At 46.5% G+C, this 144,179-nt stretch overlaps 1 protein-coding gene across 2 annotated transcripts; it reads right to left on the minus strand.

Moving 5' to 3' along the window:
• Nucleotides 1-12,741: 12,741 nt before the first annotated feature.
• Nucleotides 12,742-86,517, minus strand: LOC119457080 (tyrosine-protein phosphatase non-receptor type 23-like). 2 transcript variants are annotated; one of them, XM_037718911.2, is made up of 26 exons: nt 86,361-86,517; nt 83,048-83,122; nt 82,851-82,978; nt 81,847-81,973; nt 81,639-81,770; nt 80,031-80,213; nt 79,429-79,587; nt 79,296-79,357; nt 70,734-70,928; nt 69,502-69,567; nt 58,115-58,254; nt 55,916-56,212; nt 54,716-54,879; nt 54,486-54,637; nt 49,050-49,243; nt 47,506-48,917; nt 43,655-43,678; nt 38,157-38,360; nt 37,950-38,046; nt 37,714-37,778; nt 34,689-34,817; nt 34,493-34,624; nt 34,364-34,419; nt 26,550-26,654; nt 21,711-21,910; nt 12,742-13,661 (listed from the first exon to the last, which is right to left on the minus strand). In XM_037718911.2, the coding sequence occupies exons 1-26, from the start codon at nt 86,445-86,447 to the stop codon at nt 13,078-13,080; spliced, it is 5,169 nt and encodes a 1,722-aa protein (XP_037574839.1). In that variant the 5' UTR covers nt 86,448-86,517; the 3' UTR covers nt 12,742-13,077. The 2 variants fall into 2 exon arrangements, with proteins under 2 accessions (XP_037574839.1, XP_037574842.1); XM_037718914.2 differs by lacking the exon at nt 43,655-43,678.
• Nucleotides 86,518-144,179: the final 57,662 nt, after the last annotated feature.

Below are 144,179 nucleotides of genomic sequence, written 5' to 3' on the forward strand. Positions count from 1 at the left end.
GCTTATGACAACGTAGACAGGGAATTGTTGTGGGATATTCTTCAATACGAAGGCATAGATGACGATTTCGTGGAGCTGCTGAGGGAGATATATAGAGACAACCAAGTACAAGTGGTATGGGAAGGTAGAAAAGGAAATGAAATGGTGGGAATTCACCAAGGATTGAAGCAAGGATGCCCTCTGTCACCATTGTTGTTCACGCTTTACGTCAAGGGTATAGAAAGACGACTGGAAAACAGCGAATTAGGTTTTGATTTATCCTACATGCGTAATGGACAAATGGTGCAACAGAAGGTCCCCGGACTGATGTACGCAGACGACATTGTGCTACTAGCGGACAATAAAAAAGATTTACAGATACTTGCGAATATCTGTGGGAATGCAGTGACAAATCTAGGCCTTAAGTTTAGCACAGAGAAATCAGGAATTATGATCTTTAATGAACACACGAGTAACTTCGTGGTGTCAATTCAACAGCAAGTAATACCCATAGTGAAGCAATATAAGTACCTCGGCGTACACATAAACGAAGGAAAGAATTACTCAAACAACCACCAAGATAATCTGAAAATAAAGGGGAAGCGGAATGCAGCAATAATGAAACACAGAGCACTGTGGGGCCACAATAAGTATGAGGTGGTGCGTGGAATCTGGAAAGGAGTAATGGTGCCAGTGCTAACATTCGCAAATGCCATTAATATGCTTAAAATCGGATATATTGGCGGGTTTGGAAGTTAACCAAAGATCAGTAGGCCGGTTGGCTTTGGGAGCCCACGGTAATACCACAAATGAGGCAGTGCAGGGTGACATGGGTTGGGCCTCTTTTGAAGTCAGAGAAGCACAGAGCAAAATTAGTTTTGAAGAAAGGCTCAGGAACATGGATGAAAATAAATGGGCGGCTAAAGTGCACAAGTATCTCTACATAAAAAGCGTAGACACAGAATGGAGGAAGAGGTCAAGGAAGTTGGCAACCAAGTACAGGATAATCGAAACTGCAAATAGACAACGAGGAGTCATCAGAAAGAAAGTGAGAGAAATAGAGACCGTGAATTGGATGCAAAGAATGGAAACAAAAAGGACAATGGAGATTTACAAGAATGAGAAGAAAGAAATTAGAAGGGAAAATCTGTACGATAACACAAAGGGCAGTGCCTTGCTATTTGAGGCTCGAGCCGGTTGCCTAAGGACGAAAACATGTCGGAACAAATATTCGGAACTAGATGAGACATGTGCATGCGGCAGTAAAGATCCAGAAACCACTCAGCACATCCTGATGGAATGCGACGGGATCCACCCAGCGAGAACCGTAGGTAACGTGCAACTCCCAGAAGCACTTGGTTTCAAAGTGGAAGGAAACATAAAGAGATCAGCCGTAGAGATCAGCAAGAGACGATTGGAGTACTGGTGGAAAAAAAGCAGGGAAATGATGGATACGACCTGATCTCTTAAAATCATAGGCAGCGGCACAAGGTAAATTTAAAAAAAAGAAAAATAATAATGAGAGGTATACAAAAATGCTAGATAAAGAACATGTATAGTATACCTGATTAAATCAAGCAGGCTAGGTAACTATTTGTCGCCGCCCCGTTTCAAAGGGGATGCCAATAAATCATCATCATCATCGACTATGACTGCTTGCGTCACGCGTGCGTCTGAGCCACTGAGCGTGCGCCGCTGCCGTTCCGCAGGAGATGCGGTTCCTTTGACTTCCGTCGTGAGGCGCCATCCACAGGGTCTCCCTAGAGGTCTCCCCCACGACTGTAAAGCAGGCGCGAGCGCTAGCCGACGGAAGAGAGTAGGAAAGGGTAATCGGAGAGGGTGGTGAACCGTTGCGATCGGCCGCATCTGGCTGGCATTAAAAAAATAGAGGCGCTGGTCTGGCTAATATCTATGGACAGGAATGTGAAAATTTAGCGCTAAAAAATACGGTTTTGCGGTATTCAATGAAGACAGTAAACAGACAGTGTCAATACAGAGTCAGGAAATAACTCTGGTGAAATAATACAAATACCTTGGTGTATGGATAAACGAAGGCAATAAATATATGGAAACAGGAAGTGAAATGCGGCCATAATGAAACAAAGAGCGCTATAGGGGATACAATAGGTACGAAGTGCTCCAGGGTATGTGGACAGGATGGCGGTTTGCTTGAAGTCAGGGGTACAGTCAGGACTCGATGGCAATCAAAGGTCAGAGGGACGCCTCTCATTGGGCGCTAAAAGGAAGACTACAAATGAAGCTGTGCATGGTGATATGAGCTGGACAAGTTTTAAGTGAGGGATGCTCAAGAGTAAAATGGATTTTGAAGAACGACTGAGGAATATGAAAAAGTAAATGGGTTGCGAGAATGTTCTGGTATTTGTAGAGGAAAAACACTGACTCACAGTGGAGGAAAATAATTGGGAAGCTTACCAGCAAGTATGTGACCGGTATGGTAAGTAACATGACAAAGAACAAAAGCAAAGTTGGAGAGGCTGAGACAATCTCATGCGTGGCGGCAATGGAAAAGAAACCTGCTATGAGTAACTACCTAAGAGGAAAAAACGAAATCAGGAAAGAAACAATTTATGATAGCTCAAAGGGAAGCTCCTTACTGTTCAAAGCGAGATCAGGATGCCTTAGAACGTGTAGTTATAAAGCGAGGTACACCAAGGAAGAAGAAGCATGTGCTTGCTGCAGTAAAGCTAAGGAAATGATGGAACATGTTTAATTAGAATGTGAAGATATCTATCCAGCTGTTGGTTTAGGCTCATCTGGCTTCCTTGAAAGCCCTTGGGTTCAGGGATAGCAGGGGGAAAGTAAACATGTCCACAATAGAGATTAGTAAGAGGCGAGTCGAGGTTTGGTGGCAGAAAAGTAGGGAGACCACAAACAATGGAGGTGTACAAAAACAAAGTTCCCAGTAGTGGTTCAAGAAGTTTGATGCTGGGAATTCTGTGTGTGCGTGTGTGTTTTATCAATAGATACGTAGGACATTAAGCAAAATAAGAACAAGAGCTTGGTGGTGCTACCCACCACCCAGTTTCAAAGGGAACGCTCGTAGTATCCATCTATCCATTTCTCTCGTTAGGCCTCGACTCATTCGAAACGACAAACGATCTAAAAAAAATCCGCAAGGTTATTCATAATACTCTGTCATTGAAGTGGCCTGAGGCTAAGCGAAAGCCGATTAATGCGGTGAGCGCATTTCGATCGCGCTATTATCCTAAACACGCTACACTAAAACTGTCAACGTAGTGCCTCTTGAAGTACTTGTTAGCGTTCCACTTTGCGACACTGAACTCTATCTGGCCCAGTTGTTGCTGCTGTTCCGTACCCTTCTTGGCAGCATGAAGGCTGTCGAGACTTTTCGGCACGTAGACGAGGTCGCTCTGCCAACTCTTCTTTGTCGAGGATCCGTTTTGAAAGCATTTTTAGCACCCCATCACATGCCGGCGTGATTGTCTAGGAGCCGCCGCAACGTGAGCTATGGGAAGCCGACCAATACAACCCTCCTCCCCCGGTGAATTAGGGCGGTAATCTCGAGTGATCACTTCCGGATATACTTTTGCGAGATTGCACGAGACTAGCGCCAGACCCTGTGCCAACCAAGTCTAAGGCTGTGTTCCAATTCTGGCCAGCATCGGAGACAGTCTACGTAGACAGCTAAGGATGCAGCCGAGACAGCTTCGAGGCCATGTAATGAAATGCGTTTCGAACCGTCTGGAAGACGCTTCTGTGATGCGACGCTACCTCGCAGCGACAAGAAAAAGTTGACAGAAGCACGCATTATTTCTGTATTTTAAGTCTTTGCGCCTGCGAACCTATAAAAAACACGATGTGACTTACATTAAGGGCGTAGGAAAGCGTGTCTACGTTTTCTTGTGCGCAGACGACCTTCCTGTCGGCTTTCGAAGCGTCCTGCTCAGCTGCAATTTTGTTTGGACAGGAAAGTAGCCTGCATCGTTTTTGACTTCCATTCGCGAATCTGTCTACTTTTGACGTCCTGGTGAGAATTGGAATAAGACTTAAGATGGCCACTGTCCACTTAACAGTCTACTTTGCCATCTACGGCGAGCATTGGAACACAGCCTAAGTATAAAGGGTGCGCAAGGTATTTGACAACACAATGTTGACTTCAGGCAGAGAAGAACATCTCCAGCAAATATAGACATATTGTTACGGGGAGATTCCATATACAATAGATGTATTTAAAAGGCAAGGTGCACAACGCTACAGCTATGGTAAGGTGAGCGCGTGCACACCAGATAGCCACACCGTTGTCGTCGTCATCGTCCAAGCACCGACCACAGGATCGCCGCTCGTGACATTACCCGCTGGCGGCAGAAGCACCGTCTCGGTGCAATCAGGGCCTGGGCCGAGAGTGATACGGTTTAAGGCGCAAGACATGGACTATGTCACTCGCGATTGTTGCAGAGGCTGGCTTAGAATTTAGTGGAGCGACTCAAAGGTCACATTAGTGACTTTGCGTATGACGCAGTAAGGGCCCGCATAACGGGAGAAGAGTTTTTCGCATAGGCCAACGCCACATCACGGGAACCACAGCAAGACGAGCGATCCTGGAGGGAAGGTTTACTTCCCGGTGTCGGCAGTCATAGAGACATTTTTGATTGACCTGTGAAGCCGATAAGCCATTGCGGGCAACCTGAAGGGCGATGTCAGCATGGGCAAGAGCATCACGAGCATAGGCAGAGGATGTGTCTGCGTGAGGATGGAGTGTGGTGTCCATGGGCAATGGTGGGCGTAGCCAAACAGTAGATAAAAAAATGAGTAGCCAGCTGTGTCGTGATGGGAAGAGTTGTAGGCGAAGGTCACAAAAGGCAAGTTGATGTCCCAGTCTCGGTGGTCCTCACACACGTACATAGCAAGCATATCTGTGAGAGTACGGTTGAGGCGTTCAGTAAGGCCGTTTGTGGATGATACGCAGTGGTGAACTTGCGATTGGTCGAGCAGGAACAAAGAATGTCGTCGACTACTTTAGACAGGAAGCAGTGGCCGCAGTCCGTGATTAGCTGACAAGGAGCACCGTGGCGCAGGATGACGTCGTGAAGAATGAAATCGGCTACATCAGTAGCACAGCTGGTGGGAAGTGCTCGTGTAAAAGCGTACCGCGTTGCGTAGTCAGTAGCGACTACAACCCATCTATTGCCAGTGGTTGACATGGGGAAAGGCCCTAGAAGATTGAGTCCCACCCGGAAAAATGGTTCATCAGGGATATCAAGGGGCTGAAGGCTGCCAGCAGGCAGTAGGGAAGGAATCTTGCGTCTCTGGCAGAGGTCACAAGCCGCAACGTACTGTCGCACAGAATGGTAGAGACCAGGCCAAAAGAAGTGCCTACGGATGCGATCATACGTGCGTGACACACCTGGGTGTTCGGCAGATGGTGCATCGTGAAGCTGGCGCAAAACAGCAGAGCGAAGATGCGCAGGAACGACAAGCAAGAGCTCAGCTCCATCAGGCTGGGCGTTGTAGTGGTGTAAGGTGTCGTTGTGTAGCACAAACATCCGTAGGGCAGGGTCGGGGTGTGGTGAAGACCGTCTAAAATAGGCCGCAAAGATGAGTCGCGGCACTGTTCGTCAGCTATGTGGACGAAGTCTGTAATGGCCAGAACGAAGGTGTCAGGTTCATCTTACAGTGTATCAAGGGGATCAACTACGTATTGCGACAAGCAGTCCGCGTCTTGGTGAAGCCGTCCAGATTTGTAGAACACTGAAAATGAGTACTCTTGCAAGCGGAGTGCCCAACGGCCAAGGCGACCAGTGGGGTCCTTGAGCGAGGAAAGCCAGCACTGAGCATAACTGAGAAGTGCCTGCCATACAGGTACGGTCGGAATTTTGCAATGGCCCAGACGAGAGCTAAGCGTTCTGTGATGGAGTAATTTTGCTCCGACGGCGACAGAAGGCATAGGCGACTACGCGGGGTAGGCCGTGCTGCTGTTGTGCAAGGACAGCGCCTATACCGTGGCCACTGGCGTCGGTACGAACGTCCATGCTGGCTGACAGGTTGAAATGTGCTAGAACAGGTGGGTTCGTTAGGATGGCGACGAGCGATGAAAAGGCGTCCGCTTGTTTACGACCCCAAGTGAAAACGACGTCCTTCGTGAGTAGGCCAGTGAGAGGGCGGGCTACTTCCGCGAAGTTCTGGACAAAACGACGCAAGTACGAGCACAGGCCAAGAAAACTGCAGATGTCCTTGGCCGACCATGGAGTAGGGAACTGACTAACTGCGCAGACTTTGTCAGGGTCTGGCTGCACGCCTGCAGTGTTAGCAAGGTGGCCGAGTACGCAGATTTGGTGGTGCCCAAAGCGACATTTCAACGAGTTAAGGTGTAGACGAGCACGACGAAAAACATCAAGGACGGTGGACAGGCGAGTCGGATGGTTTTCAAACGTAGTCGAAATGTAGTCCAGGTTGTCCAGGTAGCAAAGGCATATGGACCACTTGACGCCTCGAAGAAGTGAGTCCATCATGCGCTCGAAAGTAGCAGGAGCGTTACATAGGTCAAAAGGCATCACTTTAAATTGTTAGAGGCCATCAGGAGTCACGAAGGTGGTCTGCTCGCGGTCTTGGTCGTCCACAGCGATTTGCCAGTATCCTGAGCGCAGGTCAATGGAAGAGAAATATCTGGCGCCATGCAAGCAGTCCAGTGCGTCATCAATATGCCGGAGAGGATTCTTGTTGGTAATCTGGTTGAGGTGGCGGTAGTCTACAGAGAATCTCCAGCTATTGTCCTTCTTTTTCACAAGTACAATGGGCGAGGCCCAAGGACTGCAGGAGGGCTCAATTATGCCTTTGCCCAGCATTTTCTCCACTTCCTGTTGGATGACAGCACACTCCGGAGCTGACACACGGTAAGGCCGTCGATGAATAGGACTCGCATCGCCGGTATGAATGCGATGGGTGACGATGGAAGTCTCGCCCAGAGGACGGTCGCCAAAGTCAAAGGTATCCTGATAGGAAACCAGCACGCGGCAAAGGGCAGCGGACTGTGCCGGAGCGAGGTCTCCTGATATCATGCGGCTGAAGTGGTCGCAGGACGAACCTGACTGTGATGACGGCGGTGAAAAATCCGGTGGAGGTTCTGTGGTCAGGGCAGAAACCGTGTGGCCGGCCAATGGGGTCAGATGAGTTAATGATATGCTGCAAGGAAGAACTTGCGTCCAGAAGCCAAAATTGAGGATGGGAAAAGAGGTGCGGTTGTTTGTAACTGTCACCACTGTATAGGGGAGCGCGACGTTGCGTGTCATGGCGACCTCAGGAATAAGGCAGGCAACGTAGTCGCCGTCGGGTAGGGGCGGAAAGGCTGAAAGCTGGCCGTAAATTGCGGCTTGCGAAGGCAGTCGAAGAAACTCGACGGAGCGTAGGTGGGGTGGGCTGGCATCGACATTGTCGGAGCACAAAGGAAGCTAGCCGGAGAAGTCCCGCGGAGCAGTCGATAAAGGCAGTGTGGGTGGACAGAAAGTCGATTCCAAGGAGAAGGTCATGGGGGCACCGTTCTAGAACAGCAAAAAGAAGAGATATGTGGTGATCAGAAATGGCGATGCGTGCAGTGCACATTCCAAGCACGGCAGGTGTACTCCTGTTGGCTACTCTGACGGTAGGTGAAGCCGTGGGCGTCAGGACTTTCTGGAGGCGGTGGCAGAGGCTTGAGCTCATTACAGAAATTTGTGCGCCGGTATCAACAAGAGCTGTAACTGCCACACCATCAACCAGAACTTCAAGAAGGAAGGTTGCATCGGGTATGAGGGACAATCAGAGGATTTTCAGACCGGGTTGTAAATGCAGCATCACTCCGGGGGCTGCACTGGCTAGTTTTCCGAGAGGGGGTCAAAGGGAGACCGAGAGTGGCGAGGTTAGGGTCAGCGAGACTGATGGCGCTGAAGCGATGGTGAGCGGCTGATCCGGTTTTCCCCAGGAGGACAGTCGGCACTTGAGGCCTCAGGACGGAACGATGGAGCATATGGTGCATGGTCCGGGCGATTGTAAGGGTTTGGTCGGTAGGATGTGGGCCAGCGGCTGCAGCAATGGCGGGCGATGTGTCCAATCCTAGAGCATGTGAAGCAGATGGGTCGGTTATCAGGTGTGCGCCAATCGGCTGGATTTCGATAACGTGGCCTGAAGGACGTGTTCGGTGTTGCAGCAGCAACGACAGGGGACACCAGGTTGGTAGCAGCATTACCGTTATCAAAGGATGGTAAAATGCCCATATTCGCGACCTCTTGCAAACTACGGCCTGAATTAGCGAAATTGTAGCCAAGTTGTTACTTTGCATACCGTCATGAGAGGTAACGGGTGCCATGGCCTCGAGTTCTTGATGGACGATCCTGGTGACATTTTCAGGAGCTTGCGCTTGATAGAGCGTGGCTAAACCTTCGCATGAGGACATCGCAGCCGTATTGGGAAGTCGGTCGAAGCGGTGAGTGATACGCCGACTTTTGGCCTGCTCAAAACGACGACATTCAGCGATGACCGACTCCACTGTAGAGCAGTTCTTACACAGTAGCAGATTGAACGCGTCATCGGCTATGCCTTTCAGTACGTGTCCCACTCTGTCCGCTTCAGGCATGTCCTTGTCGACCTTGTGGCACAGAGACAACACATCCCGAGTATAGGAGATGTACAGCTCTGGTCGTCTGAGCATGACTAGCGAGTTCCTGCTTGGCCGCTAGTTGTCGTCCGAAGTACTAGTTGTCTCCCAAATAGATTGCATAATTTCTGCTTACAGACGTCCCAACTTGTCGGATCTACCTCATGCGTCTCGAACTAGAGACGCGCAGTGTCCCGCAAATAGAAGATGACATTCGCAAGCATTATCGTCGGGTCCCACTTGTTAGTGTGGCTGACGCGCTCATACATTGCCAGCCATTCATCGACGTCCACGCCGCTTGTGCCGCTTGGAATCACGAGGGTGCAATAGAATGACCGGTGACGGGCCTTGCTCACACTTGGTCGGTCATTGTGGTGGCAGCAACGCGCCGTCCGCTGCGAAGATCCAGTTACCAGTGTTGTAGCGAGCTTACCCCGCACCTCCACCAAAGATGTTACGGGGAGATTCTATATACAATAGATGTATTTACAAGGCAAGGCGCACAACGCTGCAATGGTAAGGCAAGTGCAGTGCACACCAGATAGCCACACCGTCGTCGTCGTCATCGTCAAAGCACAGACTACAGGATCGCCCCTCGTGACAATATTTTCACCAAACTTTGGGAAATACTTCTCTTACCGTTTATTTCCACAATTACTCAATGAATCCGCCATCCGCAGCAATAACCGATTCATTTCGGCTTTGGAAACAGCTGCATGCACGGATCAGGCGGTCCTTAGAGATGTTGGCCATTGAGTCAGCAATGGCGGCCTTCAGAGAGTCTTTTGTATTATGTGGCTGTTTGTTGGCCTCTCTTCTAACGACGCCCCAGACATAGTAATCGAGCGGATTTAAATATGGAGAACTAGGAGGCCACAAGTTGGGAGTGATGTGGTTGTAGAAGTTGTCAGCCAGCCACTCCTGGGTGACGCAGGCCCTGTGGGCAGGAGCCGAATCTTGCTGAAGGACAGTCGTAGAAGTTGTCAGCCAGTCACTCCTGGGTGACGCAGGCACTGTGGGCAGGAGCCGAATCTTGCTGAAAGACATAAGGTCTTCTTTTCGAAACAGTCTCTATTCAGGGCTTTACAACGATGGCAAGCACCTCCACGTATGTGGCAGCATTAACACAGAATCCTTCTGCAAAAAAAGTGTGGTGGCATGACGTCACCCTCATTGCTGACGACGGCTAACACCATCGCAGATGACGGAAATTTTGTGTGCATCACTGTAGGTACCTCATCAGCGCTTGCGCAAAGCCACCTGCTGTTACAGTGGTTAACTTTTTGGTCTGGGTCAAAGTTCTTTTAATCTGAAAAAAAAAAAAAACCCAGACCATTCCAGACCATTCCAGGCTCCTCGGGTCTCTTCAGCTTGCTTAGCGAAGCGCTTGGACTGGAGCAGACCATTCTCCCTGAGTTTTATTGGACATCAATTGGCCCCTCCTCATGACATAGGAATGAAATTTAAATTAAATTATGGAGTTTTATGTGCCGAAACCACGATCTGATTGTGAGGTACGCCGTAGTGGGGGACTCCGGAAATTTAGACCACCTGGGGTTCTTTAACGTGCATCTAAATCTAAGTACACGGGTGTTTTCGCATTTCGGCCCCATCGAAATGTGGCTGCCATGGCCGGGATTCGATCCCACGACCTCGTGCTCAGTAGCCCAACACTATAGCCACTGAGCAACCACGGCGGGTACGACATAGGAATGGTACCTCAAGTCCTCGTGCACAGTGAGCCTGACAGTTGACTCTGCAACTTGGAGCTTCTTTGCAATGGCCCGCATTGACTTCCCTTGGTCGTCACTCATGGTGACTTGCAGCCGCCAGAGAAAATCAGGTGTTCTGACGACGTCTGATCGCTGACTGTGCTTTTTCCTTTCCACCACAGATGCCACGTCACCGCCAGAACACATCAGTTCTGTCCGCACCTTGTAAACGAAAGACTTCGCTACGTTCAGAAAGGTGGCAATTTCCAAGTCGCTATGGTGCGCGACCATGGCAACGAGGACTGCATGGCGTTTTATTTCCTGTGTCAACATGTACGCTTCCATCTTTCAACAAACTGCGCAGTATGAATGATAAGGGGTCAACCTACAAGAAGCCGCATGCCTAGATAGGTATGATGAGCCTGCTGGTGTCTATGGTGACAAGGAATAGTGTTCTCAAATACCTCGCGCTCTCGGTATAACCTCCTCGGCGCCAACTGTGCCAGCGTGCCTAGCTTTGCACCAGGAGCGCTGTCGCTCGTACACTCCGAACACGTCCAGCGCTACTCACGCGAAAAAAGGAAAAGAACTAATGATCCTTGAAAGTGATCGCCCGAAGAATACTGCCCATATTTTCGTTTCGCAGGATCCACCCTTACCAAGACCCTCTCCACTTATGCGCACCTGTGACTTCAAGCGGCAAGACGATTTCTTGCAATGCAGTAAATCACGGATCGCAGTGTAACTTTTTATCCAAGGGACTTACATTAGATAAAACTGCACTTTATTTCAACAACTTTATAGTCCCCCTGCATAAAAAAATTATTCGAAAAAAGCGGTAACATTCTTTTGCAACACAGTTAAACTGGATGTCCTTAGACTCAAATATGACATTCTACAACGCATATTTGCTACAACCTACGCAAAACAACCACACACAGTTAAACTGGATGTCCTTAGACTCATACGATTCTACAACGCACATTTGCTATACCGTAAGCGAAACAACCACACACAATTAAAACAAACTGAACGATCTCAATGAGTATTACCAATTGCTACATGAAAATCATTTAAAAGAACCAAGGTATCTCCCGACGCCGGGTGACAAAGCCAGCATAGCTCGTTTGGTCTACTGGTGCCTCTGGCAGGAATGATTATGTGCCTACTCTTCTGACTGTGTGCTAATGCACGTGTCTGCGGGATAAAATTTATGGGTCTTCGACAAAGCACGCAAACGGGTTGATGGGCACGCTAATATGGTCGAGCATTATGAATGCAGAGGAAGGCAGGCTGAAAGGCTCGAGACTCGTCTGTGGTGACCCCCAATATCCCGAGGATGCAATTAACAAAAGCCAAGCTGTTTACCTAGCTGCCACTTTCCTCTAAACCTGTCCTGAACACGAAACCTTGGCGATCGTGCTCAGTGTTCTCCAGTGCAATTCGAGGCATTCTTACAAGTCGGTGCAGCTTGGTGAGCAAGTCGCAAATGTAGTGCTTTGGCACTGCTGTCCCACTCCTGCACCTGTTCTAACCGGATTGTATCTGTGCTATCTACCATTCTTCTTGCCCACTTTGTGTGGCTGCTTAAGTGTCCCGTTGCTGCGGACGCCATTTCGATATGGTTTCCACTAAGTGCAGCGATTCCATTTTACAAAGGCACAGCTTACTCCAGGATTGGCTGGCAAATGCACGTCTGCATGGCGAATGCATGCTCCAAGAGAATGGAAGTTCAGTCAATGTTCGCGATACCGGTGACATCATGCAAGCTATGCAGTCGTCAATTCCCATTGCCTCTATGAATTGGTCTCATGAAGGATGCTACAGAACATGCAACAGCTAAAGTATACAAATCTCAAGACTGAGGAAGTGCTTGCTGGAAAGCAAATGTTTCAATTGTTCCAGTTGGGCAGAAATCTTAAATACAACAAATCGCTAAGTCCTAGAAAATTAATTATGCTTTAAGGCCACATACTAGTCATATCAAACGACGTATACATTAAGGCAATAACCAGGGACCTTTGTGAAATGCAGAGCACCCAAAACTACCGCCCGAAATGCATCATGCAGAAAAAATGGAGAGAAGAAAGGTAGTGGCGCTTGTGACGACTCTTGGTTTCGATATGAGAGAAGGCAGAAGAGGAATGCCGCTTTTGAAAACTGGTTGAGGCAATGGCCTTCGCTGCGAGGAGCATAGCTTGGCTCCTTGCACCATTATCTCGCAACATTTTACTCACTTCTATTGCTGCCATTAAATTCTTGTGGTAGAACACTACCTGGACGGTGCTTCACAACTAAGAGAATTTACAACAAAAATATGGGCCTGGTGAAAGGCCCCTAAAACATTTATTTGTGCAGATGAGTTGTCAGCACATTTCATTTTGTGCCATCTTAGAATTCACACTGATGACCACAGCATGATGCAGTAAAGCAAATTCAACGCTCGCAAATTTTTTTTATTAAATATACAAGCTTATAATTAAAAGGACACAAAATTGGTTACTGTTTGGTCCAAAAGACATCACACCTTCCTGTGCCCATAAAATGGACAGACACACTAACTCCTTTAAGAACATATGTATAACCTCACTCAATACACCTCAAGTGCTCATTCACGCAAGTGCTAATAAAGATGATAGGCTGAAACACAAGGTTCATACCAAATAGCCACACACTTTGTGGCCTGCACAAAATGAAATTAAGTGAATTACCCAACAAAAAGTATGGACCTCTACAAGCAACACAAGACCTGCACAGCAGACCTTGTCTGGGGAAAGTTCACTCTTTCCCCTTCTTGAGTGACCACAGAGGGTCTAGCTGGCTCAGAGGGTCCTTTGGGTCAGGTTTACTTTGAGCCAGGGTACCCTGGGGGTTCATGAAGCTCTCTCGCGTGATCTTCTGTTTGGCTGGTGTGCCATGACCAGGGTCTAAGGTAAAAGTTGCAGGGTCCAAGAGATCAACCACTGTGGTCAACCCACTGTCCTTGCTCTCAACAGCTGGAATGACCAGTGCTGAAGCTGCAGCAGTAGAACCCTGCTCATCGATGATCTCGGGCATAAATGAGAGGTCACTGCTGATTTCCCTTCCGCCTTCTGGAGCTCTAGATGTTGAAAGTTCTGTTTCGGTTTCAACTGTCACTGGCTGCACTGCAGTCTCTGGTTGAGTGGAGGTGGCTTGTTCGGAGGTGTCATCAGCTGAAGTGGAAGTAGTCGCTGTGGCAGCTGGCGTATCAGGCACAATGCTGGCTCTCTGGCTGGTTGCACCCGAGCGCAGCATGAAGTCTTCCGATGGGTGGCGTACATGTGAAGGTGTGCCTGTGTGTGCCTTTGCCCCAAAGCTTGGTGTACTAGTTAAGATACCTCCTGCACAAATAAATAAATTTCTGTCTGAGCACCAGTACTGAAAATGCAGGGACACCAAAGCAAGTAACAAAGGCAATACTAAAAGAAAACTGAAATCTACAGTAGAACCTCCCTAATTCAAACTCTAAGGGGGTTGATAATTTGTTCAACTAAAGTGGAGGTAGAACTGACAGGAGACCCTTAAATAGAAACATACAATAATACATGTGCCAGCCGTACTGTATCCACATTACCCCATGATAAGCCCAGCCACAAAGCTTTTGGTTGTGCAATGTGATGCAACTTCAATGTGGCAAAACAATAGCATGACAATGAGATGTTTTGTGTGAAAAAAAAAAATTAGACATGCCAAAGCACACAGGTACACAGTTCAGTAAAGCTCACTGTATATGAACGAATGAAAAAGAAAATTCTGCGGTTTTATGTGTAAGGCACACCATAGTGAGGGTCTTTGGAATAATTTTGACCATGTCACCTGGGGTTAAAAATCAAATTAAATTCTGGGGTTTTACATGCCAAAACCATGATCTAATTATGAGGCATGCTGTAGTGGAGGGTTCCGAATTAATTTTCGCCACCTGAGTTTCTTTAACATGCACCCAATACATGGTACACGCATTCTTGCATTCTGTTCCCATCGGAATGTGGCCGCCACGACTGGGATCAAACCCACGACCTCGAGCATAGCAATGCAACAACATAGCTGCTAAGCTACCGCGGCAGGTGTATTATGTGAAAGAGGAAGCATGTTCAAAGCCCGATTGTTTTAATAGCATACAACACATTCATAATCACGCCGGACGCAGTTAGTAATGCATTCAACAGGGATGATGACCAGAGAGGTGCTTCTGTGACTAGCAATCCCAGTCAGACCGCTCCACGTCAGCCACACCATTAAAGACAGCACACTCGCATTTGTAGAAAATGCTTGCTCATGGGCAGAAATACATTTATTCACAAGATAAGTTTCAAATCAGTCACGATTTGAACAGTTAAAACAACTCTTAAAAGTGTACAAATTGGTGCAAAGCAATGGCAAAACCAAGTGAAAGATCCAGTCTGCTGCTGTACAAGCTGTGCTGGATAGGTTGCCAGGTCCTCACAGAAGAAAGGAGCCATAATATTGCCAAAGGTATCGAAATTAAAATAAAAGTTCTTTGAGGCGTTAGAAATGTGGCCACTCTATAACTGGGCAAGAGAGAGAGGCATTTATTATGACAGAAAAGCTGAGAGGTTGGCCTGAATCAAAGTTCTGAATAGCTACTCAGCATTGGGGAAAGGATTTTCAATTTCAAAATGGCCAATGATGTTTATCTGTGGTATTCATAAAAGAAGCCATGCATTTTAGAAGAGCAGGTTGGTGCCTCTGTATGAAGAAAGCAACTGAAGGATGGATGCTGAAAAATTGGGAAGCTCAATGGCACTCAATGGACAGAATGGACTCGCACTTGCCTATAGATTTTTTAATGTGTTTCTGTGAAATGACAGTCATCTTCTGTCAATGACGTTCCTATTGGTACTATATATCTGCTCCTCCAATCTGTGCTCTGTACAAGCAAACGCACCATGCACATGTATAGTGTAGTTTTACTCTCTTTGAGAAAAATTGAAATTTGGGGCATGCATGGTTGCTTTATTCAGCGTGAATTACATAAATCAGAGGGACAATGAAGGCTACTTATCAGGTAGATGCAAGATAACCGACTGTTGTCACAAGAACAAGGAAAGGGAGAGGGGGAGGGGAAAGCCCAGTACAGCAATAAACATTGCATTGGGCCAAGTGGAGCTCAATAGCCAAACCAAATTTCTCCTAGTCCACAGGCTTCTGAATGTAGCCAATTTTGCAGCAAGTATAAAACATCGATAATTCGAACTCGGTTAATTCAAAATTTCGGTTAATTCGAAGAATTTGAGCGGTCCCGCCATTTTCAATGCAAATTCTACCCGATAATTTGAATGGGCTGCGCGGCTCTATTCGGGTAATTCGAAGTTTCCGGCTGGCAGCAACGTGCGGCTGTTAAGTTAGGGCGTACAGACGCCAACCGATTTTCCAAGCTCGTGGGGACTGAAAAATAGTCCGAAAACTTGTTCGGCTGAAAAAACCAGCAACAACGAATTATTAGGCCCCTTAGTGCGGCTTAAAAAAATTTCTAATAATGCCCTGCCTCATACTACGCTTGGAGGGGATCGCCTTGCTTGGATTTGCGCAGCAGTGCCGTCGTCTCCGTGTACAGTCGACACGAACGTCACTGCATTGGCGATCTCCGCCAACGGAGTTCACCATGGAGATCGAAGAAACGAGCTTCGCACCGCTTTTTAGCTCTCGCGAAGGCACAGGTGGTAGCGCCGATCACCGAGACATGGGTCTCCGAGGCACCTGCTCAGTGTACACGCCACGTTCAAAAATAGCAACCGAAACTTTACAGAAAAAACAAAAACGAACTTACTACCTGAATTAACAAGCGTGGTGTCAGCGCGCACAAGCAAACATGAATAGATCGCACACGATGACCGCAGACAACCACTGTCAAAATGCTGGCGCGAATGAGCGCGGCCGCCGCAGCGAGCGAAGGTTCGTGCGGTCTATCGCTTCAACGGAATGAGCGGCAAAAGCACAGCGCATACAAAGGTCAGAGCCGTCTGGAGATCACTTTCAAAATACGGTGCGCGCGACAACACGCGCCAGCGCTAAGTACGCAGTTAGCAGAGTAGAAGGCGCCACCACCCCCTCCCCCGCCCTCCCTCCCTCCCGTGCTGCCTTCCCGCTTCCCTCCTTTCGCGTGGGAGATTGCGTCGCCATTCCCCTTGCACCCGGTTGCAAGATATGCATTTGGTACCGCAGCATAGCGTGCCCCCCCCTCGGACCTCCCCCCCATGCCCCCAAGGCCTTTGGCGCGACGGAGGAAGTCGCGTTTGCGCTCCGCCGTGCGTTCGCTCTCCGTGAAAGTGCGCGTCCCCCACGCCCTTTCACTCGCACATACGGCGCGCGGCGACGATTTTATCGCCCTTAGACTTTATACGGAACCTCGCAACGGCAGAAATCCGCTTGAGGTGTCCATATTCCAGAATAAATGGTTATGACGATAGTGCTGACCGCATATACTAGAAAGAAAAAAGAAAAAGTGCAGTACTCTGGAACGTTTTGTTAGCCAAGGAAGAGCGGGCATGGCCTCCGAGACGGGAGGATGGCACAAGCTCTTTATTGATAGTGCGCGCCATCCAATCTTGGAGGCTATAGAGCGAGCCACTGCAATCCAAGCCAGTGCAAAATCCAACATGGCATTCTCCCAAGATTGGGTAGCGTGGCTCGGAATGAGCGATTTAGTCCGGAAAATCGAACTTTGGGGCCTCAATTCGTCCGAAAAATTGAGTGCGAAAATGCATGAACTCAATGGGAACCCTGACGGTGCATTTCTGGAGTCAAGCACCTGCACACCCGCTTTAGCGGCAGTTATCGATTCCGTGAACATCGTCCGCAACTTTGTTGGGTGCAGTGTGGGTGATATTATAATTTATATGCTACGTGTTGTGAGGCAGCTGGAGGGCATGGCACTTGGGGCGGCGAACTACCGCGCCAAGTAATCCCGCATCAGTGATTACTTTTTGCGGCAAGTTCTTGTTTGTTTTCTCTTTTTAAATTCATTTTGGTTAATTCGAAAATCCGCTTAATTCGAAGAATTTTCATCGTCCGGCAATTTTCGAATTATCGAGGTTTTACTGTAGCCGAATCTAGCAACCCTCAGTCATATTGAGTTATCATGCTATGAAAAATTCCTGCAATGGTGCATGCCAGAACATAGGCAACCTTAGGAGAGTGAAGAAAACATGCTACTGCTTGTGGCAAAGCATTCCAATAGTGTGGTGGGGAATTTCTAACTTGTGTTTCGGTGCCAAATTATAATGACAAGCGGTATGCACAAGCAGTGTTTTTTGCTCATATTAAGCATACAAGTCTTACTTCTTCCCCACTAAAATGCATGTGGCTGTGACAAGACCAGCAGGTCTGTTCGATTTTGATCTCAGTCGAATTGCCAGGATTTCACTGACCATTCTGGAATGTAGGTTACATTTTTGAAACAGCAAACTGGTAACTTATACAAACAGCACAGTTTCAGCACGCTACAAAACAGGTAAGTCAAATACAGGTAGCTCTTTTCCAGTGCAGCTTCTGATGAGCAGCTCTTCACAAGAATTAGGACATTGTCAGTTACTATCAATAGATTAAAACAAGACAGAAGTTCACAGGAAAATGAAGGCTTGAAGTGATGAGCAGTGGTCGAATAAGGAATGTTGCTGGAGCCAACGTTTCAACAAGGGGACTTGTCTTTGTCAGGGCAACAAGTGCTTTCCTTAGCAGCGTCTTTATGTACGTGCAGCTTTATCTCCCTCAACCTCAATGAGGGAGGAGGAGGACAATAAGCGGGTGCTGCTGCCCTCATGAAGGCAAGTCTCCTTGTCCAAACGTTGGCTCCAGCGACATTCCTTGTTCTTCAACCACTGCTCATCAATAGAGTGGTTATAATAAAGAGTGAGCTGTTTCTTTAAAAAGTACAGCTTAATTCATTCCAAAATGAATGAATGAACATGTGCTTAATTACAGGTATAACAGGCTGTCTAAAAAATGCTTTTTTCATGACAGGAGTGCTGTGTTAACAATAATTTTGGTTCTGGTGATGCTCATTTTAATAAAGTAACAGACGGAGAGTAGTAGTTGGTGTTCAAAAGGGTGCAGAACTCTGGTAGTCTGCAGTGACAATCATAACAATAAACAGGGAAGTCTCAGGCATAAACCTATGTCCATAATTATGTTACAAAACATACCTCAAAAAGTGGTGCTTTACTATAAAGCGGTATTATTAGGAGCATGTAAATCACGACAGTAACATCTTGAGGCTAGTATTACTGTTGAAGTACTGTCAAGTAACTTCCACACTTTTTACTCTACGTGACAGGGACAATCAGCAAGCAATAAGTTACACATAACCACTGCATTACTCAAAAGGAATACCTGCATGAATATATCATTTAAGCTATGCCTACTGCTCATAAATGCCTGATAATTTCAAAGAAAATGTTAAAAATCTACTGACTGCTAGAAGCAAGCTTTTCATTAGGTGGAATTGGGCCAAAGGACAAAATTTCAAGAGTATGAAAAACCAAGTTCGCAACTCCGAAATAAAAAACAAAATCAAAATCTGTATACTTCATCTGCTGGGACATATAAAGCAAAAAAATTGATATATACTACATTACTTTGAAATGTAGCACAAATTTTTGGTGTTAAAAAGCGGCGGTTATCGATTCCGTGAACATCGTCTGCAGCTTTTGATTTTTATATGCTACGTGTTGTAAGCCAGCTGGGGAACATGGCACTTGGGGCGGCAAACTACTGCGCCAAGCAATGCCGCATCAGTCATTACTTCGAGTAATATTGCTCGGACATGGAAAATAAAGGCGATTTCTCATTGCGGCAAGTTCTTGCTTGTTTCCTGTTTTTTTTTTCTTCATTTCGGTTAATTCAAAAACTCGCTTAATGTGAATAATTTTCGTGGTCTGGCAGCCTTCGAATTCCTTGAATGCGTAAGAAAACACTAACACGTCCTCTTTTAATGGGACCTGAATGCAGCACGGCTTCTTGGTACAGGCTTTGTTTAGAAGGGCTCCTCATCACGAAAATTGCAGGCAGTGGTCACATGGTATCAAAAACTGCTAACACACGAATCAGTCAGTCTAGTGTAGTGGTTGCAAGACACATGGTGATGATGTGGGCGAAAGCTAGACAGACTCTGAATAGGTCATTCTTTTTTCTTTCACTCTGCGCTAACAGGAGATAGGCTTGGCACTCTGCAGTCTCTTTTTTAAGAACGTGCAGCGCCCTTATCACGTTCTTTCCCTTATCCTTTCGTCTAGAGCTTATGGCAAGATGACCATAATGTGGCTACAACCATTGCACACATCCGCGCATCACTGATACACTGTAACCACCAGACTCCAATTTTCACTATGTCTATAGAGGAGCCCTTGCAAACAAACTCTATGCCAAGAAGCTGTGCTATATTTGTCATGTGTTTTGAATTCCTCACTTTAAATAGTGGTTGGTGCAATTTATGACTGGTTGTGCATTCGAGGAATTAGCTTCTCATACCATGATTACGGAGCCAACAGCTATTGAGAGAGGGAGAAAAAAAAGGCTGGGTGACAATTTTGTGCCAGTACTCTATTAAATCAATGATGGAGAAAATATAGGGAAAGATGGGGGGTAGGGAAGAGGGGGGATAACGCATTGTATTGCCTCACAGGGCGCCATGAAGCCACCTGAATGCAGAAATTCTGACATGCCCACTATAGCATCACCTACGCATATATGTAACATACTCTTCTGTTGCTTTCATGCACATGCAGTTTCATGTTTTGTATGTATGCTAACGTATGCTGTGTCATGTTTGATTTATTACCTATGGTAAGCAACTTCTGTACCCACCCCTGCAATGCCTCAAAATTAGACTGCAGTATATGTAAATAAAATAAAAATGAATAACAGTGTATGGCATCTAATTAAAAATAATAAGGTAATGCTTGTAGAAACGAACATGTTCGCTGTACTTCTACACAATACTCAAGCGAGCTTGGCCAGTATTTTGTAGTGATGCCTTTCCGATGCTAATGCCTTTTCGTGCTTGGTCAGTGGTCAGAGCGACGGTCCGCTCACGTTATCAACGGGATCAGCCAGCCGTGAGCGGTGGATGATAAGACTAGTATAGAATAAAGCATAACGCATCGCTACAAAATACCGGCCCTTGACTGCTTCTCCTAAATGCACCGCACATTTTCCCAGAAACTGGAGGCACGTGAATGTTTTTTTTTTTCATCTTTTTCGAACTTGTTTGAACCTGAATGAACCAGTTCAAGATTTACGAACTGGTTCAAGTTTCATAATTCTTGCTCTAGAGCTAAACCTGAACCAAACCTGAAAACATTTAAGTTCGACACCCTGCTTGTTGCAGTCAGTAGAATTCAGCTTTGTCTCTTAAATTCCTATCAGTTCAGTGGTTGTCTAATGCGAGCATTTCCGCATTTCACATGTATTTGAATGGGAAAATGGAGTTAGCCTGAAGCTAAAGATTCCACTTAAATATTTGGAGAGACGACAAGCAGCACACAGACACCATGTAAAACCGACATTGCACATGTATTAGGTTTAAAGGGACACTAAGAGAAACAATAAATAAGTTTAGAACTTTAGACCTATAATTTATTCTTTCAAAACTCTGTATTCATTAATATTGCAGTAATAGCTTGATTATTAGAAGATGAAGGTAAAATTTCCATTTTTAGAATTTCACGCCACAGCCTCAATGCCAGGTAAATGAAATTTCAAAGTATTTATTCGTATATGGTTCGTTGTTACACAGCAAAAATTCTTAAATTAGCTTTTCAGTCGTGACATTTTTGTATGCCAGTCCATTAACTAGGCCCAAGCAGACGCCATCAATATCCATGATGTCACGACAAGCTGGTGCAGGTTTTTCAAGGCAGCGTTGCCACCAATACTTAGTCTTTTGCATGTTTTCTGGATAACCATGCCTCTTTTCATGGTAAGGGTGTTTTTTTTTTTTTGTATTGTATAATGGTAATTTACTAATACAAGTCAAATTATTTTTCTGTTTAGAGTCCCTTTAAGTTGTTTCGTAGAAAAACAATTAGCTTCCATTTGTCAGCACCTAAAGGCCTTTAACAGCTCCCACTGCTTTGATTTTTCTCTTATGACCATCGCTTTTACAACCTTAAAGCAACGACACAGAAAAACACATTAAGTTCTTAAACATACGATAGACACCGACAGAGACAAAAAAAGCACAAATTTTTCCCCTTCAAATAAAAAAAAACGAACAGTGGAGGAGAGAAATGAAGTTGATACAGATAGATTATAATGATGACAAGTTGTATTCAGTAAACAATGCATACATGCATGAACACAGACACGCATGCATGCACAAAACAAATCCAGCAATAGTTAATAAGTTTTTCTTTTTCTTGGGTTAAACTCACTTTTTATCAGCAAGTCTTGGGCATGATACAAGACAACGTCATGGCAGAACTTGAACTGCTCCTTCTCCTGAATGCAAAGCTTGCGGCTCTGGGCCAACTTGATGGCAGTGCTGAGAATGTCCAGGAGGCCATTGCCAGCAGCTATTTCCTTCATGGCTGCTGACACAAGGCAGAACACTCCGCTCCGCCCAACACCACCCCTGCAAAACCCCATCAGAAAATATTCAACCAGTGCTCAAAGTTGTGCTACAGTGCTATTTATGCGTAGTAAGGTTAGTTTAGAAGCATTTTTAATAGGTGGCGCCCATAACACAAGCAACATTCATCACCCATTACCCCTAGTGCTCGATGTCTTGTACTAATGCCCTGGTAAGCTGATACCAACAGGTGTTTTGGAGTTGGCTCTAGAATATCCACATCTTCCCTGTCTAAAATTTAATTCAGCAGGAAAAACTCGGCTACCTATCTGAAAATGAGCGGCGACATCACAGTGCACAAAAAAAAAAAAAGGCCCTTCAGATTATGGCATGACGTGTTGCTAAAATAGCTGAACACTGCAATCTTAGAGGCCATTCAAAGCCAGATGCACACTCCGAACTTTGTTGCACTGTTATAAATTTGGGCAGCCCTTAATAAGTACATAATGCCTGCATATTACTTTTTGGCCTGGTTTACTAATGTCAGGCATGGGGCCAATGCAGGGCAATTGGTACATTTATTTTTCTCTGCTTCGATGTGCTTCAATAGGACAGGAAGATGGACAAGCTGGGGTGGATTTGTAGGTGGTTTCAATAACGGGACATGTGTCCCTGGATTTGATCACTGTTACTTGGTTTTAATAATATATTACAGTAAAACCTGTTTATAACGAACCTCGATATAACGAATTCCTGGATATAACGAAGTTTTTCTATTCCCCGCTGTTACTCCATAGAAGCACATGTATTTGAGAAATCTACGTAACGATGTGGCAGCGGGAGAACCCCTCGAAATAACGAATTTTCCCCGCCGACAACCTAGATATTTCGCCCCAAATTTTGTCATTTTTGCGCGAGCAGCAACCGGAAGCACCTTCTCCGCCGCGACGGAATGCAAAGTGGCGGCATCGCGCTTGGCGAGCTCGAATTCACAGCGACTGCGAGGCCAGAGCGAGCGCACGTGTGTGTGTGTTTGAGCGTGTGCGAGGCGTGCCTGCATCTCTCGACCCGGCGATCTTGCCGCCGCGGGCGTGACCTTTCCCCCTCCCTTCATTCACACCTGATCCCACCGCTTGCCTAGCCCGCCAAGCCGGCACTCTCCTTTTCCAGTTGATGTTGCCGAAAAAAAAAAAAAAAAAATTTTTTTCTCAACACGCTGGCAGCGCCACTCTTTGGTTACTGCACAAGTCTCTGCGCTTGACTTCACTAACCTGACACTAGGTAACACTATACGACGCTACGACGCCATTGTGTAGCTGACTCGTCGTTTCCGACGCCTCGCGCTTGTGCGAAACGACACGCGTCCACGCATCCAGTACCTGGTGGGACATTCCAAGGAGGAGTGCGTCGACGAAAACGGAAAACGGGTGCGCATTACAATCAATGGCGCGTTAGAATCGAGTAAATACGGTAAGCGTTTCTTTTTCGAATTTTCGTGCCAAACCTGCACATAACAAAATCCTCTTTATAACAAAGTTTTTCGGGAATTTGTCAATTTCGTTATATCCGGGTTTAAATGTAGTTTTGTCAGTTCCAGTTGTACTCAAGTGTTTGGTTATTAATAAAAAATTCAGTTGTGAGAACAGCACATGTACTGTCAAACCATCTTCTTTGTCCTTGTGCTACCAAAACCAGCAATGAACCCACTTGTTTCCACCACTCTGAAGGAGTTAGTTGTTGCTGGTTGGAGGGTTGCAATGTAGACACTACCTATTTCCCTAACATCTGCTGTCTCAATGCATGTTGGCAAACAGGAGCTCACAAACTGATATTTGCTGTGACAGCTCGGTAAGTTGTGTCTGTTGTGTTGTGGTCTGAAGCCTGGACATACACTGAAGTCCAGGGTATGTCTATGCTTCATTTACCACCTAAAAACGTTTACAATGAAATTAGCTATGCTCTGCAGATAAACTATGCTGAGTGACTGAACTAACAAATACAGAAAGCTGAAGCCGAGAAACATTGCAAATATGGACTAGTTACAAAGAGTTGCAAGGCAACACAAAATATGATGGGCAATTAAGAATGATCATACCGATTACATTACGTTATTCACTATAAACATTCTTCCATTATTTGTGGACATCAAACAATTAAAACTATGGAATAGAATGAAATGGTCAAGAGCTAAACTAAATAGTTAAAAATCCATGGAACAAAACAACAGCAGCAGCAGCCCCAGTTGCTTTGGTGCACTGCACCAATCAGTGAAAACCAGACATGCTCTGACAAAGATTTAAAGGTTAACCACAGGTCAATGCTTAAGCACATACGCACGAATGCTAATGCTCCTCATTATTCCAGAAATTAATGGGGCTAGGGCAAATGTTGTATCCTCCAAGTGCTAATTAATGCTCAAAAACAAAATTGTGTATGTAAAACAGCTGCTCAGCATTATCCAGTCAACATAAATTTAATTTTTCACCAATTACATATTATTAGGATAACAGCTTCAGTGCACTAGTTTTCACAGTACGCCACAATGACCAACCATGCTTGCAAACAATTTTTTGTCGTTACAACCATTTCTGTAATATATGTTGCTAGTATGGTATGGCTAGAAAAAAAAAAAAAAAGAGTATATGAGAACCAAAACTATTTTAATCACTGAACTACTCAAGACAAAACATTTATATTGGCACATATTGTCTTCAGACACAACTGCACTTGCTAAGTTAAACTGAAAGTGTCTCTGGCTGCCTTATGTGGCTTTATGCGTTGTCTAGAACATCATGCTCAGTTCTATTCTTGATGTCCTTGCTCTTAATTGTTTAATTTTATAATCGTAACATGTTAACAGTTTGCAGTTTGTATCGCCCAGCGTGTTCTCTAGAACATCATGCTCAATGCCTTCCTTGATGTCATTGCTCTTAATTTTCCAATTTTGCCTAAACCAATTCAATGTTCTTGCTAGTTCTGTACCTTTTTATATTGTAATGCACTGCATAGCATTCTGTAAAAACTAACTTCTGCTTAAAGCCTGGAACACAGGCTAGCAGTACGAAACAAATAAATAAAACATAAATGTGGCATTGATCATCGGAGCTTAATTAAAAAGTGATTAATCGACCAACTGTGCGCCTAAGAGTAAGAGAGAGAAATAAACTTTTATTCGGAGCATGCACAGTATGTGCCCTGGGTGAGCAGCCTCCTTATTCCAGGTAGCTGTGGACCATGACCCTCTCCTGTGGCCATTTGATCAGGTTGCGCTGTCTCTTTGGGTCCGCGTCAGATAGGTTGGCAAAATATTTGGCAAAATGAACCTAGACATCTTATGCTGGGCAGTTATTCTTATTTTTGGCACACCATCCCAACATAGAAGGCGAAAACATGCAGGGCATTTCGGGTCAGCTTCCTTCCATAGCATAACAGATTTGCAGGCATTACCATTACATTTTCTGACACTGCCACAAATCAAAATTTTTGCTGCAAGACAACTTGTTGGGAAGGAAGGTGGGCTATCTGAATTAGTGCATGTGAATATTAAAGAAAAATATCTTGCCTCATTTTGCTTATGTGGACCAGTTAAAGGGCCCTTACCAGGTCTGGCCATTTTGAGCTGACAAGCACAGTGCATACAATGCGCATTAACGATCGTGCCTGCTAAGTATTACAACGCTACGTGCCGCGGAAAGAGCTGAAATTTCAAACCAAGCGCTGTTTGCCCTTGTCCTCATGGGCGCCATGCTCCCAGCCGGAGAGTTGATGTATATGCGCAAGTGCGCCTATGTACATGTACATGCTGTGACGTCACTCTCAGTGACACGTGACTTCGAGAATTATTGAAGGCAACAGCACTTGTTTGATCTGTTGCTTCAATAGATAAATTAAAGTTTAGAGAAATAATAAACCCTACAAACCGAATGCCTGTGTGTCTTTGTTTAACTTCTTACCGTGGCAAGAGAGATGTACTTCCATTTCGTCTGCTTGTTCGCATGTTGTGCAGTCGCGTGCACTGAGAGCGAAACTATGTCATTTTCTACCGTGTCCTAGAGCGCGATCATGCTCTGTGATCCTCTTGCGTCTGCCTCAGTGTTCGTGTAGCACTGACTTATACCGCTAGTCAGGTGTTCTCGTGCACAGCGTGCAAGATCGTGCGCTGCGCGAAACGAAACAAACGCAGCAGTTCGTGCGCGAGATTGTCACCGGAAGTGCGCTGCGCAGCAAAAAAGCAAGAAATAAAAAGAAAAGAAGGCGGGGTGCGTGACGTATGCATCACGCGATCCTCCAGCTCTGCTATGGGAGAACGCAGGGAAGGAATTTCACTTGCGGAGGCTAGACAGGGGCAAGAGGAGAGAGCGTTTATGTTGGCGGTGACCCTCGCCTCCTGAAATCATGGGTTCACCCAGCACTTGAAATACTTCCATCTCGGCTATTAATGAACCAATGTGAAAAATTCTTGCGGTGAAACACTCCTATGGATGGCACGTAACAACTTCGAGCTAATAACCAAAATTTGCTATGTGGCCTGGTGATGAGCCCTTTAACCTTATAAAAAGACTACAATTAAAACAATAATAAAGGGTTAATTAATCACAAAGGAGGATAAAAATTAATTTCATTTTACAGGCCTTTCATGCAGAGGTTCTTATCATAAGGATAAAACTAGAATTCTATCAAATAAGGTAAATATCAAACTTACAAGCAATGCACTACAATGGGCCGTGAGTGATTCCTTTGTGTCTTATGAAAGCTGTGCACTTCAGAAATGAAGTTGAGCATCTGTGCTGGACTAGCTGGGCTCCCACTGAAAAACATAAGGCAATAAGTCAGGCAATGATAATGTACGTAAACAAAACATATGTAGCCATCCTTGCTTCAGCCACTTTTAATGTTGCTCCTGTAAAGCAAAATAACCTGTAAAACTTCAAGAAATGGTCTGAGTCTCTATGTATCATGCGTACATTGTTTTACTTTCATTTTCCGCTTGCTGCATCATTATGGTGCTTTTAATGTCATGCGTACATTGTTTTGCTTTTTGCTGATGACTGTTTATCACCAGATTATCACTGGTATCCAGTTATCACCATGCATCCAAATTTTCTTGAATGTCCTCGTTGATTCTATAGCAAAAGAGTTTCATCTAATCTGATCATGCGCAGTTCTTGAATAATATTGTACATTCTCAAATTTACGGAGACACATATAAATAGTGGATGGACTTGACCCGTGGGCTTAGATTCGAAAACTGACGACTGTGCTGAAATTCTTTACTCACACTTTTGGCAGTGTTTCATTCTTCAGTCACCACAACGTGACAATACCATTAGTGCACCAAGGCAACCACAACTATGCTTCTAACGATAAAAAGGTTTTCCATAAGCGAGAAAATGACAAACATAAAACAGGATTGGCACCACCACCGTGAAAATGTACGAGTTCCCATGCTGTAACATGTACCATTTATAATCGGTAAATTGCAATCCACCACTGGTGATGATACATTTTAACATGAAACAAATGCAACTTGACCATATCTTTCTTTCACTGGCAGCACTAAAAGAGAAGCTGTCAAGGTAGTACGTCAGGTTGTACATAGAATTAAGCATTTTCATTTAAAACAAAAAAAATGTGAATAACAAATATGAAAGGGAAAAACTGTTATTCACCTGAGCATAGCATGGAGCTACAAAGGAAACCCATACGCGTTTCTCTGAAGAAATTTTGTAGCTTCGTGTTACTATCGGGTGTATGGAAATTTTTCCCCTTTCATGAATCTCCCTCCATTTCCACATAACAAATTTGACATACCTTTGCCAAATTCAACATGGTAAATTAAGTTTTGAAAGAAGGTCAGTATTCAACACCAGAAGGCACAAGTTAAGAGTGCTCAGGAATCAAGCAATTTTAATGTGTACACATAGAATGAAAAAATATATATTGAATATATCCATGTCATACTAATGAAGCAGACACTATTAAATGTGTAGGTGTCAATAACAATCATAATTCTGTAGCAGTAAGCGTCATATTTTGCAAATATGGATGCCTTTAATGGTCAGTGCTAATAGAGAGAGAGAGAGAGAGATAGGGAAAGAGAGAGAGAGGCTCTTTATACAAAAACAGATTTTTGCTGGTGCGAAAAGAAATACTATACCAATAGTATCCACATCTAAACCCCTTTGTATGTTTCATCTATTAATATATTTTTTGTTTGAAATTGTAAGCTTGCACCTGGGATACATTTGCCATGGTGTTAAATGTATACAATGCATTAAAAAAATACATTGCCACAGTATTTCATGGAGCTTGCTGCCATTATTTTTGGGTCCTGCGTATCAGCAACAAGTTAGTAGTGAAGGTGCTATTGGACTAGAAGTGCGTGCTCAGAAACGTAAACACAGAAGTGCATCTATCTGAACGACCAAGTGTTGCAGCATCCTGAAAATTGGACACAATGTGTGGGATGATAAGGGTGATGTTACAAGTGTGGGAGTGAACTAAATGTAATGTGAGAACTTGTGTCAGTTTTGGTGATTACTAGCCCAGGACCATTTTCAGGCTGTATAGACACTCTGCAAGAGGGCTACTGGGTGTATCAGGTAGAAACCGTGCACGAATAGAGTGTACATAGAGTCCTTCGTTTTTGGGTAAAACCCAATAATTTCCGATTTTTGCACTAGGAACAAGTTTTTTCGAAATCAGGTTAAACCCGATTTCTCCCCGAAGTTTGGCCTCTTGTAAGGGATAATATTAAATGCAGGTCTTACAAAACTAATGCTGGCCACTTTGTGTCAGCAAGTGCTACGTGCTATTTGAAAAAGATGGTGTGGACACTTTGATGTAGTGGGACGTACCCATAGGCGGCCTCTGGCTGATCTGAGAACGACAACGTGGTTGTTTTTGATGTCGGCTGGCTTCCATGTTGGCCAGTGCTTGCTACCACTTGCAAATACACCTTGTAAATAGTTTCCCTACTGCATTTTCACGTACTAATATATCATAGTAGTAATATTATTTATATATAAGTATGGTATATGATTCTTTTTCGCTAAGCACCTAAAAGAAAACTCGCATATATAAGATATTCAGCACTTGCCGGCCTTGAGTGAATGAAACCTTGCTGCTTTTTCAGTATCTGCGTTTACATGAATTACAACAATGGCCCATTGCACTGCATTTCCGGCACATTGCATACATACATATACTGAATGGTGGTAATGCACTAGCGGACGAAGGCAACAGTGCATTTGCTCTGCATTGCAACTGGTATCTGTGACATTAAAATGATATTTACTCAACTGTGTTATGCACAACGAAAGGTGGCTGACTGAGCTGGTTGGTATTACAATAATTTTGTTGCAAGAGTGTATAACGTGAAGCAGTAAAACAGGACAACAGACAAGGATGAAAAGCCACGATCACAAATCTAGTGGACCAAGCTACTAGACAACTTGGACCACTGGGTCGGCATAGAAGGTGTGATGACAACGGCATCAGAGCCGTGAGCCCATACGATACTTGTACATAACGAATTACTTGTAATCAATTACATATTTGGTAGTTTCATAATTTAACAATTACTTTGTTTACTCGATAATGCTCACTGTTATTCAATTACTTTTTTTCAACCACCACTTACACGTAACCAGTTACATTTGTGACGAAAAAAGCTATAAAAAGCGACGCAGCTTTGAGCCCTTAAAGTTGGCGGGAACTAGAGTGTTCAAAGGGGTGAAAACATGAACACTTGTTACCTCTTTCCTACAATGAGTGTCCTGCAATTGTGCCTCAATCACCTGAGCATGGCAGGCTTGCAGATGTGCACACCTTTCATAGAAGTCCAACCTCTGAGCTTTTTTTTTTTTTTTTTTAGCTTATTGTAAATTGCTCTCATTTCTCATGGAAGCACTTTAAAGCGGCATTCGTAGGCGCTAAGAGCTGCTGCTCAATTCATCTTCGCGTAGTGCAGTTATTGCGTTTTCTGCTATAAACAGAATTTTTTGTCTGTTAAATTATTCTAAAAATTGAATTCTGGAATTTTACGTGCCAAAACCATGATTCGATTATGAGGCACACCATAGTGAGGGACTCTGGATTAATTTTGACCACCTGGGGTTCTCTAACGTACACCCAATGCACAATACATGGGCGTTATTGCATTACACCCCTACTGAAATGTGGCCACCATGGCCAGGATTTGATTCCGCGTCCTCAGGCTTAGTAGTACAATGCCATAGCCACTACGCCACCATGGCGGGTCTGCTAAACTAGAATATGGAAGAGTTGGTCAAGCTGCGGCACAGCGCATGTTTTCCTGTAAAGCCGAAAACATCAGTAGAACTACACTCGAACTATCCATTCCTGCGCCGACGTTCATGATGATAGCGGAAAATGTTCTGAAACTATGTGGTCCAATTGACGCGCTAACATAATTTCTGGGTCACCATATGTCACTGCAGACCTAGAGAGCCATAATCAACCCTGGGCTGGTATAACGTCAAACTATTCCAATCTGTCTTAAATGCGACAGCAATTATATAGACACTCCAGGCACATTTCTGCGTTGTCGCCGCCGTGATGTTCCGTATAAAGTCTAGGAGCAATAACATCGTCGCCGCGCGCTGTATGCTGTATGTGCGAGTGAAAGCGTGCGAGCGTGAGCTGATGATGGCGGCTCAATCTCGCGTGTGCAAGGGAGGAAAGCGGGGAGGAAGCGCGCCGTTTCGGTCGCGCGCAAGGCACCATGGAGGAAGGGAGGGAGGGAGGGGGGCGTTCATTGGTGGCTGCTGTGTATGGTGCGGGCCCTACCTTGAAAGCGATGTGTGATGGGAAGAGAGTGCGAGTGCTCATAGCTTCGTGCGCACTGTGTTTTTGCCGCCTAGTTCGCATTGAAGCAAGCGGCAGCACGAAGGTCAATTCGCTCGCTGCTGCTGCCGTGCTTCCTCACTACAGCGTTTAGACAGCAAGTTCCCACGGTCATCGAGTGAGACGTGTTCATGTTTGCTAGTGCGTGCGTGACACCATGCTTGTTAATTTAGTTAGTAAGCGAATGATAACAAGTTTATACGGCTGATAAAACTGCTATCCTTACCTCGTATAGCTGTCTACTAATTTGCTATCACAATCGAAGCTTCGCCTTTCGGGCAAAACTGCGACCTTATATTCGAAATCCGCCATTAGCCCTTCGCGATATGTTAAAATGGCTCAGGCTTCACCCATATGGGCATAAAGACAGATTGAAATATTTTTACAGTATACTGGCCCTGGGGACAAAGGCGCCCGCTCGCTGAACCTACTATGATCGCTATGTCTGGACTGCTGTAAAGAAAAAAGAAAAACAACCTGCCTAATATACCTTTGCAGTCCCGAAACCAAATTTGCCACTTGCAAGGTATTAAGATATCGACGTTGTAGAAAGGAGGCTGTGCAGAATAAAACGTTTATTTGTGCCTCTAAATAGCGCCTCAATCGTTCGGCGCGCTGAAATAGAAATATGCTCTTGCTGTCGCAGAAGTTTCGGATTCACAATGCCGTGTGCATTGCGTCCAGCTGCTGCGCGAACACTGGCGGCTATAATTTAGCGTGCATTAAATCAATGAGCGACTCGATCGATGACATTACACTTTGGTTGAACATCGGGGTCGGTGTCAAAGACGGGCCATTGTCAATATCATCGTCACTGCTGCTGCTGTCTTTGCCTCCGATGCACAACGTCGCTGTCTGTCACGACAACGATCGCCCTGTCGGAGGCCTCTTTGCAGAACGATGCAGCACTATTTGCACTTGGAAACTCCTCCATCGAAGCACCACCTATTTCATCATCGGTAGCAACATGCTCCCAGAGTTCGGTAATGGCAGCAGCTTGGTTTTGTGCAGGGGGGTTTCGTCCTGACGCACAAAGCCCGCTTTTTCCGTTGATTGGCATGGCCACTACTTCTAGCCTTCATGATCGTGGCGCTCCCGATTTTCATAATCGTCGATATCATTGACTGCGTGAGCTCGGACTTCTTCGAGTTTCGCAAAATTTGCAGTTTCGTCTCAACAGACGCAGCTTTGTGCCTTGTCGGCACACCTCCCGCTACGCTTCCGCAGCGCATTTCCACACTCGCTGAGAGCGAGAGAGACAGCTTTTTTTTTTCCCGCTCCCTTCCTCTCCTATGGACGCTCGCACAACCGCCGGCGACGCGAAGCAGTTGGCGCCATCTTGCGCACGCTGCGCCAACTTGCGATGCTCTCCTTGGCTTTCGCAATAGACCTCTTCCGGGGTATATCACACCGCACCAGTGACGTCACAGCATGACGTCACTGGCACATGTGCGGTGACCCTGGTTGGCAAAAAAACAGCTGCCACCAGCTTTCTGCGTGGTGCAGTCGTGCTTTAGTTGGTGTAGATGAGCGCCACGTGGACGCGTGTTTTTATTTCTTTTTTTATTTTTACGTGAACCTCCACAATTCTCTTGCCAGCCAGATTAGCAGTAAACATGGCGTGTGGTAAACTGCGTGATGAAAATGTGGCGACATTGGCCTTTTTTTACTTGTGAACGTGAACCACGTGGTGGTGGTCTGCGATAGATTGTGCAATGAAGAATATCCGCTATTCCTTGGATATGTGCCACATTTGTTGTGGTAAGGTGTGCTGCGAGAACAGCAACGATATCGGGTTACCTTTACATAGGGAAACGGACCACATTGTGTGCATGTGTGCGCGCGCGTGGTGTACTACGTGATTAGCAATACATCTCGCTTACGAGACTGTGGACGCGTGTTGCGTGTAATAAAACCAGTCGTTGTGATCAGGCTCCGATAAAACTTCAGAACCTGTAATTATTGAACAGGTGGGAATGAATGAGACGCCATGATTAGTAAGCGCTTGTATACCGGGGCCATCCGCGCTGTGTGCAGAAAAAAAAATGAAAAAAAAAAAGACCTTCATTTGCGCATAATTTATCGACTGAGAGGTATGATTACAAATGAGCTCCTACGATGTTTTGACCGCTGCCGAAGGTGTGTGTATAGATTTAACCACGGGAAATGCCCCAAAAGGCAAACCCCTGAAATTATCGATATTTAACGCAGATCTCACGGGTCTTAAGTAAAATTGAACTTTCTTTTTTTTTTTCGTTATTGGTGTATTCACCTTCATGGTACGGACTTTATGCCGTGATGATGCACATAAACGTGCAAAAGTTGGGAGCAGCAAAGGAGGCAGCAGACACAGCGAAGTTAGAGCGCAACGGATTATGTACTTGTGTACCATTTTCCTTTGTTCATTTACATGACCGAGACTAATAATTAAATTTAAATTATGATGTTTAACATCCCTAAGCTGCACAGCGGCTTATGGGGGACAGTGCAACGAAAGGCTCCGGATTAATTTTGTCCACCTAGGGTATCTCACCATGCTCCTAAAGCAGGGTAATAAGTTTTTCTGCATTTCTCCCTCATCTGAATTTAGGCAACGCTACTTGGTACAGCTCCCCTGAGGCGCCGTGTAGTTATATACGAAGTTCATCTTGTATATCATTTAAAGCTACAGTGTAAATGGGGCGCAAATCAGTGCATTCACGACAATACAATACAAATTTGTGTTCGAAGACCAGTCATTTAGCGAAGTATCACTTTTCCACCGCAAAAATGTGCATCATCTCTGATAAAATGTTCGTTTTCGAGGAGTAATACATTTTTATGGATGTTTGATCTACGGAAGAGACGCACTTTTACGAAATAACCACACGCTGACAGACGGGAACCATGCACTCGGCAACAACGCTATGTTGTTGTACCGGTGAAACGGCGGCGATTATACTTCCTGAGCACAGTTCGTAAATGCTCTCACTTCAAAAAGTCGCAATATGCCGGACTTACGATCGCGGCAGTTAATATACAAGCAGCGCTCTTATGCAGAGAGAACAGGTTGCGCGAATGTTTTTTGCCACCCAGCCCCCGCTTCGGAGGGGCAGCAGAGGGGAGGGGCCCCCGCAGTGACATCACGCTGTTTGCAAACAGGGAGAGCTCCATCGGCGCGTGAGCGGGATGCGCCGCACGGCAATGGCGGCAGATACGAACTGGTGTAGGCAAACTTTTTGCCCCGTATCGGTAAAGGGCAACTCAGGAAAGCCAAAATTCACGATTATTTTGCATGAAAAATGCCGCGCAGAAGCAAAATTTCGGTCGTTATATCCGATATGCGGTGAACAACTGATCGTTTTAGATGTTTTTTTTTATAGCCCTAATCTATAAGTTGATACTGTTAAGTTGACTCATTGTTATAACCGATATATCGTTATATGTGGTATCATTATAAGTGGACTGCACTGTAATCCTCAAAAAGCGCGAGCCCTTTTGTTACATCCGGTTTTGTGACGTGCGTGCACCACGCACAGCATGCCGTCGTCATATTGCCTCACACCACAAACAAATTTTGGCCTTCCTTAGACATATATACCTAATGCCGAAACCTACAAATGAGATCAGAATTTCTGCTTCTTGCACTATGTCCAGCAAGTAACTTACCTGAGGGGCCAGTCTAGAAGCTGTAAGTGGATAACTACTCGAGACACCTTTGGATTCTGCAAGACAAATTGCACTTAATAAGGGAACAAGTATAATTTCAGCGAGCGCTACTGATGGTTTCAGACTCACATCACTGTTGGTAATGTTCATCATACGCTCAATGTAAAACTGTTTCTCCTTGACAGACTGTAGGCAAAGAGTAAGTGTTCCATGCTTGATTTGTTGACCTTTCTCCACAGGCCAGTAGATGTGGCTCTTCAGCTGCATACAAGATCAAACAAATTGGCAATGCCAGAACTTCTTTAAAAAAAAAAAAAATACTCACCTCGAGGTTATTTTGAAGGCACACTACTGTTTCTGCTTGTTGCTCCCATACCATTGCCCAAAAGTCGGAGAATGTTGCTGGCAGAGGGGCTTGAGTCAAAATGTAGCTTGGGCAAAATGGTGTCAGGTCCTGAGAGTGAATTATGAAGATTGAAACAAAGCTGATCAACATACAAATTTCCAATATTGTTATTTTATTCTATTACACATTACATGGCATTGCATGGCTGGTGCGAGGAATCGAGGCACATTGAGGAGGCTTTCATTATGCTTCCACCAAACTATCAAGCAAACCAACTATAATTAATGCCAAGGAAAGCGTAACTGAAGCCGGCATTAATTATTCCGCATGCAGTTCATAATTGCAATATAGACAGTTGAAAGAAACCACCATACCAAACTTGCAAAATTCAAAGCAACAACCCTTCCAATGTCACGCGTAATGCAGTAGTGTGGACTTAGTATACAGTTAATATAGCGCGATAGGTGATCTGCTATTACATTACATGCTCGTGCAAACCTCAAGAGACGGATTCCCCACTATGCAAAAATGCTCTGTAAGGGGTGCAGTGTGCCGCACAAAGTGGCCAGATGTTTGTGCACCAGGGCAACTGGGTTTATCGCACACTGCTTCAGTGCATTGGACAAGCAGCCCTAACATAAATCAGCTTTCCTGCTGTGGCTAGACCACATTGTGCCATTGGCCCTAAGCCTCTTAGTTGCGCTGGCTCTCCCTACGTGCAGACCTTCACCTTCCACCAATGAGAGGGTGGCTTTTCTGTGCAGCTTAGTTGCCCGATGGAAGGTGTGATGACCACACTAGTGCAAAAAAGTGCAGAAAGCCACTCGTGTTAAAACATGCAAATAATGGCATAGCCACACCGGCCAGCATCTCTGCTGCTATGGCAGTCACATTATATATTTGCTGTTCGCTGCAATCCTTGCAGATGGGATCAGCAATGGGTCCCGGTGGCGCTGAGAGAGGGCATGGTATTACTTGATTCACTTGCATGAGCAAGTGGTGCAACTGCTTCTCACTGGTCTCCTTGGTCAAAAGTGCACTGGCATGCCACAGAAAATAGTCCTGGGGCTGACTAATTGCTGACTAATCTCGAGTAATGGGAGCAAGTGTGACTATCCAAGCAAAAAGAACCATTTGCAGCCTGAATCCTCTCGAAGGAGTGGCTAAAATTCCATCGCTGCCACGCAGTTTTTATTGCGATAGCAATTACATGGACACTCCAGGTGCATTTTCAGCGTCGCCATGCTGTCCCATATAATGTTTAAAGTGCGAGAAGAATGAGCGGCCCACACCGTATGTGATGTGCTCGCAAGGGCAAGCATGCAAGGGTGAGCCAAGAAGTGTGTTGGCTTTACACGTGCTCTTTCTGCGCACCCACTGTTGGAGGTTTCATGATTGAGCCTGTGCTGCCCCAAGGTCAAGCTAAAGGAGGAGAGCATGCGTCTTCTCCTCTAGCCTTGCCATGGCTGCCCGTGCGACCGAGTTCATATGCGACCTGTGCGCTGTATGTTGAAGATCTTCTGCTGTGGGTGTTTAGAACAAAGGGTGAGCATGCAGGCTTCATGTGTGCTGTCTTCCCACGTGCATAGTGTTGGGTGTCGTGTTATTTGAGCTGCGAGGACACGGCAAAGTTGAAATGGTGGAGCGAGTGGCTACGTATGTTCTGCTTTGGGACAAGCATGAGCGGTCCCCACTGCTGGCACTCCTTAACACGCTTGCATTGTGACATCGAGTGCTCACACTTATTGAGCGAGATATGTTGATGTTTGCCTCTGCACTTGTGACATCAAGCCTATTTAGTTAGCCCTTTCTGGTCTAATGATTTCTATAGAAATCAATGTTTTGCAGAAAATATTTGAAATCGCGAAAAACAACCAACAAATCTATTTTAAAAAATGTGTCGGCAATGCTAATTACATAATTTGTCAACTTTGCGCCACAGATAAATATGTCTCTCCATGAAATTTCTCAAATCACGCTGAGGTTAAGCTTCTGCGCTCTATTTTTGGCGCTCGCTGCCTAATGCATATAACTTGCCTAGGATGCCACAAAAATGGCCTTCTAATAGTAATTGTGACCATATTTCACACTATTATGATTGTAAATGAATCCTGTAATGCCCAAACAGTTTTAAGTCAATGAAAATTGGAACAAATTGTTGACATTTACTTGTGGCATTAATTAGTTCAAAAAAATTTTATCAGTTAACTTAATTACTGTATTATTTAATTTACTAATTAGTAATTGATATGTTGAACTATCCACCACTGAAACATTGCTCCAGCATATCAATAATGCAACTATCCAGCTTTCAATAAAATTCCTGCGGTTCAATCAGCATCATGAGGCATCAAACTCAGCGTAGCATATATGATACATTGGGCATTACAGAGTTAAGTCTGAAGACCCATGAGCTGCTTACAACACACCGAGTTTTTGGCAGTTCATAAGAAAAACCTTTGATTCGTTGCCAAATACTCCAATCTGAATTTTTTTCTTCAATGTTCCCACAACTTTTGTTGTTCAGATGCAGGTAATATAAAATTTACACTTCTATTAAAAAAATTCGAACCAGAAAGAGTTAAGAAGTGAATATTAACTGCAATTTATATGGCCTAAACCAGGAACCTTCATACCTTCATGGTTCCTAGTTTCCGATACTGCTTTGCGAGCACTATCAATTGTTCGCCTTTTTGGGCGAAACTAACTTTTTGCTTACATAAATGATTCTAAGCACAATAGTCTCCCTGCACACCAGCCATCAGGCAGCACTGCATGTTACAGCAGTGCAACACATCCAGTGGTTAAGTGGGGGGGGGTATTTCGTAAGTGTCCACCTAGTGGGCATGTCCATTTCGTCTGCTGGTGAAGTGCTGATTGGCTGGAATGCCTGTCTCCTTCTGACATGTACCCAAGCCCAGCCAATGGAGCTGTTCCATTGGTTTGGTAATACCAGTCACAATACCAGTCTAAGCTCCACATTAGGAAAGGTTCGCAAGCTCACTTTGACAAAAGAAGCATTGATGTAGTCATCCCTCTGTGATGTCATGGCAACTCTGTTGTGGTCATCTGTGATAACAGAGTACAAAAATAGCAATTAAGCGATGCAACTACTTATCTTTAATGAACACAAAACAAACTGCTCCCTTACTCTTGTGATCATAATCACTTCCTCAAACAAAGAATAACAACAAAGTTCTTGACTAAGCTGACGGCTTAACTTTAAAGATGCGAACTTACATGGCATTACATCTGGAATGCGGTTCTTCATTGGGTAGCATCGTGCCACTGAAATTGACAGTTTCCGAGACTCCCTGTCTTGAGCATCCAAGTATTCCTGAAAATTGTAAATTGTGCTTTATGAATACAGCAGAGAGATAGCGATCGATGCCTATAATGCACATAAGTGTTCATATGCAACAAGCACCCACATTAAACATAGCTTACCTTCCACTTCTGTTCCAGGAGAGTGGGACCATTAAGAGACTTTTTTGTGAGGCCTTCTACGTACTTTTCAAAACGTTCTACCTCTGTAATAAACTTTTCCAAAGCAGCAGGGTCCGACAAAGGATCTTTACCAAACATACGTGCATCCACTGATTTCTCCTCGGCTTTGTTGCCCCGGTCTTTCCAGTTTTCACTTGAAAGCACCTGAAATTGCAAAGAACAGCTACAATATTCTGCAAACAATCTGCATTTTGTTGCACATCACTTCTTATTGCATCAAAAACAGAGTATATGGATTGCAGAACACACACTTGCACAGCAGTGTTCATAAATGGCACTTTTTATAAATGCCTTTTGAGTAGCAGTGCTAACTGCTGAATAGCTGAACAGTGGAGTGTGACTACATACATATAAAAAAAAAAAAAATGGGCTTTAAAACCAAAATGACCCACAAGTTACCTAAAAAGTAGTACGTATTATGAAATAAAAATAAAATAAAGTGTTTTTTTTCTAATGCAATAATGTGCTAACGTGCAGCCCCCGAAATGTGGTTACATTGATGGCTTTCTGGTTAATTAGGTTAAGCTTAACGTATGATCATTAAACAGAGCTGAAGTTATGAATATACCAGAGTATGTGTAAACGGCATGAAAATTAGAGTAAACGATGAAACGAAAACACTAAGTGATGCTTCAGCTTTCAGCTACAGCAGTATTACCAGCACCAATAAACAATGCCATACAACTCTGAATAAAAATAAACAGCTTATCAATTTGCACAAATTTCTAGCACAAGAAATATGCAGATCCAATGCACGTTTGAATCTATGTGAAGCGAAGCTTAAGTAAAGCAGTTAATTAAATTCTATACAACTCATGACAATGAGTATAATTTTGTTTACTTTCATCTTACACAACGTGTGATCTCATGGAATGTTTATCTACCACAAGGCTCACAACTTTATTGTCATGCAATTTTTATGTTTGCACACTGCATCGTTCCCAATCTATGCTAAAATGCAAACTCCAAATCAAGTAGATGCACAGTGTGAGACGTATACACAGTGATGTCACAAGGACGAAGGCAATGTTGAGGGAAAGTATGACATGTATCAAGCAACATTAAGTGATTCTGTATCTCTTGTGTAACAGTGGGACATACCAATTCTGAAGGACTCCCCAAGAATGCATACACACTCAGTGGCACATACTGAGTGGGGTAAATCAAAGAAAATAAATTAGTAAATCAAAGAATCTGTTCAACTTGATTAACCAATCCATTAACCCCTTAACCGGTTATGTAAAAAAAAATTCTTACCCAGAATGCTTATTTTTTTTTTATTCGTGATTGTGAATATTCTTGTATAAAAAGCAGGTTTTTGAGGTAGAAAAAATAGCTGACTCATAGAATAAATAAAAGTAATTTATTGAAGTTTATTGTATGCCATAGTATAAAAGCACCAACTACATGCTATGTAATCATAAAAAATTGTGGAACAAATATATACAGTGAGTTTTAATCTTTCTCACATTAACTGCGCATGCTAACAGTGTTATATTATTAAGGGAGCTTTGGCAGTGTGTGGTACAGCTCAAAACAAGGCATTACGCAGAGTGGTGTTCCAATTGGTTTCATCGACTATCTTCGAAACCAGCTCGTTGTCTAAAAACATTAAATATATTCAAACAATTCAGCAGGCGAGCTTATGGTAAGGTTCCTACAAGGTACAGCCAAAAAAAGGAAACCGTGGAGGCTCCGGCAGAACGCTGTTCACATCAATTTTAGTCCACTGACGCACACTTGCGATATTGTGTTCTGAGCTTTCCTGTTTGTCTTCTTCACCACTAACTTAGTATTGTGATCAAGTTAGTGCGATCAAGGAAACGTCTCTGTTTTTCACCTTTGCTTGGTTAGTGACCGCCACTTCATCCTGAGCTACTTACAGAGCTTGTGACATGTAGGCGCAAAAGTATTTTTGCTCAATTTCCCTTACCACTTTTCTATAATAGCTCTATGGAATGACACAGCATATGGACATTATAGGCACCTGGTATGGTTTCTTGGGTGGTAGGTAATAAGCAGAACACGATGCTGATACCAGAAAAAAATTATTGCCATAACCGTTCCTGAGAAACTATATTCAATTTTATGGGCAAAGGAGAGTTCGCAGTTCCAGGTTATACTCGTGTATGTTTTTGGAATCCTTGTGATAGAGCCTGGTTTCATCCCCAGTCAACAGCATTCCATACTTATTCTTAATCTTCCAAATCAGAAGTTGATTTGACTGTATACATGAAATTATGTGTTAGTTTTATACAATTAGGCTTAGAATTGCAGATGATAGCACTGGTAATTGTACCTTCAGTTGCATACATTTCTAACGAATGGTGAGTTCAAACTATTATTACTTTCCATGCATATGTTGAGCACTGGTAATGTAATACATGAATTGTTCACTTTTTCTGTACATTCTATGAGCTACTTTAGCCCTTTGACTGGCAATTTTTTTTTTTTTTTTAAACTGCTACACAGCCTCTCCTTTTTTTCTTCTTTTTTTCGCGTCTTGATTCAGTGATAGATATTTCATACTACACAGAAGCTGTTTTTTGTCGCAGATTTCTCTCATTTCAGTATTCATGAACAGCTCATTAATTCCTTCATCTACCATACTCCGGACAGACGGACATGCCACGCTGGTCATGGCCATGACTGCCCTTCAGATACTCAGTCCCGGCTGTTTTTCACTTGTTGGGTCAATAGACATTTTACGCTACACATAGAAACTAGTTCTCCATCATGTTTCTTCCGATTTATAATTCATGTAGTATTGATAAATCTCTTCGCCTGTCAAAGTATGCACGGACCTGTCACATTGGTTTCCCATGGCTGCCCAGCCATGCCAGAACAACAGAGCCCTAAGACATTTGGTCCACCAGCAGTCAGAAATTTAAATTACAAGGTTCCGTTTAGATGGCCTCTCCATAGATGGCACAACAGGTATGCAATGTTACTTTTTGCACAAGTTGCTTCTGGAGAAGATAAGACTGCGCTTAAAACACAAAACAATTATACTCTCGTGTGTCAGGGGCTAGGCGAGGGTGGGTGCCCGAGTTATCTCAGGAGTGGCAGGCAAAGGGTTAAAGGGACACAAAGGAACAACAGGCTTGAATCAGCTTGAATATGCAGTGAATAGTGAATATACTTATTAATCCATTAACAGGAACACGGTTGATTACTACTGGGAAAAATGAAGACAAATCAATGCAATGCCAATGACTGATATGTCATTGCAGCATCAAGGATTTTAATGTACTTTCTGCTACAGTGTAGACCGCTAATAACGTAAGTCGCCAGAGTCGTGAATATCCGCACTATAACCAAAACAACTATTTTATTGTGATAATGGACACTCCAGGCGCATTTCTGCCGTCACTGTCACCGTGCTCTAGGTTCCGTATTCGCTTACTAAATAAATTAACAAGCACGGTGTCACGCGTGCACAAGCAAACATGAACACATCTCGCTCGTTGACCGCAGAAACGAACTGTCAAAACGCTCGAGTGACGAAGCGCGGCGAGCGAATTGACCTTCGTACTATCATGCCTCTTGCTTCAACGCGACCCATAAGCGACGAAAATACGGCGCGCGGCGGACTTTCCCCATCGCAGATTGCTTTCAAGATAGGGCCAAGGCGATCGTATCGTCGAAGTGGATCGTTGCAGATTACGTCCTGCTTCGGTCCACTGAAACCGTTCCGCATTGCTTTGCTGGCGAAAATCCTCTCCTTCTGTTTGCGCCAGTCCCGAACGCAAGTTTCGGATTCTCCGAACGCCCGAGATGCGGCCCGATTTCCGTCCGTCTCTGTACACACGATCCTTTTCCTTTTAAATGTGGCATCATGATGAACTCGGTACTTCATGCTGATAGAGCAGATGCAGAGAACGTGAAGATAGACAGTAGACTATTGCCTAAGCACGTGTACTGCAGCACATGGAGGAAGCTACGGTAGCTAGGCTCGAGAGTAGCTAGGCTCAACGCGCGTGCGAGGCGGCCATCTTGAAATGCCGACGGCTATATAGTAACGCAGATTTAGGGTCGTACTCGATTCTAACGCGCACGCAATTTTTGGACCTATTTTATCGGAAAAAAAGTGCGCGTTAAATTCAAGTAAGTACAGTATTTGTGGCTTGAGGGGAGCATTTTCCATCTAGGTTGACTGCCGAACTTCCAGGCAGCCGCACTGTAACCGGTATTTCGTGTCTCCCAACTGCACTATATGCGATACATGTATACATAGAGTGCTATGGGAAAATTAACAGGAGTCTGAAAAGACCGTATTATATCCGGTCCTGCACTATAAGCGGTTACGTTATAAGAGGTCTATACTGTATTAGGGCTGTTTTGAGCAGGAAAGGTTTTTGCAACTTGCCAGGTCTCGTCTTTGGTTCCTTTAAAATTTAATGTAATACTTCTTTGGTGATAAACAAGTGACCGGAACCTAGCACACACTGTCAATAATGGTCACATTAGACAGTGTGAATAACAGTCAATAATAATAGTCAATAATAAACAGGTCAATAATATTCCAATTAAGTGGATTTTCAAACTATCCAAAAATTATGGGAAAGAAGCACAGAACATCGGCACACGTTTATCTACCATGGCCTAGCGGGAGAGCGCTCGCCTCGGCTGCGAGAGGTTGTGGGTTCGATTTCCACTGCCACCGGGCACACCCTGGTTCAAATGGGAACAAGTGTACCCCGACCTGGCGTTCGGCTTTCTTCAGGGGTGTGCGTGGTGCACGATCAGCCCAAAAAAAAAAAAAGTTTGGGCCGATCCCATGCCGGCCATTTCCCATGTGGCGCCCGAAGCACCTATTGAGTTGGGAGGCCTTCGGGTTGAGGGCAAACACCCCTTCCGAAGCGTTGAGGTCCCATAATGGCTGAGCACCAGGCCGGGAGCAGGCTTGTGCCTATTTTATCTGTAGGTACCCGGCAGCAGCCCTTGCCTCCCACAGCCACGGTGGATGCTCTTCAACGGGGCGCGCCTCTTGTCTGTGGTGGGACAAGAGGCGCCCAAAGACAATTCCTGAAATCTCTATTGAGCCCTCTTTCGAGATGTCAACCCCAACGAGAGCCGAGCACCAGGCCAGGGAACACCTCTATCCATAAGAAAAAAAAAACAAAACAGTGGGTTTCTGGCGGCACTGGCATTTGAACTCGGTACCTCCAACATATGAGGCGGATGCTCTACTGCTAGGCCACCGCTGCGGTAATTCCAATTATAAGTGGATTTTCAAACTATCAAAAAATTATGGGAAAGAAGCACAGTTCAAGCATCAAGCATCAATTGCAGCGAATGCGAGGGTGCTGTCTTCTGTAGTTAGCAGCATAGTGTTTTTGAGATGCTGGCTAACCCAGTTAATTGGCTGGTCTTGCTGTACAAAAAGAAGAAAGATAATAGAAGAGGAAAGGCCGTGGGCATTGCAACTGTCTCACCTGTTGGTGGACATCTGAATTGTCCTGTGGCCAAGGAAAGGAGAAAAAGAAGGAAGGAAGGACAACACTAAAGGGTGAGGAAAACAAACACACTTTGCATAATAGTAGATACAAAATTTCATGAAAATGAAAGAAAACAAGAATAACTTTAAAGAAAGGAACAAACAAATAAATATATAAACAAATCCCTGCAAAGCATTATGAAATTTCCATAGTCGTACTCAAGTAAGGTCAGCGTTGCACAAGAGAGTATTTTCAGGCAGTAATATTGACATGTTTTGGCTATTTTGATGTAGGCATCGCACTGTGTATAAGTATGCATATTTACAGTGTCATATCACTTGGTGCATGCTGCACTTCCAGTCAGGAAACATGGCAGCACCTCTTAAAGCAACAGGTATCCACAAGGTGCTGATACTGCCAGCTTCTACTTGCAGTCTTGTTGGCCAGCGCAGAGAAATTTTAATACCGATCAGTAGGTCTCGGAAGCCAGTCTAAGCAGGAATGTGCTGGCTATTTGAATTACCTGGCTAAATTTGCATCAGAATCTATGGGACTGAAAAATTTAATCAATTACATAAAGATTTAGAATAAACCAATATCGAATTCGTACTTATCTTTTACTGTACTTGGCCATTTATAGGGATTTGCATTTTCGGATTAATAAAAAATATTTAAAGAACACTCAACAGTAAAAAATGATTCGTATTTACCAAAAAACTCAAAATTTCTGAGCGCTCAGTTGTGATCACGTGACCATGCCCCAATCCAACTACATTCGTGGAAAAAAGTAAGAAGATGAATGTGTTCATTGTGACAATGAACTCCTAAAGGTTCCTAAATAAAAATTCAAATGAACTCCTCTCAATAATTAAGGAACTAGAAGCTAAGTCGAACTTTGCGTGGACATCGACTGCATGTAAATGAGAAGCCAGGCCAGTGAGATGTTCCTAACTTGCAGTACAGCAACGATTCATTGTGGTACATCGCTCAGATTGTGCACTGAAACACGAAGGTGGAACTGCCAGCAGCGTTTGACACATATTATCATTTTTTTTCTGCTGTTTTACCACTAGGACGATTTCTCAGAATTGGGGGCGAGCTCCACCACTGGAAAAGCTGGCGCCACCATCGGCGTGACGTGGTATGAGAGATCACATGGACACAGCGGCCGCATCATCTGCTTCAGAAGCGCCAAAGCGAACTGGAAACGAAAGTTAAGTCCCACCAGCGCTATTGTTCTGATCAAGCGCTTCCGGTGTCTGCTTGACAACACTTGAAAGCACTATAACAGGTAGTGACTGCCTTTGATGGCGTCGGTACTGCAGTGCTGGACGCGTATGCAACGGAGCCCGGTGTCAGCCTTCACACGTACCCGCAGGCCAAGAAGCTGCGTGTAGCTTGGATTGCGAAACTTAGAACCAGCAAGCAGCCATCGGCTAAAACTCGGGCGTGTCGCGAGCACTTCCGCGAGGAAGATTTCTGCTATGGCGTTGGGGCTGCGATGTTCGGTGAGTAGAAGAAAGCACGCACTGAGAAGCTCGCCCGCGCGCGCTGCCCGGTTAATGGCATGAAGTTTTGGTCTATGAACTTTTGATGCTAGATACTGGCAAGTTCACCAGAATGGAAAGTGAACTGTAAGGAGCACATTCCAAAAGGCATTGCATATGCTCATGTTTGTGTTCGCACTAAACAATGAATGTAGTGGATTAATACAAAGAAGCAGCGGGAAATTACCTCACTGTGAAGACCGAAAAAAATACAGTGCGACACAGCTTGAGAAATAATGACATTCAAACGTTTAAGAATTTAGAAGAAAAGAAAAAAAAAATGACTGAATCATTGCAATGGCACATTACGAGTTGCCGTATAGCGTTGAAGTCCCTAGTTATAACGAAATTATTTTTGAACAGCTCTGATAGCGTCCACACAACAATGGTTGCTTGTGTACTGTCAAATGTTCATATGCTGTGGCCTAAAGCTCATTGCACGGTGCGAAAACGTGCTCACAGCAAAAGCAAAACATTGTGCACGGACATGCATGCAGACAGACAATCGGTCGCTGCGAACCCGTGCGATTGCTGCATTAAGGCTTCATTCTGTTATACTCCATTTGGTTATACAGACAGCCCACTATAAGAACATATTTCACATAGTTTGCTCTCAGCGACTGCCTACCTTTCACACAAGAAGCTGGCTTGGGGGACACCATCATGGTGACCGCGTGCAATGGGAGTTCACTGTACGTATTCGGTAAAGAGCACCTGTAAACTATTCCGCGCTTTCTGTTTGCCCAAGATTATTATTCTGACAGTAATAGACTTCCCTCCTTTGGAGAGTACTTACAGAAATGGCCAGGAGGGCTCCCATGTGGTGTTTTTATTGAGCGCTGACAGCCAAACAGCCAAACCCATGAGGAGTGCGCCGCGTTATCCCTCATACTACACAAGCGAGGTGCTTCCGACAGATGGCGACTCCTTAAGTCCTCGTCCCCAATATCCAGTGCATACTGTTATGAAGAAATTGCTGCACCCCTAGTTTTAGGGACAATGCAAGCCCAAGACTGGGTTGTCCTTTCACATACTGCTCTGGATCTACTGGCATTTCCTGTATCCAGTACACGTTAAAAGTGCATTCGTGATGGTTTGTTCCATAAGTTGGAACAGCATTGCAATGACTGATTCCTACATTGGTAATATGCACTGATGTGTGTGTATATATATATATATATATATAGTAAACGACCAATTTTTTCGGACATGCCTGATAATTCGGACGCCTTTGTGGAACCACCACGTACCCTATAGAGTCAAATGTATAAGAACGTCTGAAATTTCGGGATGCAAAAAATCTTCGCCGTCCGATTTTCGGGATTTTTGCCATGACTGCAGGTCTGAGACGGCATTAATCGAAGCCACCACTGCCGCCACTTTGATTAACTCACCACCTCGAAGTGGCGCTCTCACACGCAGAACAGCGCAGATCCGCTGGCAGCTGTAGCCAACACCGCGGCAATGCTAAGCCTAGCTACTTCAACGTTTGCTACGAAGCATCTTGCTGTCTGGTGCCGTATTTTTCACTGAAACAATTCGCCGCTGTTAGTAATGGCGCCGAATCCGCCTTTGTAATCCTCGCCAATGGCTTCGAAGCTCGGAAAGCACGACGCGTTTCATAATGCCAGTTCCCGAAAGTCAGCTTCGCCTCAATACAGCAGTGTTATGCGGTGAACCATGTACAAACTCTTGCGGTGAAGCATATCATGAGTGGGAAGGGGCAATTGTCACGGGACATGGTATGCGTTCCTTAATTACACACGCATGCACCCACCGTCTCCTATCACAGTATGAGCACCGATAAGACTAATGTATTGGCAGGTCTTTAGAGTTATTTCTAGCGTGCCTGTGGCAATTTGAGGCCTTGGGGGCACTAAAAGGCATGCTTTCATTTTTCCGGACTGCCCGATTTTTCGGACCTTTTTGCGGCCCTAGGGAGTTCAAAAAATCGGACATTGACTGTAATTAGGAAAAAATTTCCCACCCCCCAGCTACACAGTTCTTTTTTTTTCAATCAAGGCTGTTTTTGGGGCATGGCGAAACTAGCCAATGAATAATAATAAAAAGGCAAAAAACTTTTAATTTCATTGCACCATCTAAAAAAAAATCTTCATAGATATTTTAGGAAGAAAACTCGGAAGAACAACCTCTGATATTGCCCTAAATAAACTCTGAAAGTGCATAGGCATTTGTTAACACTTACCAGTGTCTTTCATGCTGTCAACTATGTTTCAGCAACAATTGTGGCAACCCACATCAAATCTGCCAACATACTCATACAACAGCTCATAAACATACCTGTGGTTGAAGGACAGCTGCTTGGGCTTTTACATCCTGTGTGGAGTCAAGTGTTGCAGAAAGCAGGTCTTTCTTGGCTGCCTCAGGCACAAGAGGCACAGTGGAGTCCATCACATAGGTCCCAGGCTGCAGGGGTTGTGGTGCATGGACCTCACCTGCAGTGCCTGTGGCTGGTGTAGCTGCCACTGGCTGCAAAGGTACCACACCTGTTGCCTCTACTGTGGCCGTTCCAGAAGCTGAACCCATTGCAGAAGGGTACTGCATCATCTGAGTGGACTGGTAGCCCCACGAGCTGTTGGCATAGGCCTGCGCCGGAGGCAAGTTTGACGACTGTGGCACTGCAGCTTGAAAGGCCAGCTGCTGCTGTGCATCAGGCTGATCAGCACTGCAAGCATAATAGCTGCCAGGGTAGACCCCACACATAGATGCCATTGGTGCACGATGATTATCTCCAGATGCTGGCTGTTGGCCGGGCGTCAATGCACGCGTGCCCTGTTGCTGAGGGTTGTAGCTTTGAGCATATGAAACGGGGGCCTGAATGCTTAGCGTTGACGGGTGCTGTCCATAACCAAGTCCATAGTACATTGACTGGGCAGGAAGAGATGACGATGCAGATGCATTGGGATAAGACTGGTAGGACATACCCGATTGAGCACCTTGCTGGGGGCTCATCACGCTCTGGCCATAGGCATACGTGTTGTTAGTGGAGGCCAGGAAAGTGGAGCTCTCAGGTGGTTGGTAGGTTTCAGGGCCTTGGGATGGGTGGTTGTTATTGCGAAAAGTGTAGGTCAGAGTAGATGCAGGGCTGGTTGGCAGATTGTACATGCCTGAAGGTGTGTACTCTGTGAAGCCATGGTACTCTGACATGGGTCCCATCGGTGTCCTCTCACTTGGTACAACAGCACAGTGCCTGCCAGGCATGGCAGCATTCACAACAGATGCTACACTTGATGTTGCCTCAGTATAACCTGCATGGTAGGCCATTGATGGGTTGTTTGAAATGCCAGGCTGCAAGGAGCTGTTTGGAGGCATCTGAGACACTGGCTTGCCGTATTTATCAGAACTTGAGTAGCTTTCAGAGAAGGGCGCTGTTGTGTAGGAACCAGGCATGTAGCCATCACTTTGGACAGAAAGCTGAGGAGAAGGCTGCTCAGATCCAAGCGGTGTGGGACGCACACCCATGCCCATAACATCTGCTGCTTTATCCGAGGTCTCAGCAGTGCCTTTCTCACTACTCACTTGAGGTATGACTTGTGGTGTTTGATAACCTGCATAGCTGGTTGTGGAGTAGTAGGCAGAAGTACCAGTTGTTTCTGCTGGCAGTGGCATGCCTTGGCCTGTCATGTATGGCAAGAAGTCCTTCAGCTTCATGCTTCCTGAGGATGAACTGGGAAGGCCCCCTAGTTTCCCAGCTGGAAAATACAAAAGTATACAAAATACGAACAATTTATAGCCACATTCAATCCCTGTAATATCAAGCGCTGAAACACGAAGCATGCACAGCTACATGAAAGATGAACACAAAGCATTTTAGAGGCTCGCACCTTTACGTGCTTGTGCTTCCAGCTGGAGTGCACGCTCTTCATCCTGCACTTTGATAACACTGCGAAGTCTGGTCAGGAGCTTGCCCACATTTGTCTGCATCTTTTTATAGAATTCAACACCCTTTTGCGTTTTAGCCACTAAATCTTCATAAGCTTCAAATGATGCAATCAATGATGCCACCATGGCTTCCCGCCTGCAATGAGACCAAACACAGTGAGTAGAAATTCTGCCTAAACACCTGATACAGCCAAACCTATTATTTTTGTACAATCTAAAAGTTTAGGATAGTTTAACCTGTGCATAAACAATTCCTGTTAACTGTTCATTACAGAAAAAAACCCTTCACAGCCAAATGACAAAATACCAACAAATGAAATGTGTGTAGGGCTCACAACGAGCTCTTACAAGACTAATTTCAAACGAAAGATGGAAATACAAGTAGATATACAGATAAAACTTTGTAGTATACACTGGATCAATAACAGCAACAGGAAGGAAATGCTTTTGTATAGAGCTTGGCATTCAGCAAAAATGCTGCCTACCAATTACTTTAAAATGTATATATTACTTTTGGCTTTTCCTAAGTGTTCAGTGATTACGGTACACTTGATAAAGTTATTGGACAATTTCGTGGCTTCCACTTGAAAGGGTGTCAGGTTCGAAATATGGTGACAGTATTTTTTGATAATGTTTCAGACACTTTTACACTGCTTCCTTTTAACATAGATTTTAGCGAGGGGTACCAGATGCCAGAATGAATGAGGCATGTGTGTTTTGGTAGTGGCACCATGCACTCCATGTTAAAGGAACCCTAAAGGCAAATACTAAATCGACGTGGACTGTTCCATTCCATTCCATTCCAGAAACCTCGCAACGCTTGTTTTGTGCTAAGAAAATGCTTTGTTTATGAGAAAATTGCATCTGAAGGGTCCAAATAGCTTTATGGCAATTCAAACCACCCGCCACGCCAACCGGGGAATGGTGACCTTGCATACGCCATCGCCGCCCTTTCCTGCTGTCAGTGAGTAAGTACTAAGTGAGTGGTCCTGATCCCTTTTGACGCACGGCAAGCGTTTGTCAACACCACAGGAGATGTAGAAAACAAGGAAGGAAAGAAAGTGAGGTGTATAAAGTAAGGCGAGAAAGAACATAAAACACAGTTTCGTCACAGTCTTTGAGGTCGTCTGGTTGGTCCGGTTCACTGTTCTCCAGTTGGCCTCGGATATCACCAAAGCCAGGACGATCCAATCCACCAGCCATGCCGAGGTCAAGTAGGCGCGTCCCATCCTGCTGCATCGCCGCTTCGTGGGCCGCGATCAGTTGTAGCCGGCACTAGCTCGCGTAGTTGGTGTGGCCTGCATCGGCAACCAGCCGCAGTTGGGAGTTCACTGCTGCTGTGATGAGGTGGCTCTAGCTGGAAAGTCAAAGGACTGTTTTTTTTTTTTTTGCCAGATGTTCTGCGTGCCTGCCCAGCCATTCCCAGTGTTCTAGCCAGGTCTTCGTGTCCTCGGCGTGTGCAACTCGCTCCTCCTCGGTGTGACCGGTCAGTATCAGGCTCTCAGCCAGGGTACACAATCGGGGGTCTGGGGGAAGCCTCGGGCATTGCTGTAAGACATGGAGGCGGGTTTCTTCTTGTGCACCACATAAGCGACACGTTGGATCCACGCCGAATAGTTTGTGACAGCGTTGGTTTGTGAGGAGAGCGCCAACGTGGGCTTGAAACATAAGGGCGCTGCCTCTGTCTCCTCAATAGTGTGGTGATGGGCACGGTTCCAGCTTGTGGTGGTGATATCGTGCCAGGCTTTGCTTTTTTGCTACTGACATGCGCCATATTGTTGTTTTGGCCTCACTGATTTCTTTGATGACTGCCTTGCGCCACTCTGTCTTAGTTTCATAATGTTTGGAGTTTTAGTTGTATTTTGTGTCTAGGGGGGACGTGTATGTCCGTATCCAAGCCGTCTTGATGTTTTTTAACTTAGGTGCAGGTTTAAGCCCGAACCGCATGAGAGCGATTTTGTGCGCGACGGCGACGAGTGACGGCTTCGAGCGACAAAAACGGGCCGTCGCGTGAACAGATCGCTCGGTCTTTTCGCTCAATCGCTCGGTTCTAGAAATCTAACATTTGTCGCTCGTTGCCCGGAAGTGCTATGAGCGACTAGCCAATAACGTGAAGCCGGAACTGGATATACATCAGTCAAGCACTACCGATTGTCGCATGGAATGAGCAAACGACTCGATTTTCATACGTGCAAGGATAATAATGTAGTGCAAAACCTTTAGAAATATTTATGCTGCTCTTTACACTAAAACACATCAACTTAAATTAATAAAGCAAGCGTCACACCAGTTTCAGCGAGTATTTGCTGCCCTCATACCGGCAACACCCGGGAGACGTCGCTCAAAGTCGTCGCTCGCATGCGGTACGACTTGTAGGCGACGAGCGACTACGACATCCATCTCCATCGAGTCGCTTGTCGCTGTCATGCGCAAGATCGCGCGCATGCGGTTTATACTTTATTCTGCGACTGTAGTTTGTGTAAAATAACACCCGATAGATGGCGGTATGATGTGCCGCTGCAGCTACTTTTGGTCAGGTGGCGTGGACCGTTTGGGCAGTTTGGGCATACCCCAACGTCACTTAGAAGTGGAATTATCTGCTATTGCAGTTTGTGTGAGTTTCGCGAGCCAACAAAACCAGTGCAGCACTACGCGATAACGGAACTACTGAAACGCGAAAGTGCGGGCGGTGCAGAGTCGAGCGAAAACGAAACCTTTCGACCGCTCGCGTCGATGTGAACAGTGTAATGTCAATGAGTTCTTTTTTCTAAAAATGTAATACAACTGGTCAAGTAGCATTTTCTTTCGTCTTATAATACAGTAGAATGATGTTTTATAACGAGTGGTTGAGTACTAGTGACACAATTTAAATGAGGAGTGCCTTCGTCAACGGGCAAGTACAGTACTTGAATGTCCCAGGGGAGTCTCTAATCATGCCCCGCATTTACCTCAATTTCTCGATTACTACGGCTCTGTTCGCGATAACATTGACGCCTTAAAAATACTCGAGCACTAATCCATCACTTTAGCTTGACTTGGGACAGTGGAATCTTGATGATATGATCACGGCTAATACGAATTTCTGGATGGTACGAATTTTTCCGTGGTCCCGGCCAAGCCCCATTACTTTGCAACGTACTAGAGAATGGTTGTTACGAATTGATTTTCGATCCTCGTCAGTTGATACGAACAAACGTCGCCCCACCGACAGCCGCGAAAGAGAATAGCGCGCAGTCATGCACTTTCTCCCTTTCTCTTTTGGTGCGGACGCGTGGACGTGGCGCCGGACAGCGCGGATGCTGCGACTGGGCACAAAGAGTTTGAAACGGTGGCGCTTTTGTTGCTTTTGTGCTTTTCCTCCTTTTCGGTGGCCCATCGGATCGCTGTGCTTCGGGCCGCATTCTTTGTGTTTGCGCCATTTTGCCTAGTCGCAGCGAGCTATGTCTACCGAGATACGATCTCGGCTGATTCGCGTGGCCGTACGCCGAGGCGCGGGAGCCTCCGTTGGCGTGTCTTCTGTTGACTGCGTTATCGGTGCCGATGGCACAGGGCGATTGTCAGTTTCGCTGCTGGAGTCACACGGTGCAAGATAGTGCGGCACGTAATCCACGGTGCAAGGTAGCGCGGCACGTTCAGTCGGGTGCTCCTCTGCTTCTCCCACTAATAGCCGTATTTTTCTTGCCGTAGGAGGCTTGCGCTTCCGTATTCCGAAGGCGAGCTTCGTCCAAAATTTCTTCTCCAACGAGCAACGATCCATCACTAACCTGGGAGCTCTCAGTAATCCGATTTCTGCGTGTCAAGTGAAGACGCCGGTGTGGTTTACGAAGCAGACAACTGCGGTTGCCATCTTGCCCCTGCCACAGCAGCAACCAATGGAGAGATGCCTTTCAGCACGGCAGCCAATCGGAGGCCCGCTTTCATCGGAGGGCCCGTGTAACTACCTATCGCAGACCCGCGCTTCTTATGTGTTTGTGCGTTTGTTACAAGGTGGCGACGACGGACGAATTGAGAAGCGGAACCGCGAAACTTTGCAGCTTTCGAACGATACCAAGATGGCGGTGCTCAGTGGGGGGAAATACGAGATATGTCTCTGTGAACTGCAGTGATTTTGCGCGATTTAAAGCTGTTTTCTTGCAATGTACACTGACGAATTAATTTTTTTTCGGCCACTTTTAGTGCGTTTTCAGCCAAACCAATTTAATACAGCATAGATTAGGTGTTGCAGATACCAAAACGCATGGTTTTCAAAAACAGATTTTTCTCGCGATTTTTGTGATCTGAACCCCGCGTCCCCCCATAATTTAGCTAGTTTTAATTGTGTTTTGATGATACGAATTTCGGTTAATACGAATATTTTTCGCCACCCCGTGAGATTCGTATCATCAAGATTCCACTGTATTTGCCTTTAATGTCCCTTTAAATGCATGTTCAGTTCAGCATAGTAAGCAGCATACAGAGGTGCTGAAAAGGTGGTGGCCCACCATGTAGGAAATGACAACTGCTGTTTATTTAACCTAATTACTCTTAAGATGTAGTCACATTGTTCTTGAAGTCATTTACTCACCAAAAACAAAAAAAGTGTAAGAGCTGGCTAGCTCTTAAAAACACACACACACATAAACAGATAAAATTTGCTACCACATGACAACCTTTTTTTTAGTTTTTGTGTGTGGTGACATCTTCCTGCATTGGGATTTACGCAGTGCTAGAGCTGCTACTAATTGGTTTGATGATATCCCAAGCCTAACAAGTAAAGCTGACGTGGAACCTATGCGAGTTGACGATTCATAGTGAAAACTTTAGGCTCAGAAGATTCTTCAAGATATGCAAGTTCAAGCTAACAACTTAGCAAGAGAATTAGTGTAAAGGAAGGCTCTACATAGAGCACAAAAATACTATCAGAGATATTTTTTTCTCTTTTTTTTTTTAGCAACCCACCGTGGTGGTTTAGTGGCTTATGGCGTTGTGCTGATAAGCACGAGGTTGTGGGATCAAATCCTGGCTAAAGCGGCTCCATTTTGATGGGTGCAAAATGCAAGAACACCCCTGTACCATGCATCAGGTAGTCAAAATTAATCTGGACTCCCCCACTACGTCGTGCCTCACAATCTCATCGTGGGTTTGGGATGCAAGACCTCAGAATATAACTTTTTTTTTTTTTAGCATCGTCATAATTTACACTGATAGAGCTTAAGAAGTTCTTAAAATGAGTACACTTCTTAGAATGGCTGAAAGGAGCGAGTTGGTGCACTGCACTTAACGGCTTTTGTTTCCAATCCTACTTCTGTCCATGTTCGCATGCCTACCTTCCAGTAATGTAAGTACATTTCACTGCCCCATTTGAGTTCAGTATAATAAAGTTTCACTCAACAACTTACCTTTTTAGGATATCAGAGGCAGCCTTCCGTGTCTCCGCAAATCGGGCATTGGCCTGCGTCAATGCTTTCAGGATGTTGTCTTGCGCTGTCAAATTCTGCTCCAAAAGTGACACCTCCTGGTCATGCTTTTTTAGTTCGGCTGCGAAAAATGTCTGCAAACAAAAAATTAAATTTGCCAGTGCCACATTATTCACACATTGTGCAAAAACAACCCTACTATGCATACACACCTGAAGATCTTCACCTTTGTTCCTGGTAACAATTTGCCTAGTGATATCGTCCTTTTGAAGTGCATCCCTCAAGTGTGAATGTAGCATCTGCCTCTGCTTCTTCATCTCTTCAACTTTGTCTAGCAGGTGAGAGAGCTCCTTCACCACAGCTTCATTGTTGGGCACTGAAGTAAAGTTTAAAATAAGACTTAAGGCCTTAGCACAGCTTACTGCACTTCATCACTCCACCACATGAGAAACCAACTTGGGAGGCTTCTAGAGAATCTGGCATGCCTACAGAATAGCCATAACTGCTTAGCCTTCAAAACTTGCATGAACTGAAAATTGCGCAACGATCAACATGGTGAACAGTGCAAATGATGGAACAAGAGGCAGGACACACAGGACACATATGCTATGTGTCCTGTTTGTACTTCCTTTCTTCTGCATTATTCAATGTGTTGAACAAAAACCAACTACTCCATCTATGAACTCATACACACAGAATTTCACCTACAAGGGCTGGAGACACGTTATGTGCTGAAGATATTTAATAGTATCAACAAACAAGTTTCGCTCAACTGAAGTTTTTTTGGATTTGTGCCGAAATCTGCCATGAGCAATACAAAAGAAAAAAAAAGAGAAGAAAGGCTAATATGTATCAGCGGTTTTGTATAACCAAAGTCAATTATGCTGCAACTGCACACTCGTGATGAAAAGCACTGGTATATTTCCCGTATCATTTTCTCACAAAACCTTGCTCCATGTCTTGCTTGTATAAATCCCATGTTACAGCTAAATACTGATGTACTTTATCACTAATTTAGAGGATGAATGTCGCAAAACTGAAGCTAGTCTCGAGATGTACACAGTGTGCAGCAGTGCAGTGTGCACTACACTGCACATGGATGGTTTACCACAACAAAGCACATTGTAATAACACCATCTAGACAAAATTTTGCCAAAAACGCGTCCGCTGCCGGGTCTGTTAAATGCAGATATTGTAGCATTGATAATATAGGCAGACCAAACTAAGTGAGAAGAATGGTCTGTTATATCCTAAAGTATGTTGTATGCAGATCCGTTGTAACAGGCGAGGACCATACATTCATTTCTGTGAAAAGGTAAAGAAGTCAGAAAATGCTATGGCTAAAACAGTAAAAATTTGAAGGTCTCATGAAGGTTCCCCACAAAACAGCCAAGAGAGTCAAAAAGCCTGACCGTCAAGCAGTGACACTGAGGGCAGTGCTTTGTCCACTTCTTCTAGAGGGCTAGCCAGCAGTTTGAGGTTTGCCGAGTGGGCAGCCAAACTCTTCTGCAGGGCGCTGTTAGAATCCGCAGTGCGCTGGTGCACTTCCAGGTACTTGGCAAACTCGGCTGTTAGCTCGGTCACCAGGTTTGAGGGTGCCCGCTTGCCAAATGCTGTGCTATGGGCTGCTTCCTTCTCCCGCTCCTCCTTCAACAGTTGCTCCACTTGTGCAAGGTCCTTGTCTACATTGTGATAGAGCTCCTTCAGGCCTGCAGTAAAGCAGTTGCATAAGAAAGTGGAGAACTGTTCAACTTTTATATACTGCATATAATAAATATTAGTTAAACCCCAACATAACATTTTTGTTTTCCAATGAAAGTTACACTAAACACCATGCATTTTGTTCCTCGTGATTTAGCATGGTTATTTTCTTCTGCAGTTTTGAAGTAGTGGAGCACATGCACACTGAATGCATGTACTGCCCTGAGAAGTAGTATACAGACCAGGGATTCCGCGATAAAGCAGATTTTCTTCTCCGCTTAAGAATGGGTAACTTGAAATTGAGGACTGGAAGCCTAACTTGGCATTGAAAACTATCCAGTGCACTGGTTCATTTCAGTTTGTGTCTGAATGATGGATAAATTCAGTTTTTTTTTGGTAAGCCTGTGTACTACATAATTTTGCTCACAGGTGTATTTATAACCTCTGCGACAGTTGAAAGAAAAGTTATTAATTTGCATGCATCCATAAAATTATCTCCATCACTGCTGCCTGTGTTGACAAGGACCTCAATGAGGTGACGGAAATACTAGACAGTGATAACGGCGATGAAAGATGTGGCAATCATTTGGCTACTAGAAAGTGGTTGACCTCAGTTAAGGGTACCAGGAAATGCAGACTTGCTGCAAGCCCTGACTGCACTTTCATCTGTCTGTATATGACGGCATGATGATGGCCGAAATAATGACTGATGTGGTCGCATAAAAGTGCATTTGTGTATGCATTGACATGCTTTTGTGGTCACTTGAGGAATAAGGACATCTTTTCTAGGGGATCTGTTTTTCTCCCCCATAGTCCCTACTACAATTTATAAGCAATCCCCATCAAGTCTACATTACTATGTCAGTGACTGTATTGTGCCCTTCCCAATGCGAATGAACTTAACGTTTTACTCTAAATCAGAAGAATAGTGATAGCCTATGTACACATAATAAAGGCTCTCACAGAGTTAATGAAGCTCTGATTATTGCACTTCACAATTTCTGATTTTGTAAACATTTTTTCAACGCCTTTTTCATGTCTTGTACAGGAATTCAACTACACTTGTTTAAAGTTTCAGTTATAATTCTTTATTCTCCTGCTTATAGCGATAGATATAAATTAATTTTGTGGCCTTTCAAGATGTTCACTGGGCCCCGTTACTTCGTTGACACATTTCTTGTGCCTCCTCTAACTGACCCATGCACCCAATATTTTCACATGTCGATGCTGTGCAATATGCCAACATTCCTACAAAGTTTTATTCCAATCCAAGTGTCAGTGTTCATTAGGCTATCTTTTTGCACCTTGATGATTTCTGCAGTGTGCTCCAACTATTATGACTAATTTCTTTTAATTCCTCCAGTATGATGCAAATGACCCACTCTATTCCCCCCAATACTTCATTCTGATCTGACTTTTAGTTCTCTTGCAACAATCGTTTCATGAAACATCCATCCCAGTGGGTGTTAGCTGCAATTAGAGAGACTGATAATTTTTTCGGAGTCTCAAGATTAACCTTGATTTTCATGACTTCCAATGCACATGATGTGCTTTGTCTCCCATATTCCAAGTTTCATCCCAATTCGCAGTAGAACACTTAAATTCTTTCTTTGCATGCTTTTTCCGATTGCAAAAAGCGATCCTAGTAGCATTAGTAGCGTGCATCGGTGCAGCCATGAAATCCTGTAATGGTCGCCAGGGCATTACAGGTCAAGCTGCAATCGTGGCTTTTGGCTCACCTGACCACCCAACCTATGTCAGGTCAACGCACTCGTTGATTGAATTAAAGTAACAGCTTTGCAACATGCAGTCAGCATCTATTACAGCAAAGTTCATGCAGCCTAGAAGTTATTTAACCTCTTCCTATGATGGCAATGTCTGGCTCAGAAAGCAATAAGAGAAATGCTCACCTTGGATAGTAAGCACCAAGTCACTGACGGCTGTAGGGCACACACTCAGCCTGGCACAGCACTGGACAACCTCCTGTGGCACTGCTTGAGGATCCATTACCAGCATGCTTTTGTCCAGGTTCAGAGATGACAGGAAGGCCCTGTTGGCACACCACCACGAGTAGCCACTTGAGTGTTTAACACTGCTACCAATGCTGCACAGTAGAACTTTGACAATTTCCTGAACAAGCATCACACAATCCAAAAGGGAATCAAATTCAGAGCAAACCAACTACAATGTAGACCGCTTATAATGTAAGTCACCGGAGTCACAAATATCTGCACTATAAGCGGTATTGCACTATAACCAAAACAACGATGTCATTGCGATAGCAATTGTATGGACACTCCAGCCGCATTTCCGCCATCGCCGTAAGGTTCCATATAAAGTCCAAGCGCGATAAAATTCTCGCCGCGTGCCGTATGCTGTATGTGCGAATGAAAGCATGCGACGGTGAGCCGGTGATCGCGGCTCAGTCTCACGCATGCAAGGAAGGAAAGCTGGAAGGAAGCATGCCGTCTTCCATCACACGCAAGGCTCTGGGGGGAGGGCAGGGAGGAGGGGGGGGTGCGTGTTCTGCTCTGGGCAGACTGGGCGTGCTCGTCGAGGTCGCTTTATCTTAAAAGCCATCTGCGACGGAAGCACAGTCTGCCATGCGCTGTGTTTTTGTGGCTTAGTTCATGTTGATGCGAGAGGCAGCACAAATGTCGATTAGCCACTGCTGCTGCCGTGCTTCCTCACATCAGCACTTGGACATCGAGTTTCCGTGGTCATCCCACGTTCCCACCATTGCGTCATTCTGCCCGCTACGCGCGAGAAATGCTGGAATGTGTGGCTGGCGTGACGGGCGAAAAATACGAACGGAGCTATTCAAGCGCAAGCAACGTTGCAACACGCGCGACGGCACCTGACACGCCGGCTGCACCGTGTCGTTTAAGTATAGACGCCGGTTGTTTGCCACTGTCACGTTGCGGAGCTCGACGCGCGTGCGCGTTATGACGGAGTATGTCTGCGACTTGAGGGGAGCGTTCGCCGTCTCGGTTGACTGCCGAACTTCTAGGCAGCTGCACTGTAACCGGTATTTCGTCTCCAGCTATTCAACTATAAGCGATACGCATATACATTGAGTGCTATGGGAAAATTAACGGGAGTCTGAAAAGACTGTATTATATCCGGTCCTGCACTATAAGCAGTTACGTTATAAGTGGTCTATACTGTACAAATGCAATCTACACTTTATCTTTAGCTGTAGTCAAGTAATTTCAGTCAGCACTTTCCAGTTTTGTAATGTTTAACAAAAATAAGAATATGCGATTACAATAGACTCCACTTAAAGGGGTCCTGAACCACACCTCCGTGGATAGCATACGCTGCTGTGAACATCTCGGCCAAATTTTGCAGTCGTGCGCGGCGTGTGAAGCTCGCAAGCAGAGTGCAAGTCACCCTTTTCTTAAACAATCTCTTTTCAACAGAAGCCTTCTCCTCACTCTTTTCAGGGCTGCCATATTTTTACATATAGCAGATTCCCATAAGCGGCGGCTATTGGCTAATAGCTGACATCAATCAAGAAGGGCATTTGGAGCAGTGCGTTTCTTCCTACTGTTACTGTGTATATTTATTGATACAGTTTAATAAACAGGCTGCAGTAAGCGAAAACCTGCATTTCAAATTTCAATAAGAATTCCGTACTTCCGGAAGTAGTACGATTATCGTACTACCACCGACAATCGTCTGCTAACACTCGGCCGCGTTCACCTGTGTAGAAATGAAACTTTGGCCACACTGCTTATCAATTTCGTAGCCATTAGATCTCGCTAATTTAGATTAGCTTTGAAATCTCAACTACCCTCAAACCATGTGACACTTAAGGTCAGACAATGTGTACGCTTAGTGGCGCACACTCACTTAAGCCTGCTCCTGGTTAGATGCCTTGGCAGACTTCATTTCGTCTTGAGCAAGTGTGCGAAATGCGCAATTTGGATGTGGCTACTATCCGTCGATCAAGCTAGTGCAGGACAAAGCTGGTCCACACCATGTAACACTGCTAGACTTGAGCACACGAGTGCAAGTGTGCACTTCAGCCCTGTTGTGCATAGTTTGCCACTACAGTTGCATGTAGCTGTGCCTGCAGTGTAGCATAGATACCGTGACCCCTGCATTGTGCCACAACGAGCCCGCTTGCTGAGCTTGGTGCGGCTTGCAAGGACAACAGTATGCTCTGAATGGTGTCTGTGGGTGACCTGACTCAAGGCCCAAGCACCAATATCTGACGAACAGGTCATCTGCTTTCCGAGTCCCACACCCTTAAGGTGTGTCGTCATCATGGTCGAAGCTTATTATGCTAAGAATCCTTTCAACGCGAGTCTGGAGTGCGGCATTCATCGCTTAGCTGATGTGCATGCTGCCGATGTACACGCACGAGCAAACATGAAGTTTGTTCGACCCTCGAAAATTGGGTGATTGCTATAGAGATAAGCGCAAAAGTAAATGTGCTACTCATGCCACTCGGTGCAAGAATAGCTGGGCACAGTTATCTATTACACTGTAGCACAGCAAAGGGTTGAGACGCCACGAACTCAACTGTAAGCTGAGGGATAGCGTCCGAGTTTGCTGTGTTGCAAGCGCCAAAATCGGAAGTAGTGGCGTTCAAATCATTCAAAATCAAACTTATACTGTGTGCCATGGTGACGTTCAGCAGGTGGACCGTTTAGGACACTACCCCGCTCCGCCACAGCCTTCGCAGTGCAAGACATTGAAGAAGGACCGGGAGCACCGCAAAGGCGATCAAAGGTGATCTTTCATTGCCAATAACTGCACTTCTGCTGAATTCACTGAAGTACTTTGTGCTGCAATGTATTTCTGAAATAGTGTATTTTAAGGGGGGATGTGGCAGTGAAAACTTTTTTTTAATTTATGGGAATAAATTGATGAAATTTGGCATGCAGGTGTGATTTTATATGCTGATATCATAACTGAAATCAGTGTTGTGCTATTATAGTTTTCGAGTTACAACACTTGACAGCCTCTAATCGTCATCCCCAAATGAATTATACATAAGTTTGCCAAAATTTTCACATCAGCAGGTTCACAAAGGCCCATTCCGTGCAATAAAGCTATTGGTTTATTATTTAAATGCCGAAATGAGCACCAAATAGTTTTTTGAACTTTCCTGTGCACATTGTCTTACTAAAGACATTTGAAAAAAAAACCAAAAAACATTATACATTTTTTTATGCGGTGCAGATATAAATGGACAGCTCTGTTGCACTCATTATTGTTTTAGGATCTAAGTGCAAAAGAGAGAATGATTTTTCCTTCATTTGTTGTGAAATGGCACTGGGATGACTAAAAGCAATTGCACAAAAAATGAAAGCTGAAAAAACAAAGCTCAAAGCCCGATTTTTTCAAAATTTTTGATGACAGCACTCCAGGAAAGTGTTGTATCCTCGATGTCTATCGCGTGTTTTGTTATAATATTTCACCACAAGGTAAATGAAAATCCGAGGATCGCGACAAAAAATAAGTTGGATAATCAAAAATTTTGACCAATTTGGCTACTTAAATTGCCACGTCCTCCTTCAGGTTTTTTTAAAACAGAATTCAGAGAAAGAAGAAAGCATTTTGTTTACTTAAGTTTTGTTTAGTTAAAGGACAGGAAAACGTTAAAATTCTCCTTTATTTAGAGTGACAAGTGGGACAATTAGTGATGTGAAAAAAAAAAAACAAGTAATTATTCTTGGTTTTTATTTTTAGAGCTTGTCTTGCACAATGTGTAGTACTGTATTTTCCGGTGTACAAGTCGCATTTTTTTTTCTGCATTTTTCGTTGGTGCGTCTTATAGAATGGTGTGACTTATATACATTTTTTTAAAGGAGAAACTGCCGTTAAAATCAGATTGGATGCTATATGGCCACGCGAAGCATGCTGGGTTGACCTCCTCTGGCAGTTGCTACGGGTTGTGTGCGCGCTGTGGAGGTACCGGGTTCTTCTCGCGATCGAGTTGCTGAGCGCCATGTAAGGACAGAGCAGCATCGCAAGTGGTGGCAGGCCTACCGCGAGTCACACGACCCTGAAGTTGTCGCATCTGCAGATCACCTTCAAGAGACGGCGCGCGCTGCTGCGCAAACTACGCAGTTGCTACCAGAGTACAAGATGTTCCACCTCCCTCCCACGCTGCCTTTTTGCTTTTCTTCCTTGTGCGCGATTCGGCTCACCGTCACACACTTTCACTTGCACATACAGCATATGGTGCTAAGGGATGATGTTATCGCCCTTGGACTTTATACAGAACATTGCGGCGACCACGCGCCTGGAGTGTCCATGGCACCCAACGCTTGCGCATGACCCGCGGTCACGAAGTGAAACGTCACTAATTTTTAAAAATTGCTTACCGAATGAACAGGCGCGTCTTATACAGCGGTGCAACTTATGGTATATACATTTTTTTTTCCCAGAAAAACTGCCGTTTTGAGGGGGGTGCAACTTATAGACCGGGAAATACGGTATACAGTGTGTTTGGAAAGTCAGTGCCTATTGTAATTTCTTATAATTTAAGAAGTCATTAGATTTTACTGGAACAAATTTTATTTAATAAAGCAGACATCAGCAATATTTTACATCATTCTAAAATTCTGTATAGATCACAGCATTGTTCATAAGCTTACGTGAACATTCAGGCACTTGATTTACTGATTTGCATAGTAACTTTGGTGGAATGTTGGTGAGGACATCTAGGATCCATGCTGCAAGTTCTTTCAGAGCACGATGCTTGGTAGTACCAAACGGTTTTCAGAACATCCCAACAAAAAAAATTCACATCATGTTTTACTAAGCTACATGACGACCACTCATGTGGACCATTGTGTTGACAACATGAGTTGGTGTCGTGCCACATAAAACTGTGACGTGATCAATGTTAGACCAATTCTAAACTGGCTCCCGACTTGTCTTTTACTCAGTGCAAGCAGTTGTGAAAGTTCAGAAACCTGCCCACGCCACTCACATTAAATACATCTACATTGCTACAAAAAATGTTAATCAACTTTGGCCATTAGCTGCACCACACAAACATTATCTCCCCATACCCCAGAAGACAATCGCAGTCCACTGCCAACAGTTTTTGGTGACAATGTGGCTTTTAAGCATAAAAGATTGGTTGTTTGAGAAAAGAATGAAACGTGTGGCATGTTAAGGCAGCCTCATGGTTAGTCTCACATTCGGATTTGTTGAGAAATATTTGATACTGATTCAACAGTTACGTTTTCCAGAATATTCATAATAAATTCAAAAATGTTTTTAACTGAACACCCTTACTACGAATACATAGCTGACATCTCTTGTTAGCAGTAGCAATGATCACGCTGCCACAGTGATTGCAGCTTTGCACGCAATTTCAACACTTTTTTTAACACACTAAAAAAAAAGAGGCAATTTCTGAATTGGCTAAAGCAGGGGTTCTCAAGCATGTTCGCTCCAGGGAACCCTGCTAAGCTCCATGAAGCACCAAGGAACCTCCCCCCCCGAATTAACCAAATTAAAATGTCCTAAATAAACGAATGTCGAATTATCGAGGGTATCTAGAAAACAATAAACAAATGCTTAACTACGGCAACACGCTTTTATTTACGCAATGAATCATCAAATCCTGCTTATGTTTAGCACAAGACCAGTGCGGAAGCTGAAATTCTCATCATCTCATGACTGATTAGCACTAGCAGCGGCGAAGGCCTCGCGCGCGTACATCCCGATTATTTTTTTGCCAGTCAGCTGCTCGCCAACAAAATGTCCGTCCATCGCGATGTAGCCGGTGCTCTTATTCGACAGCTTTGCACTGAGTCGAAATAAAACTACTTCTTGTCGCAACCGCTGCGGACGAAACCGCGGCCGCTATCGACGCGATCATGGACGGCGAGCTTGCGGTTCAGAAGGCAGGCGGCCGACGCATGCACCAAGTCAAAACGAAACTACCGTTCATTGCAAGAAGTGCGGACGAAACCGCGGTCGCTATTGACACTACGATGGATGGCGACTACGCAGTTGTGAAGGCACGCAGCTGACGCGCGCACCGAGTGAAAACAAAACTACTATTTGCCGCAACCGCTGCGGACGAAACTGCGGTGGTTATCGACGTGATCATGGATGGCGACTACGTATGAAGGCATGCGGCATGCCGCCAATGCGGTGTTACGCGCGGCGATAAACGCAAAAATAAAGTCTTTAAGGGCACAATTAGGCACGAAGCGCTCCGGCGTTGCTGTCAATCAAGTGCCACGCACGATTGCCGCTGAGGACCATGGCGATGCGGACTGTGCCGCTTCGTTTTGGTTGGACGCTAGCACCGTTCTTGCTCTTCTGCGGCGCGTATTTTTTTTCTTCATTTTTTAAATTCGTCCAACGTATACGTCAGTGCGCACACAATCGGCACCTACGCTATCTACAAACGGGAGAAATGCGCATGTTGGTAAATTACCGCCTCCGAGATTCAAGAGCGAAAGCTTAGGTGCGCTGCCCGTTTTCGGAGGTTGGATGGCTACAAGCTGCTTGCGGATTTATTGCGTAGTTCGTGTGCTGCCGTTACGCGCTGTGATGTGCTTTTTGACACTCGGGCATGAGTAATGAAGGTTCTGTGGATTGAGCGCACCTCGTTTTCGTCGTTTTAGCCACTTAGTGACGCGGAACCATGGAAAATTTATCAGTGCCTCGCGGAACCCCGAGCAGGGGCGTGCGGAACCCCAAGGTTCTGCGGAACCCACTTTGAGAACCCATGGGGTAAAGTATGTAGCTCGTCACTACGGCAGGCAGAAAGATCACCTCACTACTAAAGAATGTCTGCACTAACTTGCCTTTTTTGTGTTAAGCTGCCTACTTTTCTTGCAATGTTCTTTTACGGTTAGTTTCCTTATGTGTGTATTAACTGTGTTATCCTGCTTTCATTTCTGCACGAGACTCTGTTGCAGTTTAATTGCTACTGATTCGCGAGTGTTGTCCCTGCTAGATTGATGTGCCCACTATTGTGTAATGCGTATAGAAAATTCTCAAAGTGTGATGATGACCGCCACATGACCTTGGATGCAATATAACACTCTATAAATGAGAATTTGAAAGAAATGTCATTAAACCAAAGCGGTAGTGAACTGAGTAGAGTCCAATGCCTCTATTGCTCAATGACTTAAACTGACAATATCTTTCATTATAAGTTGCTTTATAATCGTGAATCTGCCCCTACAGTCCCAAATAAGGCACAATAATCTCTGTATTCTAGAGTGCTCATCCATTCAACTCTACTCTAATCGGCAGTGCTGCCCTTTAGCTAAACTGGCCACTGTACTTCAGTGACAATCCATGATTATTCCCACATGAAAATTTTGTACCACTGCAGTCTCAGCATATGCTTTAACAAGCAACTTCTCATCGTAGCAATAATAAAAGAGCAGTGTCTTCTTCAATCAAGGTGTGGTGCTGTGCTCCACTCGTACTGGTGGCCCAGCCAGCTTAGGATTTGGAGCAACTTCCGTAGCAATTTTTGGAGCACGAAAGATGCAGTTCTGGAGCAGCCACACCAGCCTTTTAGAGCAGTTTTGGAGCAGAAAAATTGGCCTTTTTAGGCTTTTTGATTAATACAGCAGTCACAAGTAACCATTTAGTGCAGGCTGTTATTACTGCGCAATCAGTAAATGCTGCTCAAAAGTAAAGGAAGACACAATTAAGGCCAACAGTCAGCACCAGCCAATTAAGTTTGTCTTCTCATGAATGGTATACCATGCATAGTACATTGGAAACAGACTTTTACTTGGGTAGGCAGTAAACTTGTGCAAACAATTACATAAAATTTTGTTGGCTGGCGAGAACAAAGCTATGTGGCCAGGCTTAAGCCAGACAAAAAATTACGACTGCCTGTCGTATCGCTTGAATATTGCATGCGTGTGGTTGCCGCTTTAGTCGCTGACACCCAACCTACCCGACAAAGCAGTGCTAATTAGGCCTAATGGCCTAGGCAGTGGCCTCGTGACGAAAATTAGTCGTTGGCTGATGTGATACGGGATGGAAGCGGTCGCGAAAAGCCTGCTGCTAATATGCTCGTATGCATGGCTAATTGGCGATCAGTTCGCAGTTCAAGCACACAGGTTTTCAACGACCATTGAAACGTTGTTCGGGTCCGTGGCTGTCTAGCCAGCAACTACCCCAATCATGCATAGAAGTTCATTTGTGTGTTTAATATCACGTGTTGTCGCAGTTCCAAACTGCGTGTGCGAATGCGTTAGAATGTGTATCTCATTTTGTCTGCGTTTATTATTCCGATGGCTAATCAGTCCTATCTTCGCACATGCTATCGCGCTTTGCATAGTGCATTGTTTCGTCACCGTTCCCTCTGTCGGCGTGGGCATTGTTTCAATTGGCATTGTCAACCTGAAAGAACCTTGTATCAACACAGACTGAGTGGCGCGGAAAGGCTGCATGCAAGGCACCGACCTCAGTCAGGTGTTTCACTGAATATTAAAAAAATTGAACATGTAGTATACACAATCGATTCGCAAATTTAATGACTTGAACGTTCACTATTTGACTTGCACTGCTTTGTAAACAGGTGAAAATAGTGCACTTTAGTGCAGTTGGTGCACATGGCAGTTGAGTGGGCGCAACGAGGTACAGGCAAGCAGACTTATAGCGTGAATGCCACAGTTGGACCACCACTGCACTTGGTGGAGTCGAGGAAAAGCTTTGAGCTGCAGCACATTTGTGAATGTCGAAGTTAAAGTACTGAGAGAAAGTTGAAACTGACTTTTACTCACAGCAGGTTCAGAAGGCACTTACTGTGAAATTAATCTGAATTTCTGCACAGCAAGTTTGTTTCATGGTGTAGGCCACTGCTGCTGACTTGATGTCAAGCTAATACTAACACACTCGGCAAAAAGTGTCACTATCACCTCAGAAATCATCATTACTCTTGTCTCCACTGTTCCTTCCTCACCACTCTGTGCATGCAGCTTGGTCGCACAAAGAGCCTCTTCAACTTTGGTAGCCGGTAAATACTTAAGAATGATGCACACAAGTGAGATGAAAAAAGGCTGACACTTGAGATCATGAAGTAGAGCTCCAAGTCGGGCTAGTTGGTTGACATGCATGGTATATTTTACCTGCGCTAACCCAGACGGACTAAGACGAGGCAGACAAGACGTGCGCACGTCTTGTCTGCCTCGTCTTTGTCCGTCTGGGTTAGCGCAGGTAAAATATACCATGCATGTCAACCAACTAGCCCGACTTGGAGCTCTACTTCATGATCTCAAGTGTCAGCCTTTTGTCAACACAGAGATGAGGCAGACAAGACGTGTGCACGTCTTGTCTGCCTCATCTCTGTCTGTCTGGGTTAGCGCAGTTAAAATATACCATACTTGAGATCATACTGGTAAAAGGTTCATACCATTAATCTATGGCAGCAACTCTTCCAAAATAAGTCTTTCGACCTACTCGATGTATAAGGTGATTATTTTACATGGCCATACTGGCCCGCATTTCCTCTCACCAATACAAGTGTCAAAATGTTTTCTTAATTTCTTGCCATTCCATAATTTGGCATTGTTTACTAAAGTCACAGGATGCACTAGCTGTGCTCTCAATGGAAGCTCACAAACAAAATATGACATTACCGACACTATAACTCAGATCACAATACTGCTAGTGTTCTGCACAGACAAAGTTTTCATAAACCTATCACACAGCCTTTGGCACCTTTTGCATGCTGACTGGGCTTGTATGTTGCCAATGCAAAATTATAATAAAGGGTATTCATGGGTGCTTTGGAGATACTGGAAACAAGTTAGCTATCTTGTTAAAATGCAAATGTGTTGTATAATTGTTTTAGCAGCATTCACATGATTTATAAAATAAGTGAATAACTGGCTGTGTCATATTTTTCCTCCCTTTTTTTAATGCAAGTCATTCAGCACCATGGGAATTCATTATGAGGGTACTACAGAGTATTTGTATCATCGTGCAATGCAGCCAATTGAATGACAGGCACTTTGGCTGGGACTTGTAATAAAAAAAAATTGAAACTCCATTCCCCCCTGTGAAGGTGATTGACCAGCGAAGCTGTGTTGGGCGGCACCGCGGTACTACTGCACGTACAACACAGAGTTACAAGAAAATGTTTTGCACCAGCACACGCGCTACGAGAAGAATAGCACCATGTGTCATTTCGGCGCCCCCTTTATGCCGAGTGAGAGAACCCTGGTGATTGCGAGCTGTTTTGAACGTTTTATTTAGCCAAAAGTAGGTCACGTCACAACACCACCATTTGCTTTACAGCTGCCACGTGTTTCGCCGCCACTGCCATCGATGTTGCCACGCAGCTTCACTAGTTACCACCTTGACGGGGCTGGACTTGAGCCCAACGTTTTGTTTCAACGTTGAAATGTTGAACTTGCGAATTGTCGGCGGTGCGGGCGCGCTCTCATTCTCGCAATGCCGCGTCAGCGATGGTCGCATTCCCACCCCTGCTCGCGGCAGCGTTTCTTGTACATTCACTGCTCCTTGGGTGTACGAACCACACGTCGCTGTCCCATGGCAACGCCGGAGCAAAAATGAGCCTCTATTCCCTTATCGGACAGGCGCTACGTCACAGACACGTGGTTTCGTGCATAGGTGGCTGCACCTAACGCACGATTCACTGTGAGAGTGTTCTTTTTCCCTTTGTAGCTCACCAACTACATCACGGACATGTGGTTTCCGACACCAATGGCGCCCTTCGACACGAGAGAACCCGACGTTCTCTTTCCCTTTGTGGTTTTTCGCGCCCTCCCTCTCAGTTTTGCGCTCACTCGCTCGCCTTGTGGAGGAGGAGTTCCTGCTCGGTAACAAACGGTTTGCCTTAGCCACAGACAGCTTCACTGTAAAAAGAGACATGTGGATTAGAGGATTTCATATGAACCAGTTTTCTATTGCAGACATCTGACCATGTCACAGCTTTATGTGGTACGTAGAAGAGAAATATGCACACATGGCTTGATAGAAGCACAGTGGAATGCTGGTACCAAAATGGAGACAAATTGCTATGTATTTGTTAGTTCATTAAAAATCGGCCCAAGATAAAATTCTACGTTTCAGATTCATGAGTACACCACCACGAAAAGCATGTGCTCAATTTATCAGTGGCTAATGTGACAGGGATCGGTGAACAATCACTGCAGTGCGTGCTATTAACTGGTGAACGTAATACGTGAAATGCACCTGTAGGTATGACATGACATTATATCATGCTAAGGATGACAGACTAGAGAAAGCCAGCTGCCAATGTAATAATAAATACTCATTTTCAATCCTACAGGTGATGTGTTTTTCAGGTACTCACTGAAGCTCTTCATTCTTCCTCTCTACATGACTGGTTACCGAGCGCAGAAGCCGTGCTTTCTCCTCACTGTGAAAAAAAAAAAAAAAGTACATGCAAGCATAAGTAACATTACTATATCAACAACCTTCTCAATGCTTGTGCGATAGCATAGTAGGTAGAAAGAGAACTGGTTCAAGTTAGGATATATGCTAAAGGGACCATCTTTAAAATGCATCATGTCCTACATCTAAAACTTCCAACATATACTTTTCAGGCATCAACAGACTACCAAAGCTTTTATACAAAGACATCCTTGGATATGGATTTGACACCGAATGGCTTAGACGACACAAATGATGTCATGCACTGCTCCGTGCATTCTGCATAATACGTTTTTCGGGATAATACGTTTCTTTTTCTTTTCCTGATAATACAATTTTATCGGATAATACGTTGCATGATATGCTTTATTTTCTGGTTCCCGTAAAGACCGTGCCAACGAGATTCCACTGTATATTAACATTAACTGCAAATCATATATCTTAATGCCCTATTGATTTAGTTGGTAAAGGTCTGCCAAAGGCAACATTTTATAAAGCGTTGCTTTCCAAGTGTAAAAGAGCCTGAAAATCCCTTCAAATAACACTACCAAGCAGACAGTGAAATTTTGCCAGGCAAATTAAGTGCTCAATTTATGCTCTCTTGAAATATGTGCTACGAGAGCTCATATCACTTGAAAAGAGTCACGCTGTGTTATATAAAGACGACAGAATTACACATACAGAGCCTCGCAGCAGTGCAATATTACCACCTCTTTTTTAAACCCTGTGCGACTTTCACACCTAGGATGGGAAGCAATAACACAAACAGCACATATAGCAATAACAAATGTCATCAGAGAAATGATAATCTGATGCTGTAATCAGTTGCATAGACAGCCATTTTGTTCATAGCAAAGGGGGTGGCGAAAGGAAGTTGAATGTGTTTGGCTCACTGGAAGAGATACAATGGAAGAAAACAGTGCTGAAGATTGATCACATTTACTACGAGAGAAGGGCCCCATTGCTACACTTCTGAATGCAATACAGGAACTTCAAATGTAGTGACAAAAGCATTAGTGCATGCAATGGTTCAGCCCATGCAGGAGAAGCAAAACAAGCTAGCAAGTGAGGCTGAGCAACATGCAGTAATCATGACACAGCTGTATCCCATCAACAAACACGGATGATACAGGCTTATTTAAGCATAGTCACCTGTAAATAGAAGATGCTTCATGGGCTTCCATTGGAACCAGCCGCGCAAAAATGTCAGGACCGCTGATTTCAGGATCCGTAGGGCTGAATGAAATGCCTTTGACAAGGTTGGCTCCTTTAACTTCTGGCAAAGACTCCACAGGTGGTACTCTTTCATGGTAGACAAACTCATTCTCCTTCTTAGCAGCTTTGAACCTGGAACAGTAAAAGCTTGTGGAAGACTGTACATGTACATCTGATAAGGTAAATGTAGCAACTTCTTCTACTTAAAGTTCAATGAAGAGGCACCGGACTTTTTTTACCTTCTTGCTAAATGTATATTACAACTTCACACAAAAAGATTTTGATGACCCAGCAGAGAGTAAGTACTGGGTTTATTAAGCAAAATTATTTTCCATTATTTAACCAAACGCAAAAAACCTTGATTGAAAACTAAAGCTTCTTAGTCAATCACCACAGCTGTTCACAACCTCTTCCTGATGAGCACGAAGATAGCGGACTTTGCCGATCTAACACGTGATGAACTTTGAGTAAAAATTAACTGATGAAGGCCACCTTGAAGAGCTACCTATATACTTAATTGAAAAAAGTGCTGCAAAGCCTCAAATAAGGATTGATGAAATGGCACCAAGCATGAAGAGAGTGAGAGGTGCAGTAGGATCTACGGAACCTGTCACTCTCTTCATACTTAGTGCCATTTCACCCATACCACATAAGTAAAACTTCTAGAGCCCTTTTTTTTTTCTTTTTTGTTTTACATATGACCACACATTGTGCAAAAATGTTAGAGCCCCATGTACAGTAGTGTAGCCAGAATTCTATTTCGGGAGGGGCTCTCCGCCGACAACTACCACTCCTCACCCTCCTTCAGCTCACCTCACCCTCTCTCTCTCTCTCTATATATATATATATATCATAAGAAGCCAACAAACAAGTACACCAAAGACAACATAGGGGAAATTACATCCACTTTCTGGGGTATTTATGTTTTACAACTAGAACTAACCACGAGAGTGTTAGCCAGCACCACCCCTCACAAACCTAGGCGACGGATGTGGAACATCCTTTCTGCCGCAGGCGTCTGCGTGATCTTTTTGGGTGATGGCAACTGGTCAATAAACCCCCATTTGCTACCTGGTCAATAAACCCACATATGCTACCTGAAGACATCAATGTTGCCGGATTCGAGCCCGCGTTATGTAATGAACGAGAAGAGAGGGAACCGAGGGGCCCGATTTTTATTAATATCATAAGAAGCCAACATAAGAAGACATTGAGCTCCGCGGTAGCTCAATGGTAAGAGCATCACACGCGTAATGCGAAGACGCGGGATCGTTCTCCACCTGCGGACAGTTGTTTTTTCATCCATTTTCATTTCCATTAATTTATCATTTCTTTAGATCAATGAGTAAGTACAAGTAATTTCCCCTATGTTGTCCTTGGTGTTATTGTTTGTTGGCTTCTTATGATATGATTAATAAAAATCGGGCCCCTCGGTTCCTTTTCTTCTCGTTCATATATATATATGGAAGCTGTACACCACACAAAGAACGTTTTTGCCTTGCCAAAACAACACTTTGCTTAACTTCTGACAAAAGTTTTTTTTTTTTTTTGCTAAGGCATGCAGCCACTTCGCCTCAAATTATGCTATCATCCTTATGCTATTTTTAAAAATGCTGATATTAAAAACAACTAACATTTTGTTTACGAATTGATGCATTTATATAATGCATGTCGATGACCTAGCTGGTGCATGACTTGGACAAACGACCAGTGCTAAAAACGGGGCCAAACAAACAGATGACAGCGCACATTTGTGTGTCTTCTTGTTTGCAGGACAGACTTGTTGCCAGCCCAGGTAATAGTCGAGATAACCGGTTTTCCAGCCAGATCTTCTTGTGAGTGGTATGGCCACGGCTACGTGCGGAAGAGGGCCGGTACTATTTTGCAAATCGCCTATCACTCTATTGTGCTTTCGGCGTTACGGGCAAGCTATATTATTCTAGATTTAAAAATACAGAAACGAAGCTTTGTGCTAGAACAAGTTTCACTCACTTTCGGTGACCTGCTGCCCGACTCGTTTCAAGAGATGTTTGGAAGTAACTTGTGGTCATAGTATTTTAGTCATCACGCAACACATATTGTTACTTGATCACACTTGGGAATTGATGAGAAAGACAGTTCAAAGCAAGGCTGCTTCTTGTTTAGAAGCCTTTGTGAAAATTAAGGCATCCGTAGTTTGCGTTAAAATAAGGACCAGTAGCTCCGAGAGATTTGAAATTGTCGTGTCTCCTGACACTCATCTATTCTGAAAATTGCCAAGACGTTAAGACTCCACAGCAAGCAGCACGTGTTATGACGAGGTAAATGAGCCTCAGCTACGCAATTGGCCACGGCCGTCTGGTGTTGAGCCATCAGGTAGCGATGAGACGCTAATCCTATGTCCATAATTATCCGCCAACTTTGTTCTTGACAACTTTTATCCACCCCCCCCCCCTCCCCCTTCGTATCCATCAGCCCACTCCCCTTCTACGAATTATTTTCCGTTAGTCACTGTCGCGCTCTTCAACCTTCACCGGGTCGATGAACGGCGCAGCGGCCCTTAACATTCCTATATTTCTGTTTCTGCTTGGACTTCGAGGCCATTCAGCTACCTGCCCTCCGACCTGTTTGTTGTAGCAGCTAATTAGCTTCCCTGGCCCAGCACCCCTGTCCTTGATAAATTTTGCCGTGCCTAAATTAACGTTCTATAGGTATTTTTTTCTTGCCCCTTTTTTTGCCCTGTTTTCATTCTTAACAGCATGTACAAACTAGCTTAACAGCAAGCTCTTAAGTTTATTAACATAATGAAAATCACAGACAAGGGAAAAAAAAAGAAAAAAAAAAAGGGGGGGGGTGGGGAGTGTGCTTATTATGCATTCCCTAGACAAGCAAGTCGCAATATTTTCGGATTCGGAATGCTTTTCTTCCGCACAGCGTGGTCGATGATTCTGTCAAGTACCAGAAGCGAGAAGCTTTTCGACAACACGAAGGCCTGGTGGGGAGCTACAATGCCCCTAAGTTTTAAGCACGCGCTCGTCCCTTTTTATCTGTGTGTGGAATTTTTAGTGCTAATACCCCTCAGCAGTTATGGTTAACACGATCCGGAATGAGGTAGAGGTGCGCCATGAGTAGGGCCGCAATGTTCTGTACATGGGAGAGGGGATTGCCCCCATGATAACCCCTCCCTCTTCGGACCGCTACTAGCCCTTGCCTTGCTTTCAGATTCAAGCTTTCCCTTTTATCCTGTCGCTCTTTAGGAGCCCACCTCCTGAAACTTTCTGTTCCATGGGAAAGGGGGAGTTCGTCAGAAAATTTAGAACCCCCAAACCCCTCCCCTGGCTACGCCAATGTCCATGTATAGCCTTTGTCTGCCAGTTGCTCATGGACACACTGCAGCTGGTTGCAGCAGTAACCAGCAATAAATGTGGCAACCTGTGGAAGACTATCAAAACAGCTGTTGTATCTTGACCTAACGTAGTCTACTGCTGGCCTACTGCCAGCATAGTTTTCTGGCATAGCTTCTTTGTGATTGTAATGATGCTTGCGATTGAACACAAGCCTATGTCCACTGCAGGACAAAGGCCTCTGCCAGCGACCTTCAATTACATCAGTCTTATGTCAGCTGACTCCATCCTGTGCCTGCTCATTTCCTAAATTCATCACACCACTGCTGTCCCCTACTGCGTTTCCCTTCGCTTGGTACCCACTAGTCCAACGGTTATTTGTTCTATGCATTACATGGCCTGCACAACTACATTTCTTCCTATTACTCTCGGTAAACAGTGCCAGTCACGGTTTATCTTCTCAGATTACAGAACGTCATCTGTTTTTGGTATGTTAGGCAAACTCAGACAGCATCTGCTCCACGTGCGTCGCAAAATTGCCAGGCTCTAATTTTTCCCCTTGACGTTTCATAACCAAACAGGTTTGGCTAATGCTACATATATTCCTCATGCTGTACACATGTCATTGCATACCTTTCATTCCAACATTGTACAATCATACTTTGCCCTCACAAAACTTTTGCAGAAATCATTCTTTCCACTTAAGAGTGAAGAGTGGAATCATCTACCTGAAAGTGTTGTTGAACGCACTTCACAATGTTTTTGAAAAACTGTTGCAAACCCATCTCATGTAACCCTCTCCTGCTTGGGCAGCTCTGCTGCCTGCCGTATTGTGTAAATAAATAAATAAATAAATAAATAAATAAATAAATAAATAAATAAATAAATAAACAAACTAGAATACTGGCTTTCTCTGTTTGCTATCTAATTCACACTGCTGTCCTCCTACTTCTAACATTACGCCTACCATTTTTTGTTCCATTGCTTTTTGCACGGTCATTAGCTTTTTCTCACTTTGTTAGCCTCCAAGTTTTCTGCCCAATAAGTTAGCACCAGTAGAATGCAATGATCGCACACTTTTCGTTTCAAGAATAGTGGTAAGCTGCTGGTAATGACTTGGTAATGCCTGCCATAAATGCCCTGACCAGTCTTTATTCTTCTGTAGATCTCTTTCTTGTCATACGGGTCCCTTGTGAATAATTGGCCTCGATAAATGTACTCTTGCACACATTTTAGAGGCTTATTGCCAATCACCAATTCCTGTTCTCTCACCAAGCTATTGAAGGTTGCCTTGGTCTTCTGTATATTAATCTTCAAATCCTTTGTTGCATGTCCCCTCCATCATTGCTCAACAGGACAATGTCATTCTGCATTTTTCTTGTTAAAACAATTGTTAACAGATTTTTAGATTATTTTTTGTACTTTGGTTCTTGGCACATATTGTTCGTGTACTCACCTTAATATAAAGGGTCTCTTGAAAGCGAGTGTCTATTTTAAGTTTCTTTTAACTAATGACAACATTATTAGTTGATTTTGATGAAACCATTTTTATTTTGCACAATGAATGTAAATTTAAGAGCCATATTAATATTGTACAGAGGCTCAAGTGTTGTCTGCAACTGGTGCAAACCTTAGGCCTATAATATCCAGGGATTTCTGCAGCAACTGCATAGTAGAACTTTTGCAAAGACATCTGTGATTTGTGCTTCACAGTAGTGTACATGCTTTGAAGTTAAGACATTTAAACTAGGCGCCAATTTTCCAGATGCCCTAAAGATACTCCGCTATGTGTCTATTTGGATCTGTCTGTCCTCCACAAGAACAGCCCATAGCACACCACACGGGTAGAATGGCTTCACAAAAAATAAATGCTTAACACTTCTGCACCACAGGCACAACCAGGCGCGGATCCAGGGGGGATGTCCGGATGTCCTGACGCCCCCCTCAGATTTCTGCATCGCCCCCTCGCTGACAGGGGGATGGCCCTGTCGCAAAAAAATATGACCACCAGCATTCTTCAAAAGTATTTTTCGTGAGTACCAGTGGTATCAGCCATGTAGAAGTAAAGCTAGCTCGCTCACAAGCTTAGTTGTATTCCGTAGGAGTGTGGTGTCGCGAAGTTGCCGTAGTTATTTTTTCTCATGAGCACCTTGGACCTCCTGGCGCCTGCCGTGCCTTACTCGTCCCGTCGGTGGCGTCGAATGAACGAGGGGACGTCCCTTTTGCCAAACACGCCGAGGTCCGCTCGAGCGCCTTCGCACCTGATTAACTTAGTTTCCCCTTGGGGTGTCAACGGTTGCCTCATTGGCTGTCATCGGTTCCGCGACCAACCTGCTTAATGAAAGAGATCTCTTGCTGAAGTGTTCATATATAAATAATACCAACTAACAGCTAAACTAAGAACTACGCATAGGCAACTTTTTTTAACTGTAGCACTCATTGTGATCACAGTTACACGTTGACAATATCCAGTACGACACAGTACCGTTCGTACGCTACAAGTTTTTCAGTGTAACTTCGCAGTTTTATTGTCGTACCTGCAGTTTTATTGTCGTACCAGCATAGGAGGCTCAAGCCCACCGGATCCGTTTATCTGAGTGGGCGTTCTCGCGGTGCGGGGCGAAGCCTCGAGCCGCGGCTGCGAAGTGGGGGAGCGTGACGTCAGCGGCCAACGCCAGCGCGTGGGCCTAGGTTGGCGTCGCGTGGTTAGAGAAACGGGAGCAGATGCGCGCCTTGTGTAAAAGGATGACGTCGCGTGGGAAACAAAACATGAAGACGCTGGCTCGCGCTCTCGCCTACTACGCCACATCGTTATTCTTGTAGGTGGCGTCGTGAGTCTTCATACGCGGTGATTCGCATATCGTAAACAACCAGCGTAGTGGTTGCTGCGTTGGAGCGGGGCGTTACGCCTGTATTCAAGAACGTTTCTCTAGTCAACACACCACCACGACTCAAGAGAGAAGATGGCACCGCCATCCCTCCACAGAAGTGGTCACTGAGCTTCATGATCATTCACGGGAATTCATGAGAATTGTCGCGTCTTTATTCTCGATTATTCTGCGCAGTACGACAATTGAAATTTGGACTCTGATATCTCGGAGCACGGACACGCTAGAATAATTCTTCCGACTGATACTGTGTACACTCGACTGTCTCTAAGTTTTCAATACAAACATATACCCACTTACTGTAGTCAACAAAAAATAATTGTTCAATTTTAGTTAATTGGGCTGCTCACAGTGATAATTATCATCTCACTTTGTGCCCCCCTAGCCACATAACTTATTTGCACAGGTGGTCTTCGCGTGCCTCCCAGTGCCTAACTTTAAGAAAACCATAAAACTTAGTTTTAAACACCCTGTATTATCAGGCGCAACCGCCCAGCACATGGCTGTATCGGGTAACGTCCTTTTCCTATAAGCTCGGAGAAACCGATACCTGGCTTCGCTACAGGTCTTCTTCCTCTTTCTAGGGTTTTACGTGCCAAAACCAGTTCTGATTATGAGGCACGCCGTAGTGGAAGGCTCCGGACTAATTTTGAACACCTGGGGTTCTTTAACCTGCACTACAACGCAAGAACACGGGCATTTTTGCATTTCGCCTCCATCGAAATGCGGCCGCCGCGGCCGGGATTTGATCCCGCGATCTCGTGCTTAACGCCTGGGTGACTGAGCCACCACGGAGGGCTACAGGTGTATAAAACGCGGGTTTATCGTGAGGAAAAACGGTAAATTTCGGTAAATAAGAAAGGCTACTATCATCATCATCATTATCATCATTGACAGAAGCTGACCCCCCCCTCAGAAAAAACCTGGATCCGCCCCTGGGCACAACCACAAAAAAGAACACGCACTTCGACAATGTGTGAACAGTGGGCCTAGGAGTTGTGAGCTCAGTAATATATTTCATTAAAAGTGTGGAATTTGCCTGTTACTAAAGGGCATATCGTCATGAATCATTTCCACTAAACTTCTTGAATGCGCCTTGAATGAGTCGAGTTATTGTCACTCATATGCTTCTTCTAGCATGACCTTGTCGCCTTCCTCTCCATTTATGTCCTTCATACTGTGCTGTGCTACATTTATGTAGAACAGTGTGCGCCATGCTCCATCTATCATCGCGCTTATCTCCAACCTTTAAGACTGGTGCCACAAGCCTCCATTGGGCCACCATGGGCGCGATCGGAGATTTTTGTTCGTTTTGCGTTCTGTTCAGTTGCTGCAGCATCACAAAGTGGCAGTATGTAAAATTTGTGACAACGGGAGGGAGAGAGCAGCCAACCGGCAAGCGGTGAACCCCCGGACGACAAATGTCCGGGGAGTTCGTCGTTTTTGGCGACGTCAAAATGACTACATGCTCCTGTCAATCATTTTGATTACGAGCACGTCGTCTGCTAGGAGCAGAACACGGCGAGAGATGTGAAGTTTGAGCTGTCATCCGCTTGCTACGAGACTGGCTTTGCATGGCATGTCTGGTGGATTGGATTGGATCCAAGGGGCGGCTGTAGCTATGGAATGGTTCCCCACTTGCCGATTGGCTGCTCCCTACCTCCCGCTCTCACAAATTTTGCATACTGCCACTTTACGACGTTGCAGCAACTGAACAGAACGCGTTTCAAACAAAGATATCCGATTGCGCCCCATGTCTCAGAGGCCATTGCATCAGCACTATGATATATCTTTCTCCACCACCTGACGGTGCCATACCCTCATCAGCGATGCCATATCTTTTTTTAATCTACCAGGGGCACTGTTTAGTCACAATGTCTAATGAAATTTGGCCAATGCTCATCATGTTTATTTAAGCACACAGCAATCCACGAATCGAAAGTGTTGGGGATCTCAAAAAGTTGAAGGGAAGACCAGGTGGTCTTCCTGAGCTTTCTGTTGCATTTACATTAATATTATTGGCTCAGGTGTTCTGACAACATTGACAAGCAACTAAGCAGGTTATTCAACATGTTCAAAAAGTGTTGTGGGGCTCATTTAGCAGATGTCCTAGGAAAAAAAAAAAGAGAGAAAGGCTTAACAAGTATTCATAACAGCCAACTGACTTTCAATATTGCTGATAAAACTAAGCAACAAAATATTTCTCATGTTAACTCTGGATTGTTCCATTGTTTTTATCACTTCAGACAAAAAATTCCCATTGAAGCAGGTAATTCAAAATTCCTTACTTTCCACCGATTACATCCATTGCAAATGAAAGTGTTTCTCCAAGATTTTCCTCTTCCAGGCCCTAGTCAGAAAAGGAGCAAGTGTGTAAGTCAAAAATAACAAGGAACAAGTAGTATTGGTCAAGTGGCTTGCCTTTGCAATCGAAGTTGCCTCGTTGAGATGTTGTACAGCAAGCTGGTACCAGGCCTGGCGCTCACCCATTTTCTGAGCCTCTTCAGCTTGGTTGCCCATGTGCAGGCATGAGACACTCGAGTAGTACGCCATCTTGAAGTCCAAGATCTTCTTCCAAAGCTAGAAGATTGAAATGACAGCCATTTAACAATAAGGTGTCCTGCACGCCAATTCTTCAACCCGATGGAGCAATGCAAAGTAATGCCATTACACTAGCCTGGTTAAAGTTATCGGAAAAAATGCTAACACATATGTTCCACAACAAACTGAACGCAACTTCCCAGCCAAGAAGGTGCAGGCTTAAGCACAATTTTTTTTAGTAAAAAAAATTTCCATTATTGAAGTATGTCGCAATAAACATTTATTGCATTTCCAATGTTCTTGCATAGTATATTACTATATTCCTCTTCTGTACAGCGTCAACACACACACATACTCAAGCAAAGGCGCTTGAATATCCCATTTTTTTTTTTTTTTATTGTCTACAGCTCCAGAACATTTCACAAGCACTGTGAGTGTATAACTGAGCTAATGCTGCAGTCATTGATTCTCTATCAACGTACCTTCATCAATTTTGTGCCAACAATCTCTTGTATGGAGCCAGAGTCAGAACTTGCCGAGCCAGCAAGAAGAAGTGACACAGCCGCACGGAAGTATTCAACCACTTGAGCGGCCACTTTGGCAGTGATGGAAGACTTGCGACGGTCCAGCATTGACTTCTCCAGAATGCATTCCTGAGCCTGGCCCTAATAATCAAGCACAACTCCGCATCACAATCATGTCAAAGGGAACAAGACGGACCCAATTTCATGAAAGACATGCTAGTTTGCATTAATGTGATGAAGTTTCACCTGTGAAAATTTCAACTTCACATCACTACTCCCATTTAACCATCTTAAAGAATAACCAAGCTGAGGAATCAGTAAATTGTGCGGTGTTTAGCCAAGCAATAAGTCATGCTGTCTGTTCTCTGTAGCACAAATGCATGAGCATGTAGTCAGTTTAAGCATGTATAAGTTGGATCGTTTGCTACGATTCGCCATGCTTTTCGTAGCTGTCTTCTTCGTACTGGATGCAGCTGCAGTGGTGCCGAGCATTCAGGAATGCACACGGGGGCCGTCATGGAAATTACATTGAAAGCCGTGACGGCGCCCCCAGAGCCATGGGCAGAGAAGTGATAAAGCATGCTTGGAAAGTGTGTTTCGAGGAAATGAGCCGTGGTAGCAGCTCCTTAATTTAGGGAGGAATGGAATTCCACTGAATGCGGCTTTTTCAACCCATGTTGCTACAGAAGGTACTGTCTGCTCAAGAGGGCATCATCATCAGCCTATATTTATGTCCACTGCAGGATGAAGGTCTCTGCCAGCAAGTGACTGAAAAACGCGCGCAGGGTTTGACGAATTGAGTGTTGCTCCTGTAGGGGCGGGTGAAAGCAAGAATGTACGTATTTTGTTGTGGTTGTTTAACTGAGCGAGACCGAGCCCTTAAAAAGGGGCACTCGGCACGAGACGGGGAGAGTTGTCTGGGCGCAGCCTGGCCGGACGCTTTGCTGCAGAATAAACGTTGTCCTCCACCAGACGCCGGTTCTTCCGTCACGTTGCCACCATGCATTCAGGCCATCGAGGGGCGCCATCTCGGACCACCACAAACCACGAACATCCATCCCTAACTCATGTCCAACAGTGGATGCTGTACAAGAAATACGGGCATGCAGTGCCATTTCATGCACTTGATAAGACCAAAAAAGTCAGCAGAGTGGCTTGGCTACAAGTACAAACTTCGCTTAGAAAAAGTATGACAAGTGGGAAGGGCAAAACAGTTGTGCGATTGCGAGGTCGCTTGCCGGGCTTGTCCTGAATAAACTGGTTGAAGTCCAGCACTAGTGGAGTCGACTCCTTTTTGCCACTTGACTGTGCCTTATTGATGCATTTTTTTGTTTTTAAAGTAATGTCTACAGCACATTTTTGCAAACATATTTAGGGTGATTCAGATCTTTTTTGTACTAATAAAGCTACTTCCGATACATATTACATCTTTGATAAGAGAGTGTACTGATGAGATCAGGTATACACAAACACAGAGCAGACAAGATCAAAATTTCACTGAAGCTTCTCTCATATGAAGTCCTAATTTTGGTGCGCACTTTTTAACACAGTAAGGATGTTACTCACCAAGAAAATGTTAACAAAGAACAGCAAGAGGTCATGGGACATGTCGCTGCCCTTGGGCTGGGGGAAAAGGTCTTTCACTTGGCTCAAAGCCCAAGCAGCACACTGAAAGTGAGTGCAGGCGATCTTCATGCCCTGAAAACAATAAACCAAAAATAAGATGCCAGGAACAATACTGAACTCAGCAAGCTCCTGCACAGAGCAACAATACCTCTGAGCTGCTCCGATTCTCAAGGGCCCCCAGCTTGGAATGTAAAGCACCAATGTTATAAAGGATGCTGGCTTGTTCATATTTGATGTCCATGATATTGAACACCATTCCCGAGTAGATGTCAGTCCTGTATGGAAACTCTTGTCACATATTGCAACTTGCAAAACCCATTTACCAAAAATCACACCAGCCAACTGAGTGCCGTGTGAATCACAAATGTGCATGCTTTTACAATGCTGGCTTGCGGGGTAATTGGTGAAGCATTATGAAAACTTTAACCCTTTCAGATGCCACTGTATCCTGCTGATTGAAAACTTGCTTTTACCACATTTCTTGCGCCTTCAAAATCATAGGAAGTGTACAGCTGCAGAAAAGATTAAGAATTTGACAAGTTTACAGAATGTGGACTCCATGCGAAAACTCCCTACAGGAACATCAAATATGAGAACATGAACTATTGCATGTATTGAAAAGCTTGAAAAACACTTATCCAGCCGCTTGAAAATTATGCCTGGTACATGACATTGTAAAAAACAATGAAAGAAGTGAACCCGCTACTTGCAACGGCATACTCGCACTGAGCAAAAACACACAATCGTCTACCTTCCCACTCATTTTACTAAAACATTTCGCACATGTTATCCAAAATTCCAATGCAGCACAATTCCAATCATAAGTGTTTCAAGATATGCGACACATTTTAAATATCATTACTTTCATCAGTGCTTTTGCTGTTCATACACTATCTTGGTGTACACAATTGTGTATAGAGCGTCTTTCAGACGCTCTATACAATATTCGACGCTCTATAGCAAAATTCCAAGCTTAATTTACAGGCTTTGCACAATAGGTATACACCACAAGTTGTTCTGAACCAAGAAAACATCTGCAAGAAGCACAGAGTTACGTAAACAGAATTTAAAAAAGAAATGACCGCGTAAATGTCTACACAGCTCATGATTAAACAGCGGCCTTTCTTAGAACCTTCAATGAAAGAAACACACCACATGAATGGAACGCAGGCAGCTCCTTCATCAGTCATGGGAAATCGGCTTTGGAGACAGAGCAGCTGCGAGTAGTACCGTTTAAGTACACTGCAGCCTGTGAAATCTCTGGAAACCTTGATGGCACCCTGAAACCAGACCAACAGTCATTTTTAGTATATGCTGTGGCTAATAGCACACAAGCAAGGCAACCTCACCATGCGCAAGGCTTCCAGTTCTCTAATCTCATTGCTGTAGGAATCGGGGTCTTCAAGGTAATGCTCTGCGATGTACTGAAAAGGCAAGAAAATCATGTAAACACTACTTGGACAAACCTGTCAGGTGTAGACCTGGTCCACAGTCATGCTTCAATACATCAAAAAGTGCAAATGTCATAATGAATACAAGACCTGCATGTAGCACATTAGAGGCATTACAGGTAACTTGTAATTACTTGCATTCCAGATAATTTTGTAACTCATTTATTGTTTTTTTCAGAGCAGTGATGCATTACTAGTTACTTTATTTAGCAAACACCTTGTCATAAATCACAATACATTTCCAAGCCTGTGAACTTTGTGCCAAACACTAATACTGATAGTGGGAACATCTCCTTCATGGTAAAGCAACGGCAATGAAGTTGCAGAGGGACCTTCAGCATGAGCACGTTCAGACATGTCATCCTAAGAGTCAATACTTCTATCCAAAAAAGTTTTGTGAAGGCTACAAAGGAAACAAACCAAGCTCATTGAACAAGAGCAATCAGACTTTGCATTGCATAAAACTGTGAATCATAAAATGTGGGGCTACCATGTATAGTCATAAGAACAAGTTTGGAGACCAATGGTGCCATTTTTTTTTTCTTTTTTAACAGCCTGGGCATGCCGGATGAAATCAAGTGCTACAGCCTACGTGCACGCGTTTGACCAGTGCAATGTATTGAAGCAATGCCACATTGCAAAGCTGGTTTCGAAAAAAATGTCTATATTTTGTTGATGCTGTGTCTCCAAAACTTTTGATTATGACTGCACATTGAGTATTCTGAGCCGCAGTCGCTGCAAAGAAATGTCAGAAAACCACAGGCTAAAGCTTTCATACCAGCAGTCAGTAGCGCACCCAGGATCTCGGCCAGGGGGGGGGGGGGGGGGGGGGTTGACAGTTTGCCAATACAATCTAAACAGCACTAATTTCGATTTCTCCACGGGAAATTGTCAAAAAATGCGCTTTTTGCGAGTGTGCAGACGATTGCGCGTCTTACATCTTAGTTGCAGTACCCGAATGCGCAAGGAAAGAAAAGGGGTTAAAAAAAAAGGGGGGGGGGTAGGTTGGCCTCAGGGGGGGGGGGGGGTTACAACCCCCGAATCTCCCCCCCGTCGGTGCGCCACTGCCAGCAGTTCATTAAATTCCTTGTAAATGATGATAAACACCAAATCAAAAATCTCATCCAGTTCAATAAAGTGTGTTATATTTGTAAAACTAAAACAAATGATTGTGAGAAATTAAGACAAATCGAGTAGGTTACTTGTTTTAAAGTTTGCTAACATTGTGAGGCTGTAAGTGCTGGCTAAAATCAATTACATTTGGTTGTAGGTAGGAATTAACTCTTTTTTATAATGCATATAAGATTCATGAACACTGGTAAATCAAGCTGACAAAGAGGAACTGCAATGTCTCAATACCTGCCTGAACAGCTTGTTCCTGGGCAACAGTGTTAAGGCTACACAAAAAGGGTACATTATCCTTTTACTACACAGCTGAACCCTGATGACATTAGTAGTTGAATGTTTTAGCACTAAGCATCAGCAACAAGAACTATAGCGTCACGACTATAAACACCTTGCACAAAACGATGACTAGGAGGTGATGCCTCACTATAAAATGCTCTTGTAAAAAATTAATTGCAACGTCAGAAGTGTGAAATCACAACATGATAAAACAGGCATTGCAATAACTTTTGATGTGTTCAGGCTTCATTTGCACAAAGAGTGAAAACAAGCTAATTCTGATACCATAACAATTTTAATGCACTACTTTGCAGGGAGAGACGTAAACAATATATCTCATCTTTGGTTTCTCTTCGGTGACAAGAAAAGATTACTCCAAATATATGCTTAAAGTGGACTTTAGTCTTAAACACAGTTATCAAGATTCCCTCGATTACAGAAGTGGTCTGTTGAAAGACAGTGTGCTGTTGCAGAACCACCGGGATAGGGAGAACGGCATGTAGCCTTTGCATTGTAAATTTGCACGACTGTTGAAGGGATACTTTTTTTTTTCACAAGCAGAATGACCAGTTCACACACTACAATATTATATACCAGCAACATGAAAATTAAACTTAAATAACTAATCACAGCAACAATTTCTGGAAAAGTGCTAATACCGTGCAAATAAGTATATGCCAAGTGTAAGAATTGCACTTTATAGCAAAAGCCTATAATCATTCATCATGAGATACCACTGCTTTAGAACGGAACAAAACGCACCGAGTATGGTGGACAAAAAAAAAAAAAAAAAAAAAAAAAAAAGAGTTCATTTGTCAAGAGCGTTTTCCCACTTCAGGGGGAGGGGGGGGGGGTCATATGAAAACACGATCCCTATCAACTTGCTTGCCCAAAAAGAAAACATCAGGGAACATAGTATGAAAAGCCCCACTAATGACTGAGACAGCATAGCACAGTGGTCTAAAGAAACAGGGAATCGTGAGTTCAATTAAGTGTAATTGATATGAGTGCCAACCGAGAACGTTATGAAATGAACTGTACGCGCACAATGTTCGGATCTCTAGTTCGAAAGTAGCCAAGAATTATGGTAACGTTAATACTGCACCTGGAGGCAGAATAATTACAGCAACGACCCTGAAATGCCAGAGAGAACATGGGACGAACGCTCAACACCTTCACGATGTTTGGTACTCCCGACGGCAGCCAGCAAGCCTCTCAAGTAATTAGGTGAACTGCATCATTTTTACTCCCCGTGGGTATTACTGTTATTACTGTGTGTCAACAAGCCGTCGGGTATTAGCAACGATTACAAAACTCCGAGACAGCGTCACGTGAATCTGAATTGGTAACCCCGCAGGGACGACTTAAGAAGCGTTCCCTTTGCAAAGGTTGCCATCGAAATGGACAAATTGCGAAACATGAGGGATCTTCCTTGTTATTAACATCAGCGATATGCCGATCGCTGTAAAGAACGGCTATTAACTAGCGTCAAAAATTTTTGGACCCCAATAATAACAAGCGCACAGAACAGGCGTTCGGGTTCTTTTTTGTGCAGGTCACGGGCTCCAAACGACTTACGCTAGTAATACGCCCGCCAAACGCTTGATCGCGAAGCATGCAATAACGCAAGAGTATATTAACAACATGCATTATACGTTCGGGCAGTGCCTCGTGAAGCTGAGATCATGACTATTCGTAAAGACGCGTAACCAAGCGCAATGTTTACTCGAGCTGTCCTCGCAGTAAACAAGGCGCGAGAAGCAAGCGTCACAAGTTCAACTGCACTTATCAAAACTACGATGCTTACCTTCTTTAGAGCTGGACCGAATTCGGCGTTTGATGGACTACTTTTCAGTTCACAGGAAAGCATCGGCAAACGAGGCGCCGACTCCATAGCTGTTTTGACGCACTGTCCGCCTCGACAGCGGCGAAGGTGGCAATGGCCAATAAATATGGCATAGAGCTGGCTAACGACTTCGTCTATGGATACATAAAACATCCGGATTGCTTGCTTGGTTCCTGTTCCTGCACACTTTGCCACATTGTTTTCACTAAGTTGTTGTTGTTGTTGTTGTTGTTCCCTTACAGGCTACGTGAAACCAAGTTGCTCTTTTTCAACGTTGTTCAGCGCTAAAACCTACCGAAAAAAGGTCGAGCTCCGGGCTTGCACCTTGCGCACGCATGGGCCAGCAACAATGTACGCAGAGCGGAACTACCGTCCGTGCTACGCACGACGCAGCCAACGCTCTTCAATTCTTTACAACGCCCAATTTTCTTATTATAATAAGCCTCCAGCACGACTTGTGTGGTAGGGTAGGTGGTGCTGCGAGCTCTGCTTGCGTAAAGCCCCTATATTTATAAATATAGGGGCTTTATGCTTGCGTTTATGCTTGCGTAGAGCATATACAGGAACACTACGCTTGCGTGACGTCAACTCACAGACTCGCTCTTTTGTCGTCTGCTACACTCCAAGAAGCCCGGCACAGTTTGAAATTTCAATTATGGCTAGCAGGGTGGTGCCCGCAAGTACATGGCTCACTAAGCAAGTTTAGCATTCAGATAGAATGACGGAAGTGAAGAATTCGCAGAAGGTTTGTTATTCAGCCAAAATGATTTTTATAGGTTTGGCAATCCTTGTATGTTCCTCAGTGTACACCCACTGCTAAAACAATTCGTCCATATAGGACATCCGAATCAAATCCCAATGTCCATGTACTATTTCGGATACAAATAGAACATCCGCTGGACGTTCAGTTTCGGATATACAATTACGGATGTCCCAAGGATATTGCACATGGACCTTTTTCGGATATCCAACCATGAATGTCCCAAGGTACGTTATCCATGGACCTTTTTTGACATACACGTGAATATTTGTCCTTCAATTGAAGCTTTGTCTTTGAGTTCCCTCACAACAGAATTACATTTCTCACATATTCGAATTACAATCCGAATTATAGCTATCATCTCTGCAGCTCGTGTGTACGTCGTATTTTGCGAATATTCTGACGCATTTTACTTTGAAAACTTCCATTCGTACCACACGTGTGCGCGCGCGTAACGCACGTGTGCGAGGGTCGATGAAAAAAAAAAAAAAAAAAAGTGCGGCCTGCCGCGTGCATTGAAAACGGTGTCATCCGCCGCGGCAGTCCCAGTCGGGGACTGTTGTCTGGGATTGGCATAGAAAATGCGTCAGGAACACGGTGTAAGAAGAACACCGTGGTCAGGAACACGCTTGGACCGCCATGGAAGCCGACGCGTCCCACCCCATCAGCTCGCGCCGTTCGGCCCAGCCAAGCGGCCGAGAATGCAACTACGGCTGTGACGTTCACTCCCGCAAACACTGTGCAAAAGGCCCTGGCATATAAAATGCACACAGCATATGTCTCGGCACGCAGCAAGCCACAAAATAACGATCTGCCAAATGTTGAGTTATGACACATGGGTCTAAAGAATGGTTCGAAGTACGAATCGCAATATATGATCAATGCATGAACTGACTACATGTCCATTTACCAGCTCTTCTCTGGTTGAAATGTTTATAGGATTTTCAATCCCGTGGGAAGCTAAAAGTGGTAAATAATAATAATAATAATAATAATAATAATAATAATAATAATAATAATAATAATAATAATAATAATAATAATAATAATAATAATAATAATAATAATCATTTGCTTAACGTGCCCAGGAACAACCATGAGGTCTAAGTATAGATAGAAAAAGAAATACAGCAGGGGAATATCAGTAAAAAAAAAAAAGAACGAATAAAAAATAGCAATCTTGAAAAGGAAAGTGTACATACATGTAACCGTAGGTGCAAAATGAATACATAAGAAACAGGAGGAGAAGAGAAGTTGAACAATATGTGAAACTAAGAGACAACAACGCAAAGCTCATAACAGAATAATGACAGTGAGTTGTAAAAAATATCAAGGTCATGAAAGTAGGCGTTATAAAGACTGTATTCTTTGGACGGTTGAGTGTTGGTGGTGACAGGCAGCAACATGGAACGGTCTGTGTTCTCTGGTGATCTTACGCGGAATACCAAACATGATACAACTGAGGAGTTCGGGGCACATGAGGATACCGTGAAGGAGTTTGAAAAGAAACAGAAGGTCAGCACGATTACGTTGGCAGCGAAGTAAGGGCAATGACAATAACCCGAGAGTGCTAGAACAAAGTCCAGCGACCGCGCTAGCAAAGCGGTGATGATGTATGCTTATAGAAACTTTTTCTGGACCCGATCTGTATGTTGGATCTAGAGATGCCAATCCAGACGACTGATAGGCCGTTTCACATGGCGCGATTTTCACACAGCGACACAGCGAATTCCGTCGCTCAGCGACCGCCGCGACCTCGCGGGCTCTCCGCGACGGGATTCCAACATGTTGGAATTTCCATCGCTGAGTCGCAGCGATCGGCGCGATGTGGGCGGAGCAACGTGACGTAACAGCGAGCGCCGTCGAAATAGGAGCTTTCCTGTTTTACCACGTGTTGGAAGCTCAGCGGAGCAATGTCGCGCACCAGTTTCATTGATGTTTTAAGAGAGCATACTGTTGCGAAGTCCGAGCGTCCGAGCGGCCACGAATGAGTCATGTGTGGTGTCGTGCCAAGTGCCAGGAGAAGGGGTTATCCAGAGAGTTCAGAGCAAAACGTTTTATATACATATGTACATAGTTTCAAACAAATATGGGCTCCATGATCATCAGAGCTTACTACATGCGATGTCGTTGCATGTCCGAGCGCGCTTTCCAACACTCAAGCTCCCCTTTTTAATCCAGCTAATTTCCCCCTTTCACTCGTTGAGGGAGTTCACTGAGGTTCTTTCAGGCAAATCACAGTCTTCGATCAGGTCGCCATATCCCGCACGTGATGTGCCATCGTTTCCCGCCGGGCTCCGCCTCCAGTCTAGCCTGGTCGCCCCCGAACACAGGCAGCGGTTGACACCTTGGGAACCGAACGTTGAAGTCGCTCCCACGGGATTGCCAGACACTGGTCCTTTTCAAGATTCGCCTCTCAATAGCGGTCAGTTCACGGAAGCCACCATTTCCAGGGAGGGCAGTGGCTGTCTCGAAAGGGGCTCCAGGATGGCGCGTCGTAGTCGGCGCCGGGCCTCGTCGTAGTTCGGGCGGCGCTGGTAATTCACGGAACCGCACCAAAGGGCGAAGTTGCCGTTTAGCGACGCATGAGGCAGCCTGGAGACTAACTGCTAATCCCTCAGTCCCAGGTGACACTCCTCGGCGGCGAGGACCGACAAACGTGAAGACAACTTGATAGCTTCCCGTCTGCCGATGACGCCTCTTTTGTCCCGAAGGACCGCCAGACACAACAGCACCCCCGCCGCCAAACATTGCATCAGGAGGACGAGCTGCTCAGCGTGGCTCGGCCGGATATGGCTGGTCAGCAGGCTCATCCATGGATCTGGAGGCCAAGCTCTCCGGAACACGGCTTTCTGTCCTGGAATTGCCCAGGTACACACAGCTCGCACGGACTCGGTGTTCCTGGGGATAAGACGAACTCGACAGGGCAACCATTGTCAAACCATGCCCAACGCTGCAAGTGCCCTCTGCACACCCCTCGAACTGCCAGACCTGACTCAAGCAAACCATACTTGATAACTAAAGTTCACGTTCTCAAATAAAGCAGAACGAAGTGCGTATCCAATGGCGACAAGTCCAAGATTAAACCTCGATTTCAGTTGCTGTTAAGACAACAGCTTCTATAGAATACAAGAATTTCAATGTAGGCAGGTGAAGGAAACGACCGAAGAAGCTAACAGAAGCTCAAAGGCTCCGTTTCCGAATCTTTTGTAAAAGCGACTTGGGTAAAGCCCCCTTCCCCCTACGACGCATTTCGAGGCAACTTACACCTTTTATAAAACGTCCGCGGTAGAAAAGACCACCACGTACGGGACCACTCAGATGGCGCACAAAACAAAACATAACACCGAAGGCAACACATTTATATGCAAAAATCATACGCATGTAAAAAAACAAAGAAAAAAAAAACACTGAATAAATCAACAGGACAAATAAACGGTGTAGCAGCACACCAAAATACCCTGAGTATAGCTTTCCTCGGCTTAGAAGGCACGGCTGAGACCATCGGCGTTAGTGTGCAGCTTACGAACCACAAAATTGTGTTGCTGAAGTGCCATGCTCCAACGGAGGAGACGGCCGTTCTTTGAGGACATATTGTTTAGCCAAGTTAAGGGGCAATGATCGGTTTCTACAACAAACCGGGACCCTGCAACGTAGCACGCCAGTTTCTGAATTGCCCATACGAGGCAGGCGCATTCTTTTTCGGAAGGGCTGTAGGCTTCCTCCCTGCCGCTGAGCTTGCGACTCAAGTACAAAACGGGCCGTTCGCTACCCTCGGCATCCTCCTGGCAAAGCACTGCTCCCAGGCCACGGTCACTCGCGTCGCATTGGATGACGAAGCCCTTTGAGAAATCTGGCGCCATGAGAAGGGGTCCTTCACTCAATGCCTGTTTTAGCTTCTGAAACGCGCGCTCTTTCTTCGCATCCCATACGACGTTCATGGGTTCTGTTTTTCGGAGGGCGTCAGTGAGAGCGCTAGCTAGATTAGAGTAATCTTTAATGTAGTGTTGATAATACCCCGCTAAGCCCAGAAAAGCTCTCACTTCGGTCTTGGTAGTCGGACGACGATAGTCAACTACAGCGGCTACCTTCAGTTCGGACGGCCTAGATTGGCCGCGCCCGACAACGTGTCCTAGGTAGCTGACCTCAGCGCCGCCTAAGTGGCATTTTTCTGCCCGCACCGTGAGCCCTGCCTCCTGCAACCTTTCCAGCACAATCTGAAGGTGTTCTATATGTTCCCCCCAGCTGTTGGAAAAAATGTCCACATCATCAAGATAGGGAAGAGCAAATTCTGACACTCGGTCCATTAGTGCAGAAAAACAATACGGAGCGTTTTTCAAGCCAAAGCTTAACATTACCGGACGAAACGTTCCCAGGAGGGAGATGAAAGCAGCGTAGCGACTGGCGCGTTCCGTCAGAGGGACCTGCCAATAACCCCGAACAAGATCCAGTGTAGAGATGTACATCGAGTTAGACACAGTCTTCACTCTTTCCTCCAAGTTCGGTATGGGATACGTCTGGTCCACAGTGACTGCGTTTAGCCTCCTGTAATCCACGCATGGCCGAGGGTCTTTACCCGGTGCCTCTACGAGAATTAATGGCGAGGTGTAGTCACTCTCGCAGGGAATAGCCACCCCCAACTTGCCCATGCGCCTGACCTCTGTATCCATAATCTCCCTCTGCCTCGGGGACACGCGGTACGGCTTGCTCCGAATTGGCTGATCACTTGACAGTTCTATGTCATGCTCAACTACTGTAGTTATCCCTGGCCTATTGGAAAACACTGTCTCAAAATTCTGAACCACAGTCTTTAGGTAATTTTTCAGCTCTTCATCGAGACCTTGGTCTCTGCCTATCTGCTCCAGTAAACCCTTTATGGCGGGCTTCTCAGCGTCTACCAAGCTTGGAATTTCCGCACTTTCCTCTACCGGCATGTTTAAAGTCAAATTTACGATAGCCTGGCGTTGTACGTACGGTTTCATGAGGTTACTATGGAAAATTCTGTTTTGCTTCCTCCCCAGTTTGACTTCATAGTTGGTGTCGGACAACTTTGACACGACTTTTGCTGGCCCCTCCCACTGTACTTCAAGTTCGTTTTTCTTGGAGGGACGCAGCAGCATTACCTCCTCGCCCACATTAAACGTGCGCTTTCGGGCTGACTTGTCGTAGTATGTCTTTGACGAGACCTGAGCAGCTTTCATGTTGCTCTCTACGAGATCCCTCGTCTTACCGAGTCTCTCTAAAAGATCCAGCACGTATGCGACGACGTTGGGATCCTCTCCGTATCCTTCCCACGACTCTCGAAGCAGACGCAAAGGGCATCGCAAGCCGCGTCCGTAAACAAGCTCTGCGGGACTGAAGCCGGTGCTTTCGTGAGGGGCTGACCTCAGAGCAAACAATGCTGCGGGCACGCAGGCCTCCCAGTCACACTTATGCTCAAAGCAAAGAGCTCTCAAAATGCGCTTTAATACGGAGTGCATTCGTTCGACCGGATTCGACTGCGGATGGTGCACCGAACTATGCACCAGCTTTATTCCACGCCGCTCAAGAAACGTGGTCGTTAGGTTGCTAGTGAAAACGCTTCCATTGTCACTTTGAATTTCGGAGGGAAATATAGACAACAAAGCGTCGACGACAGCAACTGAATTTAGCTCCCTTAAAGGAATGGCTTCAGGAAATTTAGTTGCGACGCACAACGCGGTTAACACGTAGCGGCAGCCGGATGGTGATTCAGGTAATGGACCGACAATGTCAATCACAAGCCGACGAAACGGTTCTGAAATAACGGGTACCAACCTCATGGGTGACTTCCATTTGTCAGTAGATTTGCCTACTCGCTGACACGTGTCGCATGAGCGAACGAACTCCTCCACGTCCTTCCAACAGCCGGGCCAGTAGTACTCCTGAGCTAGCCTAGCTTTGGTTTTCTTGATCCCGAGGTGGCCGGCCCATGCATTGCCGTGCGCGAGATCCAGGAGTTGTCGGCGATACTTTTCCGGTACTAGGAGCTGATCGTATACTCGACCCTTGGTATCGGTATACCTTCGATACTTAATATCAGAACTCTTATAGAACGAAATGTTCTTCTTTGCCATCCCCTCTTTAACATGTTCCTGTAGGGAATTTAGGGACGAATCGGCCCTTTGCTCAGCGACAAATGTCACCTTATCAGCTTCAGTAAGTTGCTGCCAGGCATTTGACGTATATAGGGGCTAAAATTGAGCCTTCCTCACGTTCTGGGCACTCAGCGTGCCGGCCAGCGGTCTTTCCTGTACTCCCATGCGTGTCTTGATCTGCATCCGCTGACACGAGCGACTCGCCGCTGTCTTCTACGTATTTAACCCCGGCGCTTACTGCCAGTGGCAGGGGCGACTCCTCTGGTTGCGTGAACTCTAGATTTTGAGAAAGTTCACGCGCCTTAGAACGTGTGAGGGCCATGAAAACGACTTCGTTTGAAAATGACTGCCATCGCTCTTTAAGAAGTTCAGCAGACTTATTTGAAAATAAGTTGGGAAAATGCTCTGACAAATTTTCGGACACCGCCGCCTCGGTGTACAGTTAGCCGAAAGGGCCTCCGAGAACTACTCTGGCTATTGGCAGGCAGACGTTCTGCTCTTCGGCTACCGGCCTGTCGGATCCAAGCGCACTCTCCGGTAAAATCCCGAGGAGAAACGCAACTTGGGTGCGCGACATCCACCGTTGCGACCGAGTCACGGAGCACCCTTCTCATTCTGCCGTTTACAAGCATTTCCTGCGTGTATGGCTGTAAAAGTCGCACGCTCTCGTCTGACTCTCGTATGCTTGCAAACACCATTTTCTTTTTGCAGTTCCTGGCTATGTGACCTTCTTTGCAGTTGTAACATACAACTGGTCTCGGCGCATCAAACGTGCGGTTCACGTCAGCAGACGTCTTTGAAATGCCCGCTGCTTTCGACTCCCTGTCGTGCCCCTCTTTCGGCTGCTCCTGCACGCGTTGTTCCTCCTTTCTGAAGTCTTTACGCGGCGGGAACCTTTTTCCTTCGGACCTCCTAGGCCCAAATTCCCTTTTCTGGCCTTTCTCAGGCTGCGCTACCCTTCCGCGCAAATTCCTACGCGTTTCGTACTCCTCCGCAAGCTCAGCAGCTTTGCTCAAGTTAACCTCTGTGAGCCTATATCATGGAGCCACAACCTCGTCTCCTCAGAAATGCCCCTGTAGAATTGCTCGATGGCGATGCATTCTATCACTTTATCGTGGTCACCATAGACTTCCGCACTCTTAAGCCATTCCACCAGGTTAGCCTTAATCTGATAGGCGAAGTCCTGATGCGATTCACTAGCTTTCCGCGCATGCCTGAAATTTTTATGTTTACAGACTCCCGCATAGTGGGAGCATGGCGTTCGGCGGACATCCGAAGTTCCAGCTCTTTCAGTTTTAACTGATGTTCTCTCTCGGCAGCTCTCTCCTTCTGCTCACGTTGGGCAGCTCTCTCCCTCTCCTCCTTTTCGAGCTCCTGAGCAGCGGTCTTTCTATCTTGAATAGCCTCATGAACTTCCTGGGCCTCCTCGACCGTCACCTCCTCTGCCTCGATAAGCGCGAGGATGCTTTGTTTCCGCTTAGCGGGCCCAACCGCAATCCCCAGTTCCTTGCAAATTTCAAGGAGGTCCTGCACTTTGAACTTGTCCATACTGACACTGCACTCCGCCTCGTTGACCCTCTGCTAATAACTAAGCAGTCAAACCACCCAATTCTTGGCTGACCGAACAAAGTTACAACCCAATGACAAAACGTCTAAACCTACTAACAACAAAGTGAGCTAGCTAGATCTGGTAATACAAGAGGTAAACTTCAGGCACTCACCACATTCGGGTAGCTGACGTTGGATGATCCCACCGAGCTGCCAACCCTTTTTGCGAAGTCCGAGCGTCCGAGCGGCCACGAATGAGTCATGTGTGGTGTCGTGCCAAGTGACAGCAGAAGGGGTTATCCAGAGAGTTGAGAACAAAACGTTTTATATACATATGTACATAGTTTCGAACAAATATGGGCTCCATGATCATCGGAGCTTACTACATGCGATGTCGTTGCATGTCCGAGCGCGCTTTCCAACACTCAAGCTCCCCCTTTTAAACCAGCTAATTTCCCCCTTTCACTCGTGGAGGGAGTTCAATGAGGTTCTCTTAGGCCAATCACAGTCTTCGATTAGGTCGCCATATCCCGCACGTGATGTGCCATCGTTTCCCGCCGGGCTCCGCCTCCAGTCTGGCCTGGTCGCCCCCGAACACAGGCAGCGGTTGACACCTTGGGAACCGAACGTTGAAGTCGCTCCCATGGGATTGCCAGACACTGGCCCTTTTCAAGATTCGCCTCTCCATAGCGGTCAGTTCACAAGAGCCACCATTTCCAGGGAGGGCGGTGGCTGTCTCGAAAGGGGCTCCAGGATGGCGCGTCGCAGTCGTCGTAGTTCGGGCGGCGCTGGTAATTCAAGGAACCGCACCAAAGGGCGACGTTGCCGTTTAGCAACGCATGAGGCAACCTGGAGACTAACTGCTAAACCCTCAGTCCCAGGTGACACTCCTCGGCCGCGAGGACCGACAAGCGTGAAGACCACTTGATAGCTTCCCGTCTGCCGATGACGCCTCCTTTGTCCCGAAGGACCGCCAGACACAACAATACCCACCAGCGCCTGTGGCTCAGGAGCTTCATCAACAATTTTTGTTTTCTCCAGCTCGCTTAATTCATTTAAAAGGAGAAGCTGCATGCTATTCAGGTCGAGAGCTGATGCCGCCTTCAACATACTGCACGTACCCTCATGATCGTCGCCGTCGTCAACGTCTTCATTGCTACAAATTGTGCCAGGCACTTGCACACTTAATAGTAGCTTCTTCGTTTGGAGAAGCAAATACTCCTCCAGGAGAAGGGTTGTGGCTTCCATCGTACCGCAACAACACAATTAGAGTGCACAAAACAAAACCACCCCACCATGCCGCATGCTTGCGCGGTTTGTGCAGCATTTTCACTCGCCGCAGCTGCGGACTAAGCGATCGCAAAGTCTCAACCCGTTTAAAGGCTGAAAAATTGTGTACTATTGTACACAATTGTGGACTTTTCAAGTTAGTCGAACGTCGCTCCCGCAAGCGGAACGCCAACTCCAAGAGTCCAGCCGCCACGTCGGCAGACCACTCAACATTGCAAAACGCTAGTGCGCGCGTTTCAGCGCTTCACGGTGGGCTCCCACGTAAGCCCGGACCCGTTTGGAAACCAAAGCCGCTTTCGCGGCTTCACCGCGGAGACATTGTTATTTTATTTATTTTATTTATTTACAGATACTGTCGGTCCACATCAGGACCAAGACAGGAGTGGTAACAATACATCAACATACAGCAAGCAGTCAACGGAACAATAGAATACAGCGATACAGTGATATACGCCCTATTGTTGAAAATATTCGGACACAAGTGCAGAAAACTGCTCACGAGTCCCTGCGTTTACAATGTTTGCAGGGAGACAATTCCAGTCACGTGCTGTGGAAAGGAAGAATGAGTATTTGTAGCAATTCTTGTGAAATCTATTTTCCTTAACGTGCCTACTATGTTTATTTCGCACTATGCGGGTCTTAGATTCATTTATGTAGCGAGACTTATCAACAAGTAGCAGCTCATTAATGATTAAATAGAAAAAGCTAAGTCTTTTCTCCTTCCTCCTGACATTAAGTAGGGGCAGGTTTGCCCTCGCGTAAAGTGGTGTTACGGCGTCTTGCCGACGGTATCGTGAATAAATAAACCGCAATGCACGTCTTTGAACTTGCTCTAGTTTTGACACTGAATCTTTACAATACGGATCCCACACTTCACATGCATATTCTAATATTGGGCGCACGAGCACCTTATAAGCAGTCAGTTTCGTGGCTGGAGAAGCCAGTTTAAGGACACGTCGAATATAACCTAATCTCTGGTTGGCTTTCCCTACTACTTTTTTAATGTGTGGTGTCCAGCTAAGGTCAGATGTTATTAAAATTCCCAGATATTTGTACTCTGTTACGCGATGAAGTGGATCACCTTGTAGAGTGTATGTGAATGACAGAGGTTCATCCTGAAGCCCCGGGTGACCGTCGCTCTCAAGGATGTATACCAACGTGGCGAGCTAAAGATCAGCGTTCGCGGCCTACTTGGGCACCCAGGCCGCAGCGTCGCTCAGCTTGCTCCCCACATGGGAGCAAAACCTCATCGTCGCAGGCACGCGAGATCCGCACGTCGCAGACAGGCTTCTGCGTGTCTTTCAACTTGACTCTGCAAAAGGCCAGCTCCTCATGCACGGCCACCTGAAACTCACCGGCAAGGTGTGCCGCGGCGTCATCACCGTAGCCAACGACGAGACCAGTGAGTCTCCAAAACAAGATCCAGTACCGTGCATGGAGAGCTTGCCGGTATCCGCAAGCTTGGTAATTCCAACGTTGCGGCGCTCACCTTCGTGGGCAAAGTGGTGCCGCAATTTGTGCATTATAACTCAGATGTGACCCCTGTGCGTGCGTACAAGAGGCGGTGCGGCACTGTGGGCCCCTGCCCAGACAACGAAAAATGTGGCCTGTGTGGCCATACGGTGCCGACCGCCGGCGGAGTGAAGGCACCTCATGAATGCACTCCGTTCTGTGCAGTCTGTGGGCAAGCCCATGCAACAAACTCTCGCGACTGCACGGTGAAGTTCCGCCAACTCAAGTTGCCCGGCCACAAGGCCAAAATTCAAAATTTAGAATCAAGATTGGCGCCCGCCGCTCCGAGCCCGCAGAACTCGGACGCTATGGAGAGCGACGCGGAGCTCTCGCCTGCCCTCGTGGCAATTCTCTCCGCGATGGAGGAGCGCCTTACCTCCAAACTGGGATCTATGAACGAGACCGCCATGGACCAGATCTTGACCAAGGTCATGACTGCCGTCCCCGCGATGATCTCAAAACACATCATGGACAGCCCCCGCCTCCTCGCCCGGTTGGGGCCTGTTAAAGACGTATCCCGTCCTTCAAAATTCAACTGTCTGATCAATGAGTCGGAGAATGAGGACAACTGCCTCGCTCATTCTGTCATCACCCCCTTGGTGGCGCGTCACAAATCTTTGCGACCATTTTAGTATATTTATATCCTCAGTATTTTAGAGCGATTCATTTTAGGCCCCTTTACAGCCACATTTATCCACCATTTTTAACTGATTTCATCATTTATTAACAGACCATTCATTACTCATCACTACGTGCATGCGCTCTTTGGCCATATCTGGCCCTTGCGCCAATAAAAACTACACATCAATCAATCCCCTTGGTGGCGCAGAGAGCTGGCTCTGGGGCAGCCACTCCCTCCTCCTCCCCCTTACAAAATTTTAACCATGTCGAGACACCTTAAGCAAAGGCGTTCCCCCACCTCCAATTCGGCCCTTTCAACATTAATAACACAATGGAATTGTAGAGGTTTTAAGAGCCGTACTAAGCGGGCCAATTTCCGCCTCTACCTTGAAACCTTCGAGTCTTTACCAGCCGTGATTGCCCTTCAGGAGCCAGGACTGGGCGCCGCACTTCCAAACTACACGACGTTCCAACAGGATCCCACGTCTTGTCTTCTCCTACACAAAGCATACACAGCCAACTTAGTGGATCTCGACCTACAGCTCGAGTATTCCTATGTAATGGTGACTGTCCTACCACTCCGCCGTAGGGACCCTCCATGGCATGTCCTCAACGTGTACTGCTCTCCCAAACTTAAGCGAGTGACTTTTGCGGACCTCTTATGCCGCGCGCTAAGAGTAACGGGTCGCGATCCCCTCCTGATTGTGGGCGATTTTAACGCTCCCAGTCAGCTGTGGGGGTATTGCAGAGAGGAGTTGCGCGGACGTAAGCTGGCGGAGCTTGCGTCTACGTTGGGCCTCACCCTCCACACGGACCCCGTCCACCCAACCCGGCTAGGAAACTCCGTGACACGAGATACGTGCCCGGACCTGACCTGCACTCACAACATAAGACACGCAGACTGGCTCAACACCGAGGAAACCCTCGGTAGCGACCACTGCATCCTCAACACTACACTATGCAGACGCCCCCTCAAGCGCTCCAAAACACAAGCCCGTATCCCAGATTCGACCAAATTTAGGCAACACTTTGACACATTAGATAACACACCCATTTCCGAGCAGGGTTTCTCAGCATGGTCCCAACACCTGCTGAAACATCTTCGCTCTCATGAAACTCAGATCCAGCTGTCAGAGGCAGCCACGGACGTGGATAACCACCTCCTACACCTCTGGGAAGCCCGTCGCAGCCTCGTCCGCCGCTAGCGACGCCAGAAACATAAAAAGCTTAAAGCTCGAATTTCCGAGCTCACCCAGAGAGCGGCCGAGTACGCGGCCCAACTCGCCAACTCCAACTGGGTGGATAGATGCAAAAGGGCAGCGCGACAAATGTCCAGCCGCAACACATGGCGCCTCTTTCGAGCCCTCATCGACCCAACTCAAACACGAACCGAAACAAAGAAACATATGCAGAGAGCCGTGCACACTTTCCCTGGCAACACGACTCAACTGGCACAGAAACTCCGGGACCAGTATCTGTGCACAGCCCAAGACTCCCGTGGATCTGCGTAAACTTATGCAGGCAGAGGGAACACGGAACTGGATCAACCGTTCCAGCTCCATGATCTGCGTGCGGCCCTTGCCAAAATGAAACGAGGCACTGCCCCGGGAAGGAATAAGGTCACCGTGAAGCTTCTGGCAAACCGGCCCGACACAGCATACCAGTCCCTCCTCGACTACATCAATGCAATTTGGCGCGGGGACAGCCCCCTGCCAATAGACTGGAAAACGGCTCTGGTAACCTTTATTCCTAAAGCAGGCAAACCAATTCACACAGATAACCTCCGCCCCATCTCTCTCACCTCCTGTGTGGGCAAACTAATGGAGACAATGGTGTGGGACCGGCTATCTGCATATCTTGAACACAAACATGTGTTTGCGGACACCATGTTCGGATTTCGCCCACACAGATCCGCACAGGATGTCCTCCTGCAACTCAATCGGGAAGTCCTTGACCCCCTCAAATGCTCCCATAATGACCGAGCAGTACTCGCCTAGGATCTTAAGGGGGCATTTGACAACGTAACACGCGAGATCATAGTCACTCACCTAAATCAGACCGACTGTGGCCTTAACACATTCCGATACATACGCCAATTTCTCACGGATCGACATTCCTACATCCGCATTCAAGACACAGAGCATGGTCCTTACCTACTCGGCACGCAGGGAACACCCCAGGGCGCGGTACTTTCCCCACTACTTTTAAATCTGGCCGTGATGACCTGCCGGCCCAGTTGGGTGGTGTCGCCGCCGTGCAGCACGCCCTGTACGCCAATGACATAACCCTGTGGGCCACGCAGGGCAGCATAGCGGACATTGAAACCAGCCTGAAAACAGCGGCGACGATAGTAGACCACTACGCTCGCCGCTGCGGTCTTCAATGTTCCCCCCCAAAATCCGAATTTGTGCACCTCCGACCCTCGCCGAAGTGCACAGCTCAAACCTCTCTGTCTCTTGACAGTGGTCCCATACACGAAGCTGAAGAGATCTGGGTACTCGGACTCTACATCCACGAACACAGACGGCCAGATACTACATTGGCCAAACTCCGTAAGGTGGGGGACCAGGTGGGCCGCATGGTCCGCCGGGTTTCCAACAAACGCGGGGGGTTACGAAGTAAGGATGCTTTGCGGCTGGCAAACGCCTTTGTGACCAGTCGAATTCTCTATTCGACTCCTTAACTTCTCCTACAGAAACAAGAGGAGGAGGTCCTTGAGGTCATCCTCCGCAAAACTGTTAAGCATGCCCTGGACCTCCCCGTCACCACGTCCAACAGCCGTCTTATGGCCCTTGGGGTGGTGAACACTTTCTGGGAGCTCCGGGAAGCGCACCTCACAAACCAGTACACACGCCTGTCGCAAACGGAGTCAGGTCGCCGCCTTCTTGCTCGACTCCATATCCAAAACACCATTCCCATGGATGATAGGTTTCGCATCCCAGAACTGTGGAGACGCTCCCTCCCCGTGCGACCTTTTCCAACTAACATGTCACACGAATATCATAATGACCAGCGCCCGGCGCGTGCGGAAGCTCTAGCCCCACATTATGGCAACAAAATAGGTGTCTATTACGTGGACGCCTCCGGTCCTCACCACGGGGGATGGTACACGGCAGCGGTAGTTCACAACAGCAACACAGTTAACGGCCTCACCTTTAGAGCAATGCAACACACGCGCAAGAAGTCGCCATCGCTCTCGCGGCCTCACATTCCGATTCGAAATACATAATCACCGACTCGCGAGGGGCCTGTCGGAACGTCGAACAAGGCTGGACTCCCTTTCTAGCCTATCATATCTACAGAAATTGCATACGGGATACGGACCCCGCACACCGTTACCTTATATGGTGCCCTGCTCATCAGAGGTTAGCAGGAAACGACGCAGCAGACGCAGCCGCCCGTGCCCTCTCTCACCGTTTTCTCCTCCCCACCCAATCAGGAAACCAATTTTAATCCGGCCTATACATTTAAAGATATTACAATATGCTATCAAGACAGTCATCGCCTTTACCCCCGCCTATGTAAAGGCCTTAGGAAGGAGGATGAGCGGCTCTTTCTCCGTCTTCTAACCAATACTTTGCTGTGCCCGGCAGTTCTAAACATTTTGACCCCTCCTTTAGTGGCAACTGCCCACACTGTGGTGCGGTGTCTTCAGACACCTATCACATGGTGTGGGCCTGCCCCTCCAACCCGGCCATCCCCCCCCATCCACAACCCAACCCGGGAAGACTGGGAGGCGACCCTGCTCAGCTGCCACGACTTACAGGCCCAACAAGCCTTAGTTGGGCGCGCCCGGGCGGCGGCTACCGCCACTGGGGTCCCGAACTAGGAACCTCCACCCAGTATTTGTAAGGACTAGTCCCTTACGGGCTGGTCCAAGCATACTTCTTGTCCCTCCATAGCCAAATAAATGTTTTCACCACCCACCACCACATAAAAATAAAATTCGAGAAAGTGCATGAAGATGTACAAGACCACATAAGTCGTGAAGAATAAAAATAGAAGAGGAATGTTCCCCGCAGGGGCGTCTGCATCAGCAGGCGTTTGGTGTGTTGCGACACCACGGACCCGAGCACATGAGGGTTGGCCCCTCCTTCGTTGGCTTAGCCGTTGGCTTAGCCGTTGGCTTAGACGTTGGCTTAGCCGTACGTGGCTTAGCCGTGTCCGGGGAAAAGCGGATCCTTGAGGTTGAGCCGAAGCCGGGTGTTTGGACCTTTATGGCCCCCCGGTGGAGGAAACACACCTCTTTGGCCTTCGCTTCGCGTAGGCGGCACCCCAGGACTGACCCACCCGGTGGTCGCCTTTTCCTGTCCTTCTCCTAAATCTTTTGCTTTCCTATCAACTTACCTTTCTGTCCTGTCATCTCCTTTCTTCCCAACTTTTCTGTTTCTCCCAGGCGGCTTGGGTTAACCTGGTGCGGTATATCCAACCTTGAGTATGGCGCTTTGGGTTTTAGCAGCGATGCACGGCTGGCGTGTGCAAGTCATGCTATGTCAAACTTGTAGCGTCCCCTTGTTGGGCTCCGTGGTGGGTGGCTGCCATTGCTGCCGAAGTAACTACATCCAGCATGCATAGAGCATCATTTCCTCTGCTACACGATCGTACCGCTACAAAGCGCGTACGCGCCGAAGTCTCCTTGAACTTTTTCACTCGACGCAAATAATCTTTTCCACGATACCACGTTATCCACAGTGATAAACCTGAAAAGCCCGTAAGAGTAATATCACCTTTCCTCGTATGTAAATCCCTGACGGATACCATTGGACCAGGCTATAAAGCTAGCAAGATGGCAAGCGGCGACCTCCTCCTTGAGGTTCGTGACAAGCTGCAGCATGAAAAACTCGCAAATCTGACAACCTTTGCAGACATCCCTATAACAGTGACCCCACATCGTTCCCTCAACACAGTCCGAGGCGTGATTTCAGACTCCGACCTCTTAGAACTAACTGAAGCAGAACTTTTGGAAGGCTGGCAAGACCAAAATGTCATTGAGGTAAAAAGAATGAAATCAAGCGAGCCAACAAAGAAATTCCCACAAAACATCTGATCATTACATTTGCCTCTAGTGTGCTACCTGAAACCCTTGAGACAGGCTATACCAAAATCCGTGTAAGACCTTACATTCCCAACCCTCGTCGATGTTTTAAGTGTCAGAAGTACGGCCACGGCTCGCAAAGCTGCCGAGGTCAACTCACCTGTGCAAAATGTGATGACAAAGACCACACTTCCGAAAACTGTTCTGGAACACCCACTGTGTAAACGGCGAAGGTGACCACCCCGCATATTCCCGATCCTGTGAAACTTGGAAAAAAGAAAAGGATGTAATTACATTGAAAATTAAAGAAAACATATCGTTCTAAGAAGCACGAAAACGTGTTTCTGTTTTTCATACCGCAATGTATGCTGATGCGGTGCGCAAGGGGGCAGCGTCGCAGCAGACTACGGCATCGGCCCAGTCCACAAACAGTGTGGCTGCGGCTGCGACACCAGCCCCGTGGCGAAAGCAGCTGACGCTGCTTCGCCGTCCGCGAAAGGGGTCCCATCAACCTCCGGGTTGGTGGCCGCAAAGGTCTCGTCCGACGTGTCGAGGCCTTCACGTCCAACACAGCGCTCTCCAGGGCGCGTGTCCAGCGCCTCACAAGAGGCGATGGACATAACACCTATTCAGACGGCGCAGCCAGCGCCTAAGGAGCGGCGGGATTCTCTCGACCGCTCCAAAAAAGACAAAACTCGCGTCACGGCACCTGGAAAGGGCCCCGTGAGCTAATATTAGTCTCTTAAACACACAGCACAAGCACTTTATTCATTATGGAGACACAAATACTACAATGGAATGTTAGAGGACTTATTCACAACCTCGACGATACAAGAGAATTCCTACACAAACATAATCCAAAGTTGCTGTGTATTCAAGAGACACATCTGAAACCTACAAACACAAACTTCCTTCGTCAATACAACATGTTTCTAAAAGACCGCGATGAGGCTAACGTCTCGTCCGGCGGTTTAGCAATAGTAGCAGATAAGTCTGTAGCTTGCCAACATGTTGCCCTCCAGACGTCCCTTGAGGCAGTGTCAGTTCGGGCAATTCTTTTGAGCAAGTTTATAACTATGTTGCATTTACATACCCCCAAATCATCACCTCAAGAAAACAGACTTCTATAATCTTATCGATCAGCTTCCCGAGCCCAACATACTCGTGGGAGATTTTAACGCCCACAACACGATGTGGGGAGACTCACGATGCAACGCGAGAGGCCGTTTCGTAGAAAACTTTTTAGTAAACTCCGGTGCATGCCTCTTCAATAAGAAGGAGCCAACGAATTATAATCTTCACCACAATTCCTATTCATCGATAGACTTGGCGATTGGATCTGCTTCCCTATTTCCTGACCTAGAATGGAATGTGATCGAAAACCCATTCGGAGGTGACCACTTTCCATTAACTCCAAGCTTAGTAACGCAAGGTGACTCCCCTCCTCATGTCCCTAGATGGAAACTAGCCTCTGCTGATTGGAAACTTTTTAAGGAATCAACTTTTATATCCCGAGATTTTATCAGCGAATTTAGTATAGATGACGCGGTAGCGTATTTCGCCGATTTTATCATCGAGTCAGCAAAGAAGTTCATTCCACAATCAAGCGGTAGCTCATCCAGAAGACGTGTTCCATGGTGGAATGGTGAGTGCAAGGAGGCCCGTAAAAACAAAATAAAGCGTGGGGCATACTTCGCTGATTCCCAACTGCAGAAAATTTGATGGAATTTAAAAACATAAAATCACAGGGAAGGCGAACGCGACGGCAAGCTAAAAGGGCAAGCTGGGAGAACTTCCTGTCCGGCACCAATTCATGCACACAGGAGGCAAAAGTATGGAACGGACTAAGGAGGCTTAAGGGACAACAAGTTCATCCGTTGCCCGTGGTGGATAAAGAAGGAAACACGTTGGAAGACCAGGCCAATGCTCTTGGTCAACACTTCGAGCATGTATATAGCTCCACCCACTACTCAGAGAGCTTCCTGAAGTACAAAGCAATAGAAGTATATAAGCCACTGAACCGAAAATGCAGCCCAAATAACCCTTATAACCGTCCTTTTGGCATTGCCGAACTTAAAGCCGCCTTGTCAGCACGTCAGAGCCCTGCACCGGGTCCGGATAGAATCATGTACGATATGATTAAGCACTTGCACTCCGACACGCAAATCACACTACTCACACTTTTAACACGAAAGTGTTTTATGCCGGGGTCCACCAAGACTTCACTGACGTATTTCCGTCACGGAAATACGTCATAGAACATAATACAAAGAAAGAAACCAGAAGAAAAAGTTCCACAAACATGCAAAATTTGGAAATCGAACCCACGACCTCTCGGTCCGCGACGATAGATCGCCGAGCGTTTAACCCATTGCGCCACAAACGCATTTGCAGAGAGCTACACAGACGCGCCTTATATATCTAACACTCCTCCGTGTACCCGCGCTCTTGCTCGGGGCGGTGCCGCCGCCTACGAGCAGAAAAGAGAAGTACTGCATTATGACACTAACGCGCACCGACAGTGAACGCTTCGGTGGTCTCAGCACTACGACGCCTCGATGCCAGCATTCGAAGGGACGCTGGCATCAAGAAGCACTACCAACGCCACCTAGGTGGCGTTCACCGTACTCAGCACAGCGGAGCGTGGCCTCCGCAATTAGCTCTGAAAATGTTTCTGAAGTTGATCGCGGAGGCTGCAATTACGACGCGCTGTACGCGCTGATTTGACTCGGTGACGATTCAGTTACGTGCTTTGTCTTGCGCGTTGTATTAGTGTGTCAGTTACGTGCTTCGTCTTTCGCGTTGTGCTAGCGTGTGCAGCGTAGTGCAGCTTCCATATGCACGACGGTTGCTCATGGTCATCGACGTTGGTAGTCGTGATGGAGGAGACGTGCCACCAGGCGTCAGCGTGGGTGCATCAACGCCTAAGGGCGCTTTAGCCACAAAACACCAATAGACATTATATATCAATGTGCAATAAACATTACACTACTTCTGTGAAGACACGTTTCACTTTCGTGTTCTATACCGATTCCTATATAAGAGGGATCAACCACATTTTTTAATACTATCTGGGCCGCTGGGTATCTGCCATCTAAATGGAAAGAAGCTATTGTCATCCCAGTTTTAAAGAACGGCAATGATACATCATTGCTGACCAGCTACCGGCCTATATCGCTTACGAGCTGCCTTTGCAAACTTTTTGAGAAAATGATCAATCGCCGTCTTGCACATTTCTTAGAGTCGAACAAAATGCTTGACCCATTGCAATGTGGCTTTAGAGAAGGCCGATCTACAACTGATCACCTCGTGCGCATCGAAGCAAACATCCGTGATGCTTTTGTACACAGTCAGCATTTCTTGTCTATATTTCTTGATATGGCAAAGGCGTACGATACGACATGGCGGTACGGTATCTTACGAGACCTGTCGCACATGGGCATTCGAGGTAATATGCTTAGCACTATAGAAAGCTACCTGTCTAACCGTACTTTTCGAGTCAGAATTGGCAACGTATTGTCCCGCCCATTTACACAAGAATTAAACTGGTGTACCTCAAGGAGGGGTGCTCAGTTGCACGCTGTTCATTGTTAAGATGACCTCCCTCCGGGCATCACTACCTCCAGCAATTATCTATTCTGTCTATGTAGACGATGTGCAATTAGGCTTTAAATCTTGTAACCTCGCAGTTTGTGAACGACAGATACAGCAAGGCCTAAACAAAGTGTCTAAATGGGCAGACGAAAACGGATGTAACCTTAACCCCCAGAAAAGTTCCTGTGTCCTTTTCACAAGAAAGCAAGGACTAGTGCCAGATCCCAGTATCGAAGTGTCTGGGCAACGAATACCTGTGAACAAGGAGCACAAGTTTTTAGGTATTGTACTTGATGCAAAATTGACCTTCATTCCACACATCAAATATCTGAAGGCAAAATGCCTAAAACAATGAACTTAATAAAAATTCTCTCTCATACAACATGGGGAAGTGATAGGAAGTGCCTATTGAACCTCTATATGAGCCTTGTTCGATCACGTTTGGATTATGGTGCCATGGTATACCACTCAGCCGCGCCAAGTGCGCTAAAAATACTAGATCCTATCCACCATCTGGGTATCCGATTAGCCACAGGCGCCTTCAGAACAAGCCCTATTGATAGTCTATACGTAGAATCAAATGAGTGGTGCCTTCACCTACAAAGAACATACAGCATTTTCACATATTTCCTCAAAGTACAGTCTAACCTTCAACATCCTTGCTACAAACATCTTAACGGTGTGGCATGTGCTCCACTATTCCATAATCGACCGTCAGTGAGAGAGCCTTTCTCAATGCGGGTCTAAAAACTTACTGATGAAATGAATGACCCAATCCTCGAACATTGCCTAATGGCTCCAGTAGAGCTGTTGCCGCCGTGGCAATGACAAATCGTTGAATGCGACACATCATTTGTAGATGTAACAAAACACGTCCCAGAGGCGCACATACATATGCACTTTCGAGAGCTTCAGTCGAAGTACACCTGTCCAGAGTTTTACACAGATGCGTCGAAATCACAAGCCGGCGTCTCTTACGCGGCTGTTGGCCCATTGTTTTCTGAATCTGACGTTTTACATCCTGAAACCAGTATCTTCACGGCAAAGGCCTATGCGTTACTGTCGGCTACTAAACACATCAAGAAAGCAAAGCTCCCAAAGGCCATTATATTCACAGATCCCTTAAGTGTCGTGAAATCTTTGAAATCGCTACGAAAACAGAAAAATCCTGTCATAAATGACCTCTATTCCCTGCTCTGCAATATGTATGCTTCTAATCAACAGGTTGTAATATGTTGGGTGCCTGGGCACAGGTGTATAGAGGGTAACGAGCTTGCCGACAAAATGGCAACTTCCATAGCAACAAAACCTAGCAATTTGTCCATACCCGTTCCTGCCACATGCAGACTCAAAGCCATTTCTACGCAAAAAACTCAGAAACTATTGGCAACACTTATGAGATGAACAAACACTGAATAAACTCCATCTAATTAAGCCACTTTTAGGCAACTGGCCATCACGAACAAAGTCATGACATACTGAATTTTATTTTGCCGCCTTAGAATATGACATACATATGGTACACATTCATACCTTTTAACTGGCGCTGAACCTCCCCTCTGTGGCAGATGTATGGAAAGGCTGACCGTTCTCCACGTCTTACTGGAGTGTCGGGAAGCCGAAACAGAGAGAAGGAAACATTTCCCTGTAGCATACCACTATCATATCCCTCTTCATCCTATGATGTTTATTGGTAAAAAACCTCTTTTTAAAGCCAAAGCAGTCCTCCGTTTCTTGAACGATGTTGTACTACATGTTATTAGCCCAATAAGTTCGTAGCGCATCCCCTCTCCAGAGGATGCTGCTGTGATAGTTTATTTTTATAGCACATGCCTTCAGGCCCTTGTGTTTAAAGGGCTTTATTTAGGCACTTGTGCTTCTGGCCAATTCTTGCATCTGTTATAGTTTGTAAATCGTATCATTCTTCCTAAATGCATTCTTCATTTTCATAGCACACCTCATTAGCCATTGCCACGATCTTAATACATGTATATTTTACGCACTTTACAACGACAATTTAGGCCCCTTTGCAGCCACCCCTTATGTACTTCTCAGAATTCATCGCCCCACTGCAAATTCACAAACACTGGCATGGCGCTCTTTGGCCATACTTGGCCCTTGCGCCATTAAACACCATACATCATCATCAGAAGAGGAATCGCACAGGATTGATGAAACGTGAATGAAATAAAGCTTAGAATTCGCATAATCAAGTTTAAGAGAAGATAAGAAGGATAATAATAAATTATCGCGCCAATATCTTTCTATCGCCAATGAAATTGCATATGGCAAGGCAAACATCCCTGTAGCTGAAGTCCAGAGCCGAGGCCATGAAGTGCTTGCTTGCTTGCTTGCCTGCTTGCTCCTTATACCATGGCGCTTACCCACTACAGGGGATCCCGGCCGTTGGCAACCCTGGTCGCTGCTGACATCTAGGACAGCAAAGTAAGATGAACGCTTAGAATGTAAGATAATGTGAGTTTTTGTGTGACAATCGAACAGATCCACAGCGAAAATTCAAGTAGACGAGCGTTTATGCATTTCTCCGCCAACGGAATGAGGTTGCTTCAGGCGGGAGTCGAACCCCTCACCTCCTGCTCAGCAGCAAGACACCGTGGCGCGTAGCGTCTTCAGTTCCTTCTACCGACTCCCTCATACCTCTTTCCACGTGCAGACGCATCTCTTATCCAACAATGACAGACTCTTACTCGGCGCGATGCAATGATTCATCCCGATGAGCGTGGACTAGGCCACCACATCTGTCGTGATCTCTTTGTCGTCATTCCATGTGCTTGTGTGGCTAGTTTCCTTCCGCTCTACCGGCGTGGCGGTCCCGTCGCGCGAGTCTAGTTTCCTCCGGCTCCCCGAGGTGGCAGTAGTCTTCCACGCGAATGTATGCCGCCGATCAAGACTGCCGATCAAAATAAACGTGTGTGTGCGTGTGTCTTTCCTCGGGATGACCACTGTCGCCGCTCAAAAGAAGTAAACTGTTTTCATACCTTTGATCTAAATTCTGTGTCACCTCTATGTCGTGTGCTAAACTGCTTCGCTGGTAATCCACCTCCGCAGCAGTTGAATGGCGCGTGAATTTTTACTCACAGAAGCATCGACACGGGTTTTTTTCAAGGTTGTTTGAAGGTCATTGTGCGATGAGGCATATAAGGCTTTCTCCTTAATAAAGAAATATTGCGTTTGTTGAGTGTTACTTGCCCAACACCATTTGTATATCTAGCGACGTCCTTGTTGGGAACTCGCGTATATATTCTACTTTGGCGCTGGAGATATCGTAATGGAACGTAATAATTGTGAATTTAAAACACTTGACTGAACTAAAGACGTAGACAAGTTAGCACGCAACGCAATCAAGCTACACAGAACACCGAAAGAAGCTGCCATGTTCATTGTCAACGAATCCATACCAGATTTCAGGAAAATGCAAGTATTATTTACAGGGTGTCGAAACTATCATGCACCAAGATTTAAACATATGCAAATGCCACGTAGCTGGACAGTACCAAGGTAGTGTTGTTTGCCATCGCTTGGACATATACTAAGATTATTTTTTTGCATTCCACCTAATTACGTAAACCGGCTTAATTATATAATCAACTTCTCAAATATTATAATTAGATGTAAAGTGTGGATGAGAAAATTGTAGAGCAACATGAAAAACTCCCGATGCAGATTTCTGTTGCTCAATACGTGCTACATGAAAATGTTTTTCGAAGCGTGAAAGAAGCCCACAAATACACGTAAAATTGCCGCGCGAGTGGCCGCTCGAGGTATTTCGAAATTACAAGATCGGCCTGCTACCTGGTCACAAAGAATTACTTCTGAATGAAATAGCAGACAGCTTGGCAAGAACGGCCCTTGCTGCATGGTCCCGTTCTCAATACTTGCTGCGTCAGTTTACATAACTGCTGCTAGGTTCAGGAGGCGTGCAGTTACAGAATACTCTTGGAACCCATTATTAACAAATTCTAATCAGTATCCACACCTCCTATTCCCTTGGAGCAGAAATTTCTGCACTACTCGAAGGAAAGTCACCTTCATTAAACTGCACCTGTCTTCAACTATTATTTTCATACAGCTGGTCTGGCGCTCTCCTCTTCACACCCATTATGTGGTGATGATGAAACCATACATTGCATCTTGTTATGCCATGATTTCTTATTAAGGAAAACTATTCACTCTATTGGATTGAACATTTCCATTCCTGATTTTTTTGTTTGAGAGCCTCACTTATAGGACAATTGTCATGGGAATGGCTGCGCAGACGTTGAGAAATTCTGGACGATTTCCTTGCTAAATCCTTAAAACGTTACGTTGTTTCGCTTTTTTTATATCGAAATTTCTTCGTAGTGCTTTTTAAGACTTGCCTAATTGTCTTTCCAACTCGTCCCGTTCTTGAATAATCCCCCACGTGGGTATGAGCCATACATTTATACCTGCCAATAAACCAAAGTTTCGATTCAGTTGGTGTGACTGCTCGCTCGCATGTTAGTTTTGTACAATCATGTCCGTTTGCTTTTCTTTTATTTGGCGTTTGTCCTTTGCAAATGAGAATTTTCTTGAGCTACCACCTGCCGCCCGATTCCTGGCTTATCCAACTTAGTTGGTAGGAGCCATAAAAGAGGTCCATCATCATCATCAACCAACTTCACGTGGCGCGAGCCAGTGCCCGAGCCCGTGCGTTCGAAGAAAGCTGCAGATGAGCTCCATGTCGACGTCAGCACAACTCGGCGCACAACACCATCGCGTCGCTTCCCGTCGGGACCGCCCGGGACGAGGCGGCTGGGGACCTGGTCAACGGTGCGAGCCAGGCTTGCGTCCTTCCCACAGCCGGCCTGGAGCTGGCCAGTACTCCGGACCAGGAAGGCGGCGACCAGGCGGCTGCAGCGAGCACCGCGTGCGGTCCGGGGCTTCTGACGGCTGCATCCTGGGAGCTCCCGCGTGGACCGACGTCCGACGCGGCCCCGGTGCCAGGAGTCGCAAAGAAGGCCATCGCGAACGTGGCCACCGCCGGGCCCTCGGTCGACGACGCGGCGGCGGTTAACGGCCACTCAAATCTGTAACCAACCAGACTCCAGCATCGTGGTTGCGGCCGTACGAGATGCGGCGCTGCCTTCATGTATCCCGCTGCGCGAGCCCTGTGGCTGCGCACAATCACGGCATTCATGTGCCGGCTACACAGACGCTCTTGCAATACATGTAAATATAGATTGTACGTACGCGCAAGCTCGCCCCGTCTCACTCACTGAGTTGACAAGTACAAGGTATCCTAGTTTTATGGGTGTGCAAGCGCTTATTTGTGTATCCTCAGCACGTTTTCTCTAGTTTGTATAACACCTAAAGTGTTGCAAGGACTTTAGTGCTACACCGCTATAATGATACCGTTGAATACCCTGCGGTCTCGTAGTAACAGCACCATGGGCTTATAGAGATAGATAAGTCTTTTGTCGCGACTTATTCTTTGATTTTAAGGGCAGCAATGCGCTCACCTGCACTATATACATTGCGGTGATTAATGCGGCGCTATAAAAGCGGGTGTGCTGTATTGGTTGGTTCTCAGTGAAATGGCCGCAATCCATACGCAGGGGTCGGCCATGAATCGGGCGGTGCAAGAGTCCAAAACAATAATTTGGAGGAAAATAAGTGGAAATTAAAAGTTAACTGATAAAGATATTAAGTCTATTGTAACTAAATGGAACAGAAACTATACTAGGTGTTCAAAATTAAAATTTACGGTATTTTTTAAAATTGCCTGTGGTAGGTAGCATAATTCTAATCGTTGAGTTGGGTTATTCGATGAGGCGGATATTAGTAGCATGAGAAATCGAAGCACATATTCAACTAATTACAAAAATTCACTAATTATCTTCTTAGTTAATTACTTTAAGACACATATTGCAATTTATTAATTGTAGCCGGTGAGCTTGTCACTTGCAATTAATTCCCAGAATGACACCAATTTGGAAATCATATATATATATATATATATATATATATATATATATATATATATATTATGTCCACTGCAGGACGAAGGCCTCTCCCTGCGATCGCCAATTACACCTGTCTTGCGCTAGCGTATTCCAACTTGCGCCTGCAAATTTCCTAACATCATCATCCCATCTGGTTTTCTGCCGACCTCGACGGCGCTTCCCTTCTCTTGGTATCCATTCTGTAACCCTAATAGTCCACCGGTTATCCATCCTACGCATTACATGGCCTGCCCAACTCCATTTTTTCCGCTTAATCTCAACTAGAATATCGGCTATCCCCGTTTGTTCTCTGATCCACACTGCTCTTTTCCTGTCTCTTAACGTTACTCCTAAGATTTTTCGTTCCATCGCTCTTTGTGCGGTCCTTAACTTGTTCTCGAGCGTCTTTGTTAACCTCCAAGTTTCTGCCCCATATGTTAGCACCGGTAGAATGCAATGATTGTACACTTTTCTTTTCAATGACAGTGGTAAGCTCCCAGTCAGGATTTTGCAATGCCTGCCGTACGCACTCCAACCCAATTTTATTCTTCTGTGAATTTGTTTCTCATGATCAGGGTCCCCTGTGAGTAATTGACCTAGATAAACATACTCCTTTACAGACTTTAGGGGCTGACTGGCGATCCTGAATTCGGCACTCAAGGCCTTAAGGGCACTGCTGAAGTTTTTAAGGGCTTGTGAATGGTGCGACCGGCTTTGAACGTTGTAGCGCGTAGGGTCGCGTTATTGCGCAAATTTTCTTACTTCAATGTTTTTTTTTCTTGTATCAGCTTTTATTCCCTTTGCCCCTATCCCCAGTACAGGGTAGCAAGCCGGTATTCACACTGGCTAACCTCCTTGTCTTTCCTTCTTTCTCTCTCTCTCTCTTGTTCCCTTGCCAGGCTACTGAACATTATCTGTCTTCTGCATATTCATCTTCAACCAAATTCTTACACTTTCTCGCTTAAGGTCCTCAATCATTTGCTGTAATTCGTCTCCATTGTTGCTGAATAGGACAATGTCATCTGCAAACCGAAGGTTGCTGAGATATTCGCCGTTGATCCTCACTCCTAAGCCTTCCACGTCTAAGAGCTTGAATACTTCTTCTAAGCATGCAGTGAATAACATTGGAGAGATTGTGTCTCCTTGCCTGACCCCTTTCTTTATAGGTAACTTTCTACTTTTCTTGTGGAGAACCAAGGTAGCTGTGGAATCCTAGTAGATATATGCTAAGATATTCACGTATGCCTCCTGTACTCCTTGATTACGCAATGCCTCTATGACTGCTGGTATCTCTACTGAATCAAATGCCTTTTCATAATCGATGAAAGCCATATAGAGAGGTTGATTGTACTCCGCAGATTTCTCGATTACCTGATTGATGACATGGATGTGATCCATCGTAGAATATCCCTTCCTGAAGCCAGCCTGTTCTCTTTGTTGGCTGAAGTCAAGTGTTGCCATGATTCTATTGGAAATTATCTTGGTGAATATTTTATACAATACTGAAAGCAAGCTAATGGGTCTATAATTCTTCAATTCTTTAACGTCTCCCTTCTTATGGATTAGTATAATGTTGGCGTTCTTCCAGCTCTCTGGTACACTTGAAGTTGTGAGGCATTGCGTATAAAGGGCCGCAAGCTTTTCAAGCATGATATCTCGTCCAACTTTGATTAAATCTACTGTTATTTCATCTTCTGCAGCAGCCTTTCTCCTGGTCATGTCTTTCAAGGCCATTCTAACTTCATCGCTAGTTATAGAAGGAGCCTCTGTATTCGGTTCATCACTATTTCGAATGAAATTAGCTTGGCTGTTTTGGGCACTGTGCAGGTCAATATAGAATTCTTCCGCTGCTTTTACAATGTCATCGAAATTGCTGATGACATTACCATGCCAATTGATATTACCTGATGATATTACCAATTTGGAGATATGCGCCATCAAAGTCGCCGTAAAAATGGACTGTTGTTCCACTTACTTTTTTACCAAACTGCTGTTTTATACATTGAAGCACAAAACTAACTGGAACGCCCATGTATTTCGTACCACACTTTGGGAAATAACATGTCGAAACTGGTGTCATCCTGGAAAATAATTTCAAGCGGATGCGTCTTGCAAATTCCCCCGTTACAATTCGTAAATTGCATTGTGTCGTGAAGTAATTAACTAAGAAGTTAATTAGTGAATTTGTGTAAATTAGTTGAATATGTGTTTCGATTTCTCGTGCTACTAATGTCCGGCTCAACTATTAGAATAATGCTTCCTGGTACAGGAGATTTGTAAAAATTCCGTAAAGCTTAAGTTGGAACTTAACTTAAGTTGTACTGTACCATTTAGTTACAATATAGACTTCACATCTTTATCAGTCACCTTTTAATTTCCGTATTTCAACTTACTGATTTATTTGCACCAACCCCTACCACCTGCACCGCCTGTGGCCCGCGCTGCACCCGTCGCCCGGTTGCCCATGGTGTGAGCACGAACGGGCATATTGATATGGCCCATATGCTTTGGGAATGCCAACGCCATGAGCAAGAAGCACCAAGAGGAAGGGAGAAGACAACAGCAGGACCCTCTGAAGCGGGGCGCCTCGCCGAGAGATGGCAAGCCGCCCTCCTCAGCGAGGCACCCGAGGACCCGGAGTGGGCCGTCCAGCGGGCCAGGGCCATTGCCGAGGATCTCGGAAGATTTTTCTCCGGCGATGGACCCCTGTCAGCCTAGCCCCGGGCACCAACAGCCATAACCGTTGGACAAATAAAGTTTATTCCTATCCTATCCTAATTTATATTGAGTTTATTTTTCTCCAAATTATTGTTTTGGACTCTTGCACCACCCGATTCATGGCCGATCCCTGCGTATGGATTGCGGCCATTTCACTGAGAACCAACCAATACAGCGCACCCGCTTTCATAGCGCCGCATTATTCACCGCAAAGTATATAGCGCCGGTGAGCGCATTGCTGCCCTTAAAAATAAAGAATAAGTCACGACAAAAGACTTATCTATCTCTATAAGCCCATGGTGCTGTTACTATGAGACCGCAGGGTATTCAACGGTATCATTATAGCGGTGTAGCACTAAAGTCCTTGCAACACTTTAGGTGTTATACGAACTAGAGAAAACGTGCTGAAGATACACGAATAAGCGCTTGCGCGCCCATAAAACTAGGATACCTTGTACTTGTCAACTCAGTGAGTGAGACGAGGCGAGCTTGCGCGTAGGTACAATCTATATTTACATACATTACAAGAGCGTCTGTGTAGCCGGCACATGAATGCCGTGATGGTGCGCAGCCACAGGGCTCGCGCAGCGGGATGCGTGAAGGCAGCGTCCCATCTCGTACGGCCGTAACCACGCTGCTGGTGACTGGTTGGTTACGGATTTGAGTGGGCGTTAACCATGCCCGCGTCGTCGACCGAGGGCCCGGCGGTGGCCACGTTCGCGATGGCCTTCTTGGCGACTCCTGGCACCGGGGCCGCGTCGGACGTCGCTCCACGCGGGAGCTCTCAGGATGCAGCCGTCAGAAACCCCGGACCGCACGCGGTGCTCGCTGCAGCCGCCTGGTCGCCGCCTTCCTGGTCCGGAGTACTGGCCAGCTCCAGGCCGGCTACGGGAAGGACGCCAGCCTGGCTCGCACCGTTGACCAGGTCCCCAGCCGCCTCGTCCCGGGCGGTCCCGAAGGGAAGCGACGCGCTGGTGTTGTGCGCCGAGTTGTGCTGACGCCGACATGGGGCTCATCTGCGGCTTTCTTCGAACGCACGGGCTCGGGCACTGGCTCGCGCCACGTGAAGTTGGTTGATGATGAGGATGGACCTCATTTATGGCTTGTACCCACTAAGTTGGATAAGCCAGGAATCGGGCAACAGGTGGTAGCTCAAGAAAATTCTCATTTGCAAAGGACAACCGCCAAATAAAAGGTACATAAAAGGTAAATGGTACGACAAGACTATCATGCGGGCGAGCAGTCAGATCAACTGAAGGGAAACTTTGGTTGGTTGGCTGTTTTGCCTATATATTATTACGATATCATCGAAAGGTGTTGAAGAGACGAGCCGCCGCGAGAAAGACGATGAAGTCTGTGTATATTTATCGCTCATGCCCACGTGTGGGATTGGTCAAGAACGGGATGAGTTGGAAAGATAATTAGGCAAGTCTTAAAAATCACTAAGGAGAAATTTCGATAAAAAAGGCGAAATAACGTAAAGTTTTAAGGATTTAGCAAGGAAATCGTCCATAATTTCTCAACGTCTGCGCAGCCATTCCCATGACAATTGTCCTATAAATGAGGCTCTCAAAAAAAAAAAAAAAAAATCAGGAATGGAAATGTTCAATCCAATAGAGTGAATAGTTTTCCTTAATGAGAAACAATGGCATAACAAGATGCAATGAATCGTTTCATCATCACCACATAATGCGCGCGAAGAGGAGGGCGCCAGACCAGCTGTATGACGATAATAGTTGAAGACAGGTGCAGTTTAATGAAGGTGACTTTCCTACGAGTAGTGCAGAAATTTCTGCTCCAAGGGAATAGGAGGTGTGGATACTCATTAAAATTTGTTAATAATGGGTTCCAAGAGTATTGTGTAACTGCACGCCTCCTGAACCTAGCAGCAGTTATGTAAACTGACGCAGCAAGTATTGAGAACGGGACCATGCAGCAAGGGCCGTTCTTGCCAAGCTGTCTGCTATTTCATTCAGAAGTAATTCTTTGTGACCAGGTAGCAGGCCGATCTTGTAATTGCAAAATACCTCGAGCGGCCACTCGCGCGGCAATTTTGCGTGTATTCGCGGGCTTCTTTCACACTTCGAAAAACATTTTTATGTAGCACGTAGGGAGCAACAGAAATCTGAATCGGGAGTTTTTCATGTTGCTCTATAATTTTCTCATCCACACTTTACATCTAATTATAATATTTGAGAAGGTGATTATATAATTAAGCCTGATTATGTAATTAGCTGGGATGCAAAAAAAAACAATATGAGTACGTTCGAGCCACGGCAAACAACACAACCTTGGATCTGTCCAGCTACGTGCCATTTGCGTATATTTAAATCTTGGGGCATGCTAGTTGGGACAACCTGTATACAGTACTTGCATTTTTCAGAAATCTGGTATGGATTCGTTGAGAATGAACATCGCAGCTTCTTTCGGTGTTCTGTGTGACCTGATTGCATTGTATGCTAACTTGTCTACGTCCTTAGTTCTTTGTGACCAGGTAGCCGGGCGATCTAGTTAGGGTTATGTGAGGGCACCAGAGCATGGAATGCACATAAAAGGTGTGAACCACTATTTTCAGTGAGAGCTGCACATGACGATATAAAATTTGTTTCTATAACCCTTCCCATTTTCTAAGTTAAAAAGACCTTAAAAATGCTGCCTCTCCCATAATCGAAATTTGATGTAAGCATGAAATGGCTACCGGCAAAGCAGATTGCTGTCGCGATGCAGGCCTGAAAGCTTCCTGAGCTGAAATGAACTCGTGTTGAACTGAACCTCGTTGCAAGTGTCGTCTCGGCCAAACAACCATCTGCACTCTGGCGGCCATGTCACGCAGTCTGGCGCCATCTCTCGAACGAGGCGGCAGAAAACCCGCGCCGCGGACCGGACCGCCGGCGTTGAAAAGAGCACAGGCAACCCTGTCTCAGAGCCAAAGGTGACAATCAAGTGTAAATGCAATGAATCTGCGTTTTAAACGTTGCTATTGGAAATGACGAAAAGCGTTCAGCGTACACGAGTTCCAGCTTAAGTCATTTCGTGAACAAACATTAGGAAGAACTCGGAAGCAATATATTTGTTTGTGCACTAACTAGCCTATGTAATGCGGTCCTGTACAAGGGCTATAGGGGGCCAGATACTGCATTTGAGTTTTGACTGGTTGCCCGGATGATCTCGTTTTGGTACCACTACGATGCTCAGATGTACTCGTTTGAGTACATCTACATACGTTTGAGTGTCGCGCGAGATGTACTCGTTTGAGTACATACGTTTGAGTGTCGCGCTAATCGCGGCTCGCGTATTGGCGCGACACACGCGTTGCCGCTAAAGCCCCTATATATAAAAAATCACAGCATATCCACGGGGTGAATGATGATGAGTGGGCGAAGCTCCGGAGGGAATCATCGGATCTCCCGCTTAAGGGGACGCTACCACAAACGCGTTAGAAACGTGCAGTACTCTCTAGTAAGGGGGAGCGGCCACAGCGTCTTACGCAGCCATTTACACATGCGGGAACGTGCACCGCGTTTGCCGACGCCATCACATGACTGCTGAGAGAGTATAGCCCCCGTATTCATAAACGCTCCTCGACTTGAACTTGACTTGCCACCGCTTTGGGCAGCGCGTTCGAAACGCGTTGAAGGTAAGGTGGAGAGGCCACGGCGTCTTACACCAGCTTCTTACACGGGCCGTAACGCGCTAGCACAAACGCGTTAGAAACGCGCTAGAAACGCGGCCTTTCGTTAATGTTGGGTATTTATAGCCATCGTGGTGCGTTTGCCATGTCCGCTTCGTGGCGTAGTGGGCTAACGCCGCGCGCTCGGAAGCGAGGGGTCCCTGGTTCGATTCCGCGCTACGGACACAACTTCGGAATTTTTTTCTCATTTTTCTCAGACTGGTTACACACTACTACTACTACTACGACGGGGACGGAACGGGTGCCGCTATAAGGAGCTTCGCCCCTAAAAGTAGCGCCATCCACTTCCATAAGACGAGGCAACCTAAAGTTTGCCTGCGCGGCACTAGCGCCGCCCACTCCCCTGGCGGAAGAATGGAAGTGTCGAAGGTCGCCGCCGCGCCAGCGCGCGCCCGTGTTCTCTACGGCGCGAACGACCGCGTGCGTTGTTTTCGTGACGGCGAGCGCGACCTCATCAACCAGGAAAGGTGGCACGCCATACTGCTGTGTTGTTGATTGCCACAAGAGCCTCGAAAAGTCGAAAGCCGCCCGTGAAGTTCTACAGAATTCCGGATAGGTGGTACGAGAAGGACAGACGACAAGCGTGGATAACTGCAGTGCGCCGAGTCAAGTAAGTCACGTACTTTCGCATTCGCGTGCAATATCACGGCCGCTCGATAAAAACGCAATAGTAATGTGCCTGTATTTAGCGCTTGGCCGTTTATTAAGACGTGTCGCGTATAGTTGAATCGTACAGTGAAATCCGCCGTGTTAGCTTAGCGGTAAATGCATACGTGTAGCGGCGCTAAGCTCGACGACGCGAGCTCGATTCCCGGCCACGGCGGCCGCATTTCGATGGAGGCGAAATGCAAGAATACAGTTCTTGCCATGTACTTTGATTTTTGTGCACGTTAAAGAACCCCCGGTGGTCAAATTCATTCCTGAGACCCTCGATTACAGCGTGCCTCATATTGATATTGTGCTTTTGGCACGTAAAACCTACGAATTTAATTGATTGTACTATTAGTTCACTCGCGATAGGCAAAGACTGGCTCAAGATAATTATATCCTTTTTCCAAACGCTGCAACTTAAATTCCTAGTTGTACAGGCAACAAATAGGGCCGCACGTTACTTGTCTTTTGTGTGGTGGCAATCCGTATGTGGTAGGAGGACGACAACTTAATATTTCTGATCGGTGTGCGGGGCCGATATTCGAAATGCGCGGGCTTTTCGGTGCTTGTGCTCGGCCTGCGGGGCCGAAAAGCGCGGGAGTGAGCGTCGCTGGTGCGCGTGGTCTGTGCGCGTGCCGGGAGAGACCATCTGGAACGACGGGGCAGCCAGGCTGACAGAACTTCTGTTCCGACAGTGCTGATGCCACTCCCTGGGAGCCAAATTGAGAGCAGCCGTGTGTGCGCGCCCAGCGACCAACGAAACGAACCGCAATCGTTACCGTCTCTGCACATCTCTGCAAGCATGCATGACCGCTTTGTGACTGCACCATAGAGAAATAAAAGTGACTAAATGACTGAACTCGGTGTGAACCTCTAACTCAATGTCGTATACAATCTTGTTGGACACCTCCGACACGTACTTGGCTTTCACTGTCACATCACCGCCCACAATTTTTCAACACCACACACGTGTGGAAGCAGACGCTCCCCTTTCTTGAGGTTGCGGCCACGAAAAAAACTGTTGGCGTCGGCAACCATCTTGAAATCGCACTGCAGTCCTTGCATCGCTCTTCAGCAAGCACTCGATCTGCCGCCTTCGAAAACGGAGCGCCGTGAGCACGAGCAGCGAAGGAAAGCAAGGGCGAAACAATGTAAACAAAGCGGAGACTGCACCGCGGAGCGACCGCGCTGCTTGAAATTTCCACATTGGGGGCGCTGTCAGGAGGCGCAGCAGCGCCTTCAGGCGACCAGCGCGATCGAGGCGCGATATCGACAGTGGCGCCGCCTGCGTCGGGCCTGCCGTGGCAGACGACAGCTAACGCGCTACCAGAGGAAATCCGAGGAAAACTTCGATCGCGCCCTGCGGAGAAGTTTTTGAGGCGCGATTTTGCTTCGTCAGTCAGTAATTGGTCTTAATAATGCCGTTTTGGAAGTAGCAACGCAACGATGCGAGACGGCGCAAATATAAAGTGCAGCAAGCGTTTGCGCACGCCGGATGTTAAACAAAAAAAGCCTTTTGCCCTCGCCTTGTGGGTTGCGGCAACTTGAGGCGCAGCAGCACGCCATCACAACTAAGTTCTTGTCCCTAACACGTTTGATCCGTTTGTGCGTACAGCACTTTAGTCGCACAGGCCCCAGAATGGCAGTCGGAGCGCGCTGGAAAGAAAAAAAATATACAAAAGCGCAACGCGTGCTTCCACGTGACACGGATTGGCCAATGGGGGAGCGGAGGAGGCTGGGGCAACAGGAGGCGGCGAGGAGGAAACGCCGGGGTGAGCGCGGTGGCGGCAAGATCTAAGAATGGCGCTACTTTTTATATATAGGGGTTTTAGTTGCCGCCGAGGAAGAAGCTACGTCACGTGATAAGAAGACCCCTGATATTTCATGGGCGCTACAAGGTGGCGCTACGCTTTGGAGCGATGCAACTTCCAGCTGGCGCCGCAAGGGGGCGCGACGCTCTGGAGCGGTGTGTGCTAACGCACAAAGAACCCACACGTAATATACGAGAGACAATGACGTGTTTTTATTGAAGACGGATACGCCAATCGCAGCGCACGTACTATAGCGCTGACGCGCTCACGTGGTCGCCAGGGTGAGCTACGTCACGTAATGAAGAAGCATGCATAAAGTCCTGCGAAAAGCGTGGTGTGGTGCACAAGTTTAAAAACGCCGCCATCCCGACGTTATCATATGACGCAACAAGGTTACGCGACGCGTATGGAATTGTTGATCTACCTCCGTTTGTTGGCGGACGCGATCTCCTGGAACCTAGCCTATAACAGCTTCGCTGTAAAAAGACTGTCAAGGTTGGTGAAATCACTTTTCGTAGGGCCAATACAACCGCCCGACCCTCAGCCAAAAATATACGTATGAAATCAAGAATACGTAGCAACAAGAACCAGTCAAAAGCAGACCTGAAAATGCCGATTGCGTATTTTCCTTCGGTTTGTGAGGCATCTTTCGCTATTATAAGCGTTTGTATTTAGATCCATGAAGTAATTTTGTTATATATCATTTCATATACTGTAATAAAGGTTCTTCGCGTGGTTCGGATAAATAAAAGATGATGTGAAGGTTTCTTGTGTTAAATCCTAGCATTACTAGTATACGCGTAATTTGTTCTGTTCAGGAAAATTTTTAATCCGTTCTGAGTGCTCAATTGCACATTACTTGTAGTTTCTTGAAATATTATGTAAACGTTCAGGTGACCAATTCTTGGCCAATCCCCCAGGGTAGGAATGAGCCATATTATAGGGTCATCATCATCATCTCGCACTGCAACTGATTGCTCAATTAAATCTGCTCCCTTTATCATTATTAGTTTAGGTGTATTTCAATTCAGAATACGTCATTTATTGTGTTTAATATGCCACATTCATCAACCCTTCTCCCTCCAAGTATTGGTCAACGCCCCACAGTGGGTGTGAGTCATAATGTTTGAGCATAAACAGCTAATTGGGACCTCGCCATGGTGTAATATAATTTAGGTGTTGACACTCGCCGCCCGCCGCGTTGGAGAGCGCGCACATATATTGTTCGCTGTAGCATATGTGCTGGCCGCAGCTACGCTGCGGCTCAGGGGTCGATGGGGCCTAGCGCGGCGAAGCATATTTTTTATTTCTCCTTCGGCTAAGAAGCGGCATGTTAGACTATCGCCGACGTTTCGACCTGTTGTCCGTGTTTTGTCATGCTGCAGTGTATTTGAGTGCGGGAACTTGAGCTTGTAGACTTTATTTTGTGATTTACACCTTCCACCCACCAGATTTCTTTCGGTTTGTACCGGGGTTTTGCTTCGCTGTATGGTGCTATGGTGGTCTTCGTCTCGCAAGCTGCAGTGGCGCCGCGGGCCCGGCCTGTGGACGTTTTTTTTTTGCCGCCTGTACCCGCCTATATGGGGCTGGTGGCTGCGATGTCCTGACTGTTGTTCGGGAAATCCGTCAATGCCAGCAGGGGCCAGAAGCCGATTGGGTGCTATTATGGGAAAGTATTGCTTCGTGCCGAACTTCATTTCTGGCTACCGGACTTGCGGAGGTCGAGTGCCGCTTTTTAAAGCTCCTGCAGAGAATGCTCGTCTGGAACTGTGGCGCGGGGCTATCCCCACAGCAGACAAGGCTTTGAAATCGAGTGACCATGTCTGCTTTCATTAAATGTGGTTTCTGTCCACTCTCGTGAATACATGCAATCTATTTGAGCAATGCCGCTGAAAGCAGGGTTGCTGAAGCGGAATAATTAACAAGCGGGATAATTAACCGTGAAGGGAACAGCGTCTCATATGTGGCAGAGGTGGGAGAAAAGCTGGAGTAAATCGCAGCGCGATTATGAGCTTCGATGAACAAGAAAGCAGTGTTCTCATTGGTGATCCAATATGCATGCTGAATATCACATGAGTAAAATTGAATCGACACGGCGTTAACCGCAGGTGAAACACTTCAGTTGGAGACGCCCCTGCTTTGCGGCAAGAGCACCTCTACCCCCCCCCCCCCCCCCACCCGTCATCACGTGGTTGCCGGCCCATATGGGGCCTCAGGTCTCCCCCGTTGTTCCCAAAGCCAACGAGCTGGCCCACGCCCACGCGTGCGAACTCTCCCACCGCGCCGGGGAAACACCGCTCGAGGGCGCGGATGCGGGGCTCCACAAGGACTCGCTCCACACGTTTAACGAGATTTCAAAGCACTATCAGCTCGGCAGGAGGGTCCATGCCCCACCCCACGCCAAGCTTTCCAGGCCTCATTCTTCCACCCTTCGCGTGCTGCTGACCGCGTCCTATCCCAGACTAGCCAGGGTCAGCAGGTACGCGGACTCGTTCGAGCCCGATTGTCCGGATTGCGGCGATCCCTTCTGCACTTTAGATCACATGCTCTGGCGGTGTCCCTCGTTACGGGAAAACGATAATCTCACCACGGAAGAAGAGTGGATGGAGGCGCTCAAGAGCTCCGACCTCGCCGCTCAGCTACGGGCTGTCCAGAGGGCCCGCGACGCGGCGGTCAGGCACGGCCTGCCCGCCGATCCCGACGTGGGAGCGGCCCGCGGTGGCTCCTCCCTCATAAGGGGTTCTCGGAGTGGCTCCTCAGCACCCTAAAGTAAAGTTCATTGTCTGTCGGTCTGTCACCCGATTGTCTGCTCATTTTTAACAGCCATATCGTTATACGTGGAGTTCCCGCGCTCGATGCCCGAAACCTCAGGTGCTTCCTGGTAAGACCAGAACTTCATTCCTTTGGAGCGACTGACAACGCTTTACGTTCCAATGACGAGGTTGGGGATGTGATTCCAGATAGCATTGCAATTACGGCTCTTAGTCTGAGAACACAATTTCCGATACTAAAATTTAAAATGTGGAGTACGTTTTAATGTGCAGGAAATGAGTAAGGCGAGGTGCACTGGGCGTTTGTACAACATCTATTTACATATTGTATGGGAGCGTCAGTGTAGCCGCAACTTGAGCGTAGTGGCTCTGCACGGTTATTATGGTGGCAGGGCGGTATCCTAACTTATCCAAAATTGTTTGAATGTAGACGAGGAGACATAAGCCGAAACCTGCCAAACAAGGATGCCCAAGGCCATCGCGGGATGCTCAGACTAGAGAATTGGCCGTTTTACCTAAACCTTTAATGATGATGATGATGAGGACCTTTTCTTTGGCGCATACCCACTCACGGGGATCGGCCAAGAGTCGGGCAGATTTTATATACGTGCTAAGTGAATAAATTTAGCAAATGTCTAATTTTGGTAAATATAATAAAGCGAATAAATTCTAATACAATTCAGTGGACAATAAATATATAAAAAGTAGGCATACTAGTACAAGAGGGAATAAGGTAATGATAAATGGATTAATATGATTAACAATGGAACCGGTTTGATTCAACAATGAATTTACCTTCGCCTTTTTTTTCACTGTATTTTCTTTCTCTTCGCCTTTCCCGTGTATTCGGCGTTGCGCTGCTTATTTATTTCACTCAGAAGCGTCTTATGCAAGGATCTAAAAAACGTTGCATAATGCGGGTTCTAGAAATGTTACGCGGTAAAGCATACTAAGAGTGGAAAGAGTCACCGTAAAGGGACCTTGTATTCGTTCCTTAATCAAAAATGCATGTACGCGCCATCCCCTATCACGGTATGAGCACCGAGACGTCTTATAACTGTGCTGGCCGCCATTCAAACCTGTTTCTAACATTGCTGTGGCGATTTAAGCCTCTATAGTTTCTGGGCGAGAGGGGCGGCCCTAGCTGTAAGAAAGTAACATTTTGTTTATCACGCCGATGTTCATGTTTATGTTTTCTGAAGTGTCGAATTATTTCTACAATAATATAACCATGCTTTCGGACTTTCCTGTCCAATTGCTTTGTCGTATACAAGCCAACGTGTGCTTTTTGGCGCCACCACTGCCATTCGCTTCGCTTTTCAAGCAAAGCTTGTTATTACTCGCAGATTTCGGTGGCGTCCATGTACGCACTACATTATCATCATCAGCAGCATTGGCTCGAGCATCGTCGTCTTCTTCGGCAGCTAGCTGGCTCGTCGGCGCTAATCATTCACGCGTAGAATTTCACCTGTCTTCGGTCGTCATAAAGGGGGGGCCGCATTTACGGGGGTATTCTAGCGTGCCGATTCTAGCGTGAGGGCTTCCGAAGCCCAGGCGAAACGTCAACGAAGAGCCGCGGACCCCGAGTTGAGGGTCGGCGATGTTGAGGCCAAACGTCAGCGAAGGGCTGCCGACCCCGAATTGCGGGAGCGCGATGTTGAGGCCAAACGTCAGCCTCGTAATCCCTTACAGGAATCCGAGGAACTCCAGGAACGGTGGTGCACGCCTCGGCAACGCTAGCGCCAACTTAGTTGGTGCGATGGCGAGGTTTCACCGCGAGTTTCTCAACCGAATCTTCGGAGCCAGCTGCAGTATGTGTGACCGGTTGTGGTTCGAGCACAACGTGGTACTCGTCAGTGCAATTCGTTCGGAGGAACACTGAAGAAACACACGACAAGCTTCGCGTATACCCATTTCCTCAACAGGAGAGGGGCTACTAATTCTTTTTACAGCGAAGCTGTTAAGAGCTCAGTCTCCGATGGTCGTGTCCGCGTGTAAAAAAAAAAAAAAAGAAAAAAAAAAACACATCTCATTGGGTGTATGCTGCATCTGCGAGTGAAAGCGCGCGAGGGACGCGTGCTTGCGCGCTTTCCCGGGGAGCTAACGCATGGCGGAGTGCAAACGCGACATCTTCCGTCGCGCGAAAGGTGGTGGGGGGACGGGAGGGAGGCACCAAATGCGTATCGTGTGACCGGGCGCAAGGGGAACTGGCGACTCAATGACCCACGCGAAAGGAGGAAAGCAGGAAGGCAGCGCGAGAGGGAGGGAGTGCGGCTTTTGCTCTGCGAGTAATTAACTGCGTACTTGTACTTTGCGCGGCGACGGGTGGTCGCGCGCACCGTATCTTGAAAGCGATCTAAGGTGCTGACTAGACTAGGGTGCAGTTTACTTGTCCGCTCAGTAAATGTGACAAATCGACCTTTTGCTAATATACAACCTGTATTAACATGTTATTGCGATAGCAATTATATGGACACTTCAACCGGATTTCTGCCGTCGCCGTCGCCGTGAGGTTCCCTATAGAGAAAATCTTCGCCGCCTGCCGTATGCGCGAGCGGAAGCGTGCGGGTACGCGCGCTATCCCGGAGAGCGAACGCACTCAATCTCCCACGCGCAAGCAAGGAAGCGGGAAGCCAGCGCCGGAGGGAGCGGGGGGGGGGCGCACTTCTACTCTGCCAACAACCGCGCTCGTCGCTCGCTCGCACCGTCGCTTACCTCCACACGGCTCTGACCTTTATGCGCCGTGCATTCGCCGCTCAGTCTCCGTTGAAGCGATAGACCGCACGTACCTTCGCCCGCTACTGCGGCGTATGCGCTTGCTGCCAGCGTTTTGACAGTCGTTGTCTGCAGTCATTCAGTGTGATCTATTCATGTTTGTTTGTGCGCGCTCACACCACGCTTGTTCAATCAGTTAGTAATAATCGGGCCACATTTTCCAACGCACGCTACACATGCAATGCTGCCCGGGTCGGCAGTGCAGCGCTACAGGTGTGTCCCTTCGCACGCGCTGCCCACGGGAAGCGCTTCTCATCAACACCACCGTTTCATACGCGCCTTCTCGTGGTCATCGAGTCTCTCTTCATGTCGGTCTACTTACTTCGCAGCACACCTGCTTACTTAATCAGCTCATGTTTACTACAATTCATATTGCTACCAAAGCCGCTCACCTTACTTCGTATGACATTGCTGTGTTGCTATCGCATTGATTGCTTCGTCCTTAGGGCGGAACTGTGACATTTTTTTAGAAGAGCGCCGAACGGGAGGCCCCACGGTGCAGCCATCAGAACACACGGACCGCACCCGGTTGTCGTGGCGGCGTAGCCATAGTCGATGGCTACCTGGGGCGTTTCCGCGTCAGGAGCGCTGACCAGCTCCAGGCTAGCTGTAGGGAAAACGCCGGTCCTCCTCAACGCACTGGCGATCGGCTAGGCATCCCATCGCCTCCGCACGACGTCTTTGCCCGGTCTCTGACTGTGCTGAGGCGAGGCGACGCGCTGGTGTTCCGCGTCGTGCTTTGACGTTGACCAGAGGTAGACATGCATGGTGACTTTCTTGTAGTTGAATAGGTGGAGACGCAGAGCACGGAGCGACCGGACGTGCAGTGCATCGGCTCCGCCAACTTTGGCTGACATGACATGACAAGAACTTTATTTGAGTCCTGAGGAACTAAGATCTAGGCGAGCCGAAGGCTCCCCCAGATTAAGTCGGTGGCTCCGCCCACGATGGGACTGGGAGACCAAGTCCCGTCGCGATGTCGTGGGCCCTCTGGACAGCCTGGTGTTGAATTTGAAGATTGCTGCTCTTGAGGAATTCCTCCCATTGCTCTTTCGTGATGGGTGGAGAGGCGTTAAGGGCTGGGCACAACCAGAGCATGTGATCGAAAGAGCATGAGTCATGACCACATTTGGAGCACGACTGTGAATGGTCAGGGTCTATCCTGTTAAGGGACCGGGGAGTGGGTTACGAACGGGTTTTCAGAAGTCTGAGTGTGCTAGCCTGAGGTTTGTTCAATTTGGGGTGGGGGGGGGGGTGGAAATTTCCTCCTGCCGAGACGATAATGGGAAACAATTTCGTGGAAGGTACATAATGGATCTTTCTGGATGTTGACCTCGTTCCGAGCCTGGCTACCCCTGACAGCGCGGTACGTGAAATCGCGCGCTATCCGGTGGGCCTGCTCGTTAGGATTACATCCGAGCGGGTTAACTGAGGCATCTATATGGGCTGGGAACCACGAGATGTGGTATCCTCCTTCGCTGCTCTCCCGAGTTCTTTGAAGTGCTTTGTTCACGATATTGTTCGCCTGTTTAGACACTAGTGCGGCCGAGAAGGATCTAACTGCTGTGCGTGAGTCAGAGAAGATGATAAGGGGAACTTTTGCGCTGTGAAAAGCCAGAGCGATCGCCGCTTCCTCCGCCACATGTGCAAACTTAGTATAGACAGAAGCTGCATTAAGCAGGTTGCCCTCCGCGTCTACAACCGAAACAGCTAACTTATCCCCACGGTCATATCTGGCAGCATCGACAAAGAGGGCCCCTAGTTTGTGCTGATTGATCTTTTTAAGGATCGACTTGGCTCTCGCGAATCTTCTACCCTCGTTATGCACTGGGTGGATGTTTCGCGGTACGGGGTCAACCATGATGCGAGTTCTGGCTTGCTGGGTCAGGCTAATTTTGGTCCCCGGTTCATGTCTGGGTTGGATACCCGCTTTGGCTGAAGCCACGGAATTTCGACTGGAACCCTACCAAAACAGCTGCAACTGCTTTCCTGAAATTGAGAGCTACCTGGGGACACCACTCGCACCCAGGTGGGACTATTTTTCGGCTTTTTGGGGCTGATTTTCATTTGCCTCTCGTGGTGGCGGCGCCGGGCCTAACGGCTGCGCCGACGCTGGGTCGCGAGTGAGTCGCCCTACCGCGACAAGATGGCTTCCCAAGAGCTACAACGCGTCCCCGCCTCGGACACCATGGCCTGGTCCGAGATTCCTGCAACTTCAGTGCCTGATATCCTGGATTCTACGCCCATCGAGAACGAGAGACTTTTCAAGTTAGTCGAACGTCGCTCCCGCAAGCGGAACGCCAACTCCAAGAGTCCAGCCGCCACGTCGGCAGACCACTCAACACTGCAAAACGCTAGTACGCGCGTTTCAGCGCTTCACGGCGGGCTCCCACGTAAGCACGGACCCGTTTGGAAACCAAAGCCGATTCAGCGGCTTCACCGCGAAGACACTGTCATCATCCTGAAGCCCCGGGTGACCGTCGCTCTCAAGGATGTATATATACCAACATGGCGAGCTAGGAGCAGCGTTCGCGGCCTACTTGGGCACCCAGGCCGCAGCGTCGCTCAGCTTGCTCCCCACATGGGAGCAAAACCTCATCGTCGCAGGCACCCGAGATCCGCACGTCGCGGACAAGCTTCTGTGTGACTTTCAACTTGACTCATCAATAGGCCAGCTCCTCATGCACGGCCACCTGAAACTCACCGGCGAGGTGTGCCGCGGCGTCATCACCGTAGCCAACCACGAGACCAGTGAGTCTCTCCAAAACAAGATCCAGTACCGTGCTGGAGAGCTTGCCGATATCCGCAAGCTTGGTAATTCGAACGTTGCGGCGCTCACCTTCGTTGGCAAAGTGGTGCCGCGATTTGTGCATTATAACTCAGAGGCGACCCATGTGCTTGCGTACGAGAGAACCATCCCGGTCTGCGGGCGGTGCGGCACTGTGGGCCACCGGGCGGACACATGCCCCTGCCCGGACAACGAAAAATGTGGCCTGTGTGGCCATACGGTGCCGACCCCGGACGGAGTGAAGGCACCTTATGAATGCACTCCGTCCTGTGCAGTCTGTGGGCAAGCCCATGCAACCAACTCCCGCGACTGCACGGGAAAGCTCCGCCAACTCAAGTTGCCCGGCCACAAGGCCAAACGCCCTAAGCCCCGAACAACCCGGTGACCTAAGAAGCCACCAAGTCTTCCGACTCCAGAAGCCTATGGCGGAGCAGGACTTGGTGCTCACGGCTCCGACCCCAAAACACTGTCACCTCCTCCCCTGTTGGTGACGTCAGTGCACGGGAAGAAGACGGCGCCCCCACCGCCGCCGCCCAGCGGCAAGAACACCTGCCACTTCCCGGCCCTCAAGACAGATGGCGCTACTAGCGCCCGGGCATCAACGCCTAAACACGGCAAACAGGTAAGCTGCTGGGCTAGGGTTGCCTCCTCCTTCCCCCGCCCTTCCTCCTCCCCTCCCACGGTCTGCCAGCTCGACGCGGAATAGAAAAAATGTGGTTGATCCCTCTTATATAGGAATCGGTATAGAACACGAAAGTGAAACGTGTCTTCACAGAAGTAGTGTAATGTTTATTGCACATTGATATATAATGTCTATTGGTGTTTTGTGGCTAAAGTGCCCTTAGGCGTTGATGCACCCACGCTGACGCCTGGTGGCACGTCTCCTCCATCACGACTACCAACGTCGATGACCATGAGCAACCGTCGTGCATATGGAAGCTGCACTACGCTGCACACGCTAGCACAACGCGAAAGACGAAGCACGTAACTGACACACTAATACAACGCGCAAGACAAAGCACGTAACTGAATCGTCACCGAGTCAAATCAGCGCGTACAGCGCGTCGTAATTGCAGCCTCCGCGATCAACTTCAGAAACATTTTCAGAGCTAATTGCGGAGGCCACGCTCCGCTGTGCTGAGTACGGTGAACGCCACCTAGGTGGCGTTGGTAGTGCTTCTTGATGCCAGCGTCCCTTCGAATGCTGGCATCGAGGCGTCGTAGTGCTGAGACCACCGAAGCGTTCACTGTCGGTGCGCGTTAGTGTCATAATGCAGTACTTCTCTTTTCTGCTCGTAGGCGGCGGCACCGCCCCGAGCAAGAGCGCGGGTACACGGAGGAGTGTTAGATATATAAGGCGCGTCTGTGTAGCTCTCTGCAAATGCGTTTGTGGCGCAATGGGTTAAACGCTCGGCGATCTATCGCCGCGGTTTCCAACAAACGCGGGGGGTTTGGAAGTAGGGATGCCTTGCGGCTGGCAAACGCCTTTTTGAGAAGTCTAATTCTCTATTCGACTCCTTACCTTCACCTACGGAAACAAGAGGAGGAGGCCCTAGAGGTCATCCTCCGCAAAATTGTTAAGCATGCCCTGGACCTCCCCGTCACCACGTCTCACAGCCGTCTTATGGCCCTTGGGGTGGTGAACACTTTCCGGGAGCTCCGGGATGTGCAGGTCACAAACCAGTACACACGGCTGTCGCAAACGGAGTCACGTCGCCGCCTTCTTGCTCGACTCCATAACCAACACACCATTCCCATGGATGATTGGTTTCGCATCCTAGAACTGTGGAGACGCGCCCTCCACGTGCGACCTGTTACAACTAACATGTCACACGAAGATCATAATGGCTGGCGCCTGGCGCGCGCGGAAGCTCTAGCCCGACATTATTGCAACAAAATGGGTGTCTACTACGTGGACGCCTCCGGTCCTCACCACGGGCGATGGTACACGGTGGCGGTAGTTGTAGTTCACAACAGCAACACAGTTAACGGCCTTACGTTTAGAGCCCGCGATGCAACACACGCGGAAGAAGTCGCCATCGCTCTCGCGGCCTCACATTCCGATTCGAAATACATAATCACCGACTCGCGAGGGGCCTGTCGGAACGTCGTACAAGGCTGGACCCCCTTTCTAGCCTATCAAGTCTACAGAAATTGCATACGGGATACGGACCCCGCACACCGTTACCTTATATGGTGCCCTGCTCATCAGGGGTTAGCAGGAAACGAGGCAGCAGATGCAGCCGCCCGCGCGCCCTCTCACAGGGCTGTTTTCTCCTCCACACCCGATCAGGAAACCGATCTTAATCCGGCCTATACATTTAAAGATATGACAATATACTATCAAGACAGTCATCGCCTTTACCCCCGCCTATGTAAAGGCCTTCTAACCAATACTTTGATGTACCCGGCAGTTCTGAAACATTTTGACCCCTCCTTCAGTGGCAGCTGCCCACACTGTGGTGCGGTGTCTTCAGACACCTATCACATGGTGTGGGCCTGGACCTCCAACCCAGGCGTGATCTCTTTGTCGTCGTTCCATGTGCTTGTGTGCCTAGTTTAATTCCGCTCTACCGGCGTGGCGGTCGCGTCGCGCGAGTCTAGTTTCCTCCGGCTCCCCGAGGGGGCAGTAGTCTTCCACGTGAATGTATGCCGCCGATCAAGACCGCCGATCAAAATAAACGTGTGCGTGCGTGTGTCTTTCTTCGGGATGACCGCTGTCGCCACTCAAAACAAGTAAACTGTTTTCATACCTTTCATCTAAATTCTGTGTCACCTCTATGTCGTGTGCTAAACTGCTTCGCTGGTAATCCACCTCCGCAGCAGTGGAATGGCGCGTGATTTTTTACTCACAGAAGCATCGACACGGGGTTTTTGTCAAGGTTGTTTGAAGGTCATTGTGAGATGAGGAATATAAGGCTTTCTCCTTAATAAAGAAATATTGCGCTTGTTGAGTGTTACTTGCCCAACACCATTTGTATATCTAGCGACGTCCTTGATGGGAACTCGCTTATATATTCTACTTTGGCGCTGGAGATATCGTAACGGAACGTAATAATTGTGAATTTAAAACACTTGACTGAACAAAGGACGTAGACAAGTTAGCCCACAATGCAATCAAGCCGCACAGAACACCGAACGAAGCTGCCATGTTCCTTGTCAACGAATCCATACTAGATTTCTGAAAAATGCAAGTACTGTATACAGGTTGTCCTAACTAGCACGCACCAAGATTAAAATATACGCAAATGGCACGTAGATGGACAGATCCAAGGTTGTGTTGTTTGCCGTGGCTCGAACATACTCATATTGTTTTTTTTTGCATCCCAGCTAATTACATAATCAGGCTTAATTATATAATCAACTTCTCAAATATTATAATTAGAAGTAAAGTGTGGATGAGAAAATTGTAGAGCAACATGAAAACTCCCGCTGCAGATTTATGTTGCTCAATACGTTCTACATAAAAATGTTTTTTGAAGTGTGAAATAAGCCCGCGAATACACGCAAAATTGCCGCGCGAGTGGCCGCTCGAGGTATTTCGCAATTACAAGATCGGCCTGCTACCTGGTCACAAAGAATTACTTCTGAATGAAATAGCAGACAGCTTGGCAAGAACGGCCCCTGCTGCATGGTCCCGTTCTCAATACTTCCTGCGTCAATTTTTATAACTGCTGCTAGGTTCTGGAGGTTTGCAGTTACACAAGACTCTTGGAACCCATTATTAACAAATTCTAATCAGTATCCACACCTCCTATTCCCTTGGAGCAGAAATTTCTGCACTATTCGAAGGAAGGTCACCTTCATTAAACTGCACCTGTCTTCAACTATTATTTTCATACAGCTGGTCTGGCGCTCTCCTCTTCACGCCCATTATGTGGGGATGATGAAACGGTACATTGCATCTTGTTATGCCATTGTTTCTCATTAGGGAAAACTATTCACTCTATTGGATTGAACATTTCCATTTCTGCTTTTTTTGTTTGAGAGCCTCATTTATTGGACAATTGTCATGGGAATGTCTGCGTCGACTGTTGAGAAATTCGGGACGATTTCCTTGCTAAATCCTTAAAACGTTACGTTGTTTCGCTTTTTTATATCGAAATTTCTCCTTAGTGTTTTTTAAGACTTGCCTAATTGTCTTTCCGACTCATCGCATTCCTGACCAATCCTCCACATGGGTCTGAGCCATACATATATAGGCAAAAGAGCCAACCAACCAAAGTTTCCATTCTGTCGGTGTGACGGCTCGCTCGCATGTTAGTCTTGTACAATTATGTTCGTTTGCTTTTCTTTTATTTGGCGTTTGTCCTTTGCAAATGAGAATTTTCTTGCGCTACCACCTGCCGCCCGATTCCTGGCGTATCCCACTTACTGGGTACGAGCCATAAAAGAGATCCATCATCATCATCAACCAACTTCACGCGGCTCGAGCCAGAGCCCGAGTCCATGCGTTCGAAGAAAGCCGCAGATGAGCTCCATGTCGACGTCAGCACAACTCGGCGCACAACACCAGCGCGTCGCTTCCCGTCGGGACCGCCCGGGACGAGGCGGCTGGGGACCTGGTCAACGGTGCGAGCCAGGCTGGCGTCCTTCCCACAGCCGGCCTGGAGCTGGCCAGTACTCCGGACCAGGAAGGCGGCGACCAGGCGGCTGCAGCGAGCACCGCGTGCGGTCCGGGGCTTCTGACGGCTGCATCCTGGGAGCTCCCGCGTGGACCGACGTCCGACGCGGCCCCGGTGCCAGGAGTCGCAAAGAAGGCCATCGCGAACGTGGCCACCGCCGGGCCCTCGGTCGACGACGCGGCGGCGGTTAACGGCCACTCAAATCCGTAACCAACCAGACTCCAGCATCGTGGTTGCGGCCGTACGAGATGCGGCGCTGCCTTCATGTATCCCGCTGCGCGAGCCCTGTGGCTGCGCACAATCACGGCATTCATGTGCCGGCTACACAGACGCTCTTGCAATACATGTAAATATAGATTGTACGTACGCGCAAGCTCGCCTCGTCTCACTCACTGAGTTGACAAGTAGAAGGTATCGTAGTTTTATGGGTGCGCAAGCGCTTATTTGTGTATCCTCAGCACGTTTTCTCTAGTTTGTATAACACCTAAAGAGTTGCAAGGACTTCGGTTCTACACCGCTATAATGATACCGTTGAATACCCTGCGGTCTCATAGTAACAGCACCATGTGCTTATAGAGATAGATAAGATAGTGGTAGAGCGCCCGCCTTGGCTGCGGGAGGCTATGGGTTCGATTCCCACCGCCGCCGGGCACCCACTGGTTCAAATGGGTCAAGCGTGCCCCGGCCTGGCGTTCGGCTTTCTTCTGGGGTGATGCGCTTGGGAAAGGAGCCTGCGCCCTGAATTCCCGTCGAAACCAACGTGAGCACGGACTCTCTTGTCGCGACTTATTCTTTGATTTTTGAGGGCAGCAATGCGCTCACCGGCGCTATATACTTTGCGGTGAATAATGCGGCGCTATAAAGGCGGGTGCGCTGTATTGGTTGGTTCTCAGTGAAATGGCCGAAATCCATACGGAGGGGTCGTCCATGAATCGGGCGGTGCAAGAGTCCAAAACAATAATTTGGAGGAAAATAAGTTGAAAATAAATTAGTAAACTGAAATAGGGAAATTAAAAGTTAACTGATAAAGATATTAAGTCTATTGTAACTAAATGGCACAGTAACTATACCAGGTGTTCAAAATTAAAATTTACGGAATTTTTAAAAATTGCCTGTGGTAGGTAGCATAGTTCTAATTGTTGAGTTGGGTTATTCGATGAGGCGGATATTAGTAGCACGAGAAATCGAAGCACATATTCAACTAATTACAAAAATTCACTAATTATCATCTTCTAGGTAATTACTTTAAGACACATATTGCAATTTACTAATTGTAGCCGGTGAGCTTGTCACTTGCAATTAATTCCCAGAATGACACCAATTTGGAGATCATATATATATATATATTATGTCCACTGCAGGACGAAGGCCTCTCCCTGCGATCGCCAATTACCCCTGTCTTGCGCTAGCGTATTCGAACTTGCGCCTGCAAATTTCCTAACTTCATCATCCCATCTGGTTTTCTGCCGACCTCGACGGCGCTTCCCTTCTCTTGGTATCCATTCTGTAACTCTAATAGTCCACCGGTTATCCATCCTACGCATTACATGGCCTGCCCAACTCCATTTCTTACGCTTAATCTCAACTAGAATATCGGCTATCCCCGTTTGTTCTCTGATCCACACTGCTCTCTTCCTGTCTCTTAACGTTACTCCTAAGATTTTTCGTTCCATCGCTCTTTGTGCGGTCCTTAACTTGTTCTCGAGCTTCTTTGTTAACCTCCAAGTTTCTGCCCCATATGTTAGCACCGGTAGAATGCAATGATTGTACACTTTTCTTTTCAACGACAGTGGTAAGCTCCCAGTCAGGATTTTGCAATGCCTGCCGTACGCACTCCAACCCAATTTTATTCTTCTGCGAATTTCTTTCTCATGATCAGGGTCCCCTGTGAGTAATTGACCTAGATAAACGTACTCCTTTACAGACTTTAGGGGCTGACTGGCGATCCTGAATTCTTGTTCCCTTTCCAGGCTACTGAACATTATCTTTGTCTTCTGCATATTCATCTTCAACCAAATTCTTACACTTTCTCGATTAAGGTCCTCAATCATTTGCTGTAATTCGTCTCCATTGTTGCTGAATAGGACAATGTCATCTGCAAACCGAAGGTTGCTGAGATATTCGCCGTTGATCCTCACTCCTAAGCCTTCCACGTCTAAGAGCTTGAATACTTCTAAGCATGCAGTGAATAACATTGGAGAGATTGTGTCTCCTTGCCTGACCCCTTTCTTTATAGGTAACTTTCTACTTTTCTTGTGGAGAACCAAGGTAGCTGTGGAATCCTAGTAGATATTTGCTAAGATATTCACGTATGCCTCCTGTACTCCTTGATTACGCAATGCCTCTATGACTGCTGGTATCTCTACTGAATCAAATGCCTTTTCATGATCGATGAAAGCCATATTGAGAGGTTGATTGTATCCGCAGATTTCTCGATTACCTGATTGATGACATGGATGTGATCCGTCGTAGAATATCCCTTCCTGAAGCCAGCCTGTTCTCTTGGTTGGCTGAAGTCAAGTGTTGCCTTGATTCTATTGGAAATTATCTTGGTGAATATTTTATACAATACTGAAAGCAAGCTAATGGGTCTATAATTCTTCAATTCTTTAACGTCTCCCTTCTTATGGATTAGTATAATGTTGGCGTTCTTCCAGCTCTCTGGTACACTTGAAGTTGTGAGGCATTGTGTATAAAGCCCCGCAAGCTTTTCAAGCATGATATCTCGTCCATCTTTGATTAAATCTACTGTTATTTCATATTCTCCAGCAGCCTTTCCCCTGGTCATGTCTTTCAAGGCCATTCTAACTTCATCGCTAGTTATAGAAGGAGCCTCTGTATCCGGTTCATCACTATTTCGAATGAAATTAGCTTGGCTGTTTTGGGCACTGTACAGGTCAGTATAGAATTCTTCCGCTGCTTTTACTATGTCATCGAAATTGCTGATGACATTACCATGCCAATTGATATTACCTGATGATATTACCAATTTGGAGATATGCGCCATCAAAGTCGCCGTAAAAATGGACTGTTGTTCCACTTAATTTTTTACCAAACTGCTGTTTTATACATTCAAGCACAAAACTAACTGGAACGCCGATGTATTTCGTCCCAGACTTTGGGAAATAAAATGTCGAAACTGGTGTCATCCTGGAAAATAATTTCAAGCGGATGCGTCTTGGAAATTCCCCCGTTACAATTCGTAAATTGCAATGTGTCGTGAAGAAATTAACTAAGAAGTTAATTAGTGAATTTTGTAAATTAGTTGAATATGTGTTTAGATTTCTCGTGCTACTAATGTCCGCCTCATCGAAAAACCCAGCTCAACTATTAGAATAATGCTACCTGCCACAGGAGATTTGTAAATATTCCGTAAAGCTTAAGTTGGAACACCCGGCCGGCCAGTATATATGTATACATATATATACTGTACCATTTAGTTACAATATGGACTTCACATCTTTATCAGTCACCTTTTAATTTCCGTATTTCAACTTACTGATTTATTTGCACCAACCCCTACCACCTGCACCGCCTGTGGCCCGCGTTGCACCCATCGCCCGGCTGCCCATGGTGCGAGCACGAACGGGCATATTGATATGACCCATATGCTTTGGGAATGCCAACGCCGTGAGCAAGAAGCACCAAGAGGAAGGGGTAAGACAACAGCAGGGCTTTCTGAAGCGGGGCGCCTCGCTGAGAGATGGGAAGCCGCCCTCCTCAGCGAGGCACCCGAGGACCTGGAGTGGGCCGTCCAGCGGGCCAGGGCCATTGCCGAGGATCTCGGAAGATTTTTCTCCGGCGATGGACCCCTGTCAGCCTAGCCCCGGGCTTTAAAGTTTATTCCTATCCTATCCTATTCCTATCCTATCCTAATTTATTTTCAGTTTATTTTCCTCTAAATTATTGTTTTGGACTCTTGCACCACCCGATTCATGGCCGATCCCTGCGTATGGATTGCGGCCATTTCACTGAGAACCAACCAATACAGCGCACCCGCTTTTATAGCACAGCATTATTCACCGCGAAGTATATAGCGCCGGTGAGCGCATTGCTGCCCTTAAAAATAAAGAATAAGTCACGACAAAAGACTTATCTATCTCTATGAGCCCATGGTGCTGTTACTATGAGACCGCAGGGTATTCAACGGTATCATTATAGCGGTGTAGCACTAAAGTCCTTGCAACACTTTAGGTGTTATACGAACTAGAGAAAACGTGCTGAGGATACACAAATAAGCGCTTGCGCACCCATAAAACTAGGATACCTTCTACTTGTCAACTCAGTGAGTGAGACGAGGCGAGCTTGCGCGTACGTACAATCTATATTTACATATACTACAAGAGGGTCTGTGTAGCCGGCAAATGAATGCCGTGATTTTGCGCAGCCACAGGGCTCGCGCAGCGGGATGCGTGAAGGCAGCGTCCCATCTCGTACGACCGCAACCACGCCGCTGGTGACTGGTTGGTTACGGATTTGAGTGGCCGTTAACCACGCCCGCGTCGTCGACCGAGGGCCCGGCGGTGGCCACGTTCGCGATGGCCTTCTTGTCACCTCGTGGCACCGGGGCCGCGTCGGACGTCGGTCCACGCGGGAGCTCCCAGGATGCAGCCGTCAGAAGCCCCGGACCGCACGCGGTGCTCGCTGCAGCCACCTGGTCGCCGCCTTCCTGTTCCGGAGTACTGGCCAGCTCCAGGCCGGCTACGGGAAGGACGCCAGCCTGGCTCGCACCGTTGACCAGGTCCCCAGCCGCCTCGTCCCGGGCGGTCCCGACGGGAAGCGGCGCGCTGGTGTTGTGCGCCGAGTTGTGCTGACGTCGACATGGGGCTCATCTGCGGCTTTCTTCGAACGCACGGGCTCGGGCACTGGCTCGCGCCACGTGAAGTTGGTTGATGATGAGGATGGACCTCATTTATGGCTTGTACCCACTAAGTTGGATAATCCAGGAATCGGGCGGCAGGTGGTAGCTCAAGAAAATTCTCATTTGCAAAGGACAACCGCCAAATAAAAGGTACATAAAAGGTAAATGGTACGACAAGACTATCATGCGGGCGAGCAGTCAGATCAACTGAAGGGAAACTTTGGTTGGTTGGCTGTTTTGCCTATATATTATTACGATATCATCGAAAGATGGTCAAGAGACGAGCCGCCGCGAGAAAGACGATGAAGTCTGTGTATATTTATCGCTCATGCCCACGTGTGGGATTGGTCAAGAACGGGATGAGTTGGAAAGATAATTAGGCAAGTCTTAAAAATCACTAACGAGAAATTTCGATAAAAAAGGCGAAATAACGTAAAGTTTTAAGGATTTAGCAAGGAAATCGTCCAGAATTTCTCAACGTCTGCGCAGCCATTCCCATGACAATTGTCCTATAAATGAGGCTCTCAAACAAAAAAATCAGGAATGGAAATGTTCAATCCAATAGAGTGAATAGTTTTCCTTAATGAGAAACAATGGCATAACAAGATGCAATGAATGGTTTCATCATCACCACATAATGGGTGCGAAGAGGAGGGCGCCAGACCAGCTGTATGAAGATAATAGTTGAAGACAGGTGCAGTTTAATGAAGGTGACTTTCCTACCAGTAGTGCAGAAATTTCTGCTCCAAGGGAATAGGAGGTGTGTATACTCATTAAAATTTGTTAATAATGGGTTCCAAGAGTCTTGTGTAACTGCACGCCTTCTGAACCTAGCAGCAGTTATGAAAACTGACGCAGGAAGTATTGAGAACGGGACCATGCAGCAAGGGCCGTTCTTGCCAAGCTGTCTGCTATTTCATTCAGAAGTAATTCTTTGTGACCAGGTAGCAGGCCGATCTTGTAATTGCGAAATACCTCGAGCGGCCACTCGCGCGGCAATTTTGCGTGTATTCGCGGGCTTCTTTCACACTTCGAAAAACATTTTTATGTAGCACGTAGGGAGCAACAGAAATCTGAATCGGGAGTTTTTCATGTTGCTCTACAATTTTCTCATCCACACTTTACATCTAATTATAATATTTGAGAAGTTGATTATATAATTAAGCCTGATTATGTAATTAGCTGGGATGCAAAAAAAAAAACAATATGAGTACGTTCGAGCCACGGCAAACAACACAACCTTGGATCTGTCCAGCTACGTGCCATTTGCGTATATTTAAATCTTGGTGCATGCTAGTTGGGACAACCTGTATACAATACTTGCATTTTTCAGAAATCTGGTATGGATTCGTTGAGAATGAACATCGCAGCTTCTTTCGGTGTTCTGTGTGACCTGATTGCATTGCATGCTATGTCTACGTCCTTAGTTCTTTGTGACCAGGTAGCCGGGCGATCTAGTTAGGGTTATGTGAGGGCACCAGAGCATGGAATGCACATAAAAGGTGTGAACCACTATTTTCAGTGAGAGCTGCACATGACGATATAAAATTTGTTTCTATAACCCTTCCCGTTTTCTATGTTAAAAAGATCTTAAAAATGCTGCCTCTCCCATAATCGAAATCTGATGTAAGCATGAAATGGTTACCGGCAAAGCAGATTGCTGTCGCGATGCAGGCCTAAAAGCTTCCTGAGCTGAAATGAACTCGTGTTGAACTGAACCTCGTTGCAAGTGTCGTCTCGGCCAAACAACCATCTGCACTCTGGCGGCCATGTCACGCAGTCTGGCGCCATCTCGCGAACGAGGCGGCAGAAAACCCGCGCCGCGGACCGGACCGCCGGTGTTGAAAAGAGCACAGGCAACCCTGTCTCAGCGCCAAAGATGACATCAAGTGTAAATGCAATGAATCTGCGTTTTAAACGTTGCTATTGGAAATGACGAAAAACGTTCAGCGTACACGAGTTCCAGCTTAAGTCATTTCGTGAACAAACATTAGGAAGAACTCGGAAGCAATATATTTGTTTGTGCACTAACTAGCCTATGTAATGCGGTCCTGTACAAGGGCTATAGGGGGCCAGATACTGCATTTGAGTTTTGACTGGTTGCCCGGATGATCTCGTTTTGGTACCACTACGATGCTCAGATGTACTCGTTTGAGTACATCTACATACGTTTGAGTGTCGCGCGAGATGTACTCGTTTGAGTACATACGTTTGAGTGTCGCGCTAATCGCGGCTCGCGTATTGGCGCGACACACGCGTTGCCGCTAAAGCCCCTATATATAAAAAATCACAGCATATCCACGGGGTGAATGATGATGAGTGGGCGAAGCTCCGGAGGGAATCATCGGATCTCCCGCTTAAGGGGACGCTACCACAAACGCGTTAGAAACGTGCAGTACTCTCTAGTAAGGGGGAGCGGCCACAGCGTCTTACGCAGCCATTTACACATGCGGAACGTGCACCGCGTTTGCCGACGCCATCACATGACTGCTGAGAGAGTATAGCCCCCGTATTCATAAACGCTCCTCGACTTGAACTTGACTTGCCACCGCTTGGGCAGCGCGTTCGAAACGCGTTGAAGGTAAGGTGGAGAGGCCACGGCGTCTTACACCAGCTTCTTACACGGGCCGTAACGCGCTAGCACAAAACGCGTTAGAAACGCGCTAGAAACGCGGCCTTTCGTTAATGTTGGGTATTTATAGCCATCGTGGTGCGTTTGCCATGTCCGCTTCGTGGCGTAGTGGGCTAACGCCGCGCGCTCGGAAGCGAGGGGTCCCTGGTTCGATTCCGCGCTACGGACACAACTTCGGAATTTTTTCTCATTTTTCTCAGACTGGTTACACACTACTACTACTACTACGACGGGGACGGAACGGGTGCCGCTATAAGGAGCTTCGCCCCTAAAAGTAGCGCCATCCACTTCCATAAGACGAGGCACCTAAGTTTGCCTGCGCGGCACTAGCGCCGCCCACTCCCTGGCGGAAGAATGGAAGTGTCGAAGGTCGCCGCCGCGCCAGCGCGCGCCCGTGTTCTCTACGGCGCGAACGACCGCGTGCGTTGTTTTCGTGACGGCGAGCGCGACCTCATCAACCAGGAAAGGTGGCACGCCATACTGCTGTGTTGTTGATTGCCACAAGAGCCTCGAAAAGTCGAAAGCCGCCCGTGAAGTTCTACAGAATTTCCGGATAGGTGGTACGAGAAGGACAGACGACAAGCGTGGATAACTGCAGTGCGCCGAGTCAAGTAAGTCACGTACTTTCGCATTCGCGTGCAATATCACGGCCGCTCGATAAAAACGCAATAGTAATGTGCCTGTATTTAGCGCTTGGCCGTTTATTAAGACGTGTCGCGTATAGTTGAATCGTACAGTGAAATCCGCCGTGTTAGCTTAGCGGTAAATGCATACGTGTAGCGGCGCTAAGCTCGACGACGCGAGCTCGATTCCCGGCCACGGCGGCCGCATTTCGATGGAGGCGAAATGCAAGAATACAGTTCTTGCCATGTACTTTGATTTTTGTGCACGTTAAAGAACCCCGGTGGTCAAATTCATTCCTGAGACCCTCGATTACAGCGTGCCTCATATTGATATTGTGCTTTTGCACGTAAAACCTACGAATTTAATTGATTGTACTATTAGTTCACTCGCGATAGGCAAAGACTGGCTCAAGATAATTATATCCTTTTTCCAAACGCTGCAACTTAAATTCCTAGTTGTACAGGCAACAAATAGGGCCGCACGTTACTTGTCTTTTGTGTGGTGGCAATCCGTATGTGGTAGGAGGACGACAACTTAATATTTCTGATCGGTGTGCGGGGCCGATATTCGAAATGCGCGGGCTTTTCGGTGCTTGTGCTCGGCCTGCGGGGCCGAAAAGCGCGGGAGTGAGCGTCGCTGGTGCGCGTGGTCTGTGCGCGTGCCGGGAGAGGACCATCTGGAACGACGGGGCAGCCAGGCTGACAGAACTTCTGTTCCGACAGTGCTGATGCCACTCCCTGGGAGCCAAATTGAGAGCAGCCGTGTGTGCGCGCCCAGCGACCAACGAAACGAACCGCAATCGTTACCGTCTCTGCACATCTCTGCAAGCATGCATGACCGCTTTGTGACTGCACCACAGAGAAATAAAAGTGACTAAATGACTGAACTCGGTGTGAACCTCTAACTCAATGTCGTATACAATCTTGTTGGACACCTCCGACACGTACTTGGCTTTCACTGTCACATCACCGCCCACAATTTTTCAACACCACACACGTGTGGAAGCAGACGCTCCCCTTTCTTGAGGTTGCGGCCACGAAAAAAACTGTTGGCGTCGGCAACCATCTTGAAATCGCACTGCAGTCCTTGCATCGCTCTTCAGCAAGCACTCGATCTGCCGCCTTCGAAAACGGAGCGCCGTGAGCACGAGCAGCGAAGGAAAGCAAGGGCGAAACAATGTAAACAAAGCGGAGACTGCACCGCGGAGCGACCGCGCTGCTTGAAATTTCCACATTGGGGGCGCTGTCAGGAGGCGCAGCAGCGCCTTCAGGCGACCAGCGCGATCGAGGCGCGATATCGACAGTGGCGCCGCCTGCGTCGGGCCTGCCGTGGCAGACGACAGCTAACGCGCTACCAGAGGAAATCCGAGGAAA

This window comes from Dermacentor silvarum, chromosome 1 (genome assembly GCF_013339745.2).
Source record: "Dermacentor silvarum isolate Dsil-2018 chromosome 1, BIME_Dsil_1.4, whole genome shotgun sequence".
In the NCBI taxonomy this organism is placed as follows: Eukaryota; Metazoa; Arthropoda; class Arachnida; order Ixodida; family Ixodidae; genus Dermacentor; species Dermacentor silvarum.

What these genes read in the sequence shown, in the direction of transcription:
- LOC119457080 (XM_037718911.2), bottom strand. Translation starts at nt 86,447, where the DNA reads ATGGAGTCGGCGCCTCGTTTGCCGATGCTTTCCTGTGAACTGAAAAGT. An exon ending in CTCAGTGTCACTGCTTGACG is followed by an intron (nt 54,880 to 55,915) that starts GTCAGGCTTTTT and finishes ACTTTACTTCAG; the next exon opens with TGCCCAACAATGAAGCTGTG. An exon ending in TCCTGGAACAGAAGTGGAAG is followed by an intron (nt 38,047 to 38,156) that starts GTAAGCTATGTT and finishes TACAATTTTCAG; the next exon opens with GAATACTTGGATGCTCAAGA.